The sequence below is a fragment of the Stenella coeruleoalba genome, assembly GCF_951394435.1.
Source record: "Stenella coeruleoalba genome assembly, chromosome: 9".
NCBI classification, from domain to species: domain Eukaryota; kingdom Metazoa; phylum Chordata; class Mammalia; order Artiodactyla; family Delphinidae; genus Stenella; species Stenella coeruleoalba.
The window spans coordinates 90,681,665-90,825,843 of record NC_137155.1 but is presented as its reverse complement, the minus strand read 5'-3'; the positions used below and the strand labels follow the sequence as shown (position 1 = coordinate 90,825,843).

The window sequence follows — 144,179 nt, the reverse complement described above, 5'->3', positions numbered from 1 at the left end:
ATGAAAGGTATGTTTGAGCCCAGATCTCTCACCTTATTTTATATCACGCTTTCTCCTTTAAACCTTTTAAAAAATCCTCCATGAGGTTTTGTGTATGTTACTTCTGATAATTTAGAAGGTTTATATTTTTGTTCTAATGGGAAAATTTTATTTTTTTTCATTTATTTACTTTAAAAATATTTATTTATTTATTTGTCTGTGCCGGGTCTTAGTTGCGGCACGCGGGATATTTTAGTTGAGGCATGCGAACTCTTAGTTGTGGCATGTGGGATCTAGTTCCCTGACCAGGGATCGAACCCGGGCCTACTGCATTGGGAGTGCAGAGTCTTAGCCACTGGACCACCTGGGAAGTCCCTAATGGGATAATTTTATAATGAACTTAATCCTCAATTTCTTTGGATATTGTCATAATTCCATACTATGATTGATGATGAAATTCATCTATTTTTCTCTTTTTGTATACTTTATGTTTAACCTGGTATTATAAAATACAGCTTACATACTACTTGATTTGTCACCTTTAATGATACTTTAAAGATGAAATATCAGTGAACTACTACTATTTTCTACTTTTCTGTCAGTAGAATATTTGGTTACAGCTTTCATAAACACATCACCAATATTCTAGTAATATTTTTTTGTCCAGCATTTGACTTTCTTCTTTCCTCCCTCCCTCCCTTCCTCCCCTCCTTCCTTTGTTTCTTTTCGTTTGTATTAATTGTCTATAGACCCTTAACCGTGTTGTCTGTTTGGGTTATGCATCTTTGAAGAAAATGAGTTTTCCTGGACTAGCTATCTTGGTGGGTATGCATGTCGGGGGACCCCAGGACCATGTGCCCACTGGCAGGTATTTACCTAAGACTCGAGGTTTTGCATTTACTCTTCCCCACCTCCTTTTTAAAATTTACATATTTTGGGCTGCATTGGGTCTTCGTTGCTGTGCACGGGCTTTCTCTAGTTGCCGTGAGCGCAGGCTTCTCATTGCAGTGGCTTCTTTTGTTGCGGAGCATGGGCTCTAGGTGCGCGGGCTCAGTAGTTGTGGCTCTCGGGCTCTAGAGCACAGGCTCAGTAGTTGCGGCGCACGGGCTTAGTTGTTCCACGGCATATGGGATCTTCCCAGACCAGAGATCGAACCCGTGTCCCCTGCGTTGGCAGGCAGATTCTTAGCCACTGTGCCACCAGGGAAGTCCCTTCCCCGCCTCCTTTGATAAGGAGCTGTTCACAATGATGTCATAACTGCTACAGGCAAAGTGCTTCCTGCAAATATGGCTTGTCCAGTCTTTTGGTTTGCTTGGCCTCCTCTGCTTCTCAGAACTAAACTGTAGACTTTTTCTCTTTTTTTCATTTATCATTTTGCAATGAAATATGAAGATTTAGCTTTTTCTCACACATACCCTGCACATGGACACTTCTCACCCGCACACCCCCTCCCCATACTATTGGATCAATTTTTGGTTGAATCAGTGTTCAGTGCTTACAGTTTTCTGACCGTATAAACTCTTTTTACAGCTGAGCCGTGAAATATGTTATGATTACTTTTCCTTTCCTGCACACCTTATTATTTGCTTTGTTTTCTAGAGGCTTATCTCCAAACTCTCACCCAAACTCTCTTCTCAATACGTTAACAAATGAGGTGTTCAATTTAGCCTTGAATGAGTCCATCCTGAAGCTTTCTGAGCTGCTCTTGTCTGTATTGGTTGATCTCTGAGACTGTAGCAGAGCTGTACTGAAATACGTCCCCACTCATACTGCGGGCATTCCCTCCACCCTCTCTGTTAATGTGGAGCCCCCTTTCTTATATGCTACATTTTCTCTTTTCCTTAGTTTGTTCCCATATTTTTGGTGGAGCACAAAGTTCAGGAGCTAATTTTATGAAATTAAATACATGTCTGAAAAGATATTCGTTCTACTACATACTTGAATGACAGTTTCTAGTTGGAAATAATTTTTCCTCAGAATTCTTAAGGCATTGCAACATTGTTTTAAAGCTTCCAGAGTTGCTATTGAGAAGTCCAAGGCTACTTATCGATCTGATTTTTGAATGTTTGTGTGCAACCTGTGCCGACCTTCCCCAGCAGAAGCTTTAGTTCTCTTTGTCACCAATGTTTCTATAATTACCTTTTTTAGTTCCACTGACACGCTGGACAGAAGCCCAGGTCTCATTCCAGTTTCCAAATAGTGGTTGCGACCATAGAGAGTGAGCATGAACTTAAACCTGGGATTCTTTTTTAAAAATAGCTTTTTTTATACCAAAAAAATCATATGTATTAATAGATCTATATATATAGCATATATATGTTGTTACATGACTGTATACATTTGCCAAAACTCATAGAACTATAAAAAACATAAATATATATTTCACGATTTCCTCTCCTGTCAATGGGTATTTGGGCTGTTTCCAGGTTTTCCCTGGGCACAGTGCTGTGAGGATCATTCTTGTACGTATCTCCTGGTGTACATGGACAAGAGTCCATATCTCATGGTATACATGGACATGAGTATCTCTTGAACATATACTGAAGAGTGGAATTGCTGGGTCATGGCATGAAACTACAAGTTTACAAAAAAGGCCATACTGTTTCTCAAAGAACAAATGAAAGTAGATAAATAGGAACAATTAAAATTAAGATTAAACATCTGTAAATATTACTCAAGGCTTCATTTATGTTATCTTCATCTGACATAATCGTTGACTTATTCTCTATATAGTTAAATTCTATACTCCAAGTTTCATTTAAGATTCACTTCCCCCATGTAGCCTTTTCTATGTGACCTATTCTACAATGTTTTTCCCTGTTGAATTTTCTCAGTAAATGTATAAGCTATACTATCCCATAATTTCATTGCTTTTACAGTACCTTGCAATTAGTCTCTATGTCACTGTTACATACATTTTCATCCTAACATGAGCTGTAATTTTAAAAACTTGAATAACATGTCTCAGCTTCATCATATTAATAGCTACTCCTCAGTTAAAAACTGGCAAAGGAGAGTATAATTTTATGTATATAGAGGAAATTAAAAATAGAAGGACATGTGTAATTATTAACTGTACACAGTAGAAAAGACCTGTACATACTTAGAGATGCAGTAAGATTCCCTTGAAATTTTTATTAAGCATTTGGTTATGTCTAAGTTATGGTGCAGAAACCTAATTCAGAACCCTGCCAACAATCAGAGATCCCTGAAAATCCAGTGTTTTTTTTTTCCCCGTAAGGGAGTTCATTTACACAGATGGACTGAACTTTCCATCTGGTTTTGTTTCCCCCTTTGCTTTGGTTGGTGGGAAGCTTGAAAGTGAATTTCTGGCCCATCTTTGGTAATTCTGGTATGTACTTTTGTGTATGAACTTTACTCTTCCTTCTATCTGTTAAGTTTTCTTGTACATATACTTGGTAACTCACCTCAAATTGTTTCTGGAACACAGTGAAATATAAGTAACTGACCAAATAAATACATGAATACATGAATCAATATACAAAAAATGGTGACTTGAATTAGATCAAATGCACCCATAGGTTATGGTATGGATGCTCACGTCTGCGCTTCCCACCGTCCTCTTCCCTGATGTTCACCTAGCAGGGTACTTCTTCCTGTATCTGAGGTTTGTAAACTGTGTTGCCTTGAGGGGCAGCCTGAGTGGTGGACATGCTGCATCTGCTTCCCTTTGTCCTGACCACCAGGACAGTCCCTATTGTACTTGGCATCTAGACTTTATTTAAAGAGAGGGTTTTGATGCAAAAGAGTGCAAACTTGTCTATATACTATACATTCAATATGCACACATCAGCTGAGTGTATTCACCTATCGTTTTATTGTGTGCGTCTCATATCTTCACATATTCCTACAGTCCGGAGTTGAGGTATGTTATGGGCAACCATCAGGTCTCTAGCTCTGCTTCTCTGAGAGCATCTCTGAATAGAAGACTGTTTGAACGTTACCATAAAATACATTTAAACCTGAGAAGTATTTTATAGGATGAAGAAGAGAGATGACTATTTACCTAAGTCATATTGAGGAAGTCATAAGTACAGGAACTAGTAAATCACTAATTCATTTTGCCATTAGAAAGTAAATATAACTTGTGATTTAATGCCCACTTGCTTGCAACTTTTTAAGTGTATCAAGCCACAAAGAAGGAAACCAGTCCTTTGGCTTCTGTGTACTTGGATATATGTTGCATGTGCTACTCACATGGCAGAAGCCTGGACATCTTGCTAGCCGTTGAGTTCCAGGATCCATTCTGGTTGCTTCTCCAAAATGAGGTAGGGGGTGTCCCATATGTATGGATACAAACATTCCCATTGCCTTATTTTATCTCTCAATAGCTTCTTCCTATTGAGAAAACAGTCACACTTTACTGTGTTTAGTTGTGTATACTTCTGTTAGACTGGGTTATCTATCAGGACTGTGCGTTATTTCTCTTTGCATCCCTAGCATCTAGGATATGCTTGGCACACCATAAAACAACAATTAGATGGGAACCAGAATACATGAGGTCAGGTCTCACAAGTCCCCTGCTCTACCAGTTACTGTATGTTTAATTATTCAGTCAACAAGTATTTGGGAGCTTTCTGCATATGAGGCGTTATATCATGCACTGGTCAAACAACTTCTGGAATGGGCTGTAACACAGTAAAGAGCCAAACCTAATAGGACTGAGCAGGAATCACAGGCCTTAGCGGACAAGTCTTCTCAGGGGATATCTACTTTCCCCTCAAAAAGAATAACTTGTGAAGCCCAAAACTTTGTGCTACCCCTTTACTCTGGGGTCAGGAAAGAAAGGAGAGAAGGCACATGACACACCCAGGGCCCGCACTCACACTCAACAGAAAACTATAAATAACCAAATAATAAGCTTTAATTTGAATATGTTACAGTGGAATATAATAATTCTTTTAAAGTACAAAAATAATTTAAAAATTTTTTTCCATTTGCAAGTAATATCTGCTACAGATTATGAAGAGTACACTGATGCTATGAACTGTACACATTACACTACATCCTAAGCCTGGACCTCCCCCTCTCCATGCAACACTACTCTGCAATCTTGAGGCCCACCAAGATGTTTCAGAAGTAGCTATCCTTAGTAACAGAATTGGATAGTATCTCTCTTACACTAGTCTTTATGTTTTTTTTGTCTCAATTCTACAGATTAAAAACTTTTTAAAAAGTTAATCTAAAATTCTGGGAATTGCTCTTTTTGGAATATCTTTTTTTTTCCAAAAGACAGGAAAATGGCAGGGAGAAGCTAGAGTGTTAAGCTCAACAAGAACTCATTTAAAAGTAAATCACCATCAGTGGAAAAGTTTTCCAAGTATAGGAAATTTGAAAATAATAGCAATTAACTGGAAGACAAATTTCATTGCAAAGAACCACTGAAAAGTTTCATGTGTCTTTTTCTAATATTACGTTTCCTAATACTTTAAGTGAGGTAACGATCACAAGGATTCTAAAGATTATAGCAGGTTCTGTCCAGATCTGACCCACCTTGTAACTTAGATACTGAGAACCAATTCTTGAAAAAACAGAAACAACATAATAAGGAACAGAAGCTTTGGCATATGAAAAATGATATAACTTTGTTTTATAAAATTCAGTTTTTCAGGTCAGTTTATTTATTTATTTTTTGCGGTACGTGGGCCTCTCACTGTTGCGGCCTCTCCCGTTGCAGAGCACAGGCTCTGGACGCGCAGGCTCAGCGGCCATGGCTCACGGGCCCAGCCGCTCCGCGGCATGTGGGATCTTCCCGGACCGGGGCACGAACCCATATCCTCTGCATCGGCAGGCGGACTCTCAACCACTGCACCACCAGGGAAGCCCCAGGTCAGTTTATTTTGATTTGTGCTCTGAACTGATTAGATCTGGGTCTAAATAAAAGACTGGAAAACTGGTCATCTTCCTGAGCAGAGCTGGAAGAACCCCTTGCAACTGTCCAGAAGGCAAAGGCTCTCTGCCATCACAGACCTTCTTTCCTTAGCTGCTCCGACTCCTGCCATGTTCCCATCTCCATTCTATATATGAATTCTTCATCCACAGTGGATGCTGGGGGTATAGGTGGGAAAACTGACACTATTCTTCTTTAGTGCTTCAAGGAATTATGAGTTTCAGTTCCCAGGCTGGATAGGGATGGCTCTGCACTTTCTATACCTGTAATACTTGTACCTTAAACTAACAGAAAAAAATTACGTAATATAGAAACAAAGGTAATCTGGTACATAAAACATGTAGGTCTATCTTCTGAAAATAGGTCGTGAGCCTAAAAATGCTCAGTTGTGTAATGGGTTTATATTGCGAGAGCTCGGAAACATTGGGCTAGGATACGACTTAGGACAGAGTCCAGCCATTAGGAAATCCCTCAAAGGGCTCTACACGATCCATATTCTATTAACATTACATTAAGAAATAAAATAATCTTTGTAGCCCTACTTTCAAAACTTGATGTTTATTCAGCAGGATATATGAAGAAAAACCTAACCTGTAATGTTACCTAAATTACAGTGGGGAAGTGCCTGATGAGATTTTTATACTGTTTCTTGAATATCTTCAAATGTACCACACAGATTTTTTTCATAGTACTTACCTTTAAAAAAACTGCAATATTCAGGTTACTCCACTGCAACTGTGTTATTATCAGCAAGAATTCAACTACTGAAAGAGTAATCCCATAAGCCTATTATCTATTAATGACTGGACAGTCTGATAAAGGATCTTACTGCCATTCTTAGAATCATGTAGCTATTTATAACCTCTGCTCTCCCAAGATTCAGAGCTGCACTATTAAACTTTTTATGGAATTTCCCAGTAAAACAGGATAATGTACATAGATGGCTAAAATTAAGATGACAGAATGATGGTGACCTTTGAGCATTAAAGGCATTTGTTATTGCAGCTTGGAGAAAATGCCATGGAATGCTAATATGTAAAAAAAGTTATGCCATTCTCCTTCAAGTCAGTAAATCACATAAGAGGACTCTGAGTAGTTTTAGAAGAAAGGCACCAGACAAGTCCAAAGTCTTATTGGTCGTCGGATCATACAGGAGCCACAGCACAAATTATGGCTCTTAGTTCAGCCAGGAGGCTCGGTCTAAGCAAGCCAGTCACTGATCTTGAGGCTCGAAGAGCAAGGAAGGAAGTGTCAGTAAAACAGAGCCCCGCATCTTACGTAAACTTGAGGAGAATGATTTCCAATTTTATGTCAACGTGGTGACTGGCTCCTTAGGACTCCGGAGCTAGTTTAGACAGGCACTCTGTTTTCTTTGGCCCATTTCTTCATGATCCGGATGATATACTCTACTTGGGTGTTACCCGTGCTTCTCAGTAAATGGAGCACTTCTCGAAGGGTCTCTCTGAGGAAAAGATTTGAAAGGACAAATTGTTTCAGTAAAGAATGCAAATTAACAAGTAAAATAAACTTGGGACTGTTCTTCATATGCTTCTGATATGTGTATACGGTGCATTCAAAAACCGATTACAAACTTCCTAGCCTTCTATTCTTTTGAGGCCATAGTAAAATGGAAATTCTGTGAAATCCTTCTCACCAATCCAAGTTTTCCTTGTTTACTTCTACTATCTATATATATGCTATTTTTTGTCTTAATATGGCATAAATATTTCCATTTCTATGCTTATTCTGCATGACAGAGTAGAAAGTTGTATCAAGGAGCTGGGTTCAAAGAGTTGGGTTCAAATTCCAGCTCTGTGCTAACAAGTGACTTAACTTGTCTGAGCCCCAGATTTCTCCTTTGTTTAAGGTGGTAATCACCCGAAACTGGGTGTCATTGCCACATCTGTAAAATTTTACAAAGCCAGGCACAGATTATTTCTTCAAGAAAAATAATATATTAATAAATATGGAAGAGAGGAAAGTTAATGACCAAGATTTGGCAAATGTCAGTATTTATATTTTAAGTAACTTAAATTTAATTAAAATTTAAACTCATGCTTTAAGTAATGCAGACTAAAACTTCCCTATTACCTCATCAAATCTATAGATGACTGTCGATTGACCCTCTTCCCTAAGAGTTCTCTCGTGTTTTCTACGTTTTCCCTCAAGTATCTTCTTTCAACTACCCAAATTCTTTTCAACTTTTATTTAGGAGTGGAAGTAGATACAAGGCAGGAAGTAATTTTTGATAGATTATTTACTTATTAAATAGTCATGGGAATTCCCTGATGGTCCAGTGGTTAGGACTCAGCACTTTCACTGCTGGGGCCCAGGTTCAATCCCTGGTCGGGGGAACTAAGGTGCCACAAGCTGCGTGGAGCGGCCAAAAAAAAAAAAGAGTCGCATCTTCTGTTTATACATCAGTAACAAATACATTCCACAAAGTTATTTTCAGAAAATTGAATTTAGTTTTAAGTAGTTTAACTTTAACAAATGGAGCTATACGCCACTTAATTTTATGTAGACTTAATGTCTCAGTATTTCCTGGAATATGAGAAGGCAAAAGAAAAAAAAAGAGTTATTAACCACACTCACTCCATTTCTAATTCTTTGAGGACTAAACTAAGAGACACAAGAAAAAAGCCAAAAGGCAAAGAAAAGAGAAGAAGAGATTGAAAAAGGCATTGTATGAAAATGACAATTCATTTGCAGCCAAATATATATCTTGCTCTTATACTCGAGAGCTGTAGTATACTCAATGTCCCCATTATACATAGTTTAGAATGATCTGATTCTATAAAATAAAAATTCTGGAGGAAAAAGGTCAGATAGAAATATAAAACTTAACCTTTTATTCATCAAGATAATTTTTAGTTTTCAGAAGACATGATCCAAGAAAGCAATTCTCATCCCCCAGGAACCAGCAAATGCATAGAGGTAGTGTCTATTGTCTGTCTACTTACTTGGGTTCTCTCCCAGCTAAGATCATCTGGAATATGCCTACACAGGCCCCCCTCTTGCCTTCCCAATATTCAGGGTTGGGATCCAGCCTCTCTAAGACATCAAATGCTTTGGCTGAATAGTAAAACTGGCCCATCTGAATAAAAGAAAGTACTGTGGTAATACTTGTAGTCAAAAGATCACACAGAATGAAACTAAATGTAAAGATACCATGAAACATAATTTCATAAAACAAGTGCATGGGTAATGACAACACTTGCAATTAGCAAATTAGATAAATTTCAATTCCTTATTAAAACAAGAAGGAAAATCACAGTTTGTGTACATGAGTTCAGTTTAAACCCCCTTCCCTTCATTAAGTTTTCAACAATATAACATTTCTTCTACATATAGTCAAGTTACACTGTAATCAACATATTTGTCATTTCTTCTAATCATATTCTAATCTTGAGGATAAACTCTGATGACTGTGATTTGAACTGGTTATTTTTCAAGTTTCCTCAATACATCCTGTAGATGACTACTATCATTCACTTTACGCTAATATGATCCCATTCAGCCCAAGAGGATGGTCTTTCCCTTACCTTGTCCCTAAAGTCTCAGAATGCCCAGATGTACACTGACTCCTACTCTAAACAGCAAGTCTTTTAAACATTTAATTCATTTTGACAAACTTCTTTCCCAAATATACTACACATTTCCTTGGCCTTGTAGAGTATGCTGACTATCATTAAATTTTGCTTAGATGAGGTTTCCTGATTGGCAATCATAAATGTATAGTGTTCACTGAAGTCTGCAAATTGCTTGGCAATCCTCCTTACTCAGTGCGGTTTCGTTACTTTTCCTTTCCTTTCCTGTGAACTGTTGTTTTACACCTTTGCCAATTTCCTAAGATCTCTACTGCATCTTAGCTTAGCTTTCTTCTATACTTCATAGGGAAGACACAACTCTCCTTCCTTCAGTTCAAATTATTCTTGTACTTTCATTACTCCTTCCCTCTTTTCTGCATATCTCTCAGAAAGAAGTGTTCTTATTCCTTTTCAAGGTTAATCCTTCTTCCTATAAATTTTTCTCCTAAAAATTTTTTCTTTGGTAAAGAAACACACCAAATGGTGTGGGAAACATACATGTACAGTTTAATGACTATAATATCAATATAAGTGTAACTACCACCCAGGTCAAGAAATGAAACATTGACAGCAAAACAGAAGCTCTGTGTGTCATGTCCACACTACAACCCTCTCTTTCCCTATTTTCGGTAACTAGTAGTCTGACTTTTATGGTCATCAGTTCTTTGACCTTCTTTATAGTTTTATCAGCTATGTAAACATCTTTAGACAATATAATTGAGTGTTGCCTCTTAGTATGTTAGCTATATGAAATAAAGCTGTAAATATTCTTTTGTGTCTTGTATATGTTTTTACAATTCATCTATATTGCTGGATAGAGCTCTAGTTGGTTCATTTTTTAAAGTCTTTTTATTTTAAAATAATTATAAATTTACAGGAAGTCACAAAGATAGTACAGAGTGGTCCCATGTCCCTTTCAACCAATTTCCCCCATTATAGCTTATACAACTATAGTACAATATCACAATATCAAACCCAGAAAACTGACATCACTACAATGTGTATGTACAGTTCTGTCATTTAATCAAATGTGTAGGTTCATGTAACCACCACCCCTATCAAGATACAGATCTATTCCATCACCACAAAGCTGTACTCTCCTCCCAGCTGACCACCCCTAACCTCTGGCAATCACCAATTTTTTCTACATCTCTATAATTTTGTCATTTCAAGAATGTTATATATATGAAATCATACATCAGTTTTTTAAGATTGTGGTCTACGTTATTCTCATTGAATCTGCTTCCTAATCCAATTCTCTTCTGTACCTAGCAGTGCTTTCTCAGGCCTCTTGCAATTCTATCTAGTTGCAGATTTGACATTTTCCTTCCTTGGCATTTGATAAAATAGGAACAAGAAAAAGAGTAATAAAAAACACTTTTTTTTTCTCTCTCCTGGTTCTTTTCTTTTCCTTCTGTTCATCTTCATCCTCTGTCTCTTTCACTGACTCTTCTATTTCTATCCCTTAAATAGTGGTGTTCCATGTGGTTCCTCACCCCATTCACTGGTTAATCTCATTCTCTCCCATACTCCACTGCTACTACTGCTACTGCTACTGCTACTACCACCACCACCATTAACTACTGTTAACTTCTAAAGCTACATCTCTAGTCCGAGCCTCTCACATGAATACCTGAGCTCCAGGCTCACCCTGATAATTTCACACATGTAATATCTCTACCTGGGAGCCCCAAACACAGATTTAATACATCTAAAGTTGAACTAAATTCCTGTCTTTTATGTTTTATTTTCCTCTGCCTTCCCTAACTCACTTAATATCATTGCCATCCACCAAGTTCTATTAAACATTTTCAAGTTTCCTATGTTTTAAATCCTTTTCCACTGATGGTGATTCACTTTATAATGTAGTGATTCACTTTGCAATGAGCTATTATTGATTAATTTGATACTAGACTCTCTTTACCTGACGTTTTCCTGTCTTTTGGACAGGAAGAAATATTCCCAAAATAGGAGTTTCCAGAATTTGAGGCTAACTTTTTAAAAAGCTTTTAATGTATAGGATAGGGCCCCAAACTCCTCCCTCTTCCCTGCCTTTCCAACTCCCTACACACACACACACACACACACACACACACACACACACACACACACACACAGTTCGTCTACTATTTGCACCATGGTTTTCCCAAAGGTTTGGTTTGCAACTCTCTTACTCTTCTTACTTTACTCCCTTATCGGTAATCTCACTTTTTTCAGGGTTTCAATTACTATTGAAGTGGTGATGATTTCTCCAGATTTGTCTCTCGATGTCAGAGGACATCATTCTTGAGCTTCAGAACGAAACTTCCAATTACCAGATGAATATCTCTATCTGCATGGTACCTAAAGATTCATAGCCTTTAGAAATCTAAAACCTCCTCTCTAAACCACTATTTCATACAAATTCTTTCATATTTCATTTATATGTATACATGTTTTATGTACATATAAAACCCTGAAATGCTGCCTATCTCTGAGTTCAGTTCATTCATAAAAGGGATGACATTTCTGATATCACGATGCGAATCCTCTCACCTATAGCCATTTAATCTCTAGGACACTTTCCCCTAATATTTAGTCAAAGCAGCAATGTGATACTGATCTTCACTTTCCCCTTAGGTCTCACTCAGACGCACCTTGTAGCAGTCATTAGCAATGAGCTGTAAGAGGCTAAAGGACTCGCCAGAGGTTTCCATCTTGAGATAAAGTTCCCAGGCTAGTCTTGGTTTCTTATTCATAATGTCTACAAAGAGAAACAAAGATTTATGCTTTTTAAATGTACAAGAAATACACTTCTGCATCTTGCTAGTCTATGGATTTGGTTCTATGTTACAAATATACAAAGTAATGGTAAGCAGCCCTTACATGGGAAAGCTTACACTGTCGGCATTAAGCTGGTTTCCCCGTCAGAACTCTACCATACTTAAAATACTTAAGTTAGGCTTTACATAGTTATATCTTTTTAGATTGCGTTGACTTCCAGTAGTTCCTACTTTGCTCATCTGCTGAAAAGTCATCTATCATTCATTCAATCCCACTCATACAGTTCCAGCCTCACTTAGAAATCTAATTGCTAAAATTTTCCCATGTCTTCAAAAACTCAGTGAACATTTTAAAACCAAGTGAAAAAAAAGGAGCAAGAGAGAGACAGACAGACAGAGACGATAGGCTCTATAGTACACACAAATTATGTTTTTGACATTTTATCACTTTTCAGGCCTGCACCAAAGTGAAAAGGTAAAATTAGCATAACAATATCATTTAACAAAAAACAATGTAAACTCAGACTCTGGAAGCTTTACGAGGCTAAAGGAAGAACTTGGCATCTTTTAGGACTGTTTATGCTACGTCAATGTCATATGGTAGAACTATTCACAGGGTAAACGTATGTAACACATGTGCGTGGCCATCCTTACTGAGTAGCATTAACAACACTTAATCCCAGAGTTTACTCATTCTACAAAACAAAATGAGAAAACACTCAATAAAAGCATTCCTCTGTAACATTTAAAAGAAGACTCACAGCACCGAGCTAGCCAACTGAGGTAAATGTAGTCATTTTTCATCTTCTCACTTTGGATTAAAAGGAAAATCTGTAAGAGGAGGAAAAAGGGAATAAACGTGAAGATGCTTTTACAATAAAAATATCCATAGCAGCTTGCCTTAGATTAATGAGCATTATAAATGACCAAATTCTATACAGGCCACTGAGAAAAGTAAAGGACAATTTTTGTGCTGATTTTAAAACACTTCTCTCAGTTATTGATATCACAAGGTAACATGAGGTTGGTGAGGATATAGAAGATTTGAACAGAATAATTAACAACTGCACATGCTACTGGGCAATAAAGCAAGTCTCAACAGATTTTAAAGGACTGGTGTTATACAGACCACACTCTATGACTACAATACAATTCAGTTAGAAATCAAAATAAAATAACCTGGAAAGGACAACATACACACTTGAAAATCATGAAACATGTTTTAGATTAACTCATCGTCAAAGATAATAAAAAGATCATTTCTAAACATAATGGAAATTAGAAAATACTTAGAATTTGAATAATAATGAGTTGAGTAATTTGTTGAATAATAACAAAATTGAATTAAATAATTCAATTGAATTATTTTGAATCATTCAGATAACGTATGGAGTTAGAAGTCAAGATAGTGGTTAGCCTTGTGGGAAAGAGATCTACTCAAAAAGGAGATGGGTGCATTCCCAGGGTTATGATAATATTCTATTTCATGATCTGGGTACTGACTATTTGGGTATGTTCACTTTAAAACTTCATCAAGCTGTGTACTTTGATTTGTATACTTTTCTCCATGTATGTTATGTTTTTATAAAATTTATCCAAAAAAGGAAAACATGAATGTGGTTATAAAATCTATATATCTATTTATATTGTACTTTTTTTTTTTTTTTTTTTTGCGGTACGCGGGCCTCTCACTGTTGTGGCCTCTCCCGTTGCGGGGCACAGGCTCCGGACGCGCAGACTCAGCGGCCATGGCTCACGGGCCCAGCCGCTCCGCGGCATGTGGGATCTTCCCGGACCGGGACACGAACCCATGTCCCGTGCATTGGCAGGCAGACTCTCAACCACTGCGCCACCAGGGAAGCCCCTATATTGTACTTTTTAGTATAACCTAAGAACAACAGAACTTTTAATAATCCTTTACCCTTAAACTTTTTATTTGAGAAAAAGATAACAATGTTTTTAGATAGAATTATTCAAACGCCTTCAAAAGCAGGTACCCACCTCTTCACCCTCGCTGGTATTGCCAGTTGCAGCTTTGGCTTGGGCATAATTAAAGTTAAAGATGTCATCATTATAGAAGTAACTCTGAAAAACATCCCAAGAACAGGTCACACTGAGCATTAACATATAAAATATGAAAACATCAGTCATACCAGGTAAACACAAAAATAATCTTAAGGAATTAGCTGATGCCACTACTACCACCACAGTAAAAGGGTGGTAGTAAAAGATACTCTAAAAGTATCTTATCTGTGACATACTATATACAGTATTTTGTATACAAAGTCATCTAGAAAATTCTACACTGACCTTAAACGAGTTGAGGTAAATCAAGACATCATCAAATTGCTTAAGCAGGAAGAAACAGGAAGCCATGCACTGCCTCCCTGGTATTGTATCTGAAATGGAATGGGAAAAGAAACCAGGTGTATTCATGAAACTAAAAGTTCTCTTTAGGGGCTTCCCTGGTGGCGGAGTAGTTAAGAATCCATGTGCCAATGCAGGGGACACGGGTTCGAGCCCTGGTCCGGGAAGATCCCACATGCCGTGGAGCAACCCATGCGCCACAACTACTGAGCCCGTGCTCTAGAGCTCATGCTCCATAACGAGAGAAGCCACTGTAATGAGAAGCCCGCGCACCACAACAAAGAGCAGCCCCCGCTCGCTGCAAGTAGAAAGCCTGTGCGCAGCAACAGAGACCCAACGCAGCCAAAAATAAATAAATTAATTAATTAAAAATAATAGTTTAATAATATTAAAAAAAAAAAAGTTCTCTGGGCTTCCCTGGTGGCGCAGTGGTTGAGAGTCCGCCTGCCGATGCAGGGGACACGGGTTCGTGCCCCAGTCCGGGAAGATCCCACATGCTGCGGAGTGGCTGGGCCCGTGAGCCATAGCCGCTGGGCCTGCGCGTCCGGAGCCTGTGCTCCGCAGCGGGAGAGGCCACAGCAGTGAGAGGCCCACGTACCGCAAAAAAAAAAAAAGTTCTCTTTAGCTGAACTTTGAGTTATTTTATAATTTAGAGACAGGAATGTATTCCAAGACATCTTTCTAGATCCTGAAATTACAGATTCTGTTCAGTGGACAAAACCTCAGCATGATGGAGGTCACAGTACTCAAGAATGACCGATAATCTCTCTTGCGGTTAACAGAGTCCCACATGAGCACATGTTCTACAGGCTACAGTTTTCCCCAGATCTTTTCCAGGGCTTTGATTCTCTCACCCAACTCCAACACCTGCACACGCAACTAATGTGACTTAGTATCCATCATTACTCATCTAAGACAACCCAACACTTCTGGTCTCAAATGGAGAAATACTTTGTCATGGAACCATCTGATCCTGATCCTGACCAACTTTTTGTCCGATAACAGATGCGTATTTGAAGTGGCAGAGGATTAGGATAACGCCTGGCCCTCACCACTGCCACTCCCAATCCTCCTTCCTCTGCTCAAGATTTTTCCCCCAAAACACTTAGCACAGATATACTATATAATCTATTTTTAAAAAATATTTATTTATTTATTTGGCTGTGCACGGTCTTAGTTGCAGCATGCAGGCTCTTTTAGTTGCGGCATGTGGGATCTAGTTCCCTGACCAGGGATCCAACCCGGGCCCCCTGCATTGGGAGCACAGAGTCTTAACCACTGGACCACCAGGGAAGTCCCCTATAATCTACTTATTACATTTATAGTCTGTTCTCTCTAGACTGTACACTGCACAAGCATAGGGGGATTGGTTTGTTTTGTTTACTACTGTATCCCCAACACCACAATACACTTTTGTTGTACAAATGAATTGAAATGGGGAAAGAAAATATTATCCAACAAATAGTTTTGGTGAAACATTTGAAAGAAAATGAATATCCAGGGGTGATTAGAATATTTAACCATCAGTTCAGCATGAACACTGTTCATCAGAATAGATGCCAGCCATGGACAACTGGTACAGACAGCCATATTGGTTCACACTGGCTAACTGTCAGCCCTTTTTAGATCCCTTTCTCAAATCTTACACTGAATCTTCAGTGATGAGATTGATAGTTTAATAATAAAAATGAAGCCACAAAACTACTGGTGGGAAATATAGGTGAATATTATATAACTTCAGGGATAAGAAAGCATTTTCTAAGCTTGATACCCATGTAAGAAATCATTATAGAAAAGATAAATAAGATATGTTTTTATATGGGAAAAAAATACCATAGGCAAAGTTAAAAGCAAATGACCTACTGGAAAAATATCTACAGCATGACAAAAGTTTTATACATAAAGAGCTCTTGAAAAATCAATAAAAGTTAACATTTCAAATAAAAGACAGAATCAAATTTTTAAATCTCTTATGAACTAGAGAATATACTTATTCTCCTCTATTTACATATCCTCTCCTCCCATTTTAGCTGAGATGTTAAGAAGGGCTAATTCAATATTCTCTCCTGTGTCTGAGTTTCTACTTTATAATGGGAAGCCTAACAGATATATCCCTGGACAGAGAATCAAACTTCACCAGTCAGTATATGACCAACTCCAGTTATAAATCATGCTCACAAGTACAGATTCAGACATACCACATTCACTAGCTGATCCTCCCACCAACTGGAAGAACTGCTGGGCAATTTTCATATGATCCTTCTGAAAAACAAAGCAGAGCTGATACAGAAGAATAAGCTGAAAATACATTATTTGTATTACTTTGTGGTTTTAACATATTTGTCAGGATTTAACATATACCCTTGTTTTAAATCCTCCCCAAATCAATAGTACTAATTCTTATTAGCATAAGCAACTAGAAAATGATAATATGCAATTGAATTAAAACCTATTTAGAGTCAGATAGAAAAGAAGAAAAAAATCCAATTCCCAAATTCTATCTTAAAAGTATCTTCATTGGGCTTCCCTGGTGGTGCAGGGGTTGAGAGTCCGCCTGCCGATGCAGGGGACACGGGTTCGTGCCCCGGTCCACGAGGATCCCACATGCCGCGGAGCGGCTGGGCCCGTGAGCCATGGCCGCTGAGCCTGCACATCCGGAACCTGTGCTCCGCAACAGGAGAGGCCACAACAGTGAGAGGCCCGTGTAACACAAACAACAAACAACAACAACAACAACAACAACAAAAAAGTATCTTCATTAAATTAACTAATTCATTCAACAAATATTTATTGCTCTTTTATCATATATCAGACCTTGTGGTAGGAGCTATGGCTATAACAAGGAGTATTTATTAAATAAAACCATTAATTTATTCAATAGCTTTTTTTTTTTTTTTTTTTTTTTTGCGGTACGCGGGCCTCTCACTGTTGTGGCGTTTCCCGTTGCGGAGCACAGGCTCCGGACGCGCAGGCTCAGCGGCCATGGCTCACGGACCCAGCCGCTCCGCGGCATGTGGGATCTTCCTGGACCGGGGCACGAACCCGTGTCCCCTGCATCAGCAGGCGGACTCGCAACCACTGCACCACCAGGGAAGCCCTCAATAGCTATTTATTGCCTATCTACTACATGAAGCACTTTGGAGTGAGCTGGAGATAAAAAGATTTATTTATATTACACTTTGTTCCAAAAAGAACTTACTATGCCATATTCAGAGGAATAAAAGCTTAATTTTAGTCAGCATTTTGGTACTTATAAAAAGCTTTTCCAGAGAAACAATTATTTCCATTTTACAAATGTCAAAATTAAAGCTCAGAGGTATGCAAGGTGAAAAAAAAGTCAGTGAAGGGACTTCCCTGGTAGTGCAGTGGTTGAGAATCCATCTGCCAATGCAGGGGACATGGGTTCGATCCCTGGTGGGAAGGGATCTGCAGAACAGCTGAGCCCGTGTGCCACAACTACTGAGCCTGTGCTCTAGAGCCTGCACACCGCAACTACTCAGCCTGTGAGCTGCAACTACTCAGCCTGCGAGCTGCAACTACTGAGCCCATGCACCGCAACTACTGAAGCCCGCCCACCTAGAGCCTGCGCTCTGCAACAAGAGAAGCCACCACAATGAGAAGCCCGCACACGCCACAAAGAGTAGTCCCCGCTTGCTGCAACTAGAGAAAGCCCGCACACAGCAGCAAAGACCCAACGCAGCCAAACAAATAAAAATTTAAAAAGTCAGTGAAAATAAGAATGAATTTTTGCAATGATTTGCTCTTGTTATTATATATACACACTGTTTAACAATTGGGCTTTTTTTTTTTTTTTTTAACCAAAGCAGCAATTCTTAGGGTTGTAGCTTTCTTTTTTTTCTTTATTTCATTTTATTTTGTTTTATTTTTTTGGCCATGCTGTGCAGCTTGCAGGACCTTAGTTCCCCAACCAAGGCTTGAACCCGTGTCTCTGGCAGTGAGAGTGCCAAGTCCTAACCACTGGACCACCAGGGAATTCTTTTTTGTCTTTAAATAACCCAGAATTCTTTTCACAATGGAATCTGGACTGGGGGATATGGAGAAATAAAAGGAACTGCAAAAGAGCCTATTTGTAAGCTTATTGCTGTTGAAATTTGATGTTCATTTTGATCTTTTCCACACACATAACTTTGCAAGCTACAGATTACCAGTGATTTTATACTCACCGAACCCATTTCCTGGCCAAGGGCTGCATTGACCACTCCTTTGAGGATATACTCCTGGACACATGGAATATCACTAATTAATTTAAAAGGAATGTGGAACTATGAGATATCTTTCAAATAGACCATTTGCATCTATTTAATGCTTTATATATATTATCAAAAGTTACCCAAAGTCACTTTTCTCTGTTCTATCCCTGGTTTGAATGAAAGAATTAGCAGACTTTCATTTGTTTCCCAGGAAAGTATTCATATAACAGAATTCATCATATTTGTAAATTCTCAATCTTAAGCAGAAAAACTCAGTGGATACTCACAGGAATTAAGTTTTATTTTTATTTCAATTCAGTGGAAAAAATTAACAATAAAATGTTTATGTAATAATTTTTACATCTTATCAGTCACTGCCATTCTCTGTGATGGCATCATATATATATTATCAATATTTTTCCCTTTCCAATGATATAATAACCTTCCTTTGTTAGTGATCCCTTACCTCAAAAGGAAAAAGTATCCTCTGATTCTCCTTTGTAAGGTATTCTTGCTTTTGGAGTCCTGAGGCCTCACCTGTATCCCCTTCAGACTTGGTTCTGTTCTTTAATAGATACTCTCCTTAGCTTTATCAATTTTTATGTGGGTACTATTTTTATTTAAGAGGGCTCATAAAAAGAACAGAAGATGCTGAAGCCTTTAATACACTGGAGAAATATACCTGTTTAGATCTAGAAACAGTTTTCAGTCAGTCTTTCACTCAGTGAGTGGGATGCCTACTATGTGCTTAGTATACATAGTGTTGGAGATGCAATACAGACACAATCCCTGACCGCAAGGAGCTAACAACCTAGCAGGGGACAAAGACATAGTACAGACAATCATACTGCTGACATAAGTTTCTATATCTAGTTTCATCAGAATTCTAGATTTCAGTATTTTCAAACATCAACCCTTTTGAGGAGATGACCACATATACAGGAGTTTACAAATATCAAAAAGCCCAGGATATTCATTCTCATCTCAAAAGTCTCACATAAAAAAAAAAAAAGTCTCATCTAACATTCCTAGATCAATATATACGATCTTTCCTGAGATTCTACAAGCAAGAATCGTCTCTAAGATGCCTTCTGAAATTCCACTTTCAACAGAACTTGTTTAGTAAAAATGCAACACATTCGCAATTACCTGAGGAGTAGTAGGTTCCAGATCCTTAATTAAGTTGTAAGCTTCTTGTACATCATCTGAAATATAAGAAATAAGTAGCTATACTAATCTGTATCCTAGCAAACTCTTCTGAAACAGTCTCCCAAACGATAAGATCCTTCAAACATTCATGGGAAGTATGATTTGTTTTTTTTGTCTCTTAACTCTCCATCAAGTTCAATGTTGAGTAGTAGATAATCAAGTATCTGTAGGAAACCCATATTAAGCCATGGAGCACCTAAAAGTTCAAGCCAAAAATAAGGAATGGGGAAGTATATGCCAATGGCATTGTAATTATATAAGGAAAACAACCATTTTTTTAAAAGATATATAAAGTATGTAGGAGTGAAATGACATGAAGTCTGGGATTCGCTTTAAAATATTTCAGCAACAAAAATGGGAGAGGGAGGACAAATGAAAAAAGACTGGCAATATCTAGAAGACTGTTGAATCTGGGATGCATATTTGGGTGTTCATTTTGGATGTTCATACTATTAACTTGTTTTGTTTATGTTTGAAAATTTTTAGAATAAAAATTAATTTATAAAATATATAAAGTGTTTCTTTAATTCTCGTCCAAAAGCATATTTCTTTGTGCTTATATATCAAATTAGAGAGAACTATTTGCAAGTTCATGTTCTTTTTTTTTTTTTTTTTTTTTTGTGGTACGCAGGCCTCTCACTCTTGTGGCCTCTCCGGTTGCGGAGCACAGGCTCCGGACAGCGCAGGCTCAGTGGCCATGGCTCACGGGCCCAGCCGCTCCGCGGCATGTGGGATCTTCCCGGACCGGGGCACAAACCCACGTCCCCTGCATCGGCAGGCGGACTCTCAACCACTGCGCCACCAGGGAAGCCCTAAGTTCATGTTCTTATGCTAATAAACACTTACATTTTCCTCGATGAGGAATATGTTGTCTGGTTGGTTTCTACCATGCACCTAAAAAGGCCCACACTGTTAGTCCGAGGTCCATGACAGAGTGCCAGCACCACTGCATGGTAACTCCTACCCTGTACTCACAACTGTTAGATAAAAGACTGTTTTAGGCATGTGTCTAACAATTTTATCCTTACTTAGGGGAAACAAATATCACGTTCTCTTTGCATCATACTATTTCTCATGAGAAGCTGGGGGTACAAATAAACAGAAAAGCAGACAATTAGAGCAAATAAAAAACAATTAATGATGAAAAAGAAAAGACTCAAGAAAATGTAGATGTACATTACACATAGGGGAACACAAGAAAAAGAAGAAACAAGGGAGGGGAAGGAAAAAAAAAACAGAAAAACTGAAATAGAATGAATAGAGAACAAAGGGCAGAAAAATAAGAGGAAAAGAAAAGAACAGAATGAGTGAGAGATTGGAAGCAACAGAACAGGAAAGAAAGAATAAAGAGAAAAGGCACAACAAATAAATACCAATAAATTTGTTCTGTCCTACGAACCTGTTGCAAACATATTTTTGGAAGTACTATGAATTGATTTTAAAGATTAAGCAAGTAGTTCAGTTAGAGATTAAATGTTCTAAAATATCTTAAATAGGCAAGACCAAGACACAGTTTTCTTACCTTGACGAAGGTAGTAAATCACTAAGTTTAGCCTAGCTTCAGGAATGACATCAACCAGGGGAGGCAAAACCTGCAAAGCCCCTTCACCTCCTCGGAAAACAACCTAAAGACAGAGAAACTCTGCATTATGGCAAAAACTATGAGTTCACTTATTGGTAGAAATGTGTAAGCAGCTGACACAACAGTTATTCTTTGAAGGGATGAATATATTTTTGAAGCCCTCTCTATAAACACATGACCCTGACCTAATTAAAACCATCCTAAATTATAAGAAATAGAATAAAGGCATAACCTTATTGCATACATTTCCTTCTCTCCTCGTAAGAACTGTAGAAAACTCTTAAAGTACCCAATAATTAATGAAACTTTTTTTCTAGACAGATATTCTCTATCAAAAACTCCATGAAGGAATTTATATACTCTTTCTGAGACCGTTGCCTCACCTCTAAATGGCATTAGTAATGTCTACCTTTCAGGGTTATCATGAGGATTAAATGAGTTAAAGTGGGCTAAATGTGTGGCTCATAGTAGGTAATATTTCATTTAGTTTTTCAGTAAATATTCATTAGCACTTACTATATGCTTGGTATTGTAATAGCAGGGCTACATCAGGAACAAGTCACGCCCCTGTCACTATATAGGCTATACTCAGGTGGGGAGAGACCCTCAAAGAGCAAACTTAAGTATGCTGTCGTATGATAATAAAGGCTACAGAGAATAGCTAAAACAAAAGCACCATTCATGAAGGACAGTTTTGCATACTGTTCTGTACTCAGAGCCTAGCACAGTATCTGGCACACAGTTATTTCACAAATAAATATACAGAAATCAAGGCAATCAGGCATAAACTACCTAATCTCTTTTTTCTACATCAAAATATCCATATGGTCACCTTATTTGCTTCCTCCTTGTCTGAGATACTCCCTTCTCCTGCCAAGATTAATTCCTACATCTATCTTCTTTGATGTCATAACTTCTGACTCCATCTAGATTTTGTTTCTGCATTAATCAATCATTCTATTTCATTAATCCCGGTCCCATTTCTCAACTTCAAACATGCACAAAGGTTTCTGCTCTCTTGAAAAATCTTCCACTTGGTGCCACTGTTCCCTCTGGATAGCACCTTATTTTTCTCCTTTCTTTCAATGCCACACTTTAAAAGTATGTAGTTCCCTGCTTCAACTTTCTTCTCATCCTCTCACTCCTTAAGTTCCCAGAAAACTTGCTTCTGCTCTCTGCACACTAGTAAACTCACTCTACAAGTCACAAATTAACCCCTTTGGCCAAATTCAATGGACTATTCTGTCCTCTTGCTCCATGACATACCTGCAGTTTTGACACTGATGGAATAGCATGACAACAATAGCACTGTCTACTATATGCTTACTATATGCTGCATACTGCTTGAGGTACCTTATACACATTACCTCATTTCATCTTTACAAGGGAATAAGGTAGGTACTGTAATTTCCCCTATTCTACATATGAGAACATGGAGACTCATCAATGTTTTGTGACTTACCCTATGTTACAAAGGTAGTACATGATATAACTTGATTTTGACCTCAGATCTGACTCCAAAAGTAGATGTTAATAACAACAATTTATATTGCTTAATATTTTTCAGGTTTTGTTTTAGACATTAAGGTAATCTGTATTCATTGGAAAAAACTTACATATACTATTAACAACAGGAAAAAGGAAAATTTCCATTTTTTCACTTTTCTCTTTAATCCCACCCTCCAAGAATAATTCCTATTGCTAGCTAATATGCATCTCCCCGTTATACATACATATAACAGTTCTTTATTCTGGCTGTATATTATGTCCACTTGGGAAACTTTTAAGAAAAGTACTCATGGCTGAACCCTAGCCAACCATTCAGTAAAAATCTCACCCATCATTATTTTAAAAAATCTCCCAGGTGATTAAAATGTGTACCTGTAATGACATTACAGTTAGAAGCAACCTAAGTGTCCATCAACAGATGAATGGGCAAAGAAGATGTGGTCTATATATACAATGGAATATTACTCAGCCATAAAAAAGAACGAAACTTTGCCATTTGCAGCAACATGGATGGACTTGGAGGGCATTACGCTAAGTGAAATAAGTCAGACAAAGAAAGACAAATACTGTATGATAACACCTATATGTGGAATCTAAAAAATGCAGCACACTAGTGAATATAACAAAAAAGAAGCAGACTCACAGATATTGAGAACAAACTAGTGGTTACCAGTGGAGGGTGGGGAAATATAGGGGTGGGAGAATGGGAGGTATAAACTACTGGGTGTAAGATAGGATACAAAGATGTATTTGTACAATGCAGAGAACATAGCCAACATTTTGTAATAACTGTAAATGGAGTGTAACCTTTAAAAATTGTATAAAAATCAGAAAAAAACTTTAAAATGACATTACTGTTGACCCTTGACAACGGTGGAGCGGGTGGTTTACAGGCACTGACCATCCACACACTTGAGAATCCGAGTATGATTTATAGTCAGCCACCCACATCCACGGTTCCTCCACATCCGAGGATTCAACCAACCTCAGACCGTGCAGTATTTACGACTGAAAAAATTCTGTGTATAAGTGGACTCATGCAGTTCAAACCCGTGTTGTAGAAGGGTCAACTGTACATTATCTAGGTGCTTTTTCTCGCCTGCCCTTTCTTGAGATATTTTCTTATCTTCCTTCTTCCAGCCACTTAAATACAAATGCTCTCCTGGAGCCATGTTTTTCTCTGTTTTTAACCCTTTCTTCAACTATCACTACTCTTAAGAAAACTCTTAAACCTGTTCTCTGGTCTTAATCTCTTTCCAAGTTTAATTTCCAGACTACTACCTCTAACACATCATTTTCCACAAAAATTAATCTGTCTTTAATTTGTAAACTAGACTAGAAGTGAAAAGATTAGAGGCAGAAGCTTATAATAAAAAATAACCACAGAAAATGCTATCTGTGATGGAGGTCTGAATTAGAGGAGGAATGGAATGAATATAAGACAATACCAACAAAGAATTAATAGGATTAAGTGACTGAGTAGCTATCAGAGATAAAGGGGAAGAGAAGTCTAAAACAACTATAGTTTTCAGCATTCATACTCAGAGACTTGGTGCCAAAGAAGGTACAGAGAAATCAGAAGGAAAAGTAGTAGTCATTATTATTGCCATTTTCAGATGAGGAATCTGAAACTCAACAATATTAAATAATTTTCTCAATGTCCCGGGTGTCTGAGTTGAATGCAGATGCTTTGCACCCACTCTACTGCATAGTCAATGGAATCAAACTTGAAACTGCATCTGAATGTTTTTTTTTTTTAGCAATGGCCATCATAATCCAGTCCTAAACCTAACCCCCTTTTTACTTTTTCACTAAGTAAAACTTTAATTTTTCACTGTGCCCCAGTACACTTCCTGTTCTAGTAAATTCAAACTGCTCACAACCTATCACATATGTCTTCTTCATTCATTCATCCATGTCCCTGCCACAAATGAACCCTATAAATCCCAGCCATCTTCCAAAGACCAGCTCAAGTTTTACTTTCATCAGAATATCCTTCCCATTTATTATAACCCAAAGGGATATGTTCCTTTGTCTTTGCCAACAAAATGAACACGTGGATCTCACTGCCTTACACTTCTTTCTAAATGTTATGTATTACTGCCCTCCCAATAAGGATTTGCTTGAGGAAAGAACCTGATACCTTAAACTCATTCTCTCTCCTCCACAGCAAGAAAGAGTTTACTTAAAGTAGAGAAATAACTTGTTGAGATAACTCCCTTCATTCATCTTTCTAACCACTGTGATGTACCAAAATAGGGTAGGCCTCAAGTCAGTCAAGACTGCAAACTATTATTCACCAGATTGTGCCTGATGAGCTCTTTAGCAAATTCAAAGGAAGAAGAAGCGTTGTCCATCAAGCTTTTGAGTTCTGCCTGAAATTAAAAAAGGAAAGCCTTATGAAAATGAGAACTGTATAGTTCTTATATCACATATAAAATGTTACAACATTTTATAGTTGACAAAGAATTTAACATGCTGTTCCACTTGTTCTGCAGGACTCTAAGAAATGATCAATGTAATTACTATTATCCTCATTTTACAGATGAGAACATTGAGGCTTATAAACATTAAGTGACTGAACCTTACACTAAGTAGCAAGTCTGAAACTGGTGAACCCAAGTTTGTAGACTCACAGAGTTAGTCTTTTCTTTCAGGTGACAAACTTTTAACAACTAAGGTTGATTCTTATAGCTGACCATTCCACCTATGTCTTGAATTTTCATACTATCTCCTTCCTGCTGAATTGGCCTTAATTTACATGATGCAATTAACATAAATTCTCCCCTCTATGTTATTATTTATTAGACCTATCAGATCTCTTCTGTATTGTCGTGCACCCTTAACTTCCCTTAGAAGAAATGGTCAGCCATTTCCACAGCGTCTTCACTAATGTCCTAGACTCACTTATCCCCTTCCTCAGCTTTCTGCTATTCCCATCTTGCCACTCTATAATTTTTTTTTTTTTTTCCCAGCACGCGGGCCTCTCACTGTTGTGGCCTCCCCCGCTGCGGAGCACAGGCTCCGGACGCACAGGCTCAGCGGCCATGGCTCACGGGTCCAGCCGCTCCTCGGCACGTGGGACCTTCCCGGACCGGGGCACGAACCCGCGTCCCCTGCATCGGCCGGCGGACTCTCAACCACTGCGCCACCAGGGAAGCCCCGCCACTCTATAATTTTGATTAAACCTCCTCACCTCCTTTTTCTACTTCCATCAGTGGGTACCTAAGTTTTTCCGGATAAAATAATTAAATCCTTGATTATTCTCACTAAGCACTACAAACTTTTTCTACCTGATGTCACATAGGAATGCACACTTATTCAGCAATCCATTTACTAATCTCCTCTCTTGTCCACAGCAGTAATTCCAAAGCCTTGGGTCAGGGGTCCCCAACCTTTTTGGCACTGGGGACCAGTTTCGTGGAAGACAATTTTTCCACAGATGGGGGGCAGGGGGATGGTTCAGGCAGTAATGGGAGCAATGGGGAGCGCAGATGAAGCTTCGCTCGCTTGCCTTCCACTCACGTCCTGCTGTGCGGCCCGGTTCCTAGCAGGCAGCGGACCAATACCGGACTGTGGCCTGGGGCTTGGGGACCCCTGCCTTGGGTAATATTAGGCTAGTTCAGCAGTTTTCAAGCTTTTGGATCTCAAGATCTTTTTTAAATCTTAAAAATTATTAAGGATCCCAAAGAGTTTTTGTTTATGTGGGTTATAGCCATTCATATTTATTGTATTAGAAATTAAAACAGAAATTTTAAGTAATCAATTAATCAAAAGTAGTAATAAACCCACTACACATTAACACAAATAACATATTTTTCATTAAAAAAACTGTATTTACCAAAACAAAAATTTAGTGAGAAGAGTGCTGTTTTATATTTTTGCAAATCTCTTTAATGTCTGGCTTAACAGATGACAGCTGGATTGACATATCTGTATCTGCAATCAATCTATTTTGAAATCATGTTGTCCCTGGAAAACTTCACTGCATACTTGAGTGAAAAAACAAAATCTTTTAGTATTATGATAGCTTTGATCTCAGGCAGGGCCAGCCAGGAATAAAGGTGAGGCAAGTGAGCTACCTAGGGCGCAAAATTTAAAGCAGCACTCACTGCACATGAAAAGATGTTCAACTTCATTAGTTATCAGGGAAATACAAATCAAAATTACAATGAGCTTCCACTTCACATCCACTGGTATAGCTAGAATAAAAAAGTCAGATAAGAAAAAAAAGTCAGATAACAACAACTGTTGGCAAGGATGTAGAAAAATTGAAACTCTTATACATTGCTAGTGGAAATGTAAACTGGTGCAGCCACTCTGGAAAACAGTATGACCCAACAATTCCACTCCTAGGTATATACCCAAGACAAATGAAAACATGTTCAAAACATGTCCAAAAACATGTATACAAATGTTTACAGCAGCATTATTCATGATAGGAAGAAGGTGGAAACAATCCAAATAACCATCCCCTGACAACTGGAAAAATAAAATGTGGTATATCCACACAATGGAATATTATTTGGTCATAAAAATGAATGAAGTACTAAAACATGCTATAACATGATGAACTTTATAAACATTACGGTAAAGTAAAAGAAGCCAGTCATAAAAGATCACATAGTATATGATTCCTTTTACAGGAAATATCCCAAACAGGCAAATCCATAGAGACAGAAAGTAGATTAAGTAGTTGCTTAGGGCTTGGTGAATGGGGGTTGATAGCTATAGGGTATGGAGTTTCTTTTTGAGGTAATGGAAATGTTCTAAAATTGACTGTGGTGGGAATTCCCTGGTGGTCCAGTGGATAGGACTCCGTGATTTCACTGCCGAGGCCGAGGGTTCGATCCCCCATCAGGGAACTAAGATCCCGCAAGCCTCATGGCACAGCCAAAAATAGAGGGGAAAAAAAAAAAGAAGTGCTTAAAAATAAATAAATAAAATTGTCCATGATGAAGATTGCACATAGTGGTGAATATACTAAAAACCACCGAATTGTATACTTTAAAAGGGTGAACTGTATGGTATGTTACATATATCTCAATAAAGCTGTTAAAACATAAAATTATAAATAGAAGATGTAGGTCATCTTATAATATGTTAGAGTGAAAATGACCTTTCTAAAAGCACGACAACTTGATAGAAATCATGTAAGAAATATTCCTCATGAAACATCAATACGTGATTTTATGTTCAAATTTTCTGTGTCCTATATTAGGGTTTTGTCTTTGCAATCTAATTCATCAATCTTTGTCTTTAATTGAGAAATCAAACCTTTTAAATGTAATTACAGATAAGCTGGATTTGAAAAAGGCAAAACAATAGGTGTTTAGAAGCCTATAAATGTGACTGTGTTCCAGCCTATGAAATCTTTGATAATTGCTCAGTTCGCTGAGAGTTTACAATGTATATGAAGGTAAGGACTTTGCAGACATCACAGAAACCTACAATAATGCAGTACTATTAGCTTGCATATTTTGCAGATAATGCTTAAGGAGGTTAAGTAGTGCACTGAAAGCCACATAGCTGGTAAGCTAGGATTGGAATACGGTCTATCTGATTTCAAAGCTCCTGCTCTTAATCACTACCGGAGCCCTCCCAGTTTGAGAGGATAAAATTTCTTTATCCTCTGAAACCAGTTCTTCTTCCTTTTACCAGCAACCTATATTCACTGCTTCTACTTCTTCATCATCTACTTGTCATCCCTCTGCCATATCCTTCAGGACAATTCTCAACCCAAGTGATTACTCATTCACTCTTTATCTCCTTGCCACCTAGCTTCAACACCCAATAATAATGATACCCTAGTCAGAGTAGGAAACCCCAGTTAGGAAATCCAATGGCTTTTTCTCAATCTGCATCTTTATTGACTTCTTTTGAACCTCCTCCTTCTTCTAATGTGATTCACCCTTAATTTGTTAGTCATATTTTAAATTTCTCATTCAACCATTACTTAGTTGGCAGCAACTTTGTGTGTGCATTGTGCCAGGTCCTGGGATACAAATGCCAAAGGACAGTCTCAACCCTCAATAAGCTTGTCTAGATTAAAGATAATTAAAGCAGGTTAATGAGGCCTTGCTCAGGTAGGATCCGCCACCATCTGGACCCTCAGGGCCCCAGTGCAGCTCAGGGCCATGGCTCTGTGCTGGCCCATGGCCATTGGCCTCAACAAAGGCCACAAGGTGACTAATAACATGAGCAAGCCGAGGCCTAGCCACCGCCACGGGCGCCTCACCAAGTATACCAAGTGTGTGTGAGACGTGATCCAAGAGGTATGCAGCTTTGCCCCTTAAGAACGGCGGGCCACGGAGCTGCTCAAGGTCTCCAAGGACACATGGGCCCTCAAGTTCAAGAAAAGGGTGGGGACACACTTCCATGCCAAAAGGAAGAGACAGGAGCTGAGTAATGTCCTGGCAGCCAGGAGGAAAGCAGCAGCCAAGAAGGATGGAGCTCCCTCCCCTCAGTGCGTAATAAAACCTCTTCAGAGAAAAAAAAAGAAAATTAGGCAACTACCAAATAATAAGTATGATTTTATACATAGATATAAAATCATATATAATAGCCATATTATTACCAATTACTTGTTGGTAAGATATAATAACCATATTATTTGATTACATTTAAATAATCATGCTTATTACTTGGTAGCTATATTATTATGTATATATATAAATTAAGAGCAAGAGGAATGTACACCTAAGTTTGCAGTAAATTTTAGTGGTTAAGTCTCTGGGCTTTAGAGTCAGGGTTTGAGACCTGAATTTCTCACTTGTTAGTTGTATAACCTTGGGTAAATTGTTCAAAGTACTTTAAGAATTGAGTGAGGGCTTCCCTGGTGGCGCAGTGGTTGAGAGTCCACCTGCCAATGCAGGGGACACGGGTTCGTGCCCCGGTCCGGGAGGATCCCACATGCCGCGGAGCGGCTAGGCCCGTGAGCCATGGCCACTGAGCCTGCGCGTCCGGAGCCTGTGCTCCGCAACGGGAGAGGCCACAACAGTGAGAGGCCCGCGTACCGCAAAAAAAAAAAAAGAATTGAGTGAATCATTACAGATTATTTCATGTTTACTATAGAAGATCAGAATGCTTTGGTGTCTGGGGAGAGAATGAACTATACAATATAGAGCCCATTATAAAAATTACTAGAGGAATGTCTGCTTTTAAATGGTTTAATAAAATTAACATAGGTAAACACAAACTATATCCTCTCGCTACCAAAAAAAAAAAAAAAGCTTCTTCAGGTACCTTTGACATAGTCATCTACTGCTGGAGAACTTTACCAAATCAACATGCAATCTACATGGACACAATTTCAAATGAAAAAGCATGCCTTTAGTGCAGTCTGGTATCCTGACATGGACACCGTCAGACCTACAGCAGATTGGTTAGCCATGCCACCCATACCAGACTCTGGAAAGAACATGTGCGGACAAAATGTAAACATGTAATAGGTTGGACCTTATACTAAAATTGGCAAGGTCCCCAAGACTGACTCAAGGTAGAAAGGCAAGAATACACTTCTCTTCTTTCATTTATTCTAAACAAAACTCTAATGAGATCAAATTGCAAATCCAGTTTACTATTAAACTGCTGATGCTGGGAACTAGCCAATTAGGCAGACTCCAGGGACTCTAGTTGAAATGAGTATTCCAAGAATGTATTTTATATAATATCGATATATAAATAGACCACTCCATTGCATATTAAGCAATTTAATTGATAGGCATTTCTTTTGCCACAACTGACCACCTTTATCGACATAAACCATGAAAAGTGAATCTGGGCATATGTTAAGGACGTGTTCTCCAACCACCAGCTGCTAAACACTGTTTTACCCAGCAGTTGAATCTGCTGTTGGTGTAAAGTATGTTTACATACTTTATAGGGAAATACAGGGTAATTCAAACTGGAATTAAGTAAATTAAGAACCAATTATGGGACTTCCCTGGTGGTGCAGTGGTTAAGAATCCGCCTGCCAATGCGGGGGAAACGTGTTTGATCCCTGGTCCGGGAAGATCCCACATGCTGTGGAGCAACTAAGCCCGTGTGCCACAACTACTGAGCCCGCATGCCACAACTATTGAAGCCTGCGCACCTAGAGCCCGTGCTCCACAAGAGAAGCCACCGCCATGAGAAGCCTGCGCACCGCAACGAAGAGTAGCCCCCACTTGCTGCAACTAGAGAGAGCCCGCGCACAGCAACGAAGACCCAATACAGCCAAAATAGAAATTAAAAAAAAAAAAAAAAGAACAAATTTCATCACTACCTCAGCAGCTTTGCCATTGTAAAGGCGAAAATGATTACAGGCCTTAAGATTGAGTGCGATGGTACTATCAGGAATTTGCTGAAGATAAACAGCCAGAACTTCTTGAGACACATCATAGTAATCCAGCTTGTAGTAACACAGGGCCACATAAACATTGAGGGCAAGGTACTCCCTATTAGATGAAAGAATTAAGGATTAACAATTTAAGTCTACTTCATAGAAATGTTGTCAAGCTACAGACCTTTTTAATGGCTCAAATGGACAGCAAGGCAAAGAGGACATTTCTTCTTTTAAAGAAAAAAGAAGAATATAATCAGTGTAGCATCTTTCTTTTTGTATTATAATATTTAAGTGTTTTGACATAAGCAGAGTAAAAGATGACAACTAGAGGAGAAAGGGAAAAGTTCAACTACTACCTATTCATGTTTAAAAAAACTTACATAATCAGTAATCGAGTATAAACTCAAATAAGCAGGCAAGGCAAGTAGATTTGACGACTGAGAATGGGAATGGGTGGGAGATTGTGACAGTAAAGCAAAGGAAGGGAGAAGGGAAGTGTATGAGATATTTTGGGGATGCAGGAGAGAAGCCAAGTGGTCAGTGATAAAGTTGGAACATTAATTCTTCAGAATGATTTGTTTCCAATTTTGTCAGCAAGTTACCTACAGTGTAACCAAAACACTGAAATTGATACACCTAGACCATGCATTTCCAACAGGTGTGATATCACCCACAAAGGGGCAAAAATTGGTTCTTATGGAGAGGTGGAAAATCATACTCATTTTATATATAAAGCATAGATATACATGCAGTACATAAACAGATATACAATATATCTATGGTACTGAAACTTCATGGGAGGGCAATTAACGGGAGAAAAATCTAAAAAGCCTCCTTGGTAGGTCAATAATGAAATAAAGGTGGAGAAACCCTGATCTAGACAATAAGGAGTTCTTAATCTCACCAGATTATTAGCTAAATAGATTTGAACACATGGTGATATTAGATCCAAAGGACACTAGGTCCTCAGCCAAACTAGGTACAGAAGAAAGTAACAAAATGAGATTTCAAGGAGGCATAAATGGACACAGACCTGTTATCTAGCAGTATTCGCTTATAAATATCAATAGCTTCTTGGTAGTGAGATCGCATATAGTGGATTGAGGCCAAACTGAGTTGATCTTCTGTGATATCCTGAAGATTCTGATGAAAGTTCATCAATTTCTTCTCATCATTAAACTAAAATTGTAAGACAGCAAAAGACGTGTAAAGATTCACATTAGAGTACGGTTACAGAAATCAACACCTACGTAATGGATATTTTAACTTCCCCTTCCCCTTCAGCCATTTGTCTCTGTTCTATTTCCCTTCAGCTCCTGGTGGTCTTTACCTCTCCTTCAGAGAAAGAATAAAAATAGTCTCTGGGGACTTCCCTGGCGGTACAGTGGTTAAGAATCTGCCTGCCAATGCAGGGGACACGGGTTCGAGCCCTGGTCCAGGTAGATCCCACATGCCGCGGAGCAACTAAGCCTGTGTGCCACAACAACTGAGCCTGCGCTCTAGAGCCCGTGAGCCACAACTACTGAAGCCCGCGCGCCACAACTACTGAGCCCGCATGCCACAACTACTGAAGCCCATGCACCTAGAGCCTGTGCTCCGCAACAAGAGAAGCCACCGCAATGAGAAGCCCGTGCGCTGCAACGAAGAGTAGCGACTGCTCGCCGCAACTAGAGAAAGTCCACGTGCAGCAACAAAGATCCAACGCAGCCAAAATAAATAAATAAATATTAAAAAAAAATTTTTTTTAAATAGTCTCTGGAGGCAGAGCCTTAACAATGGGAAGCCTTTAAGTTACAGCTCATATTAATTACTTGACACTCTTCTTCTTACCTTCTTTTCTTTTCTATTTCTTTCTTTATATCTTCTCCCTTTCTTTTTTCTCTCTGTCTCTATCTTTTTTACATGCTGTTTATAAGAGAGACATTTAAAATAGAAGGACACAGAAAGATAGAGAGTGAAAGGATGGGAAAAGATACAATAAGCAAACACTAACCAAAAGGGAGCTGGTGGAGCTACACAAGTACGACAAAGTAGTCTTTACATGAAGAGAGATTTTTGGAGATAAAGAGAGACATTTCATAATGATAAATGTTTCAGTCCACTAGATGGACATAACAATTCTAAATCTGTAACACTTAATGATAGTCTGCAAAACATGTAAAGCAAAAATCGAAAGAACTAAACAGGGAGACAGATAATTATAGCATGAAGGTTTTTTTGTTTCCCCCCGCACTGCCTGGCTTGCAGGATCTAGCTCCCTGGCCAGGGACTGAACCCGTGCCCTTGGCAGTGAAAGAGCAGAGTCCCAACCACTGGACCAACAAGGAATTCCCCAAATTTTTAAATGCACCAAAAATAATTATTTTCAAATACTACCTTTGCACAATTAGATAAACTTCCTGTAAAATAATTTAGTACTATCAATTAAAAGCTTTAAATTTTTATTGTTCATACTCAGTAACTCAGTAAGTCCATTTTAGGATGTTAGAATCACATTTTTATCATTAAAATTAAAAGCAATCTGGAAGTTAAATAACTAGAAGTGTTGAATGAATTGTGGCACATGCATATGATGGATTGTTATTTTAAAAAGTCTGGTTTTTAAGACTAGTGACTCAGGGGTACACTTGTACTACAAAGATAAGTTAAAAAAAAAGCAGAATACAAAAATATATATTTAACATGAATCCCATTCTGCAAAACAAATGAACAAAAATACAAATATGCATATAAAAAATAATTACCCCAAAAGGAGATATGCCAAAACGTTGAAATTCAGTTAGCTTTAAATATGGTAGATGTTATATCCTTTTATTGCATATTTATATTTTGCTTAATAGAATGTGTAATTTTATAATATGAAAAATGATTTTAAAAATTATTTTATGACATGATCAAAATTATTGCTATAAGGCAATTCTGAAAGGTATGTATTTACTTTCAGGAGTCAGGACAAGGTGTCTTTGATTCTGTTTCCTAAGAGACAATAAGATGGTGGAAACAAACTAATCTTAAATGACTACTGCTTAAGAAGAACTAAAACCTAACATTTCTGAATAAATAAACAGAGTAAAAAAACATTAATGGGGGAGAAAGTCCTATAAAATTAACACCTGTATTCTACTTGTTCTAGAAATACCATTAACGAGACTTTCTACTTAATTTTCTTTCACCCTTGTTGGTAACAAGAAGAAAGAGAAATATATTTTAAAAACAAAAAGTGTGAAGTCAATTACATGTCAATTAAAAAAAGATATACATAAAAAATTTTTTTTAATCTTACCACATTAAAACAAAAAGTGTGAAATAGGAACGGAAGTACCTTGTGAGCCAAGTGGAAGAGGAGGCGGTTTTGAAGTCGGCTTTTTGGAGCTGTGAAAAAAATCCAAGGTGCTTATTAAAGAACTCAATTGTCTATGGCACTTAGTCCCTTGCAGGAATGACACGAGACAGATAAATCTTCCCAAATCCTTACCTACTGGATCCTGCTACGTCTCTGCTATAATATATTAATGTATTATTTTAGTCTAGTCCTACTGCAGTAGCAGCGACATCACCAAGAACCAGAAGGAAAATGCTCTAAGGTTCCGCTCTTGCCCACACTTCTTCCTCCTCACTCTATGGTGCTGAAGCACAGCACGGCACTCCTCCCAGTTCCAGCAGCAGCCCACCCTGTGTAGTTCACACACTGAAGCAAACACCGGAAGCAAATGGTTACGGTCATCTCAGTACATGTAGGAATCCACTCTCATTCAGCTGGTCTTCCAGTGTTCTTTGTCGATTCCTTCTGAAATCCCCTTTTCATAATTACAGTGCCATATTTTCCTAAATACTAGCCCCGTCTCCATTTCATAGATCTTCTGGCATGATAATCTACCATCTAAAACAGGGAGCCAAGCAAAAAGGTGAACACCTCTTAAGTTCCAGATGTGCTCTTGGAGAATTTTCCTAATTCTAGACACTCAATCTTATATCTCTTTACAACAAAAAGTCATACTTCAATGTATAAAAAAGAAAGACATATATGGAAAGAGAGATAGCTACCTTGATCACCTTACATGTGTCTAACTGTTCTAGGCATAGATAAAGTCTAGAAACGTGAGATAAATAACTCAAAGACCTTTATAACTAAATTAGGAAAATTAGAATTCCATGACTCTGAACTAGAATTCTATCTAAATATGTATATATCAGTTAATTCTCTAAGATTTCTACCCTGAAATACATTCTTCCCTAACATATTTCCTAACAAACATTCTTTTGCCCACTTTCTCTACTTTTCTTTGAATTTAATTTGATTCATACTCTAATTATTCTTAATCTTTCCTCCCATAGTTCCCTTTTGCCCTACTCTATTTGCAAATTTGAGTCCAGCTCTCCTAAGTTGACTGTCCTGGTAAGTAAAGCAAAAGGGAAGAAATCTGGATTCTTCAAGTTGAAATTACTTGGCTTCTCATTCAGAAGCAGGAAAAGAAGCTATAAAATGCACATTCGTAACAGCTTGAACAACTATACCCAACTCCTACCAACAGCATGAACTTCCTACCACAGTGGAGCCTAAGAAAGGCACCTTGCCCTTTTTCTTCTCTCATCCTTCTGCTTTTTGGCTTTAGCTTCTGAGGAGGTGAACTGGGGAGGGTAAGTAGCACACAGATTAACTCTCTTTTTAAACATAAAGTTGCTAAGATCCAATAGTCTTTCAAGAGTAAAGCTTTTTTTTTTTTTTTTAGCTTTCTAATGTCACTTGATTTTTCCTCAATAGAAAAAGGAATTAAATAAGTTTTAAAATCTTCAAAATGACTCTTACTATTAGTGAGAATACCAGATATTAAAAGGGCCCATTTACCTTTAAATCCAGCTGCTTCGGCTTGTTTATACATTCCAAGAAAAAAGTAGGTACAGGCTAGGTTCACCCAGACTTCAGGATTGCAATTTTCCTCTTTCGTTGCATTTTCATATTCCTGAAACATACATTAAGCAGTGATCCCTTTCAGCAGTAGGGTAATCAATGGGCCATTCCTTTATGTATAATGGAATAGGAGTTCTTACTGTGACTGGGCAACTTCACATTTAGGGACTTCTATATGCTCCTTACCTATTCTATACCTGTAATATTAAATACTGAAGCTGGGCTTCCCTGGTGGCGCAGTGGTTGAGAGTCCACCTGCCGATGCAGGGGACACGGGTTTGTGCCCTGGTCCGGGAAGATCCCACATGCCGCGGAGCGGCTGGGCCCGTGGGCCATGGCCGCTGAGCCTGCGCGTCCAGAGCCTGTGCTCCGCAACGGGAGAGGCCGCGACAGTGAGAGGCCCGCGTACCACAAAAAAAAAAAAAAAAAAAAATTCTGAAGCTAAGGCTCAATCCTACCCATGCAGGGCTGTTGTCCACATAACCTTACACTTGTTTTCTTTTTCCCCTTTTAATATTGACATGGGCTAACAAACTGCAGAAATGAAAAGCAACTAAAACAATTTTTTTGCTAACTTAAAAAGACATAAAAAAGATGCCTTATTAAAAATGCATAGGTTCAGTTAACTTAAAATCTGATAACCTTAATACCCCACAAATTTCATTTCATTCTAATTGTTCTCTGGCTTTGTTTATTTGGCTTTCCACTTTTAAAATTTGGTGTGTTCTTCTGTTTTTTTTCCTTTTAAGGACAGTTTCTGAGATTCATTTTATTTTTAAAATAAAAATAAAATTTATTTTATTTTTGGCTCCATTGGGTCTTCGTTGCTGCACGCGGGCTTTCTTTAGTTGCGGTGACCGGGGGCTACTCTTCGTTGCAGTGTGCAGGCTTCTCATTGTGGTGGCTTCTCTTGTTGCGGAGCACGGGTTCTAGGTGCACGGGCTTCAGTAGTTATGGCACACGGGCTCTAGAGCGCAGGATCAGTAGTTGTGGCACACGGGCCTAGCTGCTCCGCAGCATGTGGGATCTTCCCGGACCAGGGATCGAACCCATGTCCCCTGCGTTGGCAGGCAGACTCTTAACAACTGTGCCACCAGGGAAGTCCCTCCATAAACTCTTTTACTATTAATCAGTCTTCCCCAGATGCCCTTTTTCTTTCTTACTCTGTTTGGGCTACTCTCTTTTCTCCTTTATCTTTCACATATACTACCAGCTCCTATTCTGCCCTTTTCACATCTTCACTTTTCCTTCACTGATTTTGTTGCTTTTGTTCATATCACTTCCTCATTACCTGATCTTGGATACTTTTCATTTTAGTAGTGCAGGTTATTTTAATATCCTTAGATTACACTTTGATAGTAAGAATATGTGGGAAAGTTCCAAACAATTTCATTTATGAATTAAAAATTATTTGACATAAGGCATCTGCAATTTTATCTAGATCCATAATTCCATAGATTGCTAATTACATTGCAGGGTTTACAATGACCAAGAAAAAAAACTTTCAAAGCTATACTTAAAAAATATAAAGATAATATAATCTTTCCTATGTCTAAAATTAACCACACAAAACAACAATGAACTTCTTTTTGAGAAAAGAATCGTGAAATTTTTTATCAAAAGGGCTTATTTTTCTTCTCCTGAAGACTTCCTTAAGAAAGACTAATATTAATATATTGAACAATCTCATTAGTATATATTTAAAAGGAAAAAGTAAACAGACATAGATAAATATGCTTGAACATATACAGAAGATTTCTGAGGCAACACATCAAAAAAGAGCCAATGGTTACTTCTGTTAACAAAGAAATAGGATTGAGGAAAGCATACAGGGTGACTTTTTTTCCTTTTTCCTTTGTTTCGTTCTATATTGTTTGAATTTTACCATGAGCGTGTATTATTATAATACAAAGCTTAATAACTTTTCAAAACCCTTCTGTTATAAAAAGAAAAGTTTCTTTAAACTAACCTCTAAAGCTCTCTTGTAGTCACCCAGATGAAAAGCACAGTATCCAATCCACAAATTAGTGTCCTCTTCTTGTTCCCCAACATGACGTTTGAACTTCACGTTAAAATTTCATGAAAAAAAAAATCATGAATACTTTGAATAGTACACTCTCTGTTAAACACTGCTATGTTAAGTTATTAATGAACAATAGGAAATCACAAATTGTAGAAGCAAGGTAATCTCAGTTTAATTAAACTGATACCTACAGAACTCAGCACAATTACCTTTATCTCAAATATTTCACAATTGTTTTTCTGTGTTTACTGACACCCTACTCCAGAAAGTATTTAAGAGTTATCCTCATAACAATTCTGGGTGATATATAAGGAACATAAGAATTATGTGAAATATTTAATGCCAAATAACTGAAAGTTAGTGAAATTAAGTGATGGACTCAAGGCCACATACAGCCAGTAGGTGTGGTGGCAGGGACCACCGTAGCCCATGGACTCCAAAGCCCATGTTTTCACCCCTCCATGCTCTACCCCGCATTCATCTTCATGCTTCAAACCTGCCCCGTGAGCACACACGTACATTTATTCATAGGTTATAACCTTTCACTGAGGACAAGCCATTAAATCATTCTATTACCCTTCAACAGGCTTACCAGGGCCTGCAAGAATTAAAGATGTTTAGAAGACCACCTAATCATTTATGTCCATTATGAAAAAATATTCATGAATTCATCAGCCAATGAAAGAAAAGCCCTGTTTTGGAGGAAAGGAGTGAGACCTTGAAGGAGGAGTCTGAATGACCATGGCAAGGTGAGATTTTTTTTTTTCACTCTGTATGGTGGTAAGTCAAAAACATGGGTAAAAAAAGTAAAAATTAAACAGATCATCATTAACTGTGGTGACCTAAATAGGAAGGAAATCTAAAAGAGTGGATATATGTATACGTATAACTGATTCACTTTGCTGTACAGCAGAAACTAACACAACACTGTAAAGCAACTATACTCCAATAAAAATTAATTTAAAAATAAATTAAAAATTAAAGAAAAACAGATCATTGTTACAAAACCTCAGGTGCCTCGACCATTACAAGATGAAGACATCTGTTGATACTTTCTTGTCTGAATAAGAACTTACTCCTGTAGCTAACTCCATAATATTAGAAATTCTCCTCTCACCAAATACTGTGAATTTGAGTACAGTGCCTTAAGTCTGAAAAAATTCTTATTTGAGGTCTCCCTGAATTTGCCCCAGGAATTCCCTGGAGCCACAGGAGAGCTCACGACACCTCCTCATCCTAAACCACGGCAGTTCCCATTCCCATCCATCATGGCACTTTGGCTACCTAAGAATGAAAGCGTAGCGCAGAACCTCCCTGACAACTTACAGGCAGCGTGGGATTACACAGTAAGGAAAGTGTGGTCACTGCCTCAAAGAAAAGAGAGAAGAGAAAATAGACTGACAAAAATTACACATGCATCTACCGCTCAGTCCACTGATTTACAGAGCTAGATGGTCCTTCCAAGTCAACTCCCCCACTTTAAAGATGAGAAAGCTGATGCCAGAAGAGTTAAGCAATGTGCTCAATACCAGAGCACTGGCAAGAAACACAGGACTATACGTGAAAGACTGAGAAAGATACATAAAGCTAATTAAAACACTTATTGTTGATAGAGTAATAAGGCTGTTGTAGTGCTTTAGAGAAATGATTATGGAACAACACAGCCAGGCTGTGCTGTCAAAACTCTTCATCTCTTCATTCTTTGGTGTACCCTTTCATTCTTTTATAACATATGCTTCCCAGAAAGCCGTTTCCCAAAGTGCAGCATCTTTGGAACATCTACATCAGAAGCACTTAGGCTACTTGCCCAAAATACGGGTTCCTGAGAACCACTGTAGGCTGATTCTGTAAAGAATCAGAATCCCTAGGGCAGGAGTCCAGGAATGTACATTTTAATAAGTACCCTAATTCTGATGCATATTAAAAGTTGAGAACTACTGCCATAGAGATTTGAAATATCTTCTGAAGATACAGTATTTTTAGACAATAAGCATGCAACATGGTAGAATTATTTAAATTTGATCAGAATGTTACAACATATAATAGGAATAAACCATAAATTGGTCAGGGGGTGGAATGAACAACATGTGAACTGACACTGTATTAAATGTCTCTCTACATTTTTAGGCTGGATTCATCATCAGTGGGACTAGATATAATTAAAACTGTCCCTCGAGAAATAAGTCTATCATTTTAGTTCACCTTTAATCAGGTTTATAGTTAACTTGGAATCTGGAATCTGGGCCTGACAAGATTTACAGAAAGTCCCAGAAGGCACCCACCTGTTCCAACAGCATAGCAACCAGCATTCACCCATGCATTCCTCTATATTCTGGTTTTTCACCTCCTAAGAAGCAACCTTCTTTGGACATTACCTCCAACAGGGTAATAGCTCCAGTGAAATCTCTTTGTGAAAGTAGCTCCTCTAGTTTTGGAATCTTCCTACCTTTCTTCTTTCTTTTGTCAGTATGCGGTAGGTCCCTGCCTACAGCAGGTTTGGCCCTTGAAAGCATCTGTGAAAGAAACAACAAAGACAGCTGTATGATCCCATTCCGATGGTCAATATTAAACTGAGAGTGACGGCTCCAGGATTTATAAGTCAAATCCGTAACAACGAACCCCAGGTAAGCGTATTCAAATTCTTTCTGTAACATGTTATTTTACTAAAAGGGCCATCACCCTGTGTTTGAGCTAACGAAACTGCTACTCCCTAGTTCTTTATCTCCCCCAATTAGAGTGAGGTAAGAGATGCTTTCGCGCAGCTGCTGTCATCTCAGCCTTCCCTCGGTCCGCTTTCCAGCCCACGCGCAGCTCAGGAGTGGGGAAATGGAGAAGCAGGAGGGAAGAAAGCAACGATGTATTTACAACTGCATCCCTGTCCCCCGTGGGAACACGGGGAGGGCACAGACACCATCCTCTGCTGACAATCCTAGACTTAACCCAGAAGTATGTCTGGAACCTCTAATCTCCAGTCCCAGGACCTACTCAGAGTTCTCCCTCACTGTTCAAAGCCACTAACCATCTTGGCGTCAGTCTTATGAATCCCCTCTGCAGACAAACAGAAGGCCGGGCCTCAGCGCGCCTCGGCATCCACAAAGCTGGCTCGGTCTCCACAGCAACCCCGCTGGGGGACTGGTCCGTGCAGGAGTAGCGCCCGCCGGAGAACCGGTGCCCTCCACGTCTTGGTTCCCCTAGGCTTTCACCGCTGCAGGAGTGAAAGTTTCTCCGGAGGAGAGCGTTGTTCTCTGTGCTGACAGCGAGAGTTTGACTCTATCTCCGTGAGTTTACTTTAGGAAAAAGCGAATTAGAATGGCATTGTTTTTCAAATACAAGTTTCCCGGGAAAGTAATTTTCAAGGACCACTTCCGGTTTGGATCGCGTTGGGCTCCTGAGCAACACCGGGCGCTGACTGGCACGTGATCGCCGTCTCTTGTGCAGTGCCTGAAAGCTTAGGAAAAAAATTCTGCCGAACCGAGGAAGCCGATGTTTGGAGGCGGGAGTTCACCAGAATACGGTTTCTTATTTCCATAGAGAAAGCTACCCTTGTGATGTGACGTTATATTGTGATTCCTGCTCATAGAATTTAGAATAGAACCTCTGATTTGTTATAAATAGGGAAACCCAACATGGAGTCACAGTGGCCAGTGTGGCACCCATCTTGATTGTTTCTAAAGATCTGATGTAAGATTTGGAATATGTAAATTAAGATAACTGGAATGTGAAGTCAAATAAGTAAATTGATTTTTTTTTTTTTTTTGGTGGTGGGAGTTGGCTGTGTCACAGGGCTTGTGGGATCTGAGTTACCCAACCAGGGATCAAACTCAGGCCCTCGTCAGTGAAAGCCTGGAGTTCTAACGGCTGGACCACCTGGGTCCAGTAAATTGTTTTTAAAGGTGTGGGGAAAGACTTAAAGAAAGATGCATAACATGAGTTGTGCGTTTAAGTTTTATTCGGGATCTTTCTGAGGACTAAAGTCTGGGAGACAGCCACTCAGTAAACTGTGGCGACTACTTGGTAGAGGTAGGGGAGAAGCCAGTTTATACATGATTTTTGGCCAGGGCATACCTGAAGTCAAGCATATATCTTGGTAAGATTACTACTAATCGTAAAGAACAGATGTCTCCAGTTAATCTTTTCAGCTTTTCTGTGTATGGGAACATGCAAGAATCTAGGGTCATTAAAATTCTTCCTGAGATATACATCTAACTATCTGTGGGACCTGCCTGTTTGTGTGCGTCCAAAGCACAGATGCCTCATTCTGTGTTCACCTTAAATTCCTCTAAGAGTCCTACTGTCAGTCAGCAACTGCGGTGGGTTACAACTGAACTCTTGTGGAAATGGGTGGTGAGCAATGCTCTTTGTCTTAGCGATCCTAATTTTTCGGGGTCCACCCCTGTATGTTGACTTTAAAAAATGAACAACCTAAAGTTGACAGTTATGTTTTATTTGGGGAACCTTACTAAGGACTATAGTCCGGGAATTAGCTTCTCAGATGGCTCTGAAGAACTGTTCCAAAGAGGTGAGTGAGGAGCCAGGATATATAGGAGTTTTTTGCTGGGAAAAAAAAAATGTAGTCAGACTTCAAAAGATTAGTGCTAATTACAAAAAACAGACATCTCAAGTAAAGGGTTTTAATGCTTTTCTATGTATGGGAAGATGCAAGTATCTGGGCTCATTGATATTATTCCTTTGATATGCATCTTAACTAACTAGGGCCAGTATCCTCTTTTTCTCCACCCTGAATTCCCCTCAGGATGCACTGTCAGGGCAGCTGCAGTGACCGTTGGCTTGATGGCAGACAGCATTTTTTGTTTACTGAAATAGCAGGCAACATTTTTTTGTCCACAGGTAAGGCTCCTTGCTGCTGGGGTTGTAACTTTTGCACCCTAGGGATTGTACCTCACAAAAGACAGGGTCTGAGTGCAGTTGCTGGAGAAGGGTCTCGATGGACCGCATGCACTACGCTCGCTGGAGACTGCCCGTGTCAGAAGCTGCCGGAGTAGAAGGTGATTGCTGAGAAAAGCCAGCGCCATGCAGGTTGCCGCTGCCTACATCTAGAACCCGTGCCTGCCATTTGCGTTGAGGATGCCTCCCTTCCCCTATCTCTCTTCAAAGTGGTTCCTTAAACCCTTTATTTTCTTTACTGTTGGGTGTGACTAATTTGAGTGTGTTGAGTGCAATAAGCCAAGTGATTTTAGCCTCTTATACAATTGGCTTATGACATGTTTTACGACTTCTCAATCCCACCATTCTTCCCTGGCCTTGTTGCTTTGGCTTGTGGCCAACACCCACACACAGTAAGGAACTATAATATGTGCTGGGTGGATGACTTAATTTATCTGTCTTACTCCTGAACCCAGTTAACACAGATGCAAGGGTAGTCTAAAATCACCGAATCATGGAGTACTAGAGCTGGAAGGGACCTTTAAAGGACATCTAGTCCAACCCTCAGAATTAACAGACTAAGGAACTAACATCTGGAGAAGTGAAGTAATTCTCCCAAGTGTATAGATAGTTGTGTTGTAGTCGAATTACATTACATACCCCCTGAATAACTAGCCCTGTAGAGACTCAGGTGTACCATAAGCTCATAGAAGGCAGGTATGACTTCTTAGATTCTTTCTCATCCTCCTTGCACTCTAGCTCCTGTCCCCGCCCCTCACCCTCACCCACAATCACTTGGAGAGTAAATGGGTGACTGCATATCTTCATTGCCAGATGTATACACTTTTGTATACATGCAAACATGGATAAAGACTCATACCACAGGCACATGAATAGTTTCCCCTCCGGCCCCCACCCTCTGGGAACCACTAACCCATCTTCTCTCCGTGTGGATTTGCCTGTTTTGGACATTTCGTATAAATGAAACCATACAAAGAGAGGTCCACACACCGGATGTCTAAATACTGAAAAATTTAAAATCAGCCTAGCAGACTGTTAAAATGTTTTATCCTCTTGCCTTGACAAATACACCATCACGAAGAGGGTCACGTTCCAATTTAGAATTCTCAGACTTCTTGGAATGCTGTTGGGGGAGGTGGCAGTGTGGAGAGAGCTACCCCCGGTGCTCACTCAGCCCACGCCCTTCTCTTTTCAGCCCATCTCTTCTCTTCTCCATCCTGCACCATGAGAGGCTCTGCATGTGTGTGGCCACCCAGCCCTCAAGTGCAAGGGTAGTCACCCGCTCTCCAGTGAGCAGTCACCCCCAATAGCCCTAAAGGGAGGACACACGCTGGGAAGAGACTGGCTCGGGTATGGAAACAGGCTTGGGGTGGTATGGGCAGGGAATTCCGAGTCCTGGGCACCGTAGTGTGGTGCGGAGGGCTGCAGGAACCCCTCAGCTCCATTGCCTCTTCACACCTGGTGCAGGGTGCAGTCAGGGCACCGAGCCCAGGGCAGGGACCCCTTTCACCAAGGTCTAAGGGCATTGTTGCTTATTATGCTGTATACAACCTTGTCGATCTTGCTAAATCCATTAAAATGATCTCTGGGGCTTCCCTGGTGGCGCAGTGGTTGGGAGTCCGCCTGCCGATGCAGGGGACACGGGTTCGTGCCCCGGTCCGGGAAGATCCCACATGCCGCGGAGCGGCTGGGCCCGTGAGCCATGGCCGCTGAGCCTGCGCGTCCGGAGCCTGTGCTCCGCAACGGGAGAGGCCACAGCAGTGAGAGGCCCGCGTACCACAAAAAAAAAAAAAAAAAGGATCTCTGATTTCCAGTAGTTTGTGATACTGCTTTAAACCTCTAAATCCCTGTAGAAGCTGTTTGAACTGTAGCTGTAATTATGAAGGGCAGAATATGGCATTGAGAGTACTTGAGAAGAAGCTATTGTTCCCAGCTATAGCTCTAAGAATCTAATGTGTTACGAAACATGTAATAACATAGACACACAAAAGCTGGTTGCACGGGTAAGAGATAAAGTTGGAATTTGCAACTTTATTGCAGTTGCAATAGAACAGCAGTTTCTGAAGAATTGTTAAAATGACCCAGGTTGTGATGATGGTTGTATGCCTATGTAAATTTACTGAAAAACTGATTGGTGGTTCAACTGATATCACATAGCCTGATATCACGCTAATGTGCCCCGGTCCGGGAAGATCCCACATGCCGCGGAGCGGCTGGGCCCATGAGTCATGGCTGCTGAGCCTGCGCGTCCGGAGCCTGTGCTCCACAACGGGAGAGGTCACAACAGTGAGAGGCCCGCATACCGCAAAAAAAAAAAAAAAAAAGAAAAAAAAAGAAAATGTAAATTATCTATAAATTTATAACCACTTATTAACACCTGTTAACATTTTGCCTTTTAAAAAGTGATTTAACCAGTACTAAAGGATAATGTAATCATAGCTGAACTACTGATAAATTGGAGAACTATGTAATAAGAAATCTATAGGTGATAATTGTTGAAGCTAGGTGATGGGTACATGAGTGCTTATTATACCATTCTATTTTTATATAGAAAATTTCCATAATCCAAAAATAAAAAAGAGGTACCTATTTGAAAACTCGCAAAGTTTTCTGTATGGCCAAATTTTTAACTGAAATGAATTAAAAACATAGGAGTCAATATTTATTTCAATATAAAAGTTAACTTGCATTTATCCTAGTTAAAACTAAGTCTATGTGAGGATACTGAGCAAACGCATTTTCAACTTCTGATTTGCTAATGTAATTGTTTATTTGGTGAAAAGATAATTGGAAGATGAGAAAGCAATATAGACATCATAACATGTACACAGGAAAAGTACTAGGTGTTGCAATCCCATGATTCCTAAAAGAAGAAGCTCCCTGTGTCAGCCCGCTGCTGAGGTGCGGATCCTCGGAAGGTCCGTTTTAGTTCATCCCCTAGTGCTGAAGGCAGCTGCCAGCAAGAGCTGAAGGTGACATAGAGTTGTGTGCTTTGAAGTCAGCAAGTCCTGAATTTGAATCCTGCCTCCCCTGCTCCTACTGGTGTGAGCGGGTTACTTAATTCTCTGAGGTGAAATAGAGGTACTGTAAATAGAGGTACTAAAGCCCGCCTCACTGATTTGTTTACGATTCACCTGAGGGCTTCCCTGGTGGCGCAGTGGTTGAGAGTCCACCTGCCAATGCAGGGTAAGAGGGTTCGTGTCCTGGTCCTGGAAGATCCCACATGCCGCGGAGCGGCTGGGCCCGTGAGCCATGGCTGCTGGGCCTGCGCGTCCGGAGCCTGTGCTCCGCAACGGGAGAGACCACAACAGTGAGAGGCCCACGTACCAAAAAAAAAAAAGATTCACCTGAGATCATTTATAAGTGAAAGGTGATATAACATAATGGTTAAGCCTGTAGCTTCAGGAGATAGACTGCCTGGGTTCAGTTCTTGGCTCTAGTACTTGCTTTAGCTGTGTGACCTGGGCAAATCACTTAACCTCTCTGGGCTTCAGTTTTCTCACCTGTAAATGGAAGATGATAATAATAGTTCTTACCTCCTAGGTCCATTTGTTGTGAAAGTTAAGCAAATTATACACAGAAAGCATTTAGAACAGTGCTGGGCACAAGGTCAATGCTATTACATGTGCTTCCGTCTTCGTATTATTTTTTATTGAGATATAATTTACATGCCATAAAATTCACTACTTTAAAGTGTACAATTTAATGGGGTTTTTGTATGTTCACGAGAATGTGCGTCACCGTTAATCTAATTTTAGAACGGTTTCGTTACCTCCAAAAGAAACGTGTGCCCGTTAGCAGTCACTTCCTATTCACTCTTTTCCTGGCCTTCCTGACAATCATCAGTCTATTTTCTGTCTCTGTGGACTTGCCTATTCTGGACATTTCATGTAAATGGAATCATACAGTGTATGACCTTTATCTTTACCTTCATGCACTTAGCGTAATGTTTTCCAGGCTCATTCACATTATAGGATATACTAGTAGTTCATTATAGGATATACTAGTAGTTCATTCCTTTTTTTTTTTTTTTTTGTGGTACGCGGGCTTCTCGCTGTTGTGGCCTCTCCTGCTGTGGAGCACAGGCTCCGGACGTGCAGGCTCAGCGGCCATGGCTCACGGGCCCAGCTGCTCCGCGGCATGTGGGATCTTCCTGGACCGGAGCACGAACCCGTGTCCCCTGCATCGGCAGGCAGACTCTCAACCACTGCGCCACCAGGGAAGCCCAGTTCATTCCTTTTGATGGCTGAATAATGTTCCATGGTATGAATGCCACATTTGTTTAAGTCTTCATATTATTTAAAGCACTTAACACATAGTAAATGCTTAGGGCCTGGTGGTCTTGTCAGCATCCCACCCAGTGCCATAGGGTTCAGGGCACAGCCCCAGTCCTATTCTATCCCAAGGGGAATAGTACTCAAGGAAGAAGCCCAAGCCATGAAAGGCCACCCTGATGCAGCCTGCTGTGGGCCTCTCTCTGTCTGCCATGCCCAGCCATGTCTTGACCTTCCATAAAGTGGTATCAGAAATCATGAGTTCCCCGTTGTCTCTCCCAGTCACACATAACCTGATAACCTGTTGTAATTCCCACTCTCTCTCAACTGCTTGTTTCACTTAATCTGTTCTTTTATTCCTCCTCTGGACCTGATTACCTCCCCAGTTTCCTTACACAGTGCACATTACTTTGTGTTTTGGACCTTGGTTTCTTCGTGTATTTGGGGATGTTGTATTAATTATCCATTGCTGCATAACAATTTACCCCCAAGCTTAATAGCTTAAAGCAATCAATATTCTTATCTCCCATGGTTACTGAGTAGCTCCCATACTGCTGAGTAGCTTAGCTGGGTGGCTCTGGCTCAGAGTCTCTCCCGAGGTTCAAGTTGAGCTGTCAGCTGTGGGGATGTAGTCATTGGACCTCTTGGCTGGAGCTGAAGGATCCCATTCCAAGGGGCTCATCCACATGCCTGGCAAGGTAGTGCTAGTTGTGGACAGGAGGCGTTTGTTACCTGTCATATGGGCCTTTCCATAGGACCTCTTGAGGGTCCACACAACGTATCAACTGGCTTCCCTACGGTGAGTGATAAAAGAGTGAACAAGGAAGTCACGATGTTTTTTATGACCTAGCTTTGAAACTCACGTTGTCATTGCTGTCATATCTCACTGATTACAGAGATCAGTCATATGCATTGTGGGAGGGGACTATACAGGGGTATAAATACCAGGAGGTGAGACTTGCTGGGTCCTAGCTGGCTGCCACATCGAGCCATTGTCTGCATGCCTGTGGCCTGTGCCTTCAGACGAGTGTTATCGAAAGGTGTGCAGCCTGAAGTTCCTCATTTTAACACCACCAAAGCAAAGTATAAATTCATCCTCGAAGAGGGAAATGACCCTTCTCACTCTGAAGTCAACCCCTCCACCTGTATACTCCAGCTTCATCCCGTCCCAGTTCTCTTCCTCCCAGGGAGCCTTGTTGCTGCCAAGTTCAATGTCAGAAGATCCCGTCTGCCTGCTCCTCACCTCTGCCCTCCCCTGTCTGGCTGACTAATGCCCCCTCTGACTCCCATATCTCCTGGAGAGCATCTGTTTGCCATGGACTTTGGACATTCCATCTGACTCAATCCTCCAATGTTTATGTACTTTAAATTTCTATGACTCAGCATAGCTAACTCGTCACTGCCTTGTGTATGTTTTGCTTCCCTCCCTGATTGGTGGTTCAACTGATTCGCATAGCCTGATATCACGCTAATGTGTCCTAGCAACTGCAGCTTTGCACTCTCCCCAGATATATTTCTTTGAAACTTTCAAATATGCCCAGATCTTCCAGTAAAACAACAGCAATAAATAAGCAAACAAATAAACAAAAAATCTCTCTAGCTACCCAAGTAATTCCTTTCTTCTCCTTTCCTTGTCAATCCTCTAAAATGAGTGCTGTATTTTGATTTCCAACCTGAGCATTCTGAGAACTCTATCGAGTAAGTTGGAATATAAGATTGTACACAGAAATTACTGACAAAGGAGTACTGTCTCAGGATACAGGATTTAGGGGGTACAAGGAAACTGTATGAACAAGTAGCCCAGATGTCCATGTCACTCATTACACTTGCACCAGCACCCCTCCACCAGCTTATACCTATGGCCATATGAGGCGGGTCCCATGTAACCAGTAAAGGAAGAAGAAAAAGACCAAGCTGGGAGTATGGCTGAGTCCCCTCAGTATGTGGGTACAAGCTGAAAATGGAAGGCAGCTACATTACAGTCATACTTAGGGGAGGCCTTGAAAAATGGTGGTGAAGGAAAATCTCCCCAAAGGAGGAGCTTTCAGATGTGCACTAGGTCATCTGCGTTGTGTGGAAGGAGAATGGCCCAAGGTCAGAACAAATGTGGACTCGTGGACAGTGATGTGTGGCCTGGCTGGTGTCTAGAGGGCCTGAAAGAAAAAGATTGTAAAATCAGAGACAAGAAGAGCTGGAATTGAGGCACATGGATGAACTATAGGAGTGGATGCAAAGTGGGAAGTTGTTTGTATAATGTTTTAAGCCCACTAGTAAATATCCATTACAAAAGATGTACCAACTAGACAAAGTAATTTGGCCAGTTAATGTAGCCAGCCTTGGTCAGAGCAGCTGTCCCACCCCAGCTACGTGATGGGTACCAAAGAGCCTACAGTGGCCAAAGAGACAGAGGCAATACAAAAACCTACAGCGTGGACTGTCATTTACCAAAACAAATATAGCTACTGCCGCCTCTAAATGTCCAATGTGCCAGCCATTAAGACCAAGGCTAAGCACTGTTCCTTAAGGAGACCAATAGGATACTTGGTGACCAGTTGTGACATTGTGACATCTTTTTTCCTGAAAGGGCCAGAGGTTTACTGTGTCAGGAATAGACAGATTCCAGGTATGGGGTTGCCTTTCCTGCCTGCAGAACCTCAGTAGCACCACTCTGGAGGCTTAAAGATTGCCTGATCCACAGACATGGGATCCCACATAACACAGTATCTGACCAGAAGATTCTTTACAGTAAATAGAGGAATGGGCCCATAAACATGGGATCTACGGGTCATATCACACACAGTGTAATCCCAAAGCTGCTGGTTAGATAAAATACTGGAATGGTCAGTTAGAGGTGCAGCCGAAGCTCCAGCATGGAGGCAATACACTGCAGTGATTATATTTCCTCCAGGACATCGGAGTATACTCCTTCAGGCAGATAACGCAGGTGTGTCTTCCACAATGGGTGGAAGCATGAGTGGCCCCAGTTAGCATCATTCCAATGACCCAATGGGGAGGAAGAAATTTTCCTCTACCCTTCCAGGTTCTTTTGGCTGGTCAAAAAATTAAATTGACATGAGACATTAACAGAAGAAAATCAAAGTTTAATATCATGTATACATGGGAGAGATGCAGGAAAACTGAGTAAGTCCCCCAAATAGCTGAATCGCTCACCTTAAATACCATCTTCAGCTAAAGACAAAAGAGCATGTTGGGGGGGGTGGTTTGGGACTTCAAAGGGGAAGAAGGCCATTCACACGGAGATGGAAAAGCAAACGTTTGGTAAATAAATGTTTGCTGGGTCAGGCAGAAACAACGGGACACAGAGTGGACTCTGATCTCTAGGCCCTGTTTAGTGTTTCCCCTACCACCCCTAGCCCATATTCTTTGCAGGTATCGCTGGTGATAGCTCTATTTGGGAACAGACCCTCTATCTAAATTTTTTTTAGGCAGTTGTGGGAAGGTCAGAGTTTCTTCCTGAGTCTTTTGGGCCTTCATTATTTTCAGCTGGAAATAATCCACATGCTAAAGTGATATTAGGGGGCGGCAAGTTTTGCTCTCCTACAAATCCACTGAGCTTCCCTGTCCCCACAAGTCCGGGTTCTGCGAAATTAGAAGTCTTGGTCCCCAAAAGGGGCACATTCTTGCCTGGGGATACAGCAAATATCCCATTGGATTACACGTTATGGCTGTCACCAGGCACTTTGCCCTCCTAGTGCTGAGAGACCAGCAGTAAGACAAGGAATCACTGTCTTATCAGAGGTAATTGACCTGGTCAGCAGGAAGAGGTAGGGCTGCTGTTAGAGGGGGCAGAGGGGAATATGTGTGTACTCCAGGGACCTATTTGTGTGTCAGTTGGTACTCTTTTGCCCAACTGTGACTGTGAATAGACAAGACAAGAGCAGCAACAGTGGTCTGAGAAGGTGCTTGGACCTCTTAGGAATGAGGGTTTGGGGTGCCCACCCAGGTGATCTACTGAGACCACCTCAGGGTGAGGGGAATTAGAAATGGATAGTGGTACCATCATCGAAAAGTCTAGAAACAACAAATGCTGGGGAGGGTGTGGAGAAGAGGGAGCCCTCCTGCACGGCTGGCGGGGATGTGAACTGGTGCAGCCACTATGGAGAACAGTATGGAGGTTCCTGAGAAAACTACAAATAGAGCTACCATATGATCCAGCAATCACGCTCCTGGGTATATACCTGGAAAAGATGAAAGTTCTAATTTGAAAAGATACATGCACCCCAATGTTCTTAGGAACACTATTTACAACAGCCAAGGCATGGAAGCAACCTAAGTGTCCATCAGCAAATGGATAAAGATGTAGTATATACAATAGGATATTAGCCATAAAAAAGAATGAAATAATGCCATTTGTAGCAACGTGGATGGACCTAGACATTATCATACTAAGTAAAATAAGTCAGAGAAAGACAAATACTATATGATATCACTTATATGTGGAATCTAAAAAATAGTACAAGTGAACTTTTTTACAAAACAGAAATAGACTCACAGACACAGAAAATAAACTTATGGTTACCCAAGGGGAAGGGAAGGGAGGGATAAATCGGGAGTATGAGATTAACAGATGCACACTACTATATATAGAATAGATAAACAACAAGGATTTACTGCATAGCACCGGGAACTATATTCAATACCTCGTAATAAACAACAATGGAGAAGAATCAAAAAAAAAGAATATAGATATATACATATGTATAACCGAATCACTTTTCTGAACACCTGAAATTAATACAATATTGTAAATCAAATATATTTCAATAAAAAAAGAAAAAGAAATGGATGGTTGTGGAGGGAAGTGATGAGGGCCAGTTGTGGTCCTACAACCAGGTGCAATGACAGAAGCCGTAGTTCATTCCATTAACTTCCCTCTTCTAAGTTATTTTTCAGGAAGAGTGGCCCATCGGAGTGCTGAAAAAGCTGTTTCCCAAGCACAGATGGAGAAACAGATCCACATGGCACGAAAGGTGGACTAGAGTGGACACAGGGCGTCACTCAGATTTCCCTTCAAGGCAGGGCTTGCTCCCCAGCTGCAAGGAGTGTGTTTAGCTGAGCGCCTCCAGCTGTAGCTCCTTCAGGATTCACCTCAGTGACTATGCTGAAGTCAGGCACTGCTCCAGCGGCCCCTGCCAATGAACATCCAAAGCAGTGGTACAAGGGCCTAGGCTTTTCTGCCCGAGGCTAGTCTCTTGCTCCCATCGGGCCAGCGGAGACCTTGTGAGGTCTGCATCGTGGTTTGACAGCCCTCACAGACCAATCCTGCTGCTTCCCCTGACTTTCTCTGGCGTTACACTCCAGGAGATCTGTACTCTCAACTCCATATCAGTGTCTGCTTCCTGGAGAACCCAACCTGTGACAACACAAATTTCCTAAATCTCTGCTTTTTTCCTCTCCACAACCCCTTAAATTGTTTCTCAGGGCCTCAAATTGAGGGGAATTTTAGATCTCTAATCCCAACCACTCTAGCCAAACTGTACTCTTCTCCAACCTCCTTTATACCCCGTTGCAGCACTTAACCACGGATTCCCTTATGTTTTAATGTTTTCTCATGTCTTCCCAAACATAAGCTCCTTAAGTGCAGGGACTATTTCTTAAACTTCTGTATGTTCAGAGTGACTAGCTAAAGTAAGGGCCACACAGAAGATACTGTGGTGAATTTAATTGATTTGATATTGAAAGCCCAGTCCCTGGGAACCTGTCAGACCACAAATCAGGCCAAGTGGATTAAAGGAAACTATAAAGTAATAGCTAGAGGGAACCTAGCTTTCGCTGGTTTTCATACCAAAGTACTGTATTCCTAAGAGACTCTGATCATCAACCATGAATCACCAATCTGAGAATGCCCATTAATCATTTTGAAGAATTTCTAGTTTGACAACTGAATTCTATCATTTAAAAAAAGGTTTATTACTTATCTCATCAATGACCCATTTCACCTGGGAGTGTTGGGAGGAAAACCTTTTGCCTCTTCCAATTTGAGTCCAGCGATTGGGTCCTGCAAATTAACTGACAATAGACAGATTAAAAAGAGAAAAGACAAGATTTATTTAGCATGGGGGGGGGCAGTTTTCAATAATGGAAACCTCCTGGAAGAGCCCGAAGTAACTTTATATATCTCAATTTAACAAAAGGGGGGTTTTTAGGACTTCCGTGGGAGAGTATGGAAGGTTCTACTGGGCTTTTTGATGCTAATTGCAATGGACATTCTGTCTCCAGGGCAACTGAATTAGCAGGAAACTCCCTTGGAAAGGGTTGAAAGGTAGCTGTATTTTCAGGAGGATTTGCTTTAGTCAGATTAAGAGAAACTCAGATAAAATTTCTTTCTGTATCTTCTGTAGTTCAAATGTTCTCACTTTATACCAACTCTGGGGGTCCAAGTGAGTCCCCACTGAGGGAAAAGGTCTTGTCCGAATATCCAAAGAGAGGAACTTATCTGAAGCCTTGGGATATGTCTAAGCGCGCCTGCCCGACTGTGATTACTATCAGGGATTAAGCGGTGTCTGGGGCACCTCTGTTAGTGACTATAGACAGGCAAGAATGTGTCAAGAAGTGGTTCTTCAAAGAGCTCATAAGAAGGCAAAAAAGAGGGAGAGCAATAATACTTGTCCTTTGAGAAGGAAGGGTGGTGTGAGAGAAAGTTCACATTGGTCCTGGCCAGGCGGACCACGATCTGGGGCCCAGATTTGGGGAACCTCAGGTTCCCAGGCTCCAGCTTGTAGGCTGTGTTTACTCAGATTACTTCCTCAAGTAGAGTGAGATGACAGTATCTAACTCGTGGAGTTGTAAGATTCACTAATACCGGAGGCAGGGCGCCGGGCTCGGAGCAAGCGCTCACTTGGGTCTGTTCTTTCCGGGAACGGGTGGGGTAGAGAACCTAGCACTCCTCAAGAAAGCTCCCAAGACTCGCGTCATTCGTCACTTTGGCTGGTTTATAAAAACTGCACCAGAGCCCCGAGATCAGTTTTTAGTTTCCCTTCTTTCCGGAGAAGCCTCTCGGTGCCCAGCTGGGGAACCTGACCCTCGAGGAGCCGTCCGGTGTGGTCGCCGCGTCGCCGGCAGATTAGCCCGCGCTTGTTCACCCTCTTTCCACTAGGTTACCGTCGCGATTGACTTTAAGTCTGACACAGGACGGTGAGATTTGGCCTCTCGACCCAAAGACCAGCGGTTTTCGGTTTACTGGGAAACCGAAACCACTGGTCTCTGCGAGCGGCGGCGGAGAGCGCACGCTCCCTCGCCCCGGGCGCGCCCAACCCGCGCCCGCCCCCGGGACTCTTAAGTTTCGATTCTCCCTGGAGCAGAGTCCCGCGCCGCGGCCAGGCCAGTACAGCGCGCCATGGCTGACCCGGGGGTATGCAGCTTCATCACCAAAATCCTGTGCGCCCAGGGGGGCCGCATGGCGTTGGAAGCGCTGCTCGACGAGGTGCAGCTCTCCGAGGCGCAGCTCTGCGAGGTGCTGGAAGAGGCCGGGCCCGACCGCTTCGTGGTGTTGGAGACTGGCGGCAAGGACGGGGTCATCCGGTCCGTGGTGGCCACCACTCGAGCCCGGGTCTGCCGTCGCAAGTTCTGCAACAAACCCTGCGGAAACCTGCACCTCTGCAAGCTCAACCTGCTGGGCCGGTGCCACTATTCGCAGTCGGAGCGGTGAGTGCCCTGGGAGGGAGGGGCGTCTCGCCGGTCCCGGTCTGGGAGGACTGTCGCGGCTGCTGCTCCGTGAGGGGCGCGCCCTCGCGGGGACCTCGCACCCGATGACTCTTCCTCCAGCTGCTCACTCCTCTGCTTCCCTTCTTGCTGGGCCCGCGCTTCTGCTCTCGAAGGTTCCCTTCCCTCCAGCGCCTTCAGACCTTCCTTCGAATACGGCTAGCGCGCTACTGCCCCGGTGAAGACTACGATTAACTCCCCACCTCCATAAGGATAAAGTACTTTTGGGCAAGCCAGGGCCTAGACAATTTGGATGCAGGTTTGGGAACGAAAGAAAATGCCTCCATTCTCTGGAATCTTGAGTCTTCCCCTCTCTGCTACCTTACCCCCTAGGTATTGTGTGGTCTTCCCAGCCCCCCAGCCGACTCGATCCCGGGATATGTCTCCATCGCTGCGAGCTGCGGGTCTCTGCTTGGCCTTCCTTTCCAAGCGCCTCCTTTCCCCTCATTATCACTTTTCTGATATCTGACTCTAGCCCGCACCACCAAGACCAGAATGGTTCTATTCAAGGTTACCAATGATGGGCCCTCTTCCAGAACTCCTTTCCCGTGGGCCCCGCGGTGGCCTGCACCGCTGACCGCCTACCTTTGGGACCACTTTCAAACAGTGTGCCTTATCTCCCAGGTAGCTGCTTCTGTGTTCCCACTTGTTCTTTTTTTGCTTCCTGCATATAGGTGTGCCCCAAGGTTTCAGTTAAGCCTTTTGATGTACCTGTATTCCAGGTCTCTCCCCGAGAGCCCTCACTTCCTTGGGTTTAGTCGTCACATCTATAAAGATGGCTTCCTTGTGTACATCCGCTGCCCCGGCCTTCCTACTGACTCTAGGTTCTTCATCTCCAGGGGTCTGAGGAGCATCTACACCTGAATATCCTGCCAGGCTTTGTCGAACTCATCTTCTTTCCCCCAGCGCAGGGTCTGTGACACTCCCCCCCAACCCCCAAACTCTTCTTCCTCCTTCATAATACCTTAAAACATCAAGTTCTTTTATTGACCAATCCCGTCCCTTCCCTGTCTGGTTCCTACTTCGCATCTCACTTCTAAATGAATGCCTTGTTGAATTAATGAATGATTTTCTCTGACCATGGTCTTTCTCCCCATCTTTCCTATCCGTATGTACTTTTGCTAAATTATTTTTCTTGATATAGTACTTGTCACACTTCCTCCATCCTTAAAAACTTTAAGTGGTGTCTTAGTGTCCAAAATGGTGGTCATCAAACTTTCCAGCATGCGCTTATGAGTGAAAAACTTTAGATTACTCACTCGCAATACCTGTCTGATAAAACATACAAAAGACAGATGTTTTAAGTGGATGTGGTAGATGAGATAATTTTTTTAAAAAATTTGTTTAGAGCAAAACTAAAATTTTAAAAATATGCCCCATTGTTATTAAAAATAAATATTTATTATGTCGTGAGACAACAATTTGAAAGTCTATTTCTGAGTTGCAGGAAGTTATGTGTATGGGAGTCATCTAAGTCGGCAAATAAAATCAGGAAGGAGGAAAAGAGGGTAGAGAACAGAAAAAAGGAAGGAACATTCTAACACTCTTCCAAATAACAATGGAGATGGAAGACTTTGTTATCATTTCTGTTGTGAAAAATTCTTCACCAGTTAGTGTTGGCTGTTAGTTTTAAATACATAGGCTTCTTATCTTTTAATTTTTTACTATGAATATTTTCAACATACACTAAAGTAAAGAAAAGAGAATGATGAACCCCTATGTGCCCATCGGTTCAACAGTTTTCAAAGTACAGTAAGGCCAGTCTTGGTTCATTTATTCTCCCCTCCCCATCCCTGTCCCCATCTCAAACGTGTTATTTTAAACCAAATGCCAGAGATTATTTGCTTTGTAAATACTTTAGTAGCTCCAAAGATTAAAGACTCTATTTTATTAGTATAACCACAGTACAATGATCACTTTTTTTTACGATTATATTTTCTTTTTATAAATTTATTTATTCATTTATTTATTTTTGGCTGCGTTGGGTCTTTGTTGCTGTGCATGGGCTTTCTCTAGTTGTGGCAAGCGGGAGCTACTCTTTGTTGCAGTGCGTGGGCTTCTCATTGCAGTAGCGTCTCTGTTGCGGAGCACCGGCTCTAGGTGCGTGGGCTTCAGTAGTTGTGGCGTGAGGGCTCAGTAGTTGTGGCTCACAGGCTCTAGAGCACAGGCTCAGTAGTTGTGGCATACAGGCTTAGTTGCTCTGCGGCATGTGGGATCTTCCCAGACCCATGCTGCCTGCATTGGCAGGCAGATTCTTAACCACTGTGCCACCAGGGAAGTCCCTATGATTATAATTTTAATATCACATACTATCCAGTTAGTGTTCAAATTTCTCTGATTGCCCTATACTTGGACTTTCATTTTCAGGGAAAAAAACCTACACAGTCATAGTTCATAATGGTTTCAATATGTTATATATTTAATATATTTAGAAACTTTTAATTTGTTACATGCAGTAGGTTTAGAAACTTTAGTTTTATTATTGTTGTTATTAATTTGTTGTTGTTGTTTGCAACTCAAAACCATTTTAAGCTCATAAGCTGGGTAGTTAACCTGCACTTTTTTGTATTTTAAAAGAGGAATAATATATTCTGTATGAATAATATGGTCTATGCAAGCTTGGGTGGATTCTCTGGAGAATTCATTAAAGTTATTATTACCTTTTTTTTTTAGTTGAGTGTTAAATTCTTATTTCTTAAATGTATGGGTCCAGTCTTATTTTTAAAATCTTTTTATATAACTTTTGAGTTTGGGAATTACAAATTTTTAATCCATTAATGTACATTGTGTCCTCATAATAAGGACCCTTGGGAGAATTCTTTTTCTTTTGCCTAAAAGCCTAGAAAATATATTTTTTTCCCAGGTATATTTTAAAATATTTTCCCTTTCTTAGCAACTTATAAATCCTCATCTTCTAATACTTGACACGTGGGAGTCTAAGGGCTTTCTTTGTGGATTATAGGTTGGTGGGCGCTGTTGACCAGTTGATACCCATGTTGAGGTTACCATTCAGTTTGGTAACTGTTCTCTGTTTGCATAGGATAGCTTGCCTTTTGCTGGACTTCTACATTTTCCTCTGTAGTACTATTATTTATAGATGGGCTTTCTCCTATCAGTTCTGCTGTTCCAGTCTTTTCTCTTATGTTGCTTTTATTTTTTAAATTTTTGGCTGTTTTGGGTCTTTGTTGATGCGCGTGGGCCTTCTCTAGTTGCGGGAGCAGGGGCTACTCTTCATTGCGGTGCGTGGGCTTCTCGTTGCGGTGGCTTCTCTTGTTGCGGAGCTCGGGCTCTAGGCGCACGGTCTTCAGTAGCTGTGGCACACAGGCTCAGTAGTTGTGGCTCGCGGGCTCTAGAGCACAGGCTCAGTAGTTGTGGTGCACGGGCTTAGTTGCTCCCCGACATGTGGGATCTTCCCGGACCAGGGCTTGAACCCGTGTCCCCTGCATTGGCAGGCGGATTCTTAACCACTGTACCACCAGGGAAGTCTCTCTGATGTTGCTTTTAACTATACATTTTAGTTGACAGCAGGGCTTGCTTCACTATTGGATAATTAGTTTTGGTCCATCATTTTGGGTATTTCTATTTGCTTTGCTGAAATATACGCCCACACATGGAGTTCTAATCCCAGTTCTGGCACAAATAATAACTACCATTTGTTGAACAAATAACTGTCTACCAAGTACTATGATAAGCACTTTAGAGATGGTATCCAAGTTCATCTCTACTATGATTCCTGAAGTAGGTGTTGTAAGTCCCATCTTTTTTTTTTTTTTTAATATTTATTTATTTAATTAATTTATTTGGCTGCCTCGGGTCTCAATTGAGGCATGTGGGCTCTTCGTTGCAGCTCGTGGGCTTCTCTCTAGTTGTGGCGTGACGGCTCTAAAGCATGCGTGGGCTCAGTAGTTGCAGCTCGCGGGCTTAGTTGCCCTGCGGCATGTGGGATCTTAGTTCCCTGACCAGAGATCTAACCCATGTCCCCGTCCCCTGCATTGGAAGGCGGATTCTTTTTTTTTTTTTGCGGTACGTGGGCCTCTCACTGCTGTGGCCTCTTCCGTTGCGGAGCACACGCTCCGGACGCGCAGGCTCACGGGCCCAGCCACTCCGTGGCATGTGGAATCCTCCCGGACCAGGGCATGAACCCGTGTCCCCTGCATCGGCAGGCGGACTCTCAACCACTGCGCCACCAGGGAAGCCTGGAAGGCGGATTCTTAACCACTGGACCACCAGGGAAGTCCCTAAGCCCCATCTTAATGTAAGGTAACTCAGGCCTAGAGCTGTTTAGAATTTTACCGAAAGTCACATAGCTGATAGCTGGCAAAGTTAGTGTTGAACCGAGATCTGCATGACTTCTTAACTTAGCTACTGGTGTCGTCAAGTAGCTCTATGAAGTGTGATCTCTCATTAATTCAAGGTCAAGATATTGTTTTGCAAGCCTGATTTCTGTTTAACTGTTTAGAGCAGGCTGTCCCTGGCAACTAGCTTTGTGGTTTCTGCTAATGTGGGTGTTTCCTCTGGGTTTTTTCCTGTTTGTATGCCTTTTTCATTTGCATAACTGAAACTTTGGGTGGGGGTGGGTAGATAGGAAGAAAACTAATTGACAATTTCATAAATTGGAAAAAAAAAAAAAAACAACCAAAAAAATGCAAAGAGTAGGGCTTCCCTGGTGGTGCAGTGATTGAGAGTCCGCCTGCCGATGCAGGGGACACGGGTTCGTGCCCCAGTCTGGGAAGATCCCACATGCAGCGGAGCGGCTAAGCCGGTGAGCCATGGCCGCTGAGCCTGTGCGTCCGGAGCCTGTGCTCCGCAACGGGAGACACCACAACAGTGAGAGGCCCGCGTACCGCAAAAAAACAAATAAAAAAAAATGCAAAGAGTAGTACAAAAAGCATCAGAGTATATATATTCTGAGTATATAATGAAAGCTATACTATATAAAAGAATATATAGTATAATAAGCTTATAATTCACCTCCCAGAATAAATATTTACATTTCTATTTTTGCTTTTTTTATTTTAAAATAAAATAAATACTATAACAGGCCTAAGGTTATTGTTTTTTTCTCTTCCCTAGTCTCATTTCCCTCTTTCCCCAGAAGCAACTTCAGTCATCATTTTGGGGTGTGTCCTGCCCTTCCATGATTTAAAAATTTCCTGTCATATATATTTGTATTCATATACAAGATGTAGTATTGTTTTATGTGTTTTAGAATTTTTACCCAAAGTTATATTTTGAAGATCTATTCATGTTGTTATAAGGATCTAGTTTATTTATCTTAACAGCCATATAGTGTTTCACCATATGATTTACACCACAGTTCGGCACCTATTCCTGCAATAATGGGCATTTAGAATATTTCTAATTTTTTGCTACAAAAAAGCAGGCTGCCAAGACTATACATTCTCTTGGTGCTCATGGCAAGCGCTTCTCCAAGGTAGATCATTAGGAAATGGAATTGCTGGGTTCAGTTCTTGCACCACTTCAACTTTTCGGGATTCTGACAAATCAGTGTAGTAAAAGTGGTTGTACCTATTTACATTTTCATGTTTGATGTCTCAGTTTCCCCATTTTATAGCCAACTAGCACTTAGTATTATCAGATTTTTTTGATTTATGCCGATCTGAAGGGTATACAATGGTATCTTATTTTTTTATTTTAAAAGAATTTTCTCATTAAAGTTTTTATTATGTGATATTTAAGTCTTACGAGAATGTATAAAACATACAGTGAATATCTGTGTACCCACAAATCAGCTTCAGAAATAAAATATTACACAGTTAAAACCCCCTGAAATCTCACCTTTGATCATCTCCCCCATTTTAGAGGTGATAACTAGAGATTAACATACCAGCTTTAGGTACAATTGACTAATAAACATTGTTTATATTTAAGGTGTACAATGTGATAGTTTGTTATATGTATACATTGTGAAGTGATTCCCTCAATCAACTGATTAACCTATTTATCACCTCCTCTATTTACTCCCATTTTTTGGACGGTGAGAACACTTTTTTTAAAATAAATAAATAAATTTATTTATTTATTTTTGGATGTGTTGGGTCTTTGTTGTGTGCGGGCTTTCTCTAGTTGCAGCAAGCGGTGGCTATTCTTCATTGTGGTGCGCGGGCTTCTTCACTGCGGTGACTTCTCTTGTTGCGGAACATGGGCTCTAGGTGCGCGGGCTTCAGTAGTTGTGGCACATGGGCTCAGTAGTTGTGGCTTGTAGGCTCTAGAGTGCAGGCTCAGTAGTTGTAGAGCATGGGCTTAGTTGCTCTGCGGCATGTGGGATCTTCCCGGGCCAGGGATCGAACTCACATCCCCTGCATTGGCAGGTGGATTCTTAACTACTGCACCACCAGGGAAGTCCCTGATGATTAGAACACTTAATATCAATGCTCTTAGCAAACTTCAGGTATACAATATTTATTATCAACTATGGTCACCATGCTGTACCTTAGATCTCCAGAACTTATTCATCTTATAACTGAAAGTTTGTACCCTTTGACCAACATTCCCCCCTCCCCCACCCAGATCCCTGGCAACTACCATTCTATTCTCCTTTTCTACGTGTTTGACTTTCTTAGATTCCATGTATAAGTGAGATCATGCAGGTTTTTGTTGTTTTGTTTTGTTTTATCTTTCTGTGTCTGTCTTATTTCACTTAGCATCATGTCTTTTAGGTTCAAGCATTTCACAAATGGCAGAATTTCCTTCTTTTCATGGTTGAATAATATTTCATCTTATACATATAAACCACATTTTCTTTATCCATTCATCTGTGGATGGACACTTAGGTTGTTTCCATATCTTGGCTATTGTGAATAATGCTACATTGAACTTGGGAGTGCAAATATTTCTTTGAGATACTGATTTCATTTCCTTTGGATATATACCCAGAAGTGGGATTGCTGGATCATATGGTGTTCTATTTTTAATGTTTTGAGGAACTCCATATTGTTTTCCATAATAGGCATACCAATTTGCAATCCCACAACACTGTTCTGCATTCGATATTTATTTTTCCCACACATTTATTATGTTTCTACATGTGTTTATTTCTTTTATAATTTTAATTTTATTTTTAAAAACATTTATTTATTTGGCTGTGCTGGGTCTTAGTTGCGGCACACGTGATCTTTGTTGCTGCGTGAGGGATTTTCGTTGTGGCATGTGGGGTCTTTTTTTTGGTCGCAGCATGCAGGATCTTTAGTTGTAGCATGTGGGATATTTAGCTGAGGCATGCAGGATCTTTTAGTTGTGGCATGCAGGATCTAGTTCCCTGACCAGGGATTCAACCCACACCCCCTGCATTGGGAGCACGGAGTCTTAACCACTGGACCACCAGGGAAGTCCCTACACATGTGTTTATTTCTTTGATTTTTATTTTATAAATTTTATTTATTTATTCTTGTCTGCATTGGGTCTTTGTTGCTGCGCTCTGGCTTTCTCTAGCTGTGGCGAGTGGGGGCTACTCTTCGTTGCAGTGCGTGGGCTTCTCATTGCGGTGGCTTCTCTTGTTGTGGAGCATGGGCTCTAGGCACATGGGCTTAAGTAGTTGTGGCATGCAGGCTCAGTAGTTGCGGTGTGTGGGCTGTAGAGTGCAGGCTCAGTGGTTGTGGCGCACGGGCTTAGTTGCTCTGTGGCATGTGGGATCTTCCCGGTCCAGGGATCGAACCCACGTCCCCTGCATTGGCAGGTGCATTCTTAACCACTGTGCCACCAGGGGAGTCCCCATGTGTTTATTTCTAAGCAACATTTGGGAATATTTTGCCTGTTTTCAAGCCTATAAATTACATCAATACTAGGTATGCAAATACTTGCTTTATTTTGCTCTTGTTTGCACAGCATAATGTTTCTGAGACTCACCTCTAATATACAAAGCCCTGTTTCTGTACCATCTTGAGGCCTGGGCAAGATGGACTTCTGCCCTGCGCCCTCTGCTTTACAGGTCCTATTCCAGCCCAACTGTATACCTACTCACTTATTGAGGAGTCTGGGGTTAAGGAATCGTGCTCATTTAGAACCAGCGGCCTCCATCTGTGGCCCCTACCCCTGTTCTAGACTATGCTCTGGGTTCCCAGGACCCTAGAATTCCCACACCTACTTCCAGGGCCTGAGTGGGCTTCTTCCCTGGGTCTTCCTACACGTGGAAGGAATTTGGATGTACAGGTTGACATGTTCATTGCCTCTGTATGATGGTGCTGGCAATGTGGGACAGAGCCTGAGGGGGAGAAGAGAAGAGGTGGGCTGGAGTTGGGAGCGGGGGCTGTCTTCCTTTCCTCATCTTTTTTTTTTTTTTAACTTTTTGGCTGCACCACACAGCATGCGGGATCTTAGTTCCAGACCAGGTATCGAACCCGCGCCCCCTGCAGTGGAAGCACGGAGTCTCAACTGCTGGAACACCAGGGATGTCCCGGGGGCTTTCTTTCTTCATTTTACTACATCCTATTCATAGAGCTCAAAGGAGTCTGAGCATTCTAATTCAAACTTGGCCTTCCGGGTCATTATGAAAGTATGTTTGTCAAGATAGGAAGAGAGAATACATATATACGTACATACATACATACATGCATACATATATATATATGTATATATATATATTAGAACATATTTTATTGAACCATTTCTTAGCTTGACTAATTACTTTGAAGTGTTTAGATATTTGGTGCATGGGCCTCCATTTTATCATGCCTCAAACCCCACAAGTTTTAGGAGAGGAACTGCTCTAGTTCTTTCTTTTATAAACAATAGCTTTCTTTTGTACAAACGTACGCAATTTATATATCAATTTTCTTGTTATTAAAATATAGATTGTTTTCAGTTTTTTTGCTATTACAAACTGTAGTATTTTGGTACATCTTTCCTTGTGTAAACGTGCAGAAGTTACCTAGGTATCTAGTACCAGAATTCCCAGATTTAAGCTTTAGGAGACAATACCAAATTGTTTTCCAGGTTTGTGTACCAAGTTTTACTCCCACCAGAAAATTATGAGCATTCCTGTGTTTCGTATCCTTGCCAATTGATGTATGTCATCAGCCTTTTACAAATTGTACCAATATAAGGAATGTGAAATTGTGCCTCATTGTGTTTTTATTTATTTATTTATTTTGGCCATGCTGTGGGGCACGTGGGATCTTAATTCCCAGACCAGGGATCGAACCCGCGCTCTCTGCAGTGGAAGCGCAGGGTCTTAACCACTGGACCACCAGGGAAGTCCCTCACTGTGGTTCAATTCTTTATATATTCTCCGTCTCTGGCCCTTTTAAGTCATGACGCTTGTTTAAAGTTTAAAAAATAGTTTTTATATACAATTTTTAAAGTTATTTTCCATTTATAGTTACTACAAAATATTGGCTGTCTTCCCTGTGTTGTACAATACATCCGTGAGCCTGTCTTACACCCAATAGTTTGTACCTCCCACTCCCCCACCTCTATATTCTCCCCCCGACCAATGGCAACCATTGGTTTGTTCTCTGTATCTGTGAGTTTGCTTCTTTTTTGTTATATTCACTAGTTTGTTGTATTTTTTAGACTCCACATATAAGTGATATAATAGAGTATTTGTCTTTTCCGTCTGAATTATTTCACTTAGCATAATGCCCTCCAAGCCCATCTATGTTGCTGCAAATGGCAAAAAATCATTCTTTTTTATTGCTGAGTAGTATTCTATTGTGTATATATTCTACATCTTCTTTACCCATTTATCTGTTGATGGACACTTCGGTTGCTTCCATATCTTGGCGATTGTAAATAATGCTGCTGTGAATGTTGGGGTGCATGTATCTTTTCAAATTAGTGTTTTTGTTTTTGTCAGATATATACCCAGTAGTGGAATTGTTGGATCATGTGGTAGTTTTATTTTTAGTTTTTTGAGAGACCTCCATACTGTTTTCCATAGTGGCTGTACCAATGTACATTCTCACTAACAGTGTATGAGGGTTCCATTTTCTCCACTTCGACACCAACATTGGTTATTTGTGTTCTTTTTGAAAACCATTCTGACAGATGTGAGGTGATATCTCATTGTGGGTTTTTTTTTTTTTTTTTTTTTTTTTGCGGTACGCGGGCCTCTCACTGTTGTGGCCTCTCCCATTGCGGAGCACAGGCTCCGGACGCGCAGGCTCAGTGGCCATGGCTCACGGGCCTAGCCGCTCCGCGGCATGTGGGATCTTCCCAGACCGGGGCATGAACCCGTGTCCCCTGCATCGGCAGGCGGACTCTCAACCACTGCGCCACCAGGGAAGCCCTCATTGTGGTTTTGATTTGCATTTCTCTGATGATTAGCGATGTTCAACATCTGTTCATGTGCCTATTGGCCATCTGCATTTCCTCTTTGGAAACATGTCTATTCAGTTCTGCCCATTTTTTTATTGAGTTGTTTGGTTGTTTTTTTTTGATGTTGAGTTGTATGAGCTGTTTATATATGTTGGATATTAATTTCTTATTGGTCATATCATTTGCAAGTATTTTCTCCCATGCAGTAGGTGTCTTTTCGTTTTGTTGATGGTTTCCTTTGCTGTTCAAAAGCTTTTAAGTTTAATTAGGTCCCATTTGTTTATTTCTGCTTTCATTTCCTTTACTTTAGGAGACAGATCCAAAAAAAATTGCTGCAGGCATAATGCTTGTTTTATTTATTTATTTATTTTTGGCTGTGGCGGGCAGCTTGTGGAATCTTATTTCCCCAACCAGGGATCGAACCCAGGCCCTTGGCAGTGAAAGTGCAGAGTCCTAACCACTGGACCGCCAGGGAATTCCCAGTGCTTGTTTTTCAAGTTTGTCTCATGTGGTGTCTAATTCTGACTTGTTGCTTCTGTTTGCATTTTTCTTTTTCTGTCCTCTATTTTTGTCTATAATTACCTTAACTATATTGAATTTTTTATCATAAAGTGTACAGTTCGATGGCAATAAGTACATTCATGATGCTGTGCAACCATCACCACTGTCTTGTTCCAGGACATTTTCATCATCCCCGAAAGAGGCCCCACACCCATCCACAGGCACTCCGCATTATTCCTTCTACCAGCCCCTGGCAACCTCTAGTCTTCTTTCTGTCTGCATGGATTTGCCTATTCTCGGTGTTCCCTCTAAATGGAATCATCCAGTATTTGTCCCATTGTGTTTGGCTTCTTTCACTTAGCAGATGTGTTCAAGGTTTGCCTTTTACTCTTGCATGTTGCTTGTCATTTGAGGGGGTGTATTTACCCAGGAGGAGTCTTCTTGGACGTCTCCTTTGTTCCTGATTGTGCTGTGTCCATGGAGTCTCCTTGTCAGGCTGATGCCCTTAGAGACAGGCTGCTTTCTGTGATGTCACAGCACGGAGGGGTGTGTGCCCCATAAAAATCATTTGGGAATTTTTGCTCTCCTTTCAGATTTGCTTCATATTTATTTGAATTTGATCAAATTTGACTTTCAATTTCTGCAGCCTTCTGCAAAAATTAAACTAAGAAACTTAATAAGTGATACTGTGAATCAAGATAAACAATCTTAAATAAGTGACAAATAGGCATCTGATAACAATATATTTTCTACTTTTTACATAATGTGGAGATGGCAGAATTAAAGATTTAAAATAAGTATAGATTTGTTTTCCATCCATAAAAAGTTTCTGATTTGATTACTGCTCCTGATCACATTTATTTCCAAACTGGCATCTGTGATCCTTACCTACAGGCTACTTTGGAATTGACAAGGGCCCCAAGATGGTGGTGGAAAAGGAGTAAAAGAATCTAGAAGAACCTAGGATTTCAAGTCCATTGAGAAATCAATGTAACCAAATTGGGGCACGAGAGTTAGACTCAGTTTGAGAGAAGAAAGTGGAGACCTAATTCATGAGCTTTTAATGCTTCCCCACTAAGAAGAGATTTTAAGCTGTTACAGACCAGCGACTTCCCTGGCGGTCCAGTGGTTAAGACTCCACGCTTCCACTGCAGGGAGCATGGGTTCCATTCCGCATGCCTGGTGGCCAGAAACAAACAAAAAAAAGAATGTTTTAGACCAATTCAGAGTTTCAGGTTAAGAGAGGTCATCTGGGGAAGTAGTTTCCAAACATTTTGATTCCTCACCCCTGTCATTAGAGAACATTCTCAGCATGTACTCCTATTATGTATCTATTTATTTAAAAACCATATGATATATAACTCTTACTTTGTGTATTAAATATTTATTAATTTGTTACCTTTTAAAAGAACTTTAAAATCAACTTTTGAGGTATGATTTACATACAATAAAATATACCCATTTAAAGCGTACAGTTTGAAGAGTCTTTGAAGAGTTGTAACAAACGGATATACCCATGTAACCATCATCATGATCAAGATGCAGAAAATTTTCATCAGTCCTAAAGGTTCTCTTATGCCCCTTCTAAATTAACCAATTAATCCTCCCTAATCCTTCACCTCTTTCAGCCCAGGCAATGTTTTACTTTCTTAGATACAAAATAAATATAGAGTTGTAACATTTTTTTCCCACACCTTGATGGGTCGATTTTGGGTTGCCCCCGTGGTATAGTAGGTACCCAGCTTTGCAGCAGTACTTCTCAGGCTTTGATGTATATCTGAATCCCTTGGGGAGAGTTTATTAAAATGTGGATTCCTAATCACACAACAGAAATTCTGGTTCAGAAGGGATGAATGGGGGCCTTGGAATTTGTGTTTAACCATCACCCTAAGGATTCTCTTGCAGGGGTTCAGGAACCACACTTTCAGAAACAGTATCTGCAGATGCGCTTCCTGGAAGATTGCAAATGCAAGTTTTATGTGGCTTTAGAGTTTGAGGGAGTCAAAGAGAAATGCATTCTTTAGTGCTGAGTGAGCAAACGATGAAAAAAGTGTTGCATTCCTCCAAGGTTAGGGTGACATGTCTCTTACTCTTATATGATAGAACCACAAGGCATACAGGAAACCTCAGACATTCTACCCACTATGTCAACAAATATTTATTGTGTCACCAAAAGTAGGCTATTCTAGAAGCTTCTGCCCCTTTCTCACTGAAAGAATCCTCAAACACCATTAACCAGTTAATTCATCTTTCTCCCTAGTTTAATATTCTTCTTAACTTCCAAAGGGATTTATGTTGGGAAGTGTGGCAGAGGGAGAAGAGGCGTGTTCAAGGAGAGGAGCCTTGTGTGACCTACTGTCTCTAATCAAGATTTTGGTGGGAATTCCCTGGCGGTCCAGTGGTTAGGACTCCATGCTTCCAATACAGGAGGCAGGGGTTCGATCCCTAGTTGGGGAACTAAGATCCCGCATCTCCTGCGGCATCTCCTGCCCTTCACTCTCTTCACTTCCTGTGCTTTTTCTCAGTCCTGATGTGGACTTAGGGCCATGGTCCCAAACTTTTCCTGCACACTGGAATCCCTTGAGGAATCTTCTAAAAATACTGATGCCCAACTCCTACCCCTGGACATTCTGATTTAATTGGTATAGGGTATGACTTGGGCATCAGGGTTTTAAAAAAGTCTCCGGGTAGTTCTAATGGGCAGCAGAGTTTGAGAACCACTGATTAAAAGGACCAGAGAAATAAGTCAAACTGGGGAGATTGTCTACAATATTGTGGCACCTGCATCGTTTGCCTTACTCTTGGTACAGTTATAGGTTACAATCAGGTCCTCGGCCCCCCACCTCTCCCATCCTCAGCGGGCCTGGTCCCCTCTTGTTGCCCCCTGCAGCCAGAGTCTTGCAGCCTACCAGCTGCATTCCCCTCGCCTGGCCGGGGCCCTGGGCCATCTGCACCTGGGGCTAATCGCGATCAGCAGTCAGGGGGCGTCGTCTTCGCGCATAATGTGTTCTGGGTAATACAGTTGTGGTTGAAGCAGGTCGATTTCTTCGGCTTCACCCTTTCTCTTCCCAGACATTGTTCCTCACCCTGTTCCTGTGCTCTCTGCTGGTCTCCTCTGGTTCTCCTCCATCTGACTAGCGGTTCCAGATTCAGTGAACCATCCCTGCCTCTAGTAACTGGCAACTTAATCTCGAACTTCAGAAGTACAAACATACAGACGATAGGAGTCTCATGACCAATACTTTTCAGGGTTGGTTTTGATTGGTGACGTTTTATTCTTTAGATGAGTGTTCTCTAGATTTTATCTTTCACACATCCTGGTTTCTTTTTTGCCTGGCTTGAATCAAGATGAGCTATTTCCTGTCTTCTGTACAAATTGACTAGCTCTTTGATTTTGTCCACCCTCCCACATGGGGTGTTGGGGAACCGAGCAGGTGAGTAGGAGAAGAGAAGGGGTATTTTGATACAAATGACTGTGAAAAAACAAGACTTTCCTTAAGGTTATCTTTTTCCCTCTGGTCTGATTGTGGAGCCCAGGGTTGGCCCTATGTTTGCTGACTCGTGAAGTGCTAGAGTTCACACGTGTGAGTGTCTAGTTCAGGAACCCAGCTTAGAATTTCATCTGACGGGCCCGGCCAGCAATCCCAGCCTGGACTGCACATGGGAATCATCTGGGGTCTCACGTCCTGTCAAATTAAATCAGTCACTGAGGGTGTGGCCCAGGCTTAGGTATTTCTAAGCACTCCCCGGTTGATTATTATGTGTAACCAGGGATGAGAACCACTCTGCAGGCTAGACTTCATCTGTGATTGGGGGAGCATTTATTGCCAGGGTTAAAGTAACATTTTGTTCTGTGACTGCAAGAGAAGAGTGAAAAAGTCATTTGTTCTTAGGCTTTTGGCTTGAGATTCCTGAGAGACATTCCTGCCTCTTCCAAGGTCATCTTCGCTCTTTTTTAAAAAGTTATCAGCTCTTAACCCAGCTCATGCTGTTTTAAGTTTATCTGCTCCAAGTGCAAGCAGCATTCTGCAAACACTTGTTTTCCCCTGGGCAGTTCATAATGGTTTGTGGGCAAGCTCTTTTCTGTGCCGGGAGGTGGGGAGTCCCTGCGGCCGTGAATCAGCCTTCTGCCGAGCCCATTGTTCTCCGTGGGAGACGGTAGCCTGGAGCATCCTTTGCTCCAAGTGTGCTCATTGGGCTAGCGGCACCAGCATCACGTGGGAGCTTGTTAGAAATGCACATGCTCAGCCCTCACCCCAGACCTGCTGATCAGAAACTCTGGGGGTGGGCCCCAGCAATCTGTGTTCTAACAAACCCTCTAGATGATTCTGATGTGAGCTAGAAGGTTGAGACTCACCCAGCAGGTCTGGGATGGGGCCTGAGAATTTGTATTTCTGACAACCTCCTAGGTGATGCTGATCAGGGGACCTCACTTTGAGAACCACTGGCTTTGAGAACTCCCAAGAGGCCTTGGGAGACTTTCACACTATTTCCTGGCTAAATCCTCCTAGCGAATATTAGGGACCTGGAGCTGGGACAGAGTGATCAGAAGAAAGTGAGAAGGAAGCTTCTGCATCTTAAACCTTAACACGATCTCCATCCAGCCCTGACCATGATGAGTGCTGCTGCCTCCGCAATGCCAATCATAAGAAACGGTTTCTTTTCTTTTTTTGGCCTCGCCATGCGGCATGCAGGATCTTAGTTCCCCAATCAGGGATCAAACCCGCGCCCTTGCAGTGGAAACATGAAGTCTTTTTTTTTTTTTAACATCTTTATTGGGGTATAATTGCTTTACAATGGTGTGTTAGTTTCTGCTTTATAACAATGTGTATCAGTTATACATATACATATGTTCCCATATCTCTTCTCTCTTGCGTCTCCCTCCCTCCCACCCTCCCTATCCCACCCCTCCAGGTGGTCACAAAGCACCGAGCTGATCTCCCTGTGCTATGCGGCTGCTTCCCACTAGCTATCTACCTTACGTTTGGTAGTGTATATATGTCCATGCCTCTCTCTCACTTTGTCACAGCTTACCCTTCCCCCTCCCCATATCCTCAAGTCCATTCTCCAGTAGGTCTGTGTCTTTATTCCTGTCTTACCCCTAGGTTGTTCATGACTTTTTTTTCCCTTAAATTCCATATATATGTGTTAGCATATGGTATTTGTCTTTCTCTTTCTGACTTACTTCACTCTGTATGACAGACTCTAGGTCTACCCACCTCATTACAAATAGCTCAATTTTGTTTCTTTTTATGGCTGAGTAATATTCCATTGTATATATGTCCAACATCTTCTTTATCCATTCATCCGATGATGGGCACTTAGGTTGTTTCCATCTCCGGGTTATTGTAAATAGAGCTGCAATGAACATTTTGGTACATGACTCTTTTTTTTTTTTTTACATGACTCTTTGAATTTTGGTTTTCTCAGGGTATATGCCCAGTAGTGGGGGAAGCATGGAGTCTTAACCCTTGAACCACCAGGGAAGTCCCTAAGCAACAGTTTCTATCATTTATTGTGTCCCTTCTACACGGCATATGTGATTTATATGCACTGTCTCTCCTCATACCCTACTCTCAATTTTCTACTTAGTGGTAGGGAACAGTAGTTTGAATAATCCAGAATGGCTTTTTTTTTTTTTTCTTTCTGGTTTGGAAAAATTTCAGACATGTCTGTTTTTGTTCATTTTTCCAGATTATGTTTTTATTTGCTTTTTGAGATCTGGGTTCAATGATCAGCTCTTCCTCTTATTTGAGTCACCTTTGATTTCTCATTTTACCCAGCCTCAGTTTCCCAAAGTAAAAAGTAAACTGTTTCCTCGTAGGTTATAAATAACAGATGCAAGTTCCTGTCACTTAGTAACTATGTAATAAATGTTAGTGTCTGTGCTTCTGGTCTCACTCCCCAAATAGGTGAGCACAAACTGCCCCACCCTGAATACTATGTTGAAATTAGGGTGGAGATAAAGCCTCTAACAAGTTTGGAAAAGTCTAGGGAATGTGGGAAAACTGAGCAGGGCCTCCGAGGGACAGGGCTGCAGGTCAGAACTCAAGGCTAGATATGACATGCTGAGTTCAAGGTGAGTATTATGGAATCTAGAGGAATGAGCAGTTTGCCTGAGGATGGAGATGAGAAATGAAAAGCGATCTGGGCCCTCAGACGGGCAACGTCAGGGACCCAGCCAGCGCAGCTTGTGCTGGGCGGGCTCTTCCTACAGGCATGAGTGTCTTGGGTGAGGTTGGCAAAGCCTGGACACTCAGGGCTCCAGGCAGAGGGGCTCTTATTAGACTTGTCTGGCTGCCTTCAGTTATTTAGAGGAAATGTTGACTTCCAGGACCTTGGAAGTGCCCCACTGCTCCTTGGCTAGGACAGAGCAGGCACAGGACAGATATGACCGACGCTGTATCTTGCTGGGACCTGGAGAGGAACTGGGTCCTCATCTGTGACCCTAATCTGGCCACAGGAGAGGTACCATAGTCTTGGCTCTGTGATCACAATGTCTTGGACTGGAGCTCAAAGGGCAGAAAGGTTCTTAATTCCTCCCAGTTGTCAGATATCTCCGAGCCAGAGGGTAGGACCTGCCTAGCAGCAGGGTGTTTCAACAAGGTCATTTTCTGTTCCGTATCAAGAGGATCCTTAACGTCGGTACCCGGTGGAGTGAGAGGCCTTGTGAGGTCATGAAGCTCGCAGGTATCTGGTAAAGCTCTAATGGAGGGATTTCCTGCTTTGAGTAGGAGGCTGGTCCCCTTCCTGCTGTAGAGTCTCTTCCCAGATCGCCCCTCCCGTGGTGGTTGGAGGAGTGTTAAGGTGGAGTCCCAGCCCAGCTGCTGAGGGCTCTGGGTCGTGGTGGCCGCTGGGGAGCAGTTATCTGAAAGCACAGACCCCAAGAGCAAGTGGAGGGCTGAGGTCAGCTTTATCAAGGAGTGCCAGACACACACTAGAAGCCAGAACTCCTGGTAGAGAAAGCCAGGAGAGAGCACACCTGAGAAAACGGCTGAGATACAGGCTGTTGCCGGAGCCTGACCGACTGCCCTTGAATTGTGCATGAACCAGGGTGCGTGGGGAGGGCTGGCTGGGTTTTAAGGGCTTGGGCAGTGGCTACCATGGTTGTTGATTCTGATTTTTCTCATGAGGTTCCACGGCTAGATAAGAAGGCAATTCTAGAATGCTTCAGAAATGCCTTACACGCAGACAGCGTGGATCGTGTGGGACTCTTAAAAGTCACTATTTGAATAGTGGCTTTTAAAGATTAATTCTTAGAGAATAACTTTTATGTAGATGTTTACATTTAAAAAATCATTGTCGGGCTTCCCTGGTGGCGCAGTGGTTGAGAGTCCGCCTGCCGATGCGGGGGACGCGGGTTCGTGCCCCGGTCAGGGAGGATCCCACATGCCGCGGAGAGGCTGGGCCCGTGAGCCATGGCCGCTGGGCCTGCGCGTCCGGGGCCTGTGCTCCGCAGCGGGAGAGGCCGCAGCAGTGAGAGGCCTGCGTACCGGGAAAAAAAAAAAAAAAAAAAATCATTGTCAATTTCAATAAGATAATTTTGCAGTCATTCGCATTTCTGTTTACTACTCACAAACAACTAAAACATAATAGTGGCAACTGATTCATGTTTAATATTTGGGAAATGAGAGAACTATTAAAAGAAAGATTTTAATTCTCAGTAAGAAAAATAGAATAAGACTTGAATAAATGGAGAGATATTTTCTGTTCCAGAATCAGAAGATTTAATGTAGTTAAGATGTGTAATATCCAATCTGATGTATGGCGTTAACACAAATTAGATTCTCAGTATGATCTTTTGTGGAAAGTGACAAAGCCAGAATAAAATTTCTATAGAGGAAATAATAGTTAAGCACACTAAAGAGATTTTTGAAAAGGAATAAGCCAATAATAGGATAAATTATTCTGTTAATATTTAAAATACAGTGCAAAGGACATTTTAGTTGTATGGTATTGGATTCAAAGTAGAACTGTAGATTGATAAAAACATAATAAGGATTCCAATAGTTCTAAATTTGCTAAAAAGTTAACAAACAATAGTCCTCTATAACAAAATAGTAAGAAAGTCCAATTTAATAGACGTTATTGAGAAAAGTTGATATAAAGCACTTCTGTCCTCCTCTGATGCTGGTTGTCAAAATAAGCTCCAGATATTTTAAAGAATTAAAGTTGAAAATATCTCTTTTAAAGGTGAAACAAAATGGTATAGTTATCTAGCTGTGGTGGAGGAATTAATTTCTCAAGTATTAAAACAGTGGGCTAAATTACGAATGGCGAATTGGAAGGATATGATTGTATAGAACAGCAATCAGATTGTTGAACAACAACCTTAATAAGTTCTTGATCAAAAGGGAAAAATCCAAAACTATTTGAAATACACAAGGCTGGTAAAGATTAGTATTAAAAAATATAAAGAACAGTTATAAATCTGTAGGTTAGTACTCATTCTCCACTAGATAAACAGTTAAAAGATATGAACAAATACTATAAGTAAGAGGAAATGCAAGCATCAAGCCTACATTTGGGAATATTTCAGTCTTGCTAATAATTAAAGTGCAAATTAAAAGCATAAGTCTATTTCTTTAATTTTCTTTTTTGTTTTGGCTACACCATGTGGCATGCGGGATCTAGTTCCCTGACCAGGGATCGAACCTGGGGCCCCTGCATTGGGAGCAGGGAGTCTTAACTGCTTGACCACCAGGGAAGTCCCCCATAAGTCTATTTCCTACTTACCGAAGGAGCAAAAGTGATAAAACTCTATGTTAATGTGCTGGCGGGGAAATAGACATGCTCTCAGATTGCTGGTATGTTTTCTGGAGAGTAGGAGATCAAAATGAAACAGAAGCTGCAGGGAAACTGATTGTGTCCTTTGAGGCAATACTCTCAAAGGAATAAATCTCAAGAAATAATGTAAAAGAAGAAAGGTTGTCTGTACAAAGGTTGTAATGTAGTGAAAATCTGGCCATTACCTAACCTCCTGACAATTTGATAACGGTTGAGCAAACCAGAAACTATTAAGATCCCATCATATTAGCAACTGTTAAAACCATAAATCCGAGGACGTTGGCGATATTATAGGGAGCGTATGTAAGTTAAGAAGTCGAACGAGTTTGTTAGCTGAACATTGATGACTGTCACATTATGTTTGTCTAATGAAAACATCGGTACTGTCTGGGTTTCTCAATGGTCTAAGTCAGTGCTTGTGGGACTTCAGTGTGATTAAATCATTTGGGGATCTTGTTGAAAGACGGATTCTGATTCACTAGAACTTGGGTGGGGCCTGACATTCTAAATTTGTGACAAGCTCCCAAATAATGGTGAAGCTGCTGATTCTCCCGCCACATTTTGAATAGCAAAGATTGAAATCTCTGCCATGCAGTATGGTAGCCACTAGTCATGTGTGTCTATTCAAATTTAAATTAATTAAAGTAAAGTAAAATAGAAAATTTAGTTTCTTAAGTCTTATTACCTATATTTCAAGTGTTCATTAGTCATGTATGGGTTACATTTTAGGAAGCTCAGATTATAGAACAATTCCATCATCATAGAAAGTACTATCAGACCTACATCATCAGTCTTAAAGTGAAGAGGATTTTTATCTCTTTGTAGAGTTGTTTGAAATGTACAATTATGAGCTTGTTCCATTCCTTTGTAGTCACAAATCATATAGGTATACACTGGTATGTAAGGCATAGAAGAGAGAAAGCAAGGAACAATTTCATCTAATTTAGTTTGTTCAATGGAATTCTCTTCTCGCATTGATTTTATTATCAATCCATAGATGTGTTATCCTAATTATTCTTTGTCTCTCAATGGGCAGTCATTTCCACTAAATTTGTATCAGTTTCTTTGCCATTTTTTCCTCGTCCTACATTATTAATGTATACTAGAGGACACATTGTTTGAAGAAGTATTGCAATAATTTAAAGTATACATGTGTGGGGCTTCCCTGGTGGCACAGTGGTTGGGAATCCACCTGCCAATGCAGGGGACACAGGTTCAAGCCCTGGCTGGGGAAGATCCCACATGCCGCGGAGCAACTAAGCCCATGTGCCACATTACTGAGCCTGTGCTCTAGAGCCTGCGCGCCACAACCACTGAAGCCCACGCACCACAACTATTGAAACCTGTGCGCCTAGAGCCTGTGCTCGGCAACAAGAGAAGCCACTGCAGTGAGAAGCCTGTGCACCGCAACAAAGAGTAGCCCCTGCTCGCCGCAACTATAGAGAGCCTGCGGGCAGCAACGAAGACCCAATGCAGCCAAAAATAAATACATAAAGTATACAAGTGTATAATTTGTGAAAATAATCCTCATATTCCCTTTTCCCATCTAGGTGTTCCATCAATTTACTTATTTATTTATTTTGTGGTACGCGGGCCTCTCACTGTTGTGGCCTCTCCCGTTGCGGAGCTCCGGACGCGCAGGCTCAGTGGCCCAGCCGCTCCGCGGCATGTGGGATTTTCCCGGACCGGGGCACGAACCCGCGTCCCCTGCATCGGCAGGCGGATTCTCAACCACTGTGCCACCAGGGAAGCCCATCAATTTATATTTTTAAAGTGTACTCTTGAAGCAGGACCAACCTGTATTAGTTACCAAAGGATATGGGCATTGATTTTCATTGAAAGTTCCCTGGATGATTGCTTTTTCTTTACTTTCTGTGAAGTGGAAACACTGACCATTGTCATTTATTTCCAGGAATTTATGCAAATATTCTCACGAGATTCTCTCAGAAGATAACTTCAAGGTCCTGAAAAATCATGCACTCTCTGGACTGAACAAAGAGGAATTAGCCGTGCTCCTTCTCCAAAATGACCCTTTTTTTATGCCAGAGGTAAGTTCTAATTCCTTAGTTTGAAAAGCAGGGAGAGTGCTGTTGGCAGCGTGGCATCGTGGGTGTGTTGGAATGGGAGCAGAGAAAACTGAGCACCAGGGACTGCAGGTGGCTGTCAACAGGTGATTGTTGCTGAGTTATCTGAGAGATTCCAACAATTTCCTTCCTATTAGAAGTTTTACAAGAATTGGAGTCAGCAATGCTTCCCCCGCCAGGCTGCTAGGGAACCCTGTGACCTCCTGGAAGAGGTGGGCTTTGAGGCAGGGTTTTGGAAGATGACAGGGTGTATTGGTTGAGGCTAAGTTATTGGAACAAAGAGACCTCAAAGTGCAGTGATTCAAATAAAATATTACTTTGTTTCTCTATCACTTGACAGTCTGGATTGGGGGTCATTAAACCATGGTCCATGGTCCAAATCCCACCTGCCACCTGTTTTTGTAGTTTAATTGGAACACAGCCACCCCCATTCGTTTATATATTGTCTATTGCCACTTTCTCATGCAAGAGTGAGTTGAGTATTTGCAACAGAGACTGAATGGCCTGCAAAGCCTAAAATATTTACCATTTGATCCTTTACAGAAATAGTTTACTGACTTTTGGTCTTGCCCAGATGTAGGCAGGTAGGTATCCGATGGTCAGGCAGCTGGATTCCACAGTGTCACGCAGGGACTCAGGCCAGTAGGTCAGCCTTATTATCTTATATATAATATATCCATTCTATTTTTGGACCAGTAGATAATCTCTGTTCTCTTTTAACATGTGGCTTCCTCCTCCAGGTACAAGGAGACTCTTCTCACTGTCATCATTTTCTAACCAACAGGAATGTAGAGAGGGAGTAAGTGAAAGGCAAGCAGCTTTCTTTTTTAAAAGATGCAACTTGGACATTGTAAAAAAGCGCATCTGCTCCATGTCATTTGCCAGAACTTATCACATGATCACACTTAGGTAGAAGGGAGGCTGGGAGATGTAGTTTCTGGCTGGGTAACTAGGTGTCCAGCTAAAACTTGGAAGCTTCTATTATTAGTAGAAAGGTGAGGACAATGGCAGATAATTAACAGTCTCATCCACACAGGACTATTGACTTGAAAATCAGAGGGTGCTGTTTAAAGAATGGTATCTGACCTGAGAAAAACCCTTGTGTAGAGAAGTTAGCTTCACACTGAAAGAGAGGCACAGAAACATAATGGAAGGCTCAAGTGGAATGAGTGGAAGGGACTGAGATTAAGATAAGCAAAGGTGGGGACTTCCCTGGTAGTCCAGTGCTTAAGAATCCGCCTTCCAATGCAGGGGACTCAGGTTTGATCCCTGGTTGGGGAACTAAGATCCCACATGCTGTGGGGCAACAGAGCCCGCACACGCCACAACTAGAGAGAAGCCCTCATGCCGCAACTAAGACCTGACACAGCCAAAAATAGATAAGTAATTAAGTAAGTAAATAAATAAATAAATATATATATATATATATATATATTTTTTTTTAAAGATAAGCAAGGTTGAAATTCAGATGTGCTTTTATTTATGGCAAGATAGCTATTAGGGATATCTGGGGGGTTAAACATCTTTTGACTCTAAGCTCAGTGTGTTTCCCTGAGGACTTAGAAACCTTAGGACATGAGGGGTGATTTTGAGTTGATCACTGAGCTCAAGAGAGATAGGAGTGCAAGGCCGTCTATAAAAATGTCTTCAGAGATGGAGAGAGTGGAGGAGGACTATATATGCCATTTCTGCAGGCATTCTTTCATTTAGGTACTTGGATTTCTCTCTCTCTCTCTCTCTCTCCGTTTCCAGGAGCCTAGGTTTAGAGGTCTTGTCTTGGGATCCCTATGGCCCTTGGCCTGTGTGCCAGCTCAGTCCCTCCAGGCTACCAGCATGGGGAGACGCCTTACACACCAACTCGTTAAAGGTCCCGTTGACTAACAGACCCACCCCGTCCTTTTCCTTTCATGTGAAGGGATGACGACAGGTGAAGTCTTGTTGTGACCCTTGAGAGGAGTGTCCCTGGGGTCCAACCTTAGTCTAGTGTTAAACTTGGAAGTTTGGAAAAGTCACTCATCAGGTTTGCTGTCTGCTTCTGTTCTCCAAAATCACCAAGGACTTTCTGTATCACGTCCCTGGAGAATAAGGGGAGTGACAGCTCTTCCTTTCTCTAGGGAAGAACCTACTAGAAGGTGGTGTTGCTGATGGATCCCGGAAAAGCCCATTGACAGAAGAGCTGGGAGGGTCCTCGTAGGAAAATGCTGTTGTCATCCTTTATCACACAGAGTCTGAAGTGTCATCTGAGGTTCCCTTTCCCTTTTAATAATTCAGTACCCATGCTTAGTGGGTGGGGTGGGAAGGCGTGTGCTTGAAGTTTATTTTTAGCCAATAACTTAATTTACTACTTGTCAGGGGTAGGATCACAGACTAGCAGACTGCACTGTTTCCTGAACCAGAGGTCTGAGGCGCTGGTTCCTGTAGTGGAAAATCGACCAGAGCATCGATAACATAAGTCTCTATTTGACAATTTGGGGCAAGAGTAGTCTCTCAAGGAGTGTTTTATTTAACTTGGGTGAGTAGGGCAGAATATTTTCAAGGTTTTAGCAGGAGGGGCTCAGCCAGAGTTCAGCTAGTTCCAAGGATAGTCGGTCAACGATGGTCCTTCCATGTGTCTCAAAGTCCTGACTCTGCGACTAACCACCTCTGTGGCCCTGGACAAGGCATTTCATCCTTCTGCATCTCACTTTACTTATTGTTTGTTTTGCATTCATTCAACTAACACTCAGGAGTTCCTACAAGGGCAGGCTTCTGAAGGCAGCAGTGGACAAGACACACTGCCTGCCCTCAAAAACTTAAAATGTTCACACTCTTCCACTTTGCCTTGACCTGCGAGAACATAAAAGCATCAGGCAAATCTGACGTCCTTATATAGAAACTTGTGTAACTGAGATGTATTTATTAAAAGGAAGAAATGATTTCATTTGTTTTGGCAGGAGCGTTCTTACTTAAACATCAGCATAGAGCTAGGAATGTTAACCAAAGTATCATTTGTGAAGTTACTAATTATTCTTGTTTCACTCAAGCCTCTAGAACACTGGTTCTCAAGCTTTAAATGTGTGTCAGAATCACCTGGAGGGTTTGTCAAGCCCAGATTGCTGGGCCCTACCTCTGGCCGTTCTGACTCTGTAGATACGGGGAAGGGCCCAAGGAGTTGTATTTCTAATAAGTTTCCAGCTGGAGCCGATGTTGCTTGTGCAGGGACCACACTTTGAGAACTGTTGGTCTAGAGTCTTGAATCTGGATCATAGGCTCTATCGCAATGGTATCTATTTGCATCAGGTTTAGAAGTTGTTTATATGGCTTAAGTCATTGTTGTTAGAGTCTGAATCCATGTCTTTGCCACTTGGATACATCACAGTGGCCCGTGTTGACCTGGTTTGCTCAGAGTCTATTGAAACAACTTATAAACGTTTTCATCTTTAAGCTTCTTCATGTAATGATTCAAACATTTGCATCACATTTCATATTTTGCACAACACATTTACATATTTTATTATTTAATCTGCTCAACAACTTGGTTAGGTGAGGAGAGCAAATATTTTCCTTCTTTACAGTAAAGGAAAGAGAGGTTGGGAGCAAGTAGGTAATTCAGATGTGAGGTCACATGTAGCTGCTTCCAGGGCTGCAGACTTCAACCAGCATCTTCTAGTCCTGCATCACCTGGTCTGGCCTCAGTGACAGTGTTTCTTCTGCTCTCCTTTCAGTAAGAACTACATCTCTGTAGAGCTAGATACGTAGGTATACCTATTTACATAGGAATATACAAATTATCTGCTTCAGTTGATCTTTTGAGAAACTGACATTCTGCCTAGCTGAGACTAGATTCTAGACTCCCAGCAGTTGTAGGTAAGACCCACATGTCCTCTTTTGAAAAATTAATTAACTAATTAATTAGTTTGGTTGCACTGGGTCTTAGTTGCAGCAGGCAGGCTCCTTAGTTGCAGCATGTGGGCTCCTCAGTTGCGGCTCACAGGCTCCTTAGTTGCGGCACACTGGCTCCCTAGTTGTGGCATGCTAACTCTTACTTGTGGCATGGTGCGGGATCTAGTTCCCTGACCAGGGATTGAAGCTGGGGCCCCTGCATTGGGAGCATGGAGTCTTAACCACTGTGCCACCAGGGAAGTCCCCACATGTCCTTTTTGTTGGCTGCACTGCACGGCATGTGGGATCTTAGTTCCCCAACCAGGGACCGAACCGCGTGGAGTCTTAAACACTGGACCGCCATGGAAGTCCCTCCACATGTCCTTTTAATAGAACAATGAATTGATATCCAAAGACAGGCCTTCCTCTTTGGGGTTCTTTTATAATGTAGGGCTCCCTTTGGGTCCCGTTTGGTTCTATCTGTAGCTAGCCGTCTTATGTTGATTCTTCCAAAGGAGGTTAATCAAATTCAAGTTTCCTTCAGTTAGTTTGTAGGCCTCTTCTGCTGCAAATAAGTCATTGCTTGAAAAGAACTCATCAAAGATTGTGGAATACACATGCATTTTTTTCCTTTGATATATCTCTGCTTGCTTCTGCTTTTTTTTTCTTATCAGGAAGTAAGAAAAGCTGCGTTTTAATTATTTATTTATTTTTTATCGGCGTATAGTTGATTTACACTGTTGTGTTACTTTCTGCTGTACAGCAAAATGAATCAGTTATACATATATCCACTCTTTTTTATTTTATTTTATTTTATTTTTATTTTATTTTATTTTTATCTTTTTGCGGTACGCGGGCCTCTCACTGCTGCGGCCTCTCCCGTCGCAGAGCACAGGCTCCGGACGCGCAGGCCCAGCGACCATGGCCCACGGGCCCAGCCGCTCCGCGGCATGTGGGATCCTCCCAGACCGGGGCATGAACCCATGTCCCCTGCATCGGCAGGTGGACTCTCAACCACTGCGCCACCAAGGAAACCCCTATCCACTCTTTTTTAGATTCTGTTCCCATATAGGTCATTACAGCCGAAATTTTTATATACACTTTCCTTAACGTGTGGCACATAGAGAAACATGTTTTATCTCTGACTATTGTTTCTTTGTTCTGTAGATATGCAAAAATTATAAGGGAGAGGGTGGAAGACAGATTTGTAACCAGCAGCCACCGTGTGAAAGGCTCCACGTTTGTGAACACTTTACCCGAGGGAACTGTGGTTATGCCAACTGCTTCCGGTCCCATAACCTGATGGACAGAAAGGTGCTGGCCATCATGAGGGAGCACGGGCTGAGCTCACGTGTGGTCCAGAACATCCAGGACATCTGCAACAGCAGGCACCGCCAGAAGAAACCCTCTGGGCGGAGAGGTAAATGCGGTCTACTTTTTTTTTTTTTTTTTTTAGTGGTACGCGGACCTCTCACTGTTGTGGCCTCTCCCGTTGCGGAGCACAGGCTCCAGACGCGCAGGCTCAGCGGCCATGGCTCACGGGCCAGCTGCTCCGCGGCATGTGGGATCTTCCCGGACCGGGGCACGAACCCGTATCCCCTGCATCGGCAGGCGGACTCCCAACCACTGCGCCACCAGGGAAGCCCTCAGTTTTTTGAGTATACACCCTGAAGTAGAATTGCTGGATCACATGGTAATTCAGTGTTAAATATTTGAGGAACTGCCATACCGTTTTCCACAGTGGCTGCACCATTTTACATTCCCATCAGCAAAGCACTAGGGTCTCAATTTCTCCCCCTCCTCACCAGCACTTGTTACTTTCTGTTTTTTCTGGATAATAGCCATCCTATTATGATCAGTGAAGTGATCAGTACAATTTCTTAAGCATTTTGATGTTGTTTAATGGAATTAACACTTGCATTTTTTAATATCTTTATTAAGCGGATATAGAGGAGATGAATTTTATGAAGCAAGTAGAATATATAACTAAGATTCTGTGAGAGAATCTTTTAATATTTGAGAAATGCTTTATCATTTACAAGGGACTTTCACCTAAAATATCTCATCACTGTTCCTCACAGCAAAACTGTGAAGCAACGCAGGTGTATTATTGGCCTCACTTAATGGATAAGGAAACTGAGGCTTGGAAATGTTAAGTGACTATTTTTTAAAATTATTTATTTGGCTGCGTTGGGTCTTCACTGCTGCGCGTGGGCTTTCTCTAGTTGCGGCGAGGGGGGCTACTCTTCGTTGCAGTGCGCGGGCTCCTCATTGCGATGGCTTCTCTTGTTGCAGAGCATGGGCTCTAGGCACGTGGGCTCAGTAGTTGTGGCTCGTGGGCTCTATAGTGCAGGCTCAGTAGTGGTGGCACACGGGCTTACTTGCTCCACGGCATGTGGGATCCTCGTGGACCAGGGCTCGAACCCGTGTCCCCTGCTTTGGCAGGTGGATTCTTTTTTTTTTTTTTTTTTTTTACATCTTTATTGGAGTATAATTGCTTTGCAATGGTGTGTTAGTTTCTGCTTTATAACAAAGTGAATCAGTTATACATATACATATGTTCCCATATCTCTTCCTTCTTTCGTCTCCCTCCCTCCCACCCTCCCTATTCCACCCCTCTAGGTGGTCACAAAGCACCGAGTTGATCTCCCTGAGCCATGCGGCTGCTTCCCACTATCTATCTATTTTACCTTTGGTAGTGTATATATGTCCATGCCTCTCTCTCACTTTGTCACAGCTTACCCTTCCTGCTCCCCATACCCTCAAGTCCATTCTCTAGTAGGTCTGTGTCTTTATTCCTGTCTTACCCCTAGGTTCTTCATGACATTTTTTTTTCTTGTATTACATATATATGTGTTAGCATACGGTATTTGTCTTTCTCTTTCTGACTTACTTCACTCTGTATGACAGACTCTAGGTCCATCCACCTCACTACAGATAACTCAATTTCGTTTCCTTTTATGGCTAATATTCCATTGTATATATGTGCCACATCTTCTTTATCCATTCATCTGATGATGGACACTTAGGTTGTTTCCATCTCCTGGTTATTGTAAATAGAGCTGCAATGAACATTTTGGTACATGACTCTTTTTGAATTATGGTTTTCTCAGGGTATATGCCCAGTAGTGGGAATGCTGGGTCATATGGTAGTTCTATTTGTAGTTTTTTAAGGCACCTCCATACTGTTCTCCATAGTGGCTGTATCATTCACATTCTCACCAGCAGTGCAAGAGTGTTCCCTTTGCTCCACACCCTCTCCAGCATTTATTGTTTCTAGATTTTTTGATGATGGCCATTCTGACCGGTGTGAGATGATATCTCATTGTAGTTTTGATTTGCATTTCTCTAATGATTAACGATGTTGAGCATGCTTTCATGTGTTTGTTGGCACTCTGTGTATCTTCTTTGGAGAAATGTCTATTTAGGTCTTCTGCCCATTTTTGGATTGGGTTGTTTGTCTTTTGGATATTGAGCTTCATGAGCTGCTTTTAAATTTTGGAGATTAATCCTTTGTCAGTTGCTTCATTTGCAAATATTTTCTCCCATTCTGAGGGTTGTCTTTTGGTCTTGTTTATGGTTTCCTTTGCTGTGCAAAAACTTTGAAGTTTCATTAGGTCCCATTTGTTTATTTATTTTTTTATTTCCATTTCTCTAGGAGGTGGATCAAAAAGGATCTTGCTGTGATTTATGTCATAGCGTGTTCTGCCTATGTTTCCTCTAAGAGTTTGATAGTTTCTGGCCTTACATTTAGGTCTTTAATCCATTTTGAGCTTATTTTTGTGTATGGTGTTAGGGAGTGTTCTAATCTCATACTTTTACATGTACCTGTCCAGTTTTCCCAGCACCACTTATTGAAGAGGCTGTCCTTTCTCCACTGTACATTCCTGCCTCCTTTACCAAAGATAAGGTGACCATACGTGCATGGGTTTATCTCTGGGCTTTCTATCCTGTTCCATTGATCTATATTTGTTTTTGTGCCAGCACCATACTGTCTTGATTACTGTAGCTTTGTAGGATAGTCCGAAGTCAGGGAGCCTGATTCCTCCAGCTTCATTTTTCATTCTCAAGATTGCTTTGGCTATTCGGGGTCTTTTGTGTTTCCATACAAATTATGAAATTTTTTGTTCTAGTTCTGTGAAAAATGCCAGTGGTAGTTTGATAGGGATTGCATTGAATCTGTAGATTGCTTTGGGTAGTAGAGTCATTTTCACAATGTTGATTCTTCCTATCCAAGAACATGGTATATCTCTCCATCTATTTGTATCATCTTTAATTTGTTTCATCAGTGTCTTACAATTTTCTGCATACAGGTCTTTTGTCTCCTTAGGTAGGCTTATTCCTAGATATTTTATTCTTTTTATTGCAGTGGTAAATGGGAGTGTTTTCTTGATTTCACTTTCAGCTTTTTCATCATTAGTGTATTGGAATGCCAGAGATTTCTGTGCATTAATTTTGTATCCTGCTACTTTACCAAATTCATTGATTAGCTCTAGTAGTTTTCTGGTAGCATCTTTAGGATTCTCTATGTATAGTATATCATGTCATCTGCAAACAGTGACAGCTTTACTTCTTATTTCCGATTTGCATTCCTTTTATTTCCTTTTCTTCTCTGATTGCTGTGGCTAAGACTTCCAAAACTACGTTGAATAAGAGTGGTGAGAGTGGGCAACCTTGTCTTGTTCCTGATCTTAGTGGAAATGCTTTCAGTTTTTCACCATTGAGGACAATGTTGGCTTTGGGTTTGTCATATATGGCCTTTATTATGTTGAGGAAAGTTCCCTCTATGCCTACTTTCTGGAGGGTTTTTATCATAAATGGGTGTTGAATTTTGTCGAAAGTTTTCTCTGTATCTATTGAGATGACCATATGGTTTTTCTCCTTCGATTTGTTAATATGGTGTATCACATTGATTGATTTGTGTATATTGAAGAATCCTTGCATTCCTGGAATAAGCCCCACCTGATCATGGTGTATGATCCTCTTAATGTGCTGTTGGATTCTGCTTGCTAGTATTTTGTTGAGGATTTTTGCATCTATGTTCATCAGTGATATTGGCCTGTAGTTTTCTTTCTTTGTGACATCCTTGTCTGGTTTTGGTATCAGGGTGATGGTGGCCTCGTAGAATGAGTTTGGGAGTGTTCCTCCCTCTGCTATATTTTGGAAGAGTTTGAGCAGGATAGGTGTTAGCTCTTCTCTAAATGTTTGATAGAATTCGCCTGTGAAGCCATCTGGTCCTGGGCTTTTGTTTGTTGGAAGATTTTTAATCACAGTTTCAATTTCAGTGCTTGTGATTGGCCTGTTCATATTTTCTATTTCTTCCTGATTCAGTCTTGGCAGGTTGTGCATTTCTAAGAATTTGTCCATTTCTTCCAGGTTGTCCATTTTATTGGCACAGAGTTGCTTGTAGTAATCTCTCATGATCTTTTGTATTTCTGCAGTGTCAGTTGTTACTTCTCCTTTTTCATTTTTAATTCTATTGATTTCAGTCTTCTCCCTTCTTTTCTTGATGAGTCTGGCTAATGGTTTATCAATTTTGTTTATCTTCTCAAAGAACCAGCTTTTAGTTTTATTGATCTTTGCTATCGTTTCCTTCATTTCTTTTTCATTTATTTCTAATCTGATTTTTATGATTTCTTTCCTTCTGCTAACTTTGGGTCTTTTTTGTTCTTCTTTCTCTGATTGCTTTAGGTGCAAGGTTAGGTTGTTTATTAGAGATGTTTCCTGTTTCTTAAGATACGATTGTATTGCTATAAATTTCCCTCTTAGAACTGCCTTTGCTGCATCCCATAGGTTTTCGGTCATCGTGTCTCCATTGTCATTTGTTTCTAGGTATTTTTTGATTTCTTCTTTGATTTCTTCAGTGATCACTTCGTTATTAAGTAGTGTATTGTTTACCCTCCATGTGTTTGTATTTTTTACAGATCTTTTCCTGTAACTGATATCTAGTCTCATAGCATTGTGGTCGGAAAAGATACTTGATACAATTTCAATTTTCTTAAATTTACCAAGGCTTGATTTGTGACCCAAGATATGATCTATCCTGGAGAATGTTCCATGAGCACTTGAGAAAAATGTGCATTCTGTTGTTTTTGGATGGAATGTCCTATAAATATCAATTAAGTCCATCTTGTTTAATGTATCATTTAAAGCTTGTGTTTTCTTATTTATTTTCATTTTGGATGATCTGTCCATTGGTGAAAGTGGGGTGTTAAAGTCCCCTACTATGAATGTTTTACTGTCGATTTCCCCTTTTATGGCTGTTAGTATTTGCATTATGTATTGAGGTGCTCCTATGTTGGGTGCATAAATATTTACAATTGTTATATCTTCTTGGATCGAACCCTTGATCATTATGTAGTGTCCTTCTTTTTCTCTTCTAATAGTCTTTATTTTAAAGTCTATTTTGTCTGATATGAGAATTGCTACTCCAGCTTTCTTTTGGTTTCCATTTGCATGGAATATCTTTTCCCATCCCCTCACTTTCAGTCTGTATGTGTCCCTAGGTCTGAAGTGGGTCTCTTGTAGACAGCATATGTATGGGTCTTGTTTTTGTATCCATTCAGCCAGTCTGTGTCTTTTGGTGGGAGCATTTAATCCATTTACATTTAAGGTAACTATCGATATGTATGTTCCTATTCCCATTTTCTTAATTGTTTTGGGTTTGTTTTTGTAGGTCTTTTCCTTCTCTTGTGTTTCTTGCCTAGAGAAGGTCCCTTAGCATTTGTTGTAAAGCTGGTTTGGTGGTGTTGAACTCTCTCAGCTTTTGCTTGTGTGTAAAGTTTTAATTTCTCCATCAAATCTGAATGAGATCCTTGCTGGGTAGAGTAATCTTGGTTGTAGGTTTTTCTCCTTCATCACTTTCAGTATGTCCTGCCACTCCCTTCTGGCTTGCAGAGTTTCTGCTCAAAGGTCAGCTGTTAACCTTATGGGGATTCCCTTGTATATTATTTGTTGTTTTTCCCTTGCTGCTTTTAATATGTTTTCTTTATATTTAATTTTTGACAGTTTGATTAATATGTGTCTTGGCATGTTTCTCCGTGGATTTATCCTGTATGGGACTCTCTGTGCTTCCTGCACCTGATTAACTATTTCCTTTCCCATATTAGGGAAGTTTTCAACTATAATCTCTTCAAATATTTTCTCAGTCCCTTTCTTTTTCTCTTCTTCTTCTGGGACCCCTATAATTCGAATGTTGGTGCATTTAATGTTGTCCCAGAGCTCTCTGAGACTGTCCTCAGTTCTTTTCATTCTTTTTTCTTTATTCTGCTCTGCAGTAGTTATTTCCACTATTTTATCTTCCAGGTCACTTATCCGTTCTTCTGCCTCAGTTATTCTGCTATTGATCCCTTCTAGAGTATTTTTAATTTCATTCATTGTGTTGTTCATCGTTGCTTGTTTCATCTTTAGTTCTTCTAGGTCCTTGTTAAGTGTTTCTTGCATTTTCTCTATTCTATTTCCAAGATTTTGGATCATCTTTACTATCATTATTCTGAATTCATTTTCAGGTAGACTGCCTATTTCCTCTTCATTTGTTAGGTCTGGTGGGTTTTTATCTTGCTCCTTCATCTGCTGTGTGTTTTTCTGTCTTCTCATTTTGCTTATCTTACTGTGTTTGGGGTCTCCTTTTTGCAGGCTGCATGTTCGTAGTTCCAGTTGTTTTTGGTGTCTGTCCCCAGTGGCTAAAGTTGGTTCAGTGGGTTGTGTAGGCTTCGTGGTGGAGGGGACTAGTGCCTGTGTTCTGGTGGATGAGGTTGGATCTTGACTTTCTGGTGGGCAGGTCCACATCTGGTGGTGTGTTTTGGGGTGTCTGTGGACTTATTGTGATTTTAGGCAGCCTCTCTGCTAATGGGTGGGGTTGTGTTCCTGTCTTGCTAGTTGTTTGGCATAGGATGTCCAGCACTGTAGCTTGCTGGTCGTTGAGTGAAGCTGGGTGTTGGTGTTGAGATGGAGATCCCTGGGAGATTTTCGCCATTTGATATTACGTGGAGCTGGGAGGTCTCTTGTGGACCAGTGTCCTGAAGTTGGCTCTCCCACCTCAGAGGCACAGCACTGACTCCTGGCTGCAGCACCAAGAGCCTTTCATCCACATTGCTGCTGATCTAGGAGAGTCTCCTGGAGAGCTGGGGCGGCTGTGCTCACGCTGGGGCATGGGCACTGGGGGCAGCCATATTCGGGAGCTCTGGCAGGTGGATTCTTAAGCACTGCGCCACCAGGGAAATGCTTTAAGTGAGTTCTGTTGCGAGCAGCCTTAAATCATTTTTAGAAGAGTGAAGAGTAATACTATGAATTAAGAAAAGTAATGTTTTCAGGGCCTCACAGGACTCGAGAGGAGCAGAGCTCGCATGTTCTGATTCCACATCTTGTGTTTTTTCTCGTGCACGACGATGCCCTCTCGACAGGGGAATATCTGGAAGGACGGGGTTTGGTGTAGCTTCTCAATATAAATTTGTTGTATGCGAGAGGGAGTTTTCTTTGTTGTCACTTCTAGTTAATCTACTTAGTTGATGGGAGGAGGATGCTTGCTTGTACTACATTCCTGCTGCCCCCTGGGTTTGGAAGAGAAAGGACCTCTCTTCCTCCTCTTTCCCACACACAATAGCACAACTCACACACCACACACACACACACACACACACACACACACACACACAGCCTCCAGCCACATGCACACAAAAACAACCACTTGCATACATACATACCCCACACATACACAAACTTCACACACGCACAACATGTGTAACACATGCACAGGACACACTTCACACATGCCACACAAACACATGCAATCACACCACACAGACAGACTTCACTTGCGCATGCCGCATACACCATACATGCATATCTCACCAACCGACACATGTCACACACCATGCGTGCAACCACACACACACACACACCCGTCACATGTATACCACACATGCCTATCACACACACACACACACATGCACACACTTCATGCATGCACACACACCCAGCACAGCACACCCCACTAATAAACATCACACGCATGCACACCGCACTTTGTACGTACTCACGAACACACATGCTCACCCCCCTCCCTCCTGTCTGCTTCCCCGGGGTGTGACTTACCACGTTTCTAGAGAGAGGCCAATTTTTCTTTTTTAGCTATTACTCATTTAAGCTTGGGCATTTGGGGGGCTGGATGAACAACTCTGGAAAATTCTCAAGCTTCAGTGAAATCAGACCTCTGTTGTAGTTTCTTTTGTTGTTGTTGTTTTATGTGTCATGAATCCGTAACTTAGGTACACCTGTATCACAATATGGGCAAACTCTAAATGATTTCGGGGAACTCCTCCCTGATTTGTACTCGTCTGTCTCTCCATTTACCCTAGCGGTGAGTGACTTGAACTAGAGAATTGTGGACAGCCCCATCTAAGAGTGTGGGCATTTGGGGGCTACATCTAAGTCCCACGAGAGAAGCCAAGCAGAGCCAGCGTCAGTTCGACCTTTATCCTAGGTCATAGGTGGTGTTTTCTGCAGGGCTGGCAGGGTGACAGATTCCTGCATTGTCATAAGCACCTTCTCGAGATTTTCACACAAAAGTAATTTGATAGAACTTCGATAGCAAACCTGGAGAAGCTGAGGCGGAACAGGGCAGGGAAGTTAGTCACGTTAACACCAACTTCCGTTGTTTGGTTTTTCTTTCCCAGCTCCTCCTTCACATCGCAGAGACGCGGCACACAGAGGCAGAAGCAAGAGCAGAGACCGGGGCAGCGGGGACTCTTTTCCATCTGCTGCAGCTTCTGCCCAGAGGTCCTGCCCCCCCAGTCCAGATCCCACCGGCCGCGGGTCTCCCCCGGACGATGGGCCTGTCAAGGATCTTGCCCACAAGTTCACGCACTTGGGAAGTCAGGAGTGCCCTTCGCCTTCCTCAGGCTCGTCTGCGGCGTCCAATCTTGGAGGAACCGGTCAAGGGGGAGCAAGCCAGAGGTTTGCAGAGAATGGCAGTCCAGAGGATCTTTTCTATGGGAATCACAGCAATACTTACGTCACTTTTGATTCGACATCATCTCCCAAGTGGAAGGGCCCTGCATCCTGGCAGAATGACCAAGACACTGGTAGAGAGAGTTTGTTTTCTTCCAGTCAGGCTGTCTCCTTCTCGCCTCTTGGTTCTCCACAGATACCTGAAACCGTCACCACCAGAAAGAGCACGGCCATCCTTTCCTCGGACTGCGTGAACACGGAGGGCAGACGTGGGAATCAAAACAGCCAGCATTTCCCGCTTTTTAATAATAACGTCGATGACATGGCTACAGATGCCACTTCCATGAGATTGTTAAATCATAAAACCACAGCCAGTAGGCAGAGAGAAAAATCTTTACCTAGGGGTCAGGACACCGGAGTGACTCGCAGCCATCTGCAGCCCGCTGGCCAAATGACAGCTGCCAACGATGGGGCCACGGCCTTTGTTAATGGTAAACACACAGAGGAGACATTCTGGGCTAGTCTGTCCACAGTGCCCCCAAATGGCTCTAGTAAAGTGATAGATGAAACTACCGATGTAGGTAAAACTGATGCCACTAGTTTGGGCTTCATGTCGGCAGTCAGTGGGGAGAAAGACGTGTTACGCTCTGAAAGTCAGAGGCTGACAAGCCAGGTTCCGCCCACACATGGGGAGACCACTGCCCCGACACAGAGCGGCACTCACTCTGCCCAGGCTCCCTCATTTTACACCTTCCTTAAGCAACAGACCTGCAGCCTAAGGGACCCATGGTCGGAACTCTGCTCAAATGTCTGTTCCCCCTGCCAGCGAGATTACAACAAGGGCTCGGGCTGGGCTCTGTGTGAGTCACTGAGGGACAGAGAGGGGCCCCATGTCTCATGTCTGCAGCACAGCAGCTAGGGCTAGTGGTTTCTCTTTGCATGTCCCTTAGCAGTATTAAAGGGCAAAGGGGTTTTGGTTAAGGAGCACTTCTGATGAGGAGATTGACATATGAAGATGGAAGGACCAACCCTAGAACTGTATAGAATAAGTGCTACATTTATTCAGAATAGGAATAGTTCAACTGTGGTTTAAGAAATAAACATAACTCTCAGGTGCCCCAGATGTTCATGTTTGCTTTCATGTCTGGGCTCTCATTAGCAGCAGTACATGAATCATAAGCATTTTCTTGAACGTGGCCCCCATTTCAGATATGCTTCCCCACTGTAAGGCCAGATATCTTGATTTTCGGTTTAAATATTAGGGTCAGCATACATGCATCCTCTTTTGTTTTGTAGATTCCGTATCTGACGTTGCGAGTACCGAATGTTCTACGAGGGATGAACATGGCTCAAACGAAATTTGTCTTGACCATCTGTATAAGGGTTGTCAACTTAGTGAGTAACTTACTTAAGGACTTTCTAGAAGCAGAAACTTTATTAATAGTAATATGGCTAACATTTCCTGTGTACTGTGTGTCAGGTGCAATGCTAAGAATCTTACATTCATCTCCTTTAAACTTCACATCAACCCTAGGTTCTGTTGTTAACCCATTTCGCAGATGCACAAACCACCCACTTCACCACTGCATGATATTATGCGTTCTCCTTTTACAATTCAGTTTTAGGTGATCTCTTACGCTTACTCAGGGACCCATCTTTCTGCACACAAAAAGCAAACAAAAGTATCCTAGCAGACACATTTTCAAAGTTTGTGTCCTGTCGTGATTTAGGCATTGCCTCTCTTCTGGGCCGTGGGCTCTAGTCGCCCCTCAACGTGTGTACTGAGGGACCCGTGCTCTACACGACCGACATCTTGTGTGTCGTTGCAGTCAATGAGCCACCCCTGTCCACACTGTTGCCTCCCACCAGGATTCCTGCAGAAATGTTTCCCACGGGGCTGCTTGGGACACAGAGCTGCCCTCTCACTCTTACACCGCTCTTTCCCTTTCATGCCTCCACCCCAGGCCTAGGCATCATGTCTGATTCATTTGCTTGATTACTTAGTGGTCTCGGACGCATTCACCTTGTGTCTGAAGAGGAGATTCTGCCCTGCGTTCCTTAAATCAAAAATCTTTAACTTTAAAATATTTTCTTTTTAATTATGGTAAAATACACATAACAGATTTTACCATCTTAAATATTTTTAAGTGTACAGCTCAGTAGGGTTCATTCGTATTGTTGCACAACCAATCTCCAGAATTCTTTTTATCTTGTAAAACTGAGACTCTGTACCCATTAAACAACAACTCCTCCTTTCCCACTTCTGGCAGGGAAGCCCCTGGCAGCCGCCATTTTGGTTTCTGTCTAAGTATGACTTCTCTACGACCCTCGTATGAATGAACTCACACAGTATTTGTCTTTTTCAGACACTGGCTTATTTCACTTAGTACAGTGTCCTCGAGGTTTATCCATGTTGTAGCTGTTGTGAGAATTTCCTTCCTTTTTAAGGCTGAATACTATTCCGTTGTATTCTATCACATTTTGTTTATCCATTCATCCATTGATGGGCGCTTGAGTTGCTTCTACCTTTGGCTGTTGTGTATAATGCTGCTGTGAACACAGGTGTGCAAGTAACTGTTTGAGATTTGCTTTCAGTTCTTTTGGGTATATACCCACGAGTGGAATTGCTGGATTATATGGTAAATGTATGTTTAAGTTTTTGAGGAACTGCCACACAGTTTTCCATAGCGGCTGTAGCATTTTATATTTTCACCAGCAATGCACGAGGGTTGCAGTTTCTCCACATCCTTGCCAACACTTGTTAATTTGTTTGTTTGTTTGTTTATAGCAGCCGTTCTAATGGGTGTGAGGAAGGTTATACTTTTCGAGTCAGCCAAATCCCAGGCAGTGCCACTCTGGATTTCCTTGTGATGTCTAAGCCTGCCTCTTTTTATTCTAAAGTAGTAACACATCTTTTAGACATTTCAAAACGGTTGAAACATAATGCAAATTGTGAAAAATAGAACTGTTTTCTGTACTCCTGTATTATGGACTTCTAACATTAATTCATTCTTCAGCAAGCATTCATTGAATGGTCATCTTTTTCATGCCCAGCCCTCTGCCAGTGAAGCAAGGGAGAAGTAAGCTAAACAATGATGCAGGCCTTTTTTCAGTGAGTTTGTTGTTAAGATGGGGCATCAAAACAGCCACAAATTTGGGAGCTCCCTGGCTCCCTGGCAGTGGTTAGGACTCCGCACTCTCACTGCCGGGGACCCGGGTTCCATCCCTGGTCGGGGAACTGAGATCCTACAAGCTGCGCGGTGCGGCCAAAAACAAACAAACAAAACATGCACAAATTAGAAAACTGCGTAAAATGAGTAAATACGTAAATAAAGAACAAACTGAGTCCCGAGCACTGGCTGAGGGAATACAAAACACAAGTCAGTTCAGAAGAGCACGAGATTAGTGAGGGAATTCTTCTGGGAGAGATGAATTTTAGGTCAGGGCTTCAAGGAAACACAAAAGCAGTTGCCTATGCTGGAGAGCAGTTTGTCTCAGTAAATCCACGTGTGGGGTGCAGAAAGGGTAACTGTAAATTTATAATGATCTCAGATTTCCATGTGGGTAACATGGCTTTTTGGGGAGCAGAGAATTTTGTTTTCTGATGAGTCTCCATGGGTAATAATGGAACCTGGAGTTTGGGGCAATGCAGGTAGGGGCCAGCATGAGCACAGGTGTAGCTGGGAAATGTGCCTGCAGGGCAGGATGGGAAAGGTGGGCCGTGAAAGGATGGGGAGAGTCAGCAGTGAACTTGGCCGAATCGCTGAGACTTCTTTTCTGTCTTTTTAGAGAGGTGCAACAAAGTTCACTTCCACCTGCCCTACCGGTGGCAGATGTTACTGGAAAACATCTGGATGGACCTCCCGTTCATGGAGGATATTGAGAAGGCCTTCTGTGACCCCCAAGTCTGCAAGTAAGTTGGTGGCCGGTCTGGCTTGTGAGATGCACAATATCATCAGAAGAAAGCCCAGTGCTATGCTTATGGGAAGAAGAAAAAGCAGTTTTCCTTCAGAATCCCATTCAGGTTAACTCTTGAGATAAAAATGGCAAATGCCTGCTGAGTTAATGAAGAAAAATACATAAGTGGGGCAGGTTTGAAGTCACTCAGAGCCTGGCTATTACAAGGGACTCTGGGAGTATTTGCTAACTCAGGTGAAATAAACAGGGACACAAATATGTGTTTAGTTAATATTTGTCCGTGTGTCCCGCAGAACAACACAATGCGTCGGTCGGTTTGTATTCCTATCAGCTCATCGTAGGACTATTACAAGTACTAAATGATGAGCTCAGAAGAGCTTTGACTTAATTTCATAGTTTGAGAAAATGATTTGAGTCATTTCATATCGTTCTAGGGCAGGATTTTGTTGTATACTTTAGCATTTTATACCTTCCTCGGTGTTCGCTATTTCCTCTACCCTGGAGGTTTCTAAGAGGCTACCTTATATTTCTGCTTCTATTAGGGCTGATATGGGTGATACCACCCATGACCATATTTATAAGCTGCATCCTGTTTTACAAGGACATTCTTTGGGGGAAAAAATATGGATGTGTCGTCGTCTGCAAATTTAGTGAATTTTTGGTGGAGATTCTGTGTTGCAACCTTTTGCCACTAGAGGGTGGCATCAGCTGTTTTGCTTCTAGCTGTATTTCTCCCCCCAGGTATATCTGAAGCAGTGTTTTTCAACCTTAGCGCTATTGACTTTTGGGACCAGATAATTATTTGTTCGGGGGGGGAGGGCAGTTTAGCATCATTTCCTGGCTTCCACCCACTGCATGCCAGTTGTGATAAACAAAAACGTTTTTCGACATTGTCACATGTTCCCTGGGTCACAAAATCGCTCCTGGTTGAACATCACTGAGCTAGGAGGTGTTTCATAGAGCAGTAACTCTTAAACTTTTTGGTCTCAGGAGCCCTATATAGTCTTAAAATGTATAGAGGATCCCAAAGAACTTCCGTTTATGTGGATTATAGCTATTTATATTTACCATATTAAAAATCACGACTGAGAAAAATTAAATATTTACTGATACATTAAAAATAACAATAATAAACTCATTCATGTTAACATAACATTTTTTGATAATTATATATCTAACTTATATATAGTTATATGCATATATAACTGTATATAAGTAAAACTATAAAAATAACTTTTCCAAAACAAAACAAAACCAAATTCACTGAGAAGACTGAAATTGTTATATATTTTTGCAAATCTCTTTATTGTGAAATCAAACATCATGTAGCCTCTGGAAAACTCCATTGTGCACCTGTGAGGGTATGAAGGTGAAAAAGACAGGGGATGTCTTAACATCATTATGAAAATAACTGTGACCTTGCTGGCTCCCGAAAAGGTCTTGGACCACACTTTGATAACTATTTGAATAATAATTGAAAAAAACTGACCTACTGTGAGTTTCTAACTGACTTTCTAACAAACATTGAGCCAATCCATTGTTTTGTGTGGGCACAGTTGTCTATGGGGGATATTTTTTGAGGGAAGAACACATTCTGTGACACCGTTGAATATGTGGGGCAGGCAGGTTACATTACCTCTCTGTAGTTCAGTTTTTTCTTTTATGTGTAAGACCGAAAGCTGTATAAGGGAAATTCAAAGATCCCTTTCAGCTCTCAAGGTTTAATTCTATCCTCTTATTAGGGAAGACCAGAGTGTAGAAAACAGAAGCATTCTGTTTCAGTGAAGCATTTTGTTAACACTAAACTTTTCCCTCTCAGCATTTCTATTGGAAATTATAAAATCAGTTTCCAGAAGATGACTTGTGATTATAAACCCATCCGACGTCTCTCCACGCCTTCCTCTGTCACAATGCCGGCCGGTTCTCTCTTCACCACAAAATGGATTTGGTACTGGAGAAATGGATATGACAAATGGGTTCAATATGGAGAGAAGGTGAGTACCATTCCTCCTTGTGGACGCTCTTGTATAAACTTGCCAACTTCAGAAGAAACTAGTAGTACAGTGTCTGACACCCACGTGGTTCCCTGTGGAGCATGGACATGGTAGAGGAAGTGGTGCTTTTTTACATGATGCCCAGCAAGCATGGACTCCGATTGCATCATAAAAAATTATAATTATTTTTAAGGAACTCCTTGATCCATGAGCCAGCCAATATCCTTCTTTCCTTGCTATCGGGGCCTGGGCTGGAACCTTGAGCTAGCTTTCTATGTACTAGTACGTAAATGTACAGAGACTACTGCTTTCAGCCAGAAGAGGAGGCAGGACTGAGAAATCAGAAGACTGATATAGATGGTTACTAGGATGCAGTCAGAGTCTGGATTCAGATGGACTAGAAGATTCTAGACTTACCCGCACAGGGACATAGTAAAGGGAGAGAAGTTTATTTTTTTTAATTTAATTTAATTCAATTTTTTAAAATATCTTTATTGGAGTAGAATTACTTTACAGTGGTGTGTTAGTTTCAGCTTTATAACAGTGAATCAGTTATACATATACATACATCCCCATATCCCCTCCTTCTTACGTCTCCCTCCCACCCTCCCTATCCCACCCCTCTAGGTGGTCACAAGGCACCGAGCTGATCTCCCTGTGCTATGCGGCTGCTTCCCACTAGCTAGCTATTTTACGTTTGGTGGTGCATATATGTCCATGCCTCTCGGGAGAGAAGTTTAGATAAGCAGAGCTTCTGTCTAGTATCCTTTCTTTCCTTTGGTTCATAGGATTAGAGAGAGAGGGAGGGAGGGAGTGAGCTTAAGTAGGCAATGAAATCAGAGTGATGAGAAAGAGAAAAGAAAAGCAAGAGGTGGAAATGAAGCCAAAGTAGGGACGAGGAAATGCCAGCGTCGGATTCTCTAGGGTTAGAAGTGGACGGGCTACACATATGGCTCTGCGCTCCCTAGCTGTCAAAGCAAGCAAAGAAACACTATGTTATATGGTCCCCTGTGCCTCCATTATATGTTATATGGTCCCCTGTGCCTCCATGAAAAGACCATTCCAGTTACTCAGGAGAAGCACGGCTTTTTCTCTGTTAGTGAGGCCTGAGAAAAGGGTCTCCTACGGGGCCACACAGAGGGGACCTTGTGTACTGTGGTGAGTGAGGTCCTCAACCTTGGTCCCACCATCCGTGCAGTACATGGCGGTTTCCCAGTGGTCTTAGCGGCAGATACATGCTATCAAACAATCTTTCACAGAACCTAAATGAGCGAACTAGGGTGAAGCAGAGGTGCCCTGTGCAAAGAGGACGGGGCTCAGGGCTCTTTGCTTTCCCCTCCTGCGGTGACCTGTCAAGCACCTCGGCGTGAAAACCCCTGTGATATTTAGCTTCGTACGGGCTCTTCTTATATTTAAGCCGAAGATGGTGTCAAAGTGCAGTTCCATAAAGGTGATTCCGTGAGGTGCCTGTGGAAATAGAAATTATAAACTCAAATTCTTTAGCCTTGATTATTAAATAATTAAATAAAACGAAACGAAACGAAATGAAATTAAAATAGTAAACTATAGGTCTCAATGGTTCTTATGTCAAATACTTGCAATTTTCAGTAAGATAGGGGAGAAGGGTTAGAAAATATTTGTATTCTAGTGACATCATGATCCCAGAGACCAAAAGGAACTTTAAGGGGTAAAAGATCATATTTAAATTTACACAGGTCCTGTCACTCATGTCCCCTAGTAAAACATCAAGAAACTTCCTGATAAAACTTCTTTAATATGAAGTTCTCCCTGGGATATTCAGTCTGTGTTAAATGCACAGTTCTAGAATGTAACTTTCTACCTACGAACACAAAAAACGTTATAGTCATTGAATCTGTGGCACTTGTCTGTTGTAAGAAATGGAATGTATTCTTTGAGGATGTGAATAAACTCTTACTGTCTCATATTAGTTAGACCCATCATTATATAAATTGAGTGGGCACTTCTGTTAGAAAAAAAAAAAAAAAAAAGAAAGGAAGGACGGGAAAACAGGCCCTGGGTTTGGTGTTTTCCTTGCTGGTCATCCAAGTAAAATAAAAATGGTGGTACCGGGAGATCTGAAACACAAACATAAGTTGCAGCCTGGTTTCTTTCATAGTTCAGTGTATTATGTATTATGGTCCAAGTTTACAGCTGTTTGATGACCTGGTTTGATCCAGTGTACAGGTTAGAATATTTAGAGAAAAGAGTGGACTGAATAGCTTTCAGACAGAGCCCTACGGTTTTTATTTCTTGCAACTGAATTTTTAATAAGAGTTGCGCATATATGTATAGCTGATTCACTTTGTTATAAAGCAGAAACTAACACACCATTGTAAAGCAATTATACTCCAATGAAGATGTTAAAAAAAAAAAAAAAAAGAGTTGGGCAACTGAGATTTCCGGGTTAGGAACCTCTCTGGTAGGAACTGGGAGAAATAGAAACTTTTGCCAACAAAGGGTAGATGCATATGTTTGACAGTGAACCCTCTGGAAGGTAGAATTGATATATGGCAGTTCAGGTGCTTAACCAGGACTTGTACCTACATGGATGGTGGACCAGGAGAGGACGGTGGGCAGCAATGGTGCAGGATGGAGTTACAGCAGGAGTGACTGGAGGGCAGAGCCAGGTAGCAGTCATGGGCTTTGCATCAGTCAGGGGGTGCAGATCCAGACCCTCAAGATGTTTACCAGCAGATAGCCGAGCTTAGTAGCTGTGAAAGCTGGCCTTTTGGGGCAGGAGTCCATGACCTGAGGGAATTGCCCAGGACAAGGGCAAGCCATAGCTCTAGAAAGCCGAGATCAAGGCAAACATGTAGGCACAAGACAAAAGCCGAGACCTGGTAACTGAAACTGAGGTATAAATTCAAGTCTTCTGGGAGAATGCATAATTGAAGCCTCTACCATTCATTCATTCATTCACTCACCCATTCAGAACTGGAGTACAGTGAGGGCAGAGCCAGAGGAATGTCCCCGTGAACCATGAGAGGCTGTGCAGATGCTCAGACACTGACTTAGTGGCCTCGTTCTGTCCGGTATGCCAACCACTAGCCATATGTGGCTATTTAATTTTTTTTTTTTCCCCCAGAGAAGGAAGGATTTATTACTTGCAGCAAGGAAGAAGAACACTGGGGATCTTTCCCAAAGCAATGTCTCTGGGGCTATTTAATTTTAAACTTAAATTAGTTAAACTTAAATAAAATTAAGAATCAGTTGTTGTCACACTAGTCACACTTTAAGTGCTCTACCAGCAGCTGTCCCAGCAGCCACATGTGGCTCGTGGCTACCGTATAGGACAACACAGAAATTTCCATTGTCAAAGAAAGTTCTAGTGAATATGGCTGAATGGACCCTAAAGCCTTGCTGGTCAAAGTCAGGTCCGCAGACCAGCAATGTCAGTGTCATCTGGGAGATGTTCAAAATGCAGGCTCTGGGGCTTCCCTGGTGGCACAGTGGTTAGGAACCTGCCTGCCAATGCAGTGGGCACGGGTTTGATCCCTGATCCGGGAAGATCCCACGTGCTGCGGAGCAACTGAGCCCGTGCGCCACAACTACTGAGCCTGTGCTCTAGAGCAACTAAGCCTGCGAGCCACAACTACTGAGCCCACACACCTCGAGCCCGTGCTCCGCAACAAGAGAAGCCACGGCAATGAGAAGCCTGTGCACCGCAAGGAAGAGTAGCCCCAGCTCGCCACAACTAGAGAAAGCCCGCTTGCAGCAACGAAGACCCAATGCAGCCAAAAATAAAATTAATTAATTAACTTTAAAAAAATGCAGGCTCCAGAACTCTTCCCCCACTTCCCCTGAATCATTATGCAAATTTTAACAAGATCTGGGTGATTTGCATTTACATTCAAGTTTGAAAGGCTTTGACCTAGAGTTTGCAGATTCCTTCCAGCCAGGAACAGGGTTCTGCAGAGCTGAGCAGGCAGTTGAGGGGTACAGGACTTTGGGGATGGGAAATTAAGGCAGAGATTCAAGTCATCAAACCAGGGTACCCAGGGCCCAGTGGTCCAGTGGTAGGATGCTGCACTTTCACTGCTGAGGACATGGGTTCAGTCCCTGGTCAGGGAACTAAGATGCTGCAAGCTGCGTGGTACAGCCAAAAAAAAAAAAAAAGCACAAACAAAGAAAACCCCAAAAAATCCAGGGTGCCGAGAGGTGATGGCTGCCTTCCCCCACCCTTGCTCGCAGGTGTTTGCCCACTTAAGCCATTCTTTGGGGTCTGAGGAAGGCATACGGTTTCCCAGCGAATCATCTAATCATGGAAACTCAGTTTCCTGCTGCCCACCCTGGATGGCAGTCTCTTTTACAATCATCCCGATACATGTCCCAGCAGCCGTTGCAACGAACATCGTTGTGGTATGACGTAATTGTTCATGACTGTAGTTCAGAAAGTTCTGCTGAAGTTAGCCTTCTTGTTCCTTCCTCCCATTTGTCCTGGTTCTACCTCCAGAAACACATCAAGTTTATTCCTGCTTTGCACTGTGTGCAAATACTTGAACCCAGTTTTCCTGTGCCACCATGTTCTTCTCCAGGCTAAGAGACCTCTCTATCTGGGACGCATTCCTTGGAAGCTTTCGTTCTGGTTCTCCCCCTTTACATCCTGCAGACATTTCCATTAGGGAAGGGGAATGCGATGGATGTAGCGGAAGCCTGCAGAGTCTGGCCTGTCATTAAAGGGACTGGGAGCCCCTGCCCACCACCGGCTGCCAACAGGATCTTGCTGTCATCTTCCATTCTAGATCACGAGGAACAAGAACTCCTTACCATTAGATATTGGGAACCCCTGCTCTTGGGGGCTTATATCTGGTCTGTCATCCCTGACATAGGGAGGGGACAATGGAATGGTGGCCTAGTCTGCCCCCTTGCTAGGATGACACACTTCCCTTTACTTCCCTTTCTGGTGTTCAGACCCATCATATGTGCCTTGAGGCTGGAGATTATATCGTTCCATTTTGGGGGTGCCCCTTTCATTATAGCCGGAGGAGAAGGGCTAGGTCACTCTCATTTGGACAGCAGTACACCTATTGGAGTTTTACATGCCTTCATACCAGCTTTAAACTGTGCTTTCTCATCGTGTGATGGGCTGATAGCTGTGATGTTCTACTTCATGGCAGGATGTTGGATTCTGTTAGACATCATGTCTGCACGTTGGGTACCAGTTGCTCTGTACACTTGAGTCATATTTTATGGAAGGTGTAAAAGACTTGCAAAGAGCTTTGTTTTTCAGGCCTCCACCAAGGGTATGGTCAGTTTCTGCAGTGTAGAGCGTGCTCTCAGCCCCGCGGTGGAGACTACAGAAGGGTGTGACGTGGTCCCACCCAGGAAACTTGGCAGTCTGATTTGAAAGGCAGGGTGCATTCCAGTTCAAATCCCACGGCTAAAATAAAGTTATATAAAATATCATAGTAGAAATTTCTTAAAAGCCTACCCTGAAGTCTTTACCTTTTTTTTTTTTTTTTAATTAGAAAGACAATGAGCACATTTCAAACATCGACTCTTCATACCTGGAGTCTCTGTTTCTATCCTGTCGCAGGGGAATTGTGCCATTTCAGGCGGGTTCACAAAACTACGAGCTGAGTTTCCAAGGTAAGTCTTTGTGTTTGGCAGCGGTGCCTGTTGCTGGAATCCGGCCTGTGGCATCCGCGTGGGAGTGGGAATGGAGTAGCCCGGCGTGCTGCGCTCAGGACCCAGGTTCTTTTTAGCAAGGCAGGCAGTTCCGTGGGTGGGAGCCAGTGGCGGTCAGAAGACCTGTCCTCTGGAGCCTCGGCTCTGACGCAGAGTAGCTGGGGACAGCACCGAGCACCCTGTAAAATGGGGGCATTGGATTACGCGGTCTCTGGGGGTACTTCCGGCTCTGCCGTTCTTAATTTCTGACTCTAGGTGGGCTGCTTCCCAGACTGAGGCAGAATTCTCAGGTGCTGATGATTGCAGTAGAGACCTTGGGCCTGTGGGTGCCTTCTGAGTTTTATTTTATTTTATTCATTTATTTATTTATTTTTAAATTTATTTATTTTATTGTATTTATTTTTGGCTGTGTTGGGTCTCGGTTGCTGCGCGCGGGCTTTCTCTAGTTGCGGCGAGCGGTGGCTACTCTGTTGCGGCGCAAGGGCTTCTCATGGTGGGGGCTTCTCTTGTTGCGGAGCATGGGCTCTAGGCGCGCGGGCTTCAGTTTGTGGCCCGCGGACTCGCTGTGGGATCTTCGCGGACCAGGGCTCGAACCCGTGTCCCCTGCCCTGGCAGGTGGATTCTTAACCACTGCGCCACCAGGGAAGTCCCCCTTCTGAATTTTAGAACCTTGCTGTTCCTTTTAGGCTTCATCATCTAGGTCAGTGGTTTTATCCATCACCTTTTCTAAAGACTTTGCCTTCCGCCATGTTTATTTGAGCCTCCATAGGAAGATTTTCTGGTTACCTTCTACCCATCTGTCTGTTGTGTTTAGTAAAAAACCAGGGCAGAAACTGCTCTCCCTCTGAATGTACTGTCCCATCGGCTGCATCCGTGGGACACCCCTTGCGTGTGGTCAGATACTTGCCTTTCCAGGACCCAGCCCTATAGGTGCTTTGAAAGAGGTAAAGGAGATTTTGTCAGGTCTTTGACATTCCCAGGTTGTACCTGAGATTTGGGTCCTGTACCAGTTATGGTGTGTTAAGTCATATAGCTTTGAAGGGCCATTATACCAACTTCTGTGGAAAGCAACCTGGCAATACATATCAAGAGATATTAAAATATGCTTGCTTTTTTATTTTCTCAGGAATCTTTCTAAGGAAATAATTCACAAGAAAAAAATAAGCTATAGGCATAAAGGTCTCTGTTAAAGCCTTACTTATAGTACTGAAGTAGAGGAATAGCTTGTGTACCACTAAGGTAGTGACTGAACACATTAAGGTATTAAATTTCAGTGGAGTATTGGGCGGTTGTTAAAAATTATGATTATGAAAACTGTGCAGTAAAAGCAAAATTTGATATTGTTAAATGAAGAAGACAGAACCCCAAGTTTGTATTTCTTGTACTTTTTGGGTTTTATGTTATATTTAAAACAGAAATGAATTTTTTAAAAATTTAATGTGCATGATAAGTGCAGGAATGTATGCATGTGGACCACGACTAGACGGCAATAGAGAAAAATAAAAATCTCCTCTGTTGGATGGTCAAATTAAAAATGTGCTTAAATTAAAAAAAATTTTTTTGGTGGTATTCTCTATGGTGAAATGTGGTGGAGAGATGAGAACCAATATACCTTGTTCCTGAGTCTGAACAATTTTAGCTCCATAATTTTGTTCACTTGGTTCATAGAAACCAGTTCAGAGAAGTTTGCAGTGTTCCAGACTACTTTCTTTCTACTTCTTATTTGCTCTTATTCATTAAACTAGTATTAGAGTGTCAGTTGTGTGTTAGGCCCCGTTCTGGATGCTGGCAAACCAGGCAACTTCAGAAACTAATTACAGCTGCGGGGAAAATGAAGCAATGTGATGAGGCAGAAAGAGGATGGAGGAATCACGGGAGAGAGCCTGCTTTTATCTGAGGAGGAAACTTTAGAAGGGAGGGGGCAGCCCATGCACATGGGAAGGAGGTATGTAAGAGATGAGAGAAGACATTGAAACTTAAATATTTTATGAGCTGGAAACCTCGAGAAGGTTTTGAGCAGGGCTGTGGCATGATCTGATTTGCTCTTTCTGTCATTGTTTGTTTTGTTGATGTTGAAGTAAAACTGTACTGAGGCGTAATTGCTGCAATAAGATGCGCCCATTTTAAGTGTGCAGTTGGATGAGTGCTGACAAGTGAGTGCAAATACTATTCTAATCAAGATCTAGAACGCTCCCATTGATCCAAAAAGTTGCCTTATGCCCCTTTGCAATCGGTCTCTCCTCTGCAACCGGTTTACTTTGTCACTATAGATTAGTTTTATCTGTTCTAGAATTCCATATACATAGAACGTTGTAGTGTGTACTCTGCATATGGCTCTCTTCTCTCACTCAGAATACTGTTTTTCACTCATCTATGTTGTTGCATATAGAGTAGTCCTTCCCTTTTCACTGCTGAGTAATATTCCATTGTAAGGATATACCATGGGGCTTCCCTGGTGGCACAGTGGTTAAGAATCTGCCTGCCAATGCAGGGCACACGGGTTCGAGCCCTGGTCCGGGAAGATCCCACATGCCACGGAGCAACTAAACCCCTGTGCCACAACTACTGAGCCTGTGCTCTAGAGCCCACGAGCTACAACTACTGAGCCCGCACGCCTAGAGCCCGTGCTGTGCAACAAGAGAAGCCACCGCAATGAGAAGCCCACGCACAGCAACCAAGAGTAGCCCCTGCTCGCCACAACTAGAGAAAGCCCTCGCTCAGCAACAAAGACCCAACACAGCCAAAGATAAATAAATAAAATAAATTTTTAAAAAAATGGATATACCATGGTTTGTTTAGCCATTAACCTGTTGATGGGTATTTGGGTTGTTTTCACTTTTTGGTTCTTGTAATAATGCTACTAGGAACATTCAAACACAAGTTCTCGTGTGGATGTAGCTTTTCATTTCTCTTGGATAAATACTAAGGAGTGGGATTGTTGGATTGCATGGGCAGTGTATGTTGAACTTTATAAGAAACTACCAAATTGTTTTCTAAAGTGGTTGCACCGTTTTATACTTTCACTAGCAATGTACGATGATTTACTTTTTAAAGAGCTCATGCTGCCTGCAGCTTAGACTTAGGTGTACAACATGTGTGAATTGAAAATGACATTTCACATTTGAGGAAGGAAAAAACTTCTAAGATATAGCTACCACGTTCCAACCCATAATCGTTGAAGCCTGTCATGGGTGACGTAATCTGGCTGCCCTGGCTCTCTTTACCACCTGACTTTGATTTAAAGATTAGATTAATTCAGGAGTGCTCATTTACCTCTTTGTTTTCTGGGTCTTATACTAAGGGCAGTGAAGAATACAAGTTTTTATCATGAGTGATTTCCATCCAAAAGGATTTTCTCGATTCTTACATGTACAGTTGAGTCATGAATATTTGCTGTGTTACTAGCCTCTGAAAAATAACAATAAATCATTTCCTAGGACTGATTCTTGATTTGTGTTTTGTTTTTTCTGTCTAAAGGGATGATTCAGACAAACATAGCTTCCAAGACCCAAAAGGATATCGTCAGAAGGCCGACGTTTGTGTCTTACTGGGATGTGGAGCAGGTGAAACATGGACAAGTGTGAGTGTCTGGAACGCTGCTTGCCGGCACACGTTTGAGATGTTAACACGTTGACCTCGTTGAGTCGCTCATGAATCTGGACCCTGTTTTCTGAAATGTTCCTGCTCACATAACACTGCAATTTCCTTTTGCTTTAACGATGAGTGAGGTACTTGCTAAGCGGTACAGCGTGACTGAAAGAATTCTAGAGCAGGAAGTCTGTCTTTCCCTCCAATTCCTGGGGGACTTTGGGCAGATCTCTTACTCTGGGCTCAGCTTCTTCAGCTGGGAACGGCTGGTTGTTCCCAGGAAAGAATCAAATGCACAATTACTGGGTTTTTGTTTTGCTATGGGTTCTTCTGGATATCTTTAGTTTTGTTGAGTGCATTTATAGGGGTGGGAGGCTGAGAAAGAAATGCAGAGAAAAAAAGGGATGTGGTAGCTGCCTGAGCAAAGGCTTTGGGGAAAGATAAAGTTGATGAAAGGGGATTTGCAAAGGAAATTTTGCTGTGGGGATTCAGTGTGACGCCTCTGTCTGCTCATGAAACTCAGTCAAACCTACATTGCTCATGAACATTTTTGGAGTTGGATTTTTTTTTTCCTGGGTGATGAGTGATTATGTAAAACAGACGTCGAGGCAGGTGTGAAGTCTGTGTTCTAATTAGGTCCTTTTGGTTGTAAGAATTCAGGTATTCCATGGAGACGGGAAGTTACAAAAGGGATAAACGTGGTGTAGTAGGGAAAACAACGTTTTACAAGCCAAGGCTGGGGAGCTGAGCTCTCTGAGGGCCTTAGGACCGGGAGTTGGGTCCAAGTGCTGCTTTAGGGCCTGAGCAGCCTGGGGTCACAGATCTTTGCCTGTGACCAGGTTAACGGCCGGACTCTGGAGCTACATGTCTAGGCTCAGCTTCTGCCTGCTGCTTATTAGTTGTGTGCATTTGGACAAACTAATCACTCTGCATCCCCCGCATCTGTAACATGGGCTTGATCCTAGTACATTTGTCAAGTATATCTTAGCTGCTTTTCTTCTTATTCTTATTCCCCTGCTAAAAGACGCAGCAACCTTATCTGTATCTATGTGCATATCTGTCTTTATATCTCCTAAGACTTTTCTCTGGCTAATGCTTGACAATTTTAACCTCATTATTCCAATCTTTTTTTTTTTTTTTTTTTTTTGCGGTGGTACGCGGGCCTCTCACTGTTGTGGCCTCCCCCGCTGCGGATCACAGGCTCCGGACGCGCACAGGCTCAGCGGCCATGGCTCACGGGCCCAGCCGCTCCGCGGCATGTGGGATCTTCCCGGACGGGGGCACGAACCTGTGTCCCCTGCATCGGCAGGCGGACTCTATTCCAATCTTTATATCCCTTCAGCTGTACCTTCTGCCGCTACTACCCAATTTTCTCTGAATTTCTTAATTCCAACTCCCAAGAATTAGAATCGGATCAGCCTAGCCAGCTAAGCTTCCCTCCAGTTCTTTTAACATTCAAATGAATAAAGTAAAAATATCGCAGTGTTGAGAGGCGTCAAGTACACTCCCACCTGTCTCCCCTAGCATAATCCTCCACCTCTTCCCTCCCCTCCACAAATATCAGCTCCTCAAAGCTCTTGAAATATTCTGTATGATGAATGGTACGTAGTGATACTAAATAGTCAGCTAAGTGAGTGAGTGAATAAAATGAATTGAGAAAACTGTTCGTGGGCGGCTGTGGAGAGAACCAGCTTGAATCTTGCTGTCATGAGCCCAGAGGGGACACACTGCTTTAGGACAGACTAAGGGCTGTGAGTATTATTCTGAACAGTCCAAAGAGAAATGAACTATAGCGTTGTTGATGAGCACCTTACAACGTATTAATTGAATTTGTTCTGCACTATACTAGCATAGTATGGAAATCAGAGCTTGAAATATAAATTGGGGCCAATTTCTTTCATGCCAAAAGAATCTTCATTTTGTATTTTTTTTTTTTTTTTTTTGCGGTATGCGGGCCTCTCACTGTGGTGGCCTCTCCCGTTGCTGAGCACAGGCTCTGGACGCGCAGGCTCAGCGGCCATGGCTCACGGGCCCAGCCGCTCCGCAGCATGTGGGATCCTCCCAGACCGGGGCACAAACCCGTGTCCCCTGCAACGGCAGGCGGACTCTCAACCACTGCACCACCAGGGAAGCCCCAGAAGGGGGTCTTTAAAGAGTTTTTTTCCTTAAAGCATTTTTAAAAATTTAGTTTTCTCATTATGGAAAATTTCAAACTTAAAATTGTACAATAAATCCCTATGTATTGTACATGTTAGTAGAGAACACCCACGTGTATGGTTACTCTGAAATACAGTTCATCCAGGAAAGGCAGGATTCTTTCCCCTATACCCCTATTTTAGTGTTTATCACTTGACAAAGAAACTGTAAGACAAACTTAATGCTAACACATTAGGACCTTTGAAGGTTAAGCAGAAATGTAAAAAAGAGTCAAGGCTTTTACATTTTAAATCAATGGGAAAATAACAATTTACCAAATTATGAATGATTACCACCTTTTTTAAAAGCATGATTACTGATATGTGTGTACCAGGAATATGCAGGGATGTAGTCCAAAGAAGATACAAAGGGGAAGTTTTCTGAGGAACCTCACCTTCGTTGAAGTTAAGCACAGAAGGTGATTTGGGCACATGAAACGGGGAGCCAGGTGAATTTCTTTCTGTCTTGTTTGCAGCCATCAGCAGGTGAGGACCCAACCAGAGCCTTTCACCTCGGTATTTAGTCCTCAACGGGGCACGGGCACCTCATCCTCAACTGGCTATGAGGTACTTGGTTTTTACTTTTTAGTGGGTGAATTGTTTAAAGATGGGACAAAGTACTTTGCTACAAATGTGTGTATTTGAATGAATGAATGAGTGAAGGAGTGAGTGAATCGCTTCTGCAAAACCCTTGAATCAAGATGCAAAGGCTGACATCTAAATGGTGATTGTGTCATGTGCCACTTTCCCAGAGAACAAGTCTTCTCCAGGGCACGTCATTGTTTCCAGAGTCCAGGCATACACGATCTCCTTGGGATAGATCCTCACAACAAACTTGTAAAATAGATATTCGATTCCCTACCTTACAGATGAGAAAACTGGAACTCACAGTAAAAGCGACTTATCGTTAGTTGGAGTTAACAAACAAGTTTCTATGGGAGTTGAAGTGTGCCTTGCCTCATCACCTCGCCTGCTTGGGGCGAGACTCTTCCTGGATCATTCAGCCTCCACATCAGACTCCAGCTTTGGGTGCAGGCAGCTCTGCTTGGGCTCCTTGGGTACCTCCAATGCCTCTGCCCCTGCACTGGCCTTAGGCAGGGAACTCACCAGGTCATTGGACTAACTAAGTCACACACCTGGGGATGGGGTGGGGACGCTCCGTTTGCCTTCAGGCATAATGCTCTGTTAGCCTGAAGTCAGCCTGAACAGACGGGCTCCATGCCATCTAGTTCATCACCGGAATGGACTGCCAGATGTGGAAGGCCTCAGCCAGCTTATCCCATCTGCTGTCAGAGGCCTGGCAAGGATACTCCGTGGCACAGGCAGCCATACATATGGACATATCATGCCTTAAATGTTTCCTGCTTCACACTCATATATTTTTAAATTTTTTTTAGTTGTTTGAGATCAATAATGACTCTCTGGAATATGCCAAAGTGAGTGAGCATTTCAAAGCTTCCATGAAAAATTTCAAGATTGAAAAGATAAAGAAGATCCGGAACGCAAAGCTCTTGAAGGCTTTTGAGAGGTTGGTGGCCACATTATCAGGTGTCTTGACATAAAGTTTGAATGGATTAGTGAAGATCTGTCTTTTAAGATTTACATTCACTGGTTCATTTTAGTAGTCAACAGTTTCTTCAATCTTTAGTTGTGTTTTCGTTGTGTCCACTCAAGCTTCTCTCTTTCAGCTGCAGCTTTACAATTAAATGCTTTCATGTGTCTATCATTTAAAAGTTTTCATATATTTATTTTTTACAGCTGTTGCCTTAATGTTAGTAGCTCCATTCTGAAAGCTAGCAGAATAAAATTTTAAGATGATTAGACTTTAGTTGGGATTAATGTTATTAACGGGAGCGGAGGAGGAATGTTCCCGATACTAAGTCTCACATTTCTTATATTAGGAAGAAAAAGGAGATGAAGAGAGACGAGCGAATCCTATTTTGTGCAGTGAGACGCACCCATGTAGAGTCTGTCTGTGCGAATAATTTTGACTGGGTCATACATGGAATTTGTGACACCAAATATGGAAAAGGTTTGTATGGGATAGAGAAGCCGAACTAGTAGAAACCATCGCTCAGGCTCTACACATGCTCCTGTTATGAGATATATGTAATTATTTTGTATTAACCAGCACATCCAGGCTTTTACAGTCATGGAGAGAAAATAAGCTCATGTTAACCTGAAATGTCCAAAGTAGAGTGGGAAATTGCCGTGGGACTTGATCACTGCACCTTAGCCCTGCTTCCCTCCTGTCATTTGTGTTTTGCAGGAAGGGCAGGGCGGGGAAACCAAGGCATCTCATACATCTTGCAAGGTACTCCCCCTTTTTGATGACTTTGTCTACCATTGCTACTCAGTACCGGCCATGGCTCTTCCTGACCTATGCCCATCCTACTGCCACTGCTAGGTTCTAATCAAAGATGGGAGATGAGGCCTCTCCCATCTCAGGCCACACCGGTGGTCACACAAAATCTTTTCAGCTCTTTCTTTTTGTTCCTAAATTCCTTCATGCAACTCAAAAACCAAAAACCCAAAAGCCAACCAAACAAAAACCAAAGAATCACTCATCTTTTTTTCTTTCTTTAAAAAAAATTTTTTTTCGGCTTTCCTGGTGGCGCAGTGGTTGAGAGTCCGCCTGCCAATGCAGGGGACACGGGTTCGTGCCCCGGTCCGGGAAGATCCCACATGCCGCAGAGCGGCTAGGCCTGTGAGCCATGGCCGCTGAGCCTGTGCGTCCGGAGCCTGTGCTCTGCAACGGGAGAGGCCACAGCAGCGAAAGGCCCACGTACCGCAAAAAAAAAAAAAAAATTGTTTTTGGCTGCGCTGGGTCTTCGCTGCTGTGCATGGGCTTTCTCTAGTTGCAGCGAGCGGGGGCTACTCTTTGTTGTGGTGCGCAGGCTTCTCATTGTGGTGGCTTCTCTTGTTGCAGAGCACAGCCTCTAGGTGCGTGGGCTTCAATGGTGGCAGCATGTGGGCTCAGTAGTTGTGGCTCACAGGCTTAGTTGCTCCTTGGCATGTGGGATCTTCCTGGACCAGGGATTGAACCCGTCTCGCCTGCACTGGCAGGCAGATTCTTAACCATTGCACCACCAGGCAAGTCCAAGAATCACTCATCTTAAGGGAACAAGTAATAGTTTATCACATTTTCAAAGGGGGCTCAACTCATATAACTAAGATTAAATTCAACGCCCCTCCCCCCCAAAAGCAAGAAGCCAATCAGTCAGTGAACAAATATTTTTGAGTGCCTTCTATGTGCTACATGCTGGGGACACAGTGGTGAACAAGTTAGACATGCTCCCCCCCACACCATTATTTTACATAATTTAATGATTGCAAATGTTCACCTGCTGTAGATGAAAAGAACAGGCCCTGTGGACACCTGAACAGGTTGGAGAGGTATTCCTAAGAACAGGTGGGGTTCACCAGCCTCATAGAGTCAGGAATAATTGGTCCAAGACATGGCCACGCAATAGACTTGACCCCAGGGCAGGGGAAGCTAATGAAGGGTTTTAAGCTGGGGAATGACTAGATGAGCATTTCTTAAGTTTCTTAAGTTTAAACACATCACTAATACCTACTGAGAAATGTTTGGAGATAGCGGAGTAACCATCTTGAGTGAAATATAACAGGTGTGACATTTAAACCCATCAGTTTCCCATGAGTCTCTTTTTTTTTTTTGTGGTACACGGGGCCTCTCACTGTTGTGGCCTCTCCCGTGGCGGAGCACAGGCTCCGGACGCGCAGGCTCAGCGGCCATGGCTCACAGGCCCAGCCGCTCCGCAGCATGTGGGATCTTCCCAGACCGGGACACGAACCTGTGTCCCCTGCATCGGCAGGCGGACTCTCAACCACTGCGCCACCAGGGAAGCCCTCTCATGAGTCTCTTATGTCAGAAGTCAAACAAATATTTCTCCTAGAGAATGGAAATACGGTATATATATATATATATACGTGTTCCCGGGTCTTGGCCATAACTGGCTCTAATGGTGACATTCTTGGATGCTTCGTCTGTTTCTCCTCTTTTATGAACAGAAGAGTGCTGAAACTCTCTGAAATGTATTTGGATGGCTTGACAGTGTTACTCACTGGCTGTCATTCTTCCTTTAACTTGGTGAAAGGGGAGAGTTGTTTGTGGCCAAGTATATGCCTTTGTGTAGCATGGATGCAAGAGGCGAGGAGGGTGCCTGCAGTTCTCTGGACGTGCAGGGTGTTCCTCAAGGAACCTTTCCCCATTCCACTCTCCCTTGTGAAGGTCAGGGAGGGGTCCTGCTCCTTGGCCTGTCTCTTGTTACATGGAATTAGGGGGTGTTTTTGTTCTGTTTGTGTTTTTTGTGGTTTTTTTTTTCAGCATGCGGGCCTCTCACCGCTGTGGCCTCTCCCAGTGCGGAGAACAGGCTCCGGACACGCAGGCTCAGCGGCCGTGGCTCACGGGCCCAGCCGCTCCGCGGCATGTGGGATCTTCCCAGACCAGGGCTCGAACCCGTGTCCCCTGCATCGGCAGGCTGACTCTTAACCACTGCGCCACCAGGGAAGCCCCTGTTTGTGTTTATTTTTAATGTTGGCTTTCCAGTCCTGCCTCCCATGATGCTGTTAATATGGTCTAGATAGACTGGTATGAACCACTGGACCCATAATCTTGAAAAGATCAGGCAGTTATCTTAAAAGAGGCCAAGGAGCAGATCTCAAAGAGATGGCTACTCTCTGAGGGAAAAAAAAAAACCCCTGTTGCACACGTGAAACCCCTCTGGATAGGCTGTTGTCTGTGTAATTTATACATGATTATGTGTAAGAGGTGGTAAGACATGCCTGGAAGGATAGAAGGGCTCTGGGTTACATCTTGATAAACTGGAGTTGGAAACCAGGCATGTAACAGGACGTAGAGGAGAAGAGTGGAAGGCAGGTGAGTAAGCAAGTTCCTACAGGCTGGAAGGTGGCCCAGAACTGATCAGACTGGATTGAGGAGAAGAACTGCAGCAGTTAGGTGAAAGCCACCCACCTTAACAGCAGAGGAGATTATAAAAACTCAGATTTGGATAAAAAGCAGAAGCAAAGTGAAATTAGAAAAGGCACTTGTTTGGGGGGCGGCTAAGCAGGGAAGGACCTGTCCTGATACCAGCTGGATTCAAGACCCTAGACGGGTCATGTATATGGTCAGGGAACATGTTTAGGATCCAGGGTGCAAGATTCTGCCACCCAGGTACCTCAAGATGCCAAATGGTTAGAAAGAAGGAAACAAAAATGTCAAGATAATCTGAGTGTCTATGTAGAAAACTCCAAAGAGTCTCCAGGGCATTGGAATGTTGGTGTTCTACCGGGGAGTGCGACACACGCATTCCTCTGCTCCTGGACTCCCCTGTCATCTCTGACTTTTAGCCACTGACCACCCTCTGGGCCCAGACCCTAGGTCCCTGAAAGACTGAGTCAGAGGCAAGTTGGCCCTTTTTGACTCTCAACTGGGAGAGGGTTCCTTCTCCTGGTCTTATTCAGAGTTCTTTCTAGTTAACAAAGTCTGCCATTTTTTGCCATGTATTTCTAGATCCTGCTTTGGTAATCAAAAGCTGATCATAATTCTTTCTCCTTATATATTCCTTCCAAGATTCTAATTCTCTTTGAGGCAAAGTATGTGTCTGGCTAAATGAAGGATAGTTGTGTATAAAGAATTGGAGGGAAAAAAGCATAATATTTTTGACAGTATTATCCCATTATATCAGTTATACTGAATGAATGAAAAAATGAATCAAAGCAGACTCTAGAAAATCAGCACACTGTGAAGTCTGAGTGTGATCTCTAGGACAAACAAAAGCTAGCTATGCAAAAAAAAAAAAAAAGTTGAGAGAAGAGTGTTTATGAAGACGAGAGATTGACAAAGGCCAGGGAGGCTGTGGACAGCACAGCACACTTAAGGTGTGGTGAGAGTGACGAAAGATGAGGTGGTAGCCGTAGGTTGGGGTCAGATTCTTAAAGACCTTGCAAGCCATGCTAAAGGGATGATGGATTTTATCCTGAGGACAAGTGCAAACCACCAATGGCTTTAGGAAAGAAATGACATGTCTCTGGCTACAGTGTGAAGAGAGGATGGGCAGGACCAGGATTGCAGGTGGAGAGAACAATTAGGTTGTTTCAGGAGTCCCGGCTAGAAATGAGGGTGGCCTACAACCACGCAGTGGCAGAAGGAGGGAAGAGGATGTTGGGTTTCAAAGGATCTGTTCCTTGAAAGGGGTATTTGCAACAGGACAGAGTCCAGGTCTTAGGAGAGTGGGCTAAAAGGTCGGGTCTTTGGTTTGGATCATTTAAGCTTATGTAGACTCCAGATTATATAAGCATGATTTAAAAACAACTGATGCTGTGCTCGCTTCAGCAGCACATATAGTAAAATTGGAACAATACAGAGACGATGAGCATGGTGCCTGCTCAAGGATGACACGCAAATTCGTGAAGCGTTCCATAAAAAAAGAAAAGAAAAGGAAAAAAAGGAGAAAAAAAGCCGGATGCTTTCTTCTAAAAATCAGTTATTTAGGGTGATGGTTACTCTTTTCTCAATGGAGAATGATAAAAATGTCCTCCAAAGATCTATAATGCCTGTATAAAGAGTCATTCTTCATTCAGTTATCATTGATAAACAAAAATAATCATATTAGCACTCAGACTTTCTTAGAAGATAGAAAAAATTTAATTGAACAACTGTAAAAAAAAACTCAGTGCCATTAAGACATATGTACAGCTATCCCTGAATGTCGAAAATAGGTTTTATGGTTAATTCCGATTGCTTTAAGTCCAATCTGTTTTTACCAGTAATTCCATACTATTTACACCTTTTACATGCATAACTGGAATTCACTTATCTGTAAATGTTAGCATTCTGGAATGGCACTCAGGGTCTGAAAGAGTGAACAACTGTGTATAAGTAGCCCATGTTGCCATAAAATTTCTGTGCCAGAGATCATGTATGTTTATCCTCAGGAGCTCCCCAGAATCCATTTAGTCTTATGCCAATAACAGTGTTTTCTTTCTCAGCCCAGCACGTGTGTGGAGTGGGAATAAAGAGATACTAGAGGCAGGCAGCAAGAAGGAAGTTAATAGCTGTTAAGTGGAGAAGGAGGAAAAATGATCTGCAAGGCACAAACACAATTTTTTTTTCTCATGCTGGAGTCATTAGTATAGGAGAAAACAGCTCTATCCACCTTAGTAACTCAACAGGGCATCCCTCTGTTATAACACCATATGTCAGAATTAATATCTGCATCTGAGGTATTAGTAAAATAAAGGGTAAAATGAGTTTGTTCTGTTTTTTTTAAAATCAGAGAGGTGTGTATGCTTTGGAAAGATTTCATTCCAAAACAGGTTGAATTGTTTAGAAGTTCTAGAAATTGACATATGAGGAATTGCTCTTTGTAGACACTTAGGAAATGAAGTATGGGGCTTCCCTGGTGGCACAGTGGTTGAGAGTCCGCCTGCCGATGCAGGGGACACGGGTTCGTGCCCCAGTCTGGGAAGATCCCACATGCCGCGGAGCCGCTAGGCCCGTGAGCCATGGACGCTGAGCCTGTGCTCCGCAACGGGAGAGGCCACAGCAGTGAGAGGCCCGCGTACCGCCAAAAAAAAAAAAAAAGAGGGCACAGCCTCTAGTCCTAGTTTGCTTGTGGAGGCTATAACAGAGCAGTACAGAATGCAGCTGAAGGAGCATCTTTGGCACAGAGAGGAGTGGGTGGCACAGTAGAAATGTGGTGGGTTGACTTTTGTTTGTATCCCTGGTCATTTTCCAAGTACCTATTGGCTCACTGCATAAGACTGTAAAAAGATCTTGATGGACCTACTAGTTCTTGAATTTAAGCTTGTTTTGGTCACATATCGGTAAGAAAAAGGCAATACAACAGGAAAAAAAAAAAGATGAAAAAGCAGTTCAGAGAAAAAAAAGATGAAAAAGCAGTTCATATATTGGCATATATGAAATATGCCAGTAAGCATATGAAAAGATGCTGAGTATGCTAGTCTTCAGAAAATGCATATTAAAATCAGATCTTTTTTGCCCAGTATATTGACAAAAATTAAAAGGATAGATAATATCCAATGTTGGCAAGGATGTGGAGAAAACAGGATTTTATTATTGGTGGTATCATTTTTAGATGACTTTTAGAGGGCGGTTTGTGATATCAAACTTTAATATGCTCATATCCTATGACTCAGCCACTATAGTTTTGCAGTCTGTTCTACAGAAATATTTACATGGGTTCTCAAAGGTATATTTGCTAGGATATTTTAGCATTTATGTAGAAGGATGACTGGTAATAGACCAAAAAAAGTGAAACCAACCTACATTTTCGTCAGTTAATTTCAGGATTAATTAAATTAAATTATGATGCATTCTTACAGTGGAATCCTATACAGCCATTAGAAAGAATGAGTTGGGGTTAGATGTACTGACATAGCAAGATTTCTTGGACTAAAGTAGGAAAAAAAGTTGTAGAACAGTTCATATAGCATGATCCCATTTAGGAACAAATAAACATAAAACTTATCAGAGTTTATGTATATATGTGTATGTAAATACATAGAAACAAGTGTGAGAGTATTCCCACCAGGCCATTAACTGTGTTTGGGAAGGAGAGTGGGAGTGTAAATGGTAGGTCAGTAGAGCCAGACTTTTAGTTTTTAATTCTAAATATAGCTGGACATCATTTACCCAGAATGGCCTGTATCTGACTTATTCAGGATAAGCAATATTTCTGGAATTCAAACATCTTAATTATGAAAAAAAAAATCAATAATAACACCAAGCAAAAGAAAAGAAAAATGTATTAAACGTGTGTCATCGTAAATACAGCAAATTCATTTTACTTATTAATTTTTGCATAGAAAATCAGAATTTGCAATATATACTCCTTTAAAGGGCAGAAAAACATTGGGCAATAATAAAAATAAAACCAGGAAATTTTAATTTGTCAGGAAATGGTTGTTGATCTGCTGCGTTTGGAAACATCAGTGATTATCAGAGGTTGTTTTAGAATTGAGGCGATGGATCAACTGTCTGAAGAGCTCTGCCAGGGTCGGTTGTTTGCTCGTGCTACATCTCGTCCCCGTTTTCCCTTTTTCCAGAACCTTCCCATAGTAGTAAATGACTTTTCCTCCTTAGAATGTACACAATATAATACTCTGTTAGAGTATCTTTGGTTTATCAGTTACAGTTCAACTTGCCTTGCATGAATTGGGCCACTGTGATATCAGCAGTTGCTCATGGTATCCGGTGGCTTAACCCCATACCTGTGAATCCTGCGGAGTAGCAGATGTTTCTGTTATTTCAGTAGGGTTACACACTGTATTCAAGTTTACTTGCATAATGAACATTTTTTTAAGTACAAAGGAAAGTTATAAGTATCAGTAAGCTATTGCTGACATATATACTTGGTCAATGCCTATCATGGGATTATGTGTAAATAATCTTATAAACTGTATATCTTCTTTTATAATAATTCTTAACCTTTTTCTTTTCCTGATTATTTCTAGGAAATTACTTCACAAAAGATGCCATTAATTCCCATAAAAATTGCCTGTGTGATCCCAAAAACATCGTTATGTTTGTAGCCCGAGTCCTGGTTGGAGATTTTATTGAAGGACATAAGGCTTACATGAGCCCTCCTCTGCGGTATGACAGCTGTGTGGATACAAGGTTGAATCCCTCTGTTTTTGTCATCCCTCAGAATGATCAGATTTACCCAGAATATGTGATTGAATATACGGAAACAGACAAAGCCTGCGTGATTAGTTAGAAATGTTGGTTACAGCGTCATAAAGGATGCCATTACTATTCTGTTCACTTATAGAACCAGACTGCCCCAGATAATAGTTAAACTTACATTTCCTCTCCTATAAATGCCTTTGATCAGTGGTTCCCAAACTTTGCTGCACATCTGAATCATCTGGGAAGCTCTAAAACATTCCACTGTCCAGATTTCACCCCATTCCAACTAAATCACTTTTTCTGGGGATGAGAGCCAGGAAGAGGATTGAAACGTGTCTAAAGTTTGGGAATCACTGCCTTAGATGTAACTGATACAGGCTCACTTCTAAAACTTCTGTAATTGCAGCAAACTTTCTCTCCCAACTACTCTTTTAGTTTATTGCATGACATGGTTTTGTTTTGGTTAAACTGAAAGAAAATTAATTTGGGAAATTTGAGAGAAATTTAAAAATGCCTATTGAAATAAAGAGATAAGACAGTACAAGCAAATCTTGGATGGAAGATTGTGAAAAGTTGGCAGAAAATTCTTAGGGATACACTGGGGAAAAAAATGTAAGGGCAATTTAAATGCTAGCACGGACATAACTGCAGTATTATACCTTTTCTTTGTGGTGAAACTGATTTGGGGGCATGCATCTCTTTATCTCTACGTTTATTTAGGACACTCCATCCAGGTTGACTCTTTCTGAAATTCAATAAAAAAAGCTGCTCAGTGGGGCTCAGAGAGAAGCAACCAACTGGAGTTAACTGCCCATTTGGGCTCTACGAAATGACGGCAAAGTAGACATTTATATTCTAACTAATATGATTACAGAGAAGGCTTTTTTCAGGTCAGACTTTCATGAAGTGTTGGTTGGTATCTTGGGGGACTGAGTTGCAGTAACCAGATTCACACAAGCACGACTGAGAGATCTGAGAGCTGTTGTAGTCGTTCCCTGTGGCAGTTGAGGCTCGTCAGGAAATGAGGAGCAGGGCCCTCTGCTGAAGGATGGGCCCCTAAGGAGGTGAGATGAGTTTCCTAGTGAGACAGAATCAGAACGAAGAGAACAGTGCCCCAAACAAGGCTCGCACCTGCTAGGGGCTTCTTTTTCTAAATATGACGGATTGTGTGGAATTGCAGCACAATCAGTTTTTAGAGCAGCTGAGGTGCCTGGAACAAGAGTTCCTTTCTTATTACGAATCAGGGTTTTCCTTCTAATTTTCGTTTTCAACATTGCATAGGAGTCGCCAACATTTCCTGTTACAGTTCCTTCCAGCAGGTATGTTATAAAAATTAATTAGCATTAGAGTTGATTTTATATTAGATTTTAGAGCAGTGCAGAGATCTCTACAGCTCCTTGGCTTTTAAAGAGCTCCAACAGTAACAAATGTATAAGATACGTTTTAGGGTAGGGTTATTTTTTGAGAGGCTTGCCGAAAATATTTTCATTTGCTTATTTTTTTCATGGTAGCTTCTGTTTTGGAGTTTTCACTTCCTGATCTTGACCCTCACATGGTAGAGATGCTATGTATCCAACTCTGTCCGACTGCCCACTGGACATCTCTAGCTGGATCTTTCACAGCCGTCTCTAATTCAGCATGTCCACAATTGAGCTCTCCATCTGCCTATCTCAAACAAATCAGTTTTTCCCCCAGAAAAACATCTGCTCAAGCAGAAATGCAGAAGTCATCCTTTCTTTCCCTCCTCCTGCACATCTAAGCAGTTCCCATGTTTTCCTCTTTAAATATCTCTTTGTCGCCTTTTAAGTTGTTCTTTGCTTAGCAGCAAGAATTTAAAACTTTTTACTTTCAAAACACAAATCTGATCATGCCTTTAGAATAAAGTTCAAAATCATCATCATGGCTCCAGAGGCTCTCTCCCTTCCCTATCCTCTCATTTATTTTCTTTCACAGTCACCCTGGCTTTCTTTCAGTTCTTCGGTGCCCCTTTTAACCTAGCTCGGTGGTTCTCACCCAGCATTCCTGCCTTTTTTTTTTTTTTTTTTTTTAATGACAAATACTTTGTAACATCCTCTTCATTATCCTCAACATGCAATTCAGTGGTAATATACTCTACCTATAAACAATTTTAGAAGGAAAGTAAAAATTAAATAAAATTAATATCAACATAAAAGGGGATGAAAGGTACATAACTTGGGCACAACTATACTACAAGACCTCATTAAGTAGTCAGACGTTTACATCTACTTATAAAGAATAAATTTGAACTTAAAAGAAGGTAGGAGATCAGAAGCTATTCTGCATAAAGAAGTATGGGAAAATAAAAAAGCAGGGATACGAGTGGACATTGGAATCAAAACTAGTGATACAAAAAAAAAAACAAAAAAAAACTAGTGATACAGTAACTTATCTGCATATGATAATACTTATTTCTATAAGAGAAAGAACGAACCCACCTTAACTGAAATGAAGATACTATGCAAGAAAATCTAGGGACTTCCCTGGTAGTCCAGTGGTTAGGACTCCATGCTTCCAATGCAGGGGGCAGTAGTTCGATCTCTGGTTGGGGAACTAAGATCCCACATGCTGTGTGGTGCAGCCAAAAAAATTTAAAAATTAAAAAAAAATAATAAAATAAAATAAACTTAAAAAAAGAGAAAATCTACAGATTGTCGAAATGGAGAAAATGAGGAAATAACTATATTCTTGCAGGCGAGCTCTAGGTCATACACGAATGTCTAGTGAGACATTCAAAATTCGTATAGCATGCAGAATAATTACTTATTGTGAGGAGCTGTCCAACGTATTGCAATATATTCAGCATACTTGGCTCTCACATACTAAATGCCAGTAGCGCCCTCTCCCCCACTGCCACTATGGTGGCAACCACAAACCCTATCAGATCTATTCACCTCTTTCAGAGCAATTTGTAACATCCCCTTCGCTGTCCTGAGATGATTCAGATACTACAATCTACATGAATTTCTTAAGAAATGAATTTACTGCCCTATCTATTATAATGGAGAAACAGAAGGAAAGAAGTTTGTAATAAAGATAAAATGAATATCAATGTGTAAATGCTTCAGCATGACCACGCTATACGACATCATGAAACAGATACCTACTTCTACTTATAGTGAATAGGTCTGGATTTAAGAGTCGATCAGAGGATATTTCCTGTAAAGAAGTACAGGAGAAGGAAAGATTATTAGTATGGGTGACACCAGAATGAAAACCAGTATTAGGGTAAGTCATAACAGACCATATACCTTCTCTGTATGTGGGAAGGGAAAGAGCGTAGTTACGTTAATTGAAATAAGGATAATAGGACGAGACAAATTACAGATTGTCTAAGAGGAAAAAAGGAATTATATTTTCTCAGGCGAGCTGTAAGTCCTACATAAATGTCCAACAGGACATTAGAAAGTCGTATAGGGTACCGAATAATTCTTTGTGTGGGACTAACCCATACACTGCAGGGCATCTGTTTTCCCTAGCTACATCCACTCAATGCCAGTAAAAGTCCGCAATTATTGTGAAGCCAACAATCCGTCAATTTCTAAAATACCACAGTGAGAACCACTCAGTTAACACCTAGCATCTTTAGATTAGCTTACTAACCTCCATAAGGAGTCTGTCTATAGATTAAATTGGATGCTTGCGTCCCGGATCTCTGGTTTTTAAAACACTTTGCGCCTTACTTTGTTCATTTTAAGCGTTGTCTGCTTTCCGCATTAGAATGTGAGCTCCATGAGAGCTGAGTCACCCTGTCTTGTTCACTGTGCCACCCCAGATACCTAGCTGACTGCTTGATATGCTGATACATTGGATAAATTTTGTTGAATAACGTAAGCTCAACTTCTTATAATTCAGTAGTTGTATTCCTTCCTGTTCTTCTCCAAGCTCCATTTGAGATTATCTAATAAAAGGAAATAAATATTAATTTTGGCTCTGCTGCTTTTATTTGCTCTATTTCCAGGTATCTCCAAAAAGATAATCAATTGCAGACACCCGTTTATTCAATGGGGGATAGAGGATGTGTGTTGCCCCTTCCAGCTTCATCACTGCAGGACTCAATGACCAAGGAGCCTTTAGCACACTGCCAGGGGAAGGTGGGGTGGCTGTGATGCAGAAGCCTGCAGTTGGTTGGCACATCTTTTGTCTAAGGGCTGAGACAGGGAGACGCTGGAAACTGCTGACGCACCTTAGGGGTGGGAACAGGGCCAGGCTGAGGCACAAAAGTTAAAAAAATGTAAATGATCTTCAGCAGAATTGTCCTATCAGTCACTCCTTCAAAAGCCCTTCTCCACTCTTTTTTTTAAAAATAAATTTATTTATTTATTTAGGCTGTGTTGCTGCACGTGGGCTTTCTCTAGTTGCGGCCAGTGGGGGCTACTCTTCGTTGCGGTGCGCGGGCTTCTCATTGCGGTGGCTTCTCTTGTTGCGGAGCACAGGCTCTAGGCGCATGGGCTTCAGTAGTTGTGTCACGCGGGCTTCAGTAGTTGTGGCTCGTGGGCTCTGGAGTGCAGGCTCAGTAGTTGTGGCGCACGGGCTTAGTAGCTCCGCGGCATGTGGGATCCTCCCAGACCAGGGCTCAAACCCGTGTCCCCTGCATTGGCAGGCGGAGTCTTAACCACTGTGCCACCAGGGAAGTCCCCACTCATTCGTTTTTATTTATTATTATTATTATTTTTTTTTTTCCGGTACGCAGGCCTCTCACTGTTGTGGCCTCTCCCGTTGCGGAGCACAGGCTCCAGACGCGCAGGCCCAGCGGCCATGGCTCACGGGCCCAGCCGCTCCGCGGCATGTGGGATCTTCCCGGACTGGGGCACGAACCCGTGTCCCCTGCATCGGCAGGCGGACTCCCAGCCACTGCGCCACCAGGGAAGCCCCTCATTCGTTTTTAATCATAAAGCTTTGGATGGAGAGAGAAAACCTTTATATGGCAACATAGATACGATTAAAGTGAAGGTAAAATTTGCCATTTGATATGGACTTCAATGTAAATAAAACCATGTATAGCCAACCCATTGCTGTCAAAAACACCTACATTCAAATATACAAAGTGGCATCAAACCAAGCATGAGCAGATGTTTGAGTTTTTCCACTTAGTCATTTGTTCCATTTGTTTATTTACTTTGCCGTAGCAGGCTCTCAATTTTTCAGAAATGTTTGATGTTGCTACTCCCCAAGGTTCTATCCTCCCATCTCTGTTCCTCACTTTATTTGTGCTGAGTGACCTTATCAACTCTCACAGCTCCAATTACTAGTACTCTGATGTCACTCAAATAGATAGTCTCTTCAATCTTTCTTAAGCTCTTGACTTGTAAATACACCTGCCCACTGAGCATCTTCTCTTGGATTGCCCACTGCAAACAACACCATAAAAATTGAGATGATAATCCCTCAACTCCTGTTTCTCTTCTGTTATTCCTTATCCTGTCCTGCTTTTCTAGAAATCCATTCTCATTACTGCCAGGGATCTTTCTAAAACACCTATCCTACATTAGAAGTGTTAAGGAAAGTTACAGTTAACTTTTGTTAATTATGAAAATGATGTTAGGATTATGTAGGAAAATTTACCATATTTAAAAGTCATGCCTACTGAAGTATTTAGGATTGAATTATCTGGAAATTGAAATTGAAACTTACAAGTTCTCAGCCAAAACAATCAGGCAAATAAAATAGGACGAAGTGTTAAGATTTTATAACACGAGGAAATAGATATATATGGGTGCTTATTTCACTGTCCTCTTAATTTCCTGCTTGAAAAATTGTCTACTACAAATTTTTTTAAAAAACAAAAACAAAATAAAAAACACCTATCCTACAATATAGCCAGGCACTGTTTTTAAGTGTTGGGGATACAGCAAGGAGTAAGACACACAAAATTCCTGCTTTCACACGTTTGAATTCTGCAAATATATAAGTAAGAAGAAAGACATGAGTGATAAGTTCCATGCAGAGACCTGGGTGCTACTTTAGGAAGGGCCTTGCTAAAGAGAAGACATTTAAGCTCAGAGTTGAATGACAAAAAGGAGACATCTAGAAAGGGGTGCGGGGGAGCATTCCAGGCAGAGGGATCCCCGTCACTTGCCAGCGGAAATTCCTTCAGTAGCTTCCCAAAGTCTTCCGTAAATCCAAATTTCTTAACACGGCAGAGAAGGTCTTCTGGCATCTGGAAGCTAAAGTGGCCTTCCTCTTTGGCTTCTTTATGTGACATTAGCTCGTTTAATCCTCACAACCGCCCTGTTAAGACAGCAACTCGGCTAGTTGAGTTCCTCAATTATGTTTTATTCATCTTTATACTCTGTTGCTGCATTAGCGGTTGGCTCAAAAATAGTCATTAAATCAGCGTGGTGTTGGGCAAAAAGATAGTTCCTTAGTAAATGTACAGGTCTAAACAGGTGCTGTCCAACAGAAATATAAAGTGAGCCATTTTACATTTTCTCATAGCTACATTAGAAGTAAAAGAAACAGATGAAATTATAATAACGTTTTATTTAAATATTATCAGTTTAACATCATGAATATGAAGTTTACACTCTGCATTCTAAAGTTTCCAAATCCGGTGTATGTGTATTTCACACTTGAAGCACGTTCCAACTCGCACTGGTCACATTTCAAATGCTCAACTGTGGCTGGTGGCTAGGTCCTGAGGTCTTCCTCTCCCAGCTACCTAACGCCGTCCAGCTACGCAACTTCTACCACATTCCCTGTTTCATCTTCTTTGTAGCCCTTACCAGTATCTCAGATTCCCCCCGACTCTACGAGCCCCTCCAGACGAGGACTTAACCTTGAAGGGTGCCTGGCGCAGAGCAGGCGCTCAATCAAGTCTGTCCCCGCCCGATCCGCGCCCAGGGTGGACCCAGGCCCCGGGTCCCGCCTCTCTGCGCCGCGGCCCGCGGGCGGCCGCCCCTCGCCCACCCTCCCCCCCGGCCCGCCCCGGGAACGGGGTTTGTAGTCGTGGACGTGACTGGGAGGAGTCTGCCCGCCTCGGATTTCCGCACAAGGAGCCGGGCCGCGACCATGGCGGAGCCCACGGTATGCTCGTTCCTCACCAAGGTGCTGTGCGCCCACGGCGGCCGCATGTTCCTGCAGGATCTGCGCGGCCACGTGGAGCTCTCGGAGGCCCGGCTGCGGGACGTGCTGCGCCAGGCCGGGCCCGACCGCTTCCTGCTGCAGGAGGTGGAGGTGCGGGAGGACCCGTGGGACGCCGAGGCCGAGGTGGCGGCCGGCGAGGGCTGCGCGGGCGGCGGCGGCGGCGGCCCCTCGGCCTGGCGGGTTGTGGCTGTGTCCTCCGCGCGCCTCTGCGCTCGCTACCAGCGCGGCGAGTGCCAGGCCTGCGACCAGCTGCACCTCTGCCGCCGCCACATGATGGGCAAGTGCCCGAACCGCGACTGCTGGTGAGGCTGCGGACGGGTCGGGGCGGCGGGCGGGACGCGGCGGTCAGGGCGCACGGGCCGCGGGCCTGGCCTGGCCAGCCGGAAGCGGGACCCAGCTAAGCAGTAAGAAAAGGGGTCGTTGGTCCGGGCCTGACGCCCCCCTCCGGAAGGGCGGAAGGAAAGCCCCGGGAAGGGGCCTCTCAGGGTCCTTCGCTGGGAGGCCTCCCCGCGCTCCCAGCTGCGGAATGAGGCGGAAGATCGTCGGGACTTGGACTTCTCAACAGCTTCCCCCGCCCCACATTGCAGCTTCTTCCCCCACCCCCCCGCCCCCCGAGATCTTCCACAGCACGGCCGGAATAAACAGGTTGGGACTTTTGCGTTCATTTCCACCAGTGGCCCTTTGGGGGCCATTTGAGGACCCCATGAGATTCATGGATCCTTTATCCAGAGATCGGCCCTTCCCACTTGAGCACAGTTTTACAGACGCGAGTCTGTGCTCTCTAGGTTTAGAAAGAGCGGTTTACTTTGCCTCCCCCGCTCCAGGAAACTGAGGGCTGGATGATTTGGAAGAGGTCGTTAGAGGTGGCCTCCTAGCTCCAGTCTTCCTCGGTTTCCTCTAGCCCCCCAAAGCGGAGTGGGGGGAGGAGGCATGCTTTCTGTTTAAGGTTGGTGGATGGTGGGGTGCGCAGCCGCTTGGGGTGGAGAAGGCCCAGTGCGGTCCTCTGCAGAACCCACCCACGGGCACCCTCTGTCAAGGCAGATGACTGGGGGAGGGGTCCCTTTGGCCTTAAAGCATCCTCATTCAGAATTAAATGGCTCTGGGAGGGGAGTTGCTTCATCCCAGCTTTCTTATTATCAGAGCTTATTAGACTGTAGTATCCATGGGTTCATGGAAAATTGCATAACTTCACCTGCAAGTTGAAAGTGACCCTAGGGAAGGGATTTGACAGTCTGGCCCCTCCTTCATCTGGGCCTCTGATCTAGACCTTTGTGTTCTAGGTCTACCTGCACCCTTTCTCATGATATCCACATACCTGTCAACATCCAAGTCCTGAAAAACCAGGGACTGTTTGGTCTCAATGAGGCCCAGCTTCGGATCCTTCTTTTGCAGAATGACCCCTGCCTTTTACCAGAGGTGAGTCACTAAGGAGTCACCCTCATATTGTCTGCACCTTGAAAAAAGTCAGGGGAGAACATCAACAATCTGCTTACAGAGGACAGCCTGAGGGGAAGGGGGGGTGGGTATGATACAGTGCTGGCCTTTCTGCAGTCTATGATTTTATTGGGCTTTTATACACAAGAAGTGTGGTATAGAAATAATAATAATGGCTACTGTTTTTTTGAGTTCTTACTGAATGCTGAGTAATTTGTATACCTTAGCTGATTAATAATAGCCTATGAGTGAGGTATGCCTGTCCCCATTTTACAGGGGAGGCAACTGAGGCTCGATTAAATAACTTGCCCAGGGTCACATAGAAAATGGCAGATTTGAATTTAGTTTTGTCTGATTACGAAGCCTGTGTTCTGTGAATTACCTGTTTATACTTTTGTTGACTTTTCTATCCAGGCGTTTGTCTTTTCCTGTTAATTCATAAGATGTCTTTAACGATACAGATCCCTTTTTTGGTCACATTTGTTACAAATATCCCCCCCATTTACTTTTTGGGGGCTTTAGATATTAATTTGGATTGTTTTGGAACTACATTATGTTGTTCCAAAGGTACCCATTATAACTGCTATAATGGCAGAATGAGTACATTTGTATCTGTTTAGCTATACACAAAGAATTTTTTAAACGGAAGGGTTGGAATCCCCAAAGAAAGTATTACGAGAGATCTTGGCAGGAAGGGAGAGGAGGATGCGGCAGCTATAGGGGGGCGGGGGGGGGGCGGTCTGTTTTGTCTCAGAGAGAAGGGACAGTGCAACTTCTGTTTACCTTTAGTGTTGATGAGTTTTTTTGACTTATAGAAGCTTAACATTTTTCGGTTGTTAAACTTAATGCATTTTTTTCTTTATGGCTTCTACCCGAGTACCCTGGGTCCAGCCTCATCTTGTCATACTAGACTATGTCAGTGTTCTGTGAGCAGTTGATGGGTTAGCTGCATTTAAGATAGGAGCCTGCCTTCGGTCTAATCATCTGGAACTGGAGGTGTGTGGCGTGTGGCACAAAACACGGCCACTTAGGCAGCAGGGACCTTGGACAAGCACAGTGGATGAGGCAGGAGTGGTACCTCACGTCTCGTGTGTGAAAATGCCTGGTGATTCCTTTCTGCCACACTCCTAAAGATTCAGTATGTAATATAGGTACAGTACACATAAAAAATCAATAAGGGGCAAGTATTGTGATATTGTGATTTATAATAAGAAATATATATTTGGTCTTTGTCTCTGCCCCTGGCACAGAGTTCCTAAGACCCTTGGAATTTCCTAAATTTTTTTTTTAACTTTTTATTTTATATTGGATTATAGTTTATTAACAATATAGTGATAGTTTCAGGTGTACAGCAGAGTGATTCAATTATACATATACATGTATCTATTTTTTTCATATTGTTTTCCCATTTAGGTTGTTACATAATATTGAGCAGAGTTTCCTGTGCTATACAGTAGGTCCTTGTTGGTTATCCATTTTACTTTTTTTAAAAATAAATTAATTTATTTACTTGTTAATTTCTGGCTGTGTTGGGTCTTCGTTGCTGCGCGTGGGCTTTCTCTAGTTGTGGTGAGCAGGGGCTGCTCTTCGTTGCGGTGAGCGGGCTTCTCACTGCAATGGCTTCTCCTGTTGCAGAGCACAGGCTCTAGGTGCGCGGGCTTCAGTAGTTGCAGCACCTGGGCTCAGTATTTGTGGTGTGCGGGCTTCAGTAGTTGTGGTACACAGGCTTAGTTGCTCCGTGGCATGTGGGATCTGCCCGCACCAGGGCTCGAACCCATGTCCCGTTGGCAGGCGGATTCTTAACCTCTGCACTACCAGGGAAGTCCCTGGTTATCCATTTTAAATATAACAGTGTGTACATTTCAAACGTGAGAGCAATAAAAAGTGACTTTTGTTATGTTCATGTGGTGACTTTTGGAAAGCCTCTAGGTAACCTAGGGATGGGAGCTGGTTTCCCTAATAACCAGTCATGTGATTAGAAGGTTGGAACTTTCAGTCCCACTCCCACCTCCTGGGAGGGAAAAGGGCCTAGAGATTGAGTTCAATTACCAATGGCCCGTGATTTAAACAATCATGCCTATGTAATGAAGCCTCCATAAAAAACCCAAAAGGATGGCTTTAGGAGAGCTTCCAGGTTGGTGAACATGTGGAGGTGCCGGGAGAGTGGCGCCCAGATAAAGCATGGAAGCTCCACACCCTTTCCCACATACCTTGCCCTATGCATCTCTTCCATCCAACTATTCCTGAGTTATATATCCTTTTATAATAAACTGGGCATAGAGACTCAAACCATCATATCTTAAAATATAAACTACTTTCATTAAACTGTGTGATACTGGTTCCAGAATGTACAGGAGATCAAAGAAAACAGATCCTAGACCTAGCCCCCAAGTCAGAATAATCTATTGCTTCAAGATTTACTAGAGCTGAGCAATTAAGACCATATGTGCTTAATACTGTCTTGTAGAAGCCTTAACTTACACTCATTTTGTGAGTTTTTTTACATTTTTATTTTAATGCTTATATTTTTCAAAAAACTGTTCTGGCTTCCTGTTTCTTTTTTTCATTAATTGATTCTCACTTCTTTCCTTTTTCAGATGAGCTTTGGAATCATTCAAATTCCTAAAACTATTTTATAGGAATTCTTTGGGGGAGGTAGGAATTGCACTAAAATTATGGGTTCATTTTAGAAAATTGGCATCACAATCACAGGCAGCATACCGTGTTTTGGCTTACTGATTGAAGTATAATTGATGTGCAGTATTATGTTGGTTTCATATGTGTGACGTTTAAATACATATGGAATGATCACCATGGTAAGTCTAATAATCATCTGTCTGCATACAAAGTTATTACAGTATTATTGACCATATTCTTTATGCTGTATATTATATCACCATGACTTTAAAAAAATTTTTTATTGGAGTATAGTTGATTTACAATGTTGTGTTAGATTCTGCTGTACAGCAAAGTGAATCAGTTTTACAGACACATATATCCACTCTTCTTTAGATTCTTTTCCCATGTAGGTCATTACGGAGTATTGAGTAGAGTTCCCTGTGCTATGCAGTAGGTCCTTATTAGTTATGTTTTATATATAGTAGTCTGTATATGTCAATCCCAATCTCCCAATTTATCCCTCCTCCTTTCCCCTCTGGTAACCATAAGTTGTTTTTTTTTTTTACATCTGTGACTCTATTTCTGTTTTGTAAATAAGTTCATTTGTATCATGTTTTTAGATTCCACATATAAGCAGTATCATATGATATCTTTGTCTTACTTACTTCACTCAGTATGACAGTCTCTGGATCCATACGTGTTGCTGCAGATGGCATTATTTCATTCTTTTTTTTTTATGGCTGAGTAATACTGCATTGCATGTATGTACCACATCTTCTTTATCCATTCCTCTGTTGATGGACATTTAGGTTGCTTCCATGTCCTGGCTATTGTAAATAGTGCTGCAATGAACATTGGGGTGCATGTATCTTTTCGAATTACGGTTTTCTCTGGATATATGCCTAGGAGTGGGATTGCTGGATCATATGGTAGCTCTAGTTTTAGTGTCCATACTGTTCTCCATAATGATTGTACCAATTTACATTCCCACCAACAGTGTAGGAGGGTTCCCTTTTCTCCACACCCTTTCCAGCATTTATTTGTAGATTTTTTGATGATGGCCATTCTGACAGGTATGAGGTGATACTTCATTGTAGTTTTCATTTGCATTTCTCTAATAATTCATGATGTTGAGCATCTTTTCATGTGTCTCTTGGCCATCTGTATGTCTTCTTTGGAGAAGTGTCTATTTAGATCTTCTGCCCACTTTTTTTTTTTTTTTTTTTTGCGGTACGCGGGCCTCTCACTGTTGTGGCCTCTCCCGTTGCGGAGCACAGGCTCCGGACGCGCAGGCTCAGTGGCCATGGCTCACAGACCCAGCCGCTCCGCGGCATGTGGGATCCTCCTAGACCGGGGCACGAACCCGCGTCCCCTGCATTGGCAGGCGGACTCTCAACCACTGCGCCACCAGGGAAGCCCCCATGATGATTTTAATAGCCACTGATGATCAGAAGGTGCCATTTAGAGAAGCTGTCCTTTATTGGCTTAAGAGATACAGTGAAAATGAATGTCCTAAGTGTTGCTTCACTTCTGTACCAGGTCTGTTTGCTCTACAACAAAGGTGAAGCCCTGTATGGTTACTGCAACCTCAAGGATAAATGCAACAAGTTTCACGTGTGCAAGTCCTTTGTCAGGGGAGAGTGCAGGCTGCCGAAGTGCAAGCGGTCTCATCAGCTAATTCACGCTACATCCCTGCAGCTGCTGCAGGACCAAGGATTGAATATTCCAAGTGTCGTTAATTTTCAGATAATTGCTACCTACAAGCACATGAAGCTGCACAAGATGCTTGAAAATAAAGGTGAGACTCTCAGAGGTAGACAAAACACTGTCAACAGTGTAGTGCTGAGCTGAGAGTGAGTCTGGGGAAAAAGCACTTCCTAGGTTAATTGCTGCTCTGTCCTTGGGGAAGCTTCATCAGTCAACATTCTATGATATGGAGCTGTGGTTCTAACCAAAGGAGGGAAGGGATGGAGTTTATTTTCAGCGCTGCCAGCTAATAGCCTCTGCCCAAGTGTTTGAACAGTGTAGCTCCTCGGTAAGTTGGGGGTCAGGAAGTAGGAAGAACAGTCTTAACCGCTTTGGTAGGTGAAAAGAGGAGGGAGGTGGGCTAGTGACTAGAATCTAGGTAAGGATAATGTAGGGATGGCTTTCTTTCATTAAATTGAGTTAAAGTTTTTTCTTAAATTTTTAGGAAATTTTAACGACATTACAGAAGAATTTGGAAAATAGAGAGTAAAAATAAAAATCACATATGACTCCACTCACTCTAATCCATAATAATTGGTACTATTTAATTATAGACCCTTCAGTCCTGTTACTAGAAAATACTAGTCCAGTGGTGGTCAAAGTCTGCATTAGTTTAGTATCTTTCGTTTTCACGTTCTACTGCATCATAAATATCTTCTCATATTGCCACATAGTCTGTCCTTTTTTAAGGTCTATAAAGTGTGGCTTGGTTTTCTTAAATCACAATGCAAGAGTACTTACTCCATTAGATTTGCTTATAGCTGAAAATCAGTTTCATTGGGTGGTGGGCTTTGGAGAATTGCTGATAGGAAAACCAGATCATCAAAGTCAGAGTCCCTAAGCTTTACTATGGAATTTTCTTGTGTTGGGATGGTAGTGGCCGACTATGAGTGGTGGTTTGAAGGTAGGGAGGGTTCTGCATGTACCAGTGTCAGAGGCTGTGTAGTTGTGTCCCTAAATGGTGGCAGGGACATTCTGCCCTGTACTGTGGGTAGGGCCTGTTATTCTCTTGATCTGGTCTTGTTTAGTGGGTCTCTCCTAGCTATGAAATGTGACTTTCTGCTTGCTGTTGAGATATATAAATATATATGTATATTTTACTCCGGAAGACACGAACTCTCCAAATACAAAGTGTTGGGAGTTTTATCGGTGATCTGATTAGCTGGGCTGATGATCCCAACGTAGAATGAAATTTAGAGTAAAGGGGTATGTCAGGAAACCTCATCTTTTTCTTCTTCTTTTTAGATAATTCAGCTTCTTCTGCTGAGCATTCCCAGGGCCTTGAGAAACAAGGAGTACACGTAGCTAGGGCTGCAGAGGCTGGTCCTCTGGTCTCTGGCCCTGCTGCGTCAGCCAAGAAGCCATGTGCAGGTAAACCTTAGAGGACGTCAGCGAAATAAGAAGAACGTTGTCCAATTGGAAGGTCTGAAAACAAAGCTTCTGTTGAGATTTAATTTGTAACCATTCACTCATTTAATCGTTTATTAATAATAGCCATAATGATACCTACCTCACAGGTGGTGGTGAGAATTAAAGAAGATGGAGAAGGAGAAAATGCCAGATTGGGAGGATAAAATTGGGGGTGCGTGGTTGAGGATGAGGTTAGACATTGAACAGGCAAAGGGAGAGTAAAACCTGAGAGTAGATGAGGTCAGTCCTGGGCAAATCCTGCAGTTCCTGAGAGCTTTCCCCGGGCTGGCCGGCCAGAGCTCTTAAAGGGGCAGGCTCCTGCGGACTTGTTCTGAGACCCAGCCAAGTGCTTTTCTGTACGCCCATATACATAGTTTTTACATTGTGGTATTCAGGGACTACATACACTTTATGCTCTTTTTTTTTTTTTTTTTGCTTAATATTCCATAAGCATCTCTCCATATTTGTTCACATTTATCATGTGTAATCATTTTCATGCACAGATACACTAATGTATCATCGTTTGCTTAACTAGTTCCATTATTCTGGGATATTTTGATTCTAACAAATTTTGAATATAACTCTTTTCTTAAAATCCACACAATATTAAGTTTTTACGTTATTCTTTACTTTTGCTTCACGTATAGTTGCTGAATGATACTCTTGATTTTCATTTCTTTAAAAATACATGCGGGAATTCCCTGGCGGTCCAGTGGTTAGGACTCTGTGCTTCCATTGCAGGGGGCATGGGTTAAAAAAAAAAAAAAATATATATATATATATATATATATATATATATATGCAAGTAAATATTCTTCCGTATGTCTTCTTTCCATGTGTCTTTATTTTGTGTAGTTTGTACATGCCCTTTAATTGCTGGGGCCCTCCTCTGTGCTGATGTGACTTGGCCTTTAATAGGCTCCTTAATTTTCGTAAAAGCATGTTGACTGGATATGATATGATATCCAACTCTCGTGGATCCATCCTTGGCCGACACTGCAGAGTATATAACTTACGGGTGCTCACCAGAGACTTCTACCTCACTCTGTGTACTCTCCATTTCTTTTACCAAAGTCTCAGATTCCTGTAGTATGAAGGATGCGTAGCTCATACATTCCTCTAAGTTGTATCCATTCTTTCTGTGATCAGGATGGACCATCAGAAATCTATATACCTCGCCCATTCCATACTGACTTCTCCCTTCCCCCCTTCTCTCTGCCCCTGCCCACCCAGCTGTCTCTTTTTAGTTGTACCTGGTGTTTATTTCCTTGTTTTCATCAAGGGGTACCACAGAGAAGCAGCTTTGTGAAATTCTTTCCTGTGTTTGTTGTATTAATAGCCACAAATGTTGGTGTGTAAAGTTTTTTTTCTTTTTTTTAATTTAACTGTCTGGCAATAACATAACATTTGAGAAATAGGGCCAACGTAGTGAGCTTTTCATCAAGCTAAATTTATTTAACTTAGATTTTTTTTTTTTTTTTCGGTACGTGGGCCTCTCACCGTTGTGGCCTCTCCCGTGGCGGAGCACAGGCTCCGGACGCGCAGGCTCAGCGGCCACGGCTCACGGGCCCAGCCGCTCTGCTGCATGTGGGATCTTCCCGGACCAGGGCACGAATCTGTGTCCCCTGCATCGGCAGGCGGACTCTCAACCACTGCGCCACCAGGGAAGCCCCTAGAAAGTTTTTAATCATGAAAACTTTTCTTTTCCATTGGGGGAGGTGTGCAAAACTGTCCTTTTTAAAGTGAGAAGGTGCTGTGTTTTCTCCTAATGGACAGTAAGAGCCACGCAACTTATGTTAAGCTCTTCATTTTGCTTGCCAACAACAGTATTTCTGAAAGCTCTTACGTTTTGCGTATTTGCTTCTTTTTTCTTAGTTACAATTTCTCCGGTGCTAATTAAAAAATTATCTTTATATTTTATTATTATTATTTACGTTTTATTCTTTTACTGTTATATTTCTTTTGTAAGCCATGTTAAATCCTTAATGGAAACAGTATAGTGTATAAATGCATATTCTTTACATTAAAAGACTTAGTAGATTTTTACATTATTGTGTTTTTTTTATATATATATATATATATATATATTTTTTTTTTTTTTTTTTTTTTTTGGCCGTTCGCGGACCTCTCACTACTGTGGCCTCTCCTGTTGCGGAGCACAGGCTCCGGACGCGCAGGCTCAGTGGCCATGGCTCACGGGCCCAGCCGCTCTGCGGCATGTGGGATCTTCCCGGACCACCGGGGCACGAACCCGTGTTCCCAGCATCGGCAAGCGGACTCTCAACCATTGTGCCACCAGGGAAGCCCCTCTTTTTATATATCTTATAATTATGCCTTTATATATGAAGTTGTTGACCCTTTGTAATCTTTGTTGCAATATTTTATTCAATTCTATAATATTGCATTTTAATCTTAGTTCCATTGGTATTCATCCTATAAAAACATTTTATGTAATCATACCTGTCTCTTATTTTAATTTGATGGTTCAGCTGTTAGAGAGTTATCAGATTAGAATTTCTTTGGCAGTTTATCAGGGCTTATGAGATGAAGCTGCACATCTGTAGGCTTCACAGATTCCAAATACCCTAAATTGAATAACTGACTTTCCTCCAGACTTGTTCCTCCTTTTGTTCTTTATTTTGGAGTGTCAGCACCAAATGACTTAAGCCAAAAACCTGCAAATTGTCCTATACTTTTCCTTTCTTCTTATTCCCTGTGTCAGATTGGTTACCCCGTGTTGCAGAATTTTCCACTTTAAAAATCTTGCAAATTTTTATCCTCTCTACCCCTTTCTTTCCATCCCCAACACACTGCCTTTTTCTAAACCCTCATCACCTCTTGCATTTAATTTACAGATTCATAACTCAGTGGTTTTCAAGTCTGTCTTGGGAGAGTTTTTTGTAGGAAGTGCGAGATGGACCCCTGTTCCACTTCAAGGATGGTACCCCCATTGTAATTTTTAATATAATAGGCTTTTGTGGATGTCATTGATCTGCTTACCACCCTTCTCTCCCCCTGCTGCCTGGTTGACCTTTTGAAATGCAGACCTAATCGTATTGCTTTTTTCTGCCATAACCTTCATTGGTCCCCATCACGGAGGATAGAAGTCATAAAACTCAAATCCCTACAGGGACTAGAAAGTTAAGATAAATGGATAAAGTGAGGTGGATGTGAGAGGAATGGGGGAATAGAGGAAGTGCCGTGGCAAACTGTCCCATCTAAAAGGGACAACTGCCTCTTGCTTCCACGTGGGAATGCGGGGCCCAATTTGACGTATCATCCAATTTGTCAAAAGCAGCCACAAATCCAGAAATTTTTATGATAAATTTTCTGATTTTAAAATATTGACTTTTAATTGAGTTCTTAAAATGCAGCCCAATATTGCGTGTATTGACCTACTTGCAGTTTTGGGGATGTGCCATTTTATCTTGTGACTCTATTTGCAAATGATGCTCCCCGTAAGTGCCACTCCTTCCCTCCTCCTGCCTCAAAACCTGGCAAAATTAGATTATTTAAAATGTCAGGTTAGCCTTTCCTGACCCCAAGACAGGCAGCTCTCCTAGTGTTCTCAAAGCTCTAGCACTTCGTACATTGCATTGCAATGCTTTTATTCCCCGGCTTTGAGCAAAAACATTATTTACTTTTTTGGTAATTACAACACTTGGTAGTTAAATAGTTTTTGCCGTATAATGAATTAAACTCTGCGTTTGAATCTGTTGATTCAGTATCATATTGCTCTCGTTGATTCTCTTTCTCCTCACATGTTTTTAGTATTCAAAGGATCTTTTTTCCCTGAGGAATGTGTTATATAAGGTAAACATCATTTTGATGCTTCGGTTTGAATTGTCTAGGTCTAAAATTAATTCTTTATGACTTATGTTTATGATACTAACTCTTTCCATCAAGGAATTAAGTCTTCATTATTGACGTATTTCTTGATTTCTTTCATTATAATTTGTTCATGTTTTTGTCTAGGTCATGAATATCCCTTATTGCATAAATTCTTTCTTGGCTAAATATATCTGTATTGCTACTAAGTATGGGAATCTCTATCTTCACAATGCTATTGATTTTCAAAATATTTGTCTTTAGGTGAGTTGTCTTTGTTCTAACAGTATTAGATGGCTTGTCTGGTTTTTTTTTTTTAAATATAAAATTGTAGCTGCAAAAATATTTGTCTTATGTATTTCTATTATATCTTTTTGTTAAATAAAACTGTAATAAGATATTTTTGGATATTTCCTCATTTAATATGAAGTTAATTATTGGTTTTAAACAAATATTCTCTATTATAATAAGGGAAATAACATCCTTTATTCTTGTTTATTAGAAGCTTTTGGTAGGAATTGGTATCTTTTGATATAATCATATAATGTTAATCATTTAAGTTACCTAATATGATTATATTCATGGTTTCCATGATACTAAAACATCCTTAAGTTCTTGAGTAAGCTCCACTTGATAATGCCATGTATTCTTTTAATGTATTTTTTATCCTATTTGGTAACTTTCAAGTGTATGCATCTAAACATTCATAAATAAATTTCATTTATATGTTATATGTGTATGTAATAATTGCCTTTTTATTGCTATATTCTCAAAATATAAATTTTATTCTAGGTACTGTTTTGAATTTTTGTAAATTGATTTGTAATGTTATTATAATTTTTTTTTTTTTTTTTGCGGTACGCAGGCCTCTCACTGTTGTGGCCTCTCCCGTTGCGGAGCACAGGCTCCGGACGCGCAGGCTCAGCGGCCATGGCTTACGGGCCTAGCCGCTCCGTGGCATGTGGGATCTTCCCGGACCGGGGCATGAACCCGTGTCCCCAGCATCAACAGGCGGACTCTCAACCGCTGCGCCACCAGGGAAGCCGTATTATAATTTCTATTAAATTTTCTTTACAGCTTTATTGAGATGTAACTGACATATAACATTGTGTAAGTTTAAGGTGTACAAGGTGATGATTTGATACATCTGTATACACACATATATTGCAAAGTGTTTACCACAATAAGGTTAGTTAGCACATCCATCCCCTCACATTCATTATTAGTTTTAAAATAATGTATTATGTATCCTTGAATTACCCTTATTATTTAGGAATATTTTTCCAAAAGAATTTTTTTTGGGGGGGGCAAATACAATAATATTGTAGAAATTTTGGAGAATACAGGAATTAAGTATTAAGAAGGAAGTCATATAATCGCCCATAATATGACTGTGTAGAGACAATCACTGTTAATAATGTAGGATATTTCTTTCAGTCTTTTTCCATGTACATATTCTTAAATATTGAGAGTATACTATAAATACAATTTCATATTATACTCTTCTGGATTGATATTGTTTTGTAAGTATTTACCCACATAATTGAAAGCATTCACAATTATATTTGATAGCTGCATTATAGTTTTTAATGTATCATTTATTAATCATAGTCCTATGGTTGGGCATTTATTATTTGCTACATTTTAGTACACTTGATTTTTTTTTTTTTATTTGGTTGCGCTGGATCTTAATTTTGGCAGGCGGGTTGCTTAGTTGCAGCTCGCCAGCTCCTTAGTTGCAGCATGCAGCCTTCTTAGTTGTGGCATGTGAACTCCTAGTTGCAGCATACATGTGGGATCTAGTTCCCTGACCAGGGATTGAACCCGGGCCCCCTGCATTGGGAGTGCGGAGTCTTAACCACTGTGCCACCAGGGAAGTCCCACACTTGAGTTTTTTAGAGTAGTTTTAGATTTATAACAAAATTAAGAGGCAGGTGCAGAGGTTTCTCATATACCCTCTGCTCCCACACATGCATAGCCTCTTCCATTATCAAGATCACTCACCAGAATGGTGTATTTTTTAGCAAGGATGCACCTACTTTGTTTTTTTTTAGATGTTTATTTTTAAAGATTAAAAAAATTTATTATTTATTATTATTTTTTTAAGGCAAATCCATTTATTCATTATTTTTGGCTGCATTGGGTCTTTGTTGCTGCACGGAAGCTTTCTCTAGTTGTGGTGAGTGGGGGTTACTCTTCGTTGTCATGCACAGGCTTCTTATTGTGGTGGCTTCTCTTGTTGTGGAGCACAGGATCTAGGCACACAGGCTTCAGTAGTTGCAGCACACGGGCTCAGTAGTTGCGGCGCGTGGGCTCTAGAGTGCAGGCTCAGTAGGTGTGGCACACGGGCTTAGTTGCTCCGCAGCATGTGGGATCTTCCTGGACCAGGGCTCAAACCCGTGTCCCCTGCATTGGCAGGCAGATTCTTAACCACTGCACCACCAGGGAAGTCCCAGGATGCACCTACACATCATTATCACCCAAAGTCCATAGTTTACCTTAGGGTTCACTCTTAGTGTTGTATATACTATGGGTTTGGATAAAAATATAATGACATATATCCATTATTCTAATATACAGAGTATTTTTACTACCTTAAAAAGTCTCTGTGCTCTGCCTATCATCTCCCCTCCCCTGCCCGGCAAACACTGATCTTTTTATTGTCTCTATAGTTTTGCCTTTTCCAGAATGTCATATGGTTGGAATTACACAGTATGTAGTCTTTTTTTTTTTTTTTGCGGTATGCGGGCCTCTCACCGTTGTGGCCTCTCCCGCTGCGGAGCACAGGCTCCGGACGCACAGGCCCAGCGGCCATGGCTCACGGGCCCAGCCGCTGCGCGGCATGCAGGATCCTCCCGGACCGGGGCACGAACCCGTGTCCTCTAGCATCGAACTCTCCCCCGCCCCTGCAGGCGGACTCGCAGCCACTGCGCCACCAGGGAAGCCCCTGTAGTCTTTTTAGATTGGCTTCTTTCACTTAGTAATATGCATTTAGCTTCCTCCATGTCTTTGGGGGCTCATTTCTTTTTGGTGCTGAATGGTATTTCATTGTCTGGATGTACCACAGTTTATCCATTTACCTACTGAAGGACATCATGGTTGCTTCCAAGTTTCGGCAGTTATGAATGAAACTGCTATAAATATCCATGTGGATATCCGTGTGGACATAAGTTTTCACGTTCTTTGGGTAAATACCGAGGAGTATGATTGCTAGATCATATGGTAAGAGAATGTTTAGTTTTATAAGAAACCACCAAACTGTCTTCCAAAGTGGCTGTACCACCCTTTTCTTGTCTTGTTGCATTAGCAAGGACTTCAGTTCCACGTTGAAAAGAAGAGCTGAGAGGGGACAACATCGTTGTCTTAAAGCTTTGAGTTTCTCACCATGAAGTCTGATATTAGTTGTACTTTTTTTGTAGATAGTCCTTATCAAGTTGAGAAAGTTCCCCTCTACTTCTAGTTCACTGAGAGTTTTTATCACTAATGAGTGTTGGATTTTGTCAAATGCTGCTTCTGCATCTATTGATATAATCATGTGGTTTTTCTTTTTCAGTTGGTCAGTGTAATGGATTATGCTGATTGATTTTCAGATGTTGACCCAGCCTTGCATATCTGTGATAAATCCTACTTGGTCATGGTGTATAATTCTTTTCAGACTTTTTTGGATTCGATTTGTTAATATTTTGTTGAGGATTTTTGTACATACGTTCATGAGAGAAATTGGTCTGTAATTTTCTTATTATGTCTTTATCTGGTTTTGGTATTAGGGTAATGTCAGCCTCATAGAATGAGTTAGGGATTATTCCCTCTGCTACTGTTCTCTGAAAGAGATTGTAGAGAATTGGTATAATTTCTTTCTTAAATGTTTTGTAGAAATCACCCATGAACCCATCTCAGCCTGTTGCTTTCTGTTTTGGAAGGTTATTAATTATGGATTCAATTTCTTTATGATCTATATGATTTAAAAAATTAATTACAAGTATTACTTTGATAAACACAACAATATTTTTTAATGTGAAATTTAAAAAAAAACCAACAAATTTCTAACAATGCTGGCAGTCACTGTCTACTGAGCATGATGAACTAGATGTTCACAAATAGGACACGGAGATTTATCCCAGTGATTTTCCTTGCACAGTTCAATAAAGATCAATCTGATATTGACCAATTACTGGTAGAAGTTCTCAGGGAAAGAAACCTGAGTAAGTAGGTGGCACAAGGAGCCAGTTCTCATTTGCTACCTTATTGAGGAAACTAAGACTGTTCTTAAATGGAAAAGAGCTGAAAACATTTTCCATAACATTTGCCTCATTAAAGTGAGGCTAACTGCTAAACTTTGCTTCTTGGTTCATATTTCATTAATTAAAATACTTTACAGATAAAGATACTGATATAATTATGTCATTAAGAAGAACAGTACATTAATGATTCTATATTTGTTTTTTTAATATCAAAGGTTATTCATGTGAATTGAAGGTTTCTAACATGGTTGATGCCCTAAATGTAAAGTCACATTTTTGGAGCTTGTTTCTAAGGTGTAAAGGATGACCTATAAAGTGTAAACACACTTTTTTGTAGTATCTACTGGAACTGCCAAAATCCTCTAAAATACAAATGAAAGCATCTGAAACAAAAGCTTCAACATCAAAAATCAGTAGAAAAATACTCACAGAAAGAGGAATGGGAGAAAATAGCCTGAGACCAATAAAAAAAAATGTAATAGTACAAAAAGAACAAAGCCAAAACCAACTGTAGAAATACAAATTTCAAGCAGAATGTTAGATCTGCTTGGGATCTCTAGAAGAGATCTAGAGGAAAAACAGATTAGGATAAAACTACTTTAATGTGTTTGTAAGTGCTATAAAAATTAAGATAATACTTAAATGTTTTATGCTTAGTAAAAGTATATAACTATATAATTAAGTCTATACTATAGCCAATCAGTAATGCCAAAGATTAATTGAAAAATCAAATTCAAGACACGGAAGGACTGAGTAAGAGAGTTATGGTATTACCAGCACAATTATTGACCTAAGCATTAGGACACGGCAATACAATTGTAGATTTTTTTTTAAACTTTTTTATTGGAGTATAATTGCTTTACAATGGTGTGTTAGTTTCTGCTTTATAACGAAGTGAATCAGTTATACATATACATGCATCCCCATATCTCTTCCCTCTTGCATCTCCCTCCCTCCCACCCTCCCTATCCCACCCTTCTAGCTGGTCACAAAGCACTGAGCTTATCTCCCTGTGCTATGTGACTGCTTCCCACTAGCTATCTATTTTACATTTGTACATATTTGGACATATATACACTACCACTCTCTCTTTGTCCCAGCTTACCCTTCCACCTCCCCATGTCCTCAAGTCCATTTTCTAGTAGGTCTGCATCCTTATTCCTGTCTTGCCCCTAGTTCTTCATGACCCTTTTTTTTTTTAGATTCCATATATGTGTGTTAGCATACAGTATTTGTTTTTCTCTTTCTGACTTACTTCACTCTGTATGACAGACGCTAGGTCCATCCATCTCACTACAGATAACTCAATTTTGTTTCTTTTTATGGCTGAGTAATATTCCATTGTATGTACATGCCAACAACTGTAGATTAAAAAGAATTTCTGAGGAAGTACTAGACTAGCAGCTTAATCAGGGTTGTAATGAGGAGCATTTCCTAGAATTGGAAACAAAAATAAGCCGAGCTTGAAGTTCAAAAATGTTCCCAGTGTCCTGTCAAATATTATCGTTTAAAACAAGAAATCTGAATAAATATTTTAAATTGTTGAACTTTAATAATAAAGAACGTTTTTGGCAACCAAGAAGGGATAGTTAACATTTAAAGAAATACCAAATAGAATTATTTTGGAACTTGGAATCTACATAAAAGGCCATAGGGCTTCCCCGGTGGCACAGTGGTTAAGAATCCGCCTGCCAATGCAGGGGACAAGGGTTCGAGCCCTGGTCCAGGAAGATCCCACATGCTGCAGAGCAACTAAGCCCGTGTGCCCAGCTACTGAGCCTGCACTCTAGAGCCCGCGAGCCACAACTACTGAGCCCGAGGGCCACAAAAACTGAAGCCCACACACTTAGAGCCCGTGCTCTGCAACAAGAGAAGCCACCCAATGAGAAGCCCGCACACCACAACGAAGAGTAGCCCCCGCTCGCCGCAACTAGAGAAAGCCCGCACAGCAACAAAGACCCAACGCAGCCAAAAATAAAAATAAATTAATTAATTTAAAATAAATAAATAAAAGGCCACAGGGACTTAAATCAGTATCCTTAAGATACATAAAGCTAATATGTCTCATCAATGTTGAGAAATCGTGATAATTATAACAGCTTCCGTTCACTGTACCTTACCTGTGTGACAAGTACAGTTCTAAGTCTTTTTACTCATTTAATTATCAAAACATAGATGAGTTAGATCAGTACTGCCCTTAGACCTGGGCAAGAGGGCTCTGCCTGGGCCTCTAGAAGCTTCTCTCTGCTCATAATTTACACCATTTAGGCACCAGGGAAATGCTTCTCCACATCACTTATACTATGTCCTCAACACAAAAGGTGATCGCTTCAGAAAGCTGTGCCGACATTGGAAACGTGGTTTTAGACTTTGCAGAGGATTTCACTGATGTAAACATGCAGGTAAACAAAAACAAATGAACTTATCAAGTCCTGCCTTTCAGATAGCGTGGATGCAATAGAATCTTACAAAACGAAATAGCTTTTTCCCAGTAGTTTCCAGTGTCCATTTTCCCTCCTCTTTGTGTTCTAATCAGTAGTTCTGGAGATACTCACAAATTATATAACTTCAACATTGCTGCAGGTGCACATGGCAGCTGGGGAACATTTTTCGTTATTAAGCAATTCATACTCCTCGACATTTATATAAGTAGTTTTCCATTTTGCACGTCAGAAGCAGGATATCGATTCTTTCTGTTAGCACATTGAATGTGGGTATTGGATAGTTTGATGTTTTGCTTTTATAAAAAGATCCTTAAGATTTCATTAAAGTTTCAAAAAATTAAATGGGGAGCTGTACTTCACCTCATGATGTAGGAAGTCCCAAGAAAAAGCTAGGTAACCTACAAAATCATAACTTTTCTTGAGCCCAGGAGAACTGTGGTCACAAGTCAACCAACGTCACTGAAGTCCAAAGAGTGGCAAGATTCTGCAAAGAGAGATGTGACCCCAAAACGATTTCACCTTTGACAGAGCATAGGGGTAGAGGCGGCCCTTACGCAAATGGGTAAGATGAAATCAGGTAAATTTTAATGAATTCTTAAAGACCAAGTGTGGGCTAGCATGTCAATTTATAATAGGTATAGCAGAGGACAACACAAAAATTATTCAAGAACAGCCAAAGTAAATAGACTCAAATGATTAATAGGTAATCTCCCCCTAACACACACTTTTGAAGACATGACTCCATATTATAGCAGTGTTTATGAACACAGTGAAAGACGAAAAGAAATTATAATACCCAGCTGGACAAGCGGTCTGAAGGCTGACATTCTCATGCACTGCTGGAGGAAGGGTCTACTGAAGACAAGTTGGCAAGATCGTAAAAATATACATCTCTTTGATTGAGTAATTCCAGTTTCAGAAATTTATCATGTGATGATAATAAAAATATGTAGAGGGATTTACTTACAAAATTGTTTATATTTGTTAGGGTCCTAGCAAGAAACAGATGGCACACTTAAACTGGATAAGTGGAGAGAATGTAACGAAGGACTATTTCCAAAGACATGAGTCAGATTCAGGGAAGCCTACAAGGGTCGGTGGAGTACTTGGGCTAGCAGTGATGGGGGCGCCACCCTACGCATGAAGGTGCAAAGGAAGGGACTGTTACAGGAGCCCAGGGAGAGTAGCTGTAGGACAGAACCTCCCACCAGATGAATTCAAGTTCTTATGTTCATGGACACCACCATCTAGTAACCCTTCAGGGAGGACCTGGGGAGATAAATACGCTTGTGTCCCTCTTCTTCTGCTGTCTGATTTCTTGCTGGTACCTCCCATTGATCAAACCCACAGGAGAGGGAGGAAGGTCAACGATGCAGTCTTGCAAAGGTCAGCTTCCTGAAGCAAATAGCATGATGGAGACGGGTAGAGGCTGAACATGGGCTAATAAAATATCTAGCACAATGTCTGATGCAGCACTACTTATGGTGGTAAAATACTGGAAACCACCTATGTGTCCAGCATTAGGGAATTTGCTGAACAACTTAAGATAGGTTCATATATGGGAATACAACGCCACCATTAAAAATGATGTCCTGGAA

General features: G+C 41.6%; 3 protein-coding genes and 1 pseudogene across 7 annotated transcripts; 3 read left to right on the top strand and 1 right to left on the bottom strand.

Annotated features, from left to right (window-relative positions):
• Positions 1-4,985: 4,985 nt before the first annotated feature.
• IFT56 (intraflagellar transport 56) lies at positions 4,986-41,516 on the bottom strand. Of its 3 annotated transcripts, XM_079932267.1 has the most exons (18): positions 41,398-41,516; positions 40,754-40,891; positions 38,325-38,417; positions 36,293-36,407; positions 34,769-34,818; positions 32,480-32,625; positions 31,387-31,558; positions 25,421-25,495; positions 21,552-21,654; positions 19,970-20,025; positions 18,794-18,847; positions 16,808-16,871; positions 14,553-14,641; positions 14,244-14,327; positions 13,004-13,073; positions 12,117-12,223; positions 8,854-8,987; positions 4,986-7,352 (listed from the first exon to the last, which is right to left on the bottom strand). In XM_079932267.1, the coding sequence occupies exons 1-18, from the start codon at positions 41,398-41,400 to the stop codon at positions 7,241-7,243; spliced, it is 1,665 nt and encodes a 554-aa protein (XP_079788393.1). In that variant the 5' UTR covers positions 41,401-41,516; the 3' UTR covers positions 4,986-7,240. The 3 variants fall into 3 exon arrangements, with proteins under 3 accessions (XP_079788393.1, XP_079788395.1, XP_079788394.1); XM_079932269.1 differs by lacking the exon at positions 8,854-8,987; XM_079932268.1 differs by lacking the exon at positions 41,398-41,516 and having other exon boundaries at positions 40,661-40,817.
• On the top strand, positions 29,100-31,020 carry LOC307191485 (large ribosomal subunit protein eL36-like; annotated as a pseudogene). The gene is made up of 2 exons: positions 29,100-29,590; positions 31,006-31,020. The product of its transcript is annotated as a large ribosomal subunit protein eL36-like (transcript).
• Positions 41,517-52,453: 10,937 nt separating the features above from the next.
• On the top strand, positions 52,454-119,867 carry ZC3HAV1 (zinc finger CCCH-type containing, antiviral 1). The gene is made up of 13 exons (XM_079930959.1): positions 52,454-55,222; positions 76,755-76,890; positions 81,955-82,207; positions 90,462-91,226; positions 92,032-92,130; positions 94,525-94,648; positions 96,473-96,647; positions 102,137-102,257; positions 105,774-105,876; positions 108,556-108,646; positions 109,477-109,607; positions 109,981-110,111; positions 117,581-119,867. The coding sequence occupies exons 1-13, from the start codon at positions 54,915-54,917 to the stop codon at positions 117,841-117,843; spliced, it is 2,700 nt and encodes an 899-aa protein (XP_079787085.1). The 5' UTR covers positions 52,454-54,914; the 3' UTR covers positions 117,844-119,867.
• Positions 119,868-124,163: 4,296 nt separating this feature from the next.
• Positions 124,164-137,429, top strand: ZC3HAV1L (ZC3HAV1 like). 2 transcript variants are annotated; one of them, XR_013829796.1, is made up of 6 exons: positions 124,164-125,161; positions 126,140-126,275; positions 130,452-130,710; positions 131,904-132,029; positions 136,044-136,160; positions 136,762-137,429. XR_013829796.1 is itself a non-coding variant. In XM_079931659.1 (5 exons), exons 1-5 carry the CDS (start codon positions 124,785-124,787, stop codon positions 136,082-136,084), a joined length of 939 nt encoding a protein of 312 aa, XP_079787785.1. In that variant the 5' UTR covers positions 124,164-124,784; the 3' UTR covers positions 136,085-136,515. The 2 variants fall into 2 exon arrangements, 1 of the variants encoding a protein (XP_079787785.1); XM_079931659.1 differs by lacking the exon at positions 136,762-137,429 and having other exon boundaries at positions 136,044-136,515.
• Positions 137,430-144,179: the final 6,750 nt, after the last annotated feature.

What these genes read in the sequence shown, in the direction of transcription:
- IFT56 (XM_079932267.1), bottom strand. An exon ending in TCTTCCACTTGGCTCACAAG is followed by an intron (nt 32,626 to 34,768) that starts GTACTTCCGTTC and finishes TTACAATTTTAG; the next exon opens with TTTAATGATGAGAAGAAATT. An exon ending in CGAATACTGCTAGATAACAG is followed by an intron (nt 31,559 to 32,479) that starts GTCTGTGTCCAT and finishes TTCATCTAATAG; the next exon opens with GGAGTACCTTGCCCTCAATG.
- ZC3HAV1 (XM_079930959.1), top strand. Translation starts at nt 54,915, where the DNA reads ATGGCTGACCCGGGGGTATGCAGCTTCATCACCAAAATCCTGTGCGCC. An exon ending in ACCCTTTTTTTATGCCAGAG is followed by an intron (nt 76,891 to 81,954) that starts GTAAGTTCTAAT and finishes TTTGTTCTGTAG; the next exon opens with ATATGCAAAAATTATAAGGG. An exon ending in GAAACCCTCTGGGCGGAGAG is followed by an intron (nt 82,208 to 90,461) that starts GTAAATGCGGTC and finishes TTTCTTTCCCAG; the next exon opens with CTCCTCCTTCACATCGCAGA.
- ZC3HAV1L (XM_079931659.1), top strand. Translation starts at nt 124,785, where the DNA reads ATGGCGGAGCCCACGGTATGCTCGTTCCTCACCAAGGTGCTGTGCGCC. An exon ending in TGCCCGAACCGCGACTGCTG is followed by an intron (nt 125,162 to 126,139) that starts GTGAGGCTGCGG and finishes TTTGTGTTCTAG; the next exon opens with GTCTACCTGCACCCTTTCTC. An exon ending in CAAGATGCTTGAAAATAAAG is followed by an intron (nt 130,711 to 131,903) that starts GTGAGACTCTCA and finishes TCTTCTTTTTAG; the next exon opens with ATAATTCAGCTTCTTCTGCT.